Source organism: Prionailurus bengalensis, chromosome D4, assembly GCF_016509475.1.
Source record: "Prionailurus bengalensis isolate Pbe53 chromosome D4, Fcat_Pben_1.1_paternal_pri, whole genome shotgun sequence".
In the NCBI taxonomy this organism is placed as follows: domain Eukaryota; kingdom Metazoa; phylum Chordata; class Mammalia; order Carnivora; family Felidae; genus Prionailurus; species Prionailurus bengalensis.
In genome coordinates, this window is record NC_057359.1 from 5,738,723 (window position 1) to 5,882,901 (window position 144,179).

The 144,179-nt window shown below is 41.7% G+C and overlaps 1 protein-coding gene, 1 long non-coding RNA gene and 1 other non-coding gene across 4 annotated transcripts; all 3 read left to right on the top strand.

Annotated features, from left to right (window-relative positions):
• The first annotated feature begins 58,933 nt into the window (after positions 1-58,933).
• Positions 58,934-99,249, top strand: LOC122474980. Of its 2 annotated transcripts, none has more exons than XR_006295058.1 (3): positions 58,934-59,064; positions 59,972-60,110; positions 95,397-99,249. It is a non-coding gene; the product is annotated as an uncharacterized LOC122474980 (long non-coding RNA). The 2 variants fall into 2 exon arrangements; XR_006295059.1 differs by lacking the exon at positions 95,397-99,249 and adding an exon at positions 60,876-61,374.
• A 21,938-nt stretch (positions 99,250-121,187) lies between these two features.
• LOC122475552 lies at positions 121,188-121,294 on the top strand. The gene has a single exon (XR_006295234.1). It is a non-coding gene; the product is annotated as a U6 spliceosomal RNA (small nuclear RNA).
• Positions 121,295-125,291: 3,997 nt separating this feature from the next.
• On the top strand, positions 125,292-132,414 carry LOC122475121. The gene is made up of 4 exons (XM_043566814.1): positions 125,292-125,432; positions 129,844-129,997; positions 130,115-130,477; positions 131,347-132,414. The coding sequence occupies exons 1-4, from the start codon at positions 125,292-125,294 to the stop codon at positions 131,742-131,744; spliced, it is 1,056 nt and encodes a 351-aa protein (XP_043422749.1). The 3' UTR covers positions 131,745-132,414.
• The last annotated feature ends 11,765 nt before the right edge of the window (positions 132,415-144,179 follow it).

The following is a 144,179-nucleotide window of genomic DNA, read 5'->3' on the forward strand; positions in this document are numbered from 1 at the left end:
AAAAACAAAAATAAAGAAAGCTGTCAATGGACAATTTTATATCCAGCAAAATTGTTCTTCAAAAATAATAAAGAAATGGCGCTCTCAGATTTTAAAAAGCTGAGGGAGTTCATTACCACTACACCTTTCCTGCAGGAAATGCTAAAAAGAGTCCTTCAGGTTGAAAAGAAAAAAAAAAATAGTAACTTGAAGCCATACAAAGAAAGAGGGTAAAGGTAATTACGGGCAATGCAAAGCAATTATTATTGTAATTTTGGTTTATAATCCAACTTTATATTTTCTTCAGGGTTTGAAAAACAAATGCATAGAAAATAATTATTAATTCATATTATTTGGCACACCATGTATAATCTATGGCAATAGTAACGGTAAGCAAGGGCGGAGCTATATAGGAGAGAATCTTTTGAATGCTGTTGACGTTAGGTTGACATCCACTCAAATTAGATTTTTTAAATTTTAGGATATTAAATGTAACATTCATGGTAACTACCAAGAAACTGTATGTACACTATACATATAAGGAATTAAGAAGAGAATCAAAACAATTCATCAAACACACACAAAAAAAACAACTAAAAGGAAGACAGTAATGGAGAAAACTGAGGGACAGAAAGACTATAGACATGTAGAAAACATATTTGTTTTCTGGAAGATAGTGGAAGCAAAGCCCTCCTGATCAGTGACTAAGTGTAAATAGATTAAACTCTCCAATCAAAAAATAGAGATTGGCAGAATGGATAAGACTACATGATCCAACTATGTGCTGTCCACCAGACTCACATCATTTCTAAGACAAAAATAGGTTGAAAGTAAAAGGATGGAGAAATATATTCCATACAAATAGTGGGTGGAGTGGCTATATTAATATCAAACAAAGTAGACTTTCATTCTAAAAAGTTTAAAAGAGGGGCGCTGGGTGGCTCAGTCGGTTAAGCATCCAAGTTCAGCTCAGGTCATGATCTCATGGTTCGTGGGTTCGAGCCCCGTGTCAGGCTCTGTGCTGACAGCTCAGAGCCTGGAGCCTGTTTCGGATTCTGTGTCTCCCTCTCTCTCTGCCCCTCCCCTGCTCGTGCTCTCTCTGTCTCTCAAAAATAAATAAATATTAAAAATTTTTTTTAAGTTTAAAAGAGACAAAGGAGAAAATTATACGCTAATAAAAGGTAAAATATTTCAAGGAAAATAAAAGCTATAAACATTTATGCAACTGATAACAAAACCTCAAAATATATGAAGCAAAAAATTAATAGAATGGAAGGGAGGAATTCAGAGTTTTATGATAGTAGTTGGCAACTTCAATGATCCACTTTCAATAACTGATTGATCAGTTAGACGTTAAAGAATTAAGAAAATAAAGGACCTGAACAACCCAATAAATCAATAAATCAGTCTACCCAACAATAGCAGAAGAGATTCTCTTTCAGTGCCCATGGGATGTTCCACAGGACAGATCACATGTTAAGCCACAAAACAAGTCTCAATAAGTTTTAAAAGGCAGATATTGTACAAAGTACTTCCTCCACCACAACACGATGAAGGTAAAAATATATAACTGAAGGGAAGACAGGAAAATTCACAAATATATGGAAACTCCAACAATACACGCTTAAAAAACGCAAGGGAAATTAGAAAACACTTATAGACAAGTGAAAATGGAAACACAACATATCAAAACTGAAGGGGTACAGTGAAAGAAGTACTCAGGAGGAAATCTATAGGCATAAATGCCAACATTTAAAAAAAAGTAAGGTCTCAAATCAATAATGTAACTTCACAACATAAGGAATTGTATAAGGAAAAGCAAAGCAACTCAAAGCTAGCAGATGGAAGGAAATAATAAAGTTTAGAACAGAAATAAACAAAATAGAGAAATCAAATAATAGAAAAAATCAATGAAACCCAAAATTGGTTCTTAGAAAAAGACCAACAAATTTGACAAATATTTAGCTGGGCTGACAAAGTAATAAAGAGAAGACATAAATTGCTAAAATCAATCCGAACGACAGTGGAGGAAATGCTACTAACCTTATAGAGTTGAACATTAATTGTAAGAGAATACTGTGTACAATTGTGTGGTAAAAAATTAGGTAACCGTTAGAGAAGTGGATGAACCCCTTGAAACACACAAATGACCTAAACAAACTCATGAAGAAATAGAAAATCTCAACAGACTTGGAACAAGTAAAGACGTTTTGAGTTCTACAGACTAAACAAACATAATCAAGAGAGATAAGTCTGTTTTACCTGGAGTGTCTATCCTTACCTCTACTCAGTATCTTACAAGAAGAAAAGCCTATCAACCACCAAAGTAGACTCTGATAATTAATTACTTTTTAGTCATTGGACTGCTTAAGTGAAGAGTTTCAAGTGCTTTATGAAAAACTAATGCCCGTGTTCACAACAGAGCTCAATAAAATGTGAGTAAGCATCCTCTGGGATCCCTCCTTGTATTTACGTTTTGGGGAAAGGTATGTATTTATCCCACTTTCACGCTGATCTAATATTAATAGGAAGTAATGATAATAATAATACCAACTACAAAAATAAACTGTCATTTATTGAGTGTTCATATTTTGCCAGACATGAGACACTAGGTGTTTTACATGTAATTTCTTCTGTACTTCATGCTGTAATCCTAATATGTTGGCAATAATATCTTTATTTTATTTTATGTTTAATGTGTATTTTTGAGAGAGAGAGAGAGAGAGAGAAAGAAAGAGAGAGAGAGAGAGAGAGATTACGACATTTAATCATCCACATGTGTTTTCCCTGAGGGGGGAAGCGTGACTTGTTGTAATGGGCAGGCATCCTCTCTTCCACAAGTTTTTTTCTGAATACAAACGTCACAGGCAAGAACACTCAGTGCTATAAGGAACCTGAAAGAAATTGGGGGTGGAATACCAAGAGGCATTGGGGGGGGGGGGGCGGGCATAGGGAGTGGTTCCCAGTGGGGGAGGACTGAACCCCCAGGGTCATTTGGAAAAGTCATGAAATTATTTGTGTTTGGCCCAATGGTAGGCACCGAGCGGGTACCGGTCAGGGATGCTACACACCCTCTCACACGCAAGGTTACCACGGTCAAGTTCCAGTTGTCGGAAGGGACGTTCATGTGGGTAGAACACCGTTTACTCATGCGCCGTGTTGGTCCCAGGCTGTCCAGAGTGATGTTCTCAGATGGGAGCGCCTGGACCACTCACGTGGCCTATATCACTAGTAGTGAGCCCCACAGACATTTCCCTGACCAGAACTGTCCCTTGTGGTCCTTACTATGATTGGTGGACACACCTCAGCAAAATCCACCGGGGAATTTTGTGGGACAAGGTTATATATTGCAATCTTCCCTTTAAACATGATAGATACTTATACATACATGGTTTGTGTGTAAAATGGCTAAGGGTAGCAGAAGTGTGGGCCAGGTATCAATTTAATGATTCTCCACACCAAATGTATACTTTTTTTTGCCTGATCCATGACCATAGAGCTGGACATTTTAAATATTTCCCTTGCCGGCCGGGATGATGTGAAGCTTGGGCCGTCGAGAATGCCCTGGAGAGACATTGCAAGAAGAAGGGGTTTTCCTTCCTGGTAGCTGTATGCTCCTTCTCCAGCCTAACTCCAAAAGTGCCTGCAGAAGTGCCCCCGACTCTCTCCGTTTGTCTGCCTACAAGCTGCAGCTCTGAACCGCAGAATCACTGCTGCTTTCCCAGGAGTTATGGATCGCCCCGGTGGCGATCCAGCACGTTTCTCTGTAACCACACCTTATTCAGCAAAGCCCCGATTCCCCTTCCAAGTCTGTCCTGCCTGGGTCCTCTCCCTTAAGCCCTAAGGCACCCTTTCGGGGTACTTCTTCCACTTCCCAAGTTACTCTCCTCTAACAGCTTAATACTTCTTCACAGTTTCCCAGTTGGGTCTCCTGAATGGAACCCGGCGTGACAGCAAGAGGTTCCAGAAGACGGGCCCATAAGGACAGGATCTGGAAGTTCGTTTTCTCATGCCTTTGGGCTCAACATGGGGTGCTGATCTCCTGCCTCGTGGAAGATGAGATGCTAGAAATCCATGGCGTGTGTGACATGAAATTTAACCAAACCACACTAGCCATCTGTGCCAGGCTGTGATAAACACCGACTGACACACACACTCGGGGGCCCCTGTAGCCGCCGCCCTTGACCATTACAGCAGTGTGGATGACTGTGGTGTGGGATGACTTATTTTTGGTGTAATTAAGTTTTTGCAGAGAGAAAAGTACAAGCTTAAGTCTTTTAATTCTCAGCTCGGATGAGGGCCGGAGAACCAGAGGGCCTACATGTCAATGCGAAAAAGAAAATTTCGTATTTCTTGTAGCCACAGGACTGACATCACTGAAAATTAAACATGAGATCTAATTTTGTACTGAATTGCACAATAGTGTGATTCATAGTGTCACTTAGATTCCCCCCACGGAGTAGTAAGAACAAACATCGCCTTACTCCTGATCTGATGGTGAAAATACTTAGTCTTTCATCATCAAGAATGATGTTATCTGTGGGTCTTTTTGTAGATGCTCTGTTTTCTTTTATTTATTTTGAGAAAGGCAAGAAACAGCATGAGCAAGGGAGGGGCAGAGAGAGAGGGGGAGGGGGGAGGGAGGGAGGGGGAGAGAGGGAGAGGGAGAGGGAGAGAGAGAGAGAGAGAGAGAGAGAGAACCCCAAGAAGGCTCCACACTGCCAGCACAGAGTCCAATATAGGGCGCAGACCCACGAACCCGTAAGATCATGACCCGAGCTGAAACCACGAGTCAGATGCTTAACTGATTGAGCCACTCGGGTGCCCCTGTAGATGCTCTATATCAGGTTGAAGATGTTACCTTGTATTCCTAGTTTTTTGACAGATTTGGGTGCTGATTGTTGTCAAATGGTTGTTCTGCATCAGTCGATATAATCATCTAGTTTTTCTTTCTTAGACTGTTAACTTAGTAGATTACATTGATCCATCTGTGTAAGCATGAAAGAGAATGGATAAACCCAAAGAGGAAAAAAGGACAAATTAATCAAAATAAGAACAGAAATCAATGAAGGAGAAAACACACATACAGTTTGACATTGTTAAAAGCTAGTTCTTACAAAGACTAGAACATAAAGAAATCCAGTGGTATTTGCTAAATTTTTCTTATAATCTGTAAACCTTCTGCCAGGGGCCACATTGAGTCTGAATCTGAAAGAAAAGACCTCCTCCATCATATATGGGGCTCACGAAACTATGTACTGTCCCTTATTTCATACCGCTTTCCATTGCACAACATATATTTTAGAATCTGTTAATTATAGAAAAATTAAGACGCAACTAACTCATTCTGGGTTTATAAATATGAGTTAGAATGTTTCACCCATTCGAAATAACTAGTCGTAAAGCTAGAAATGGAATTCATTCCTCTAATCCATTCAAAATAACTAGTCGTAAAGCTAGAAATAGAATTCATTCCTCTAACGTTGGTCACCAGACATCATGGTACTAAAGACATTCATTCTCTTAGCTCACAACCTATGTTCAGGGGCATTTTGCCCTGGTTCTAGTTTCAGCAGCCAAGGCATAAAAACCCTTTATCTCAAAAGACTCCAATGCTCTAATAATCGTGTCACTTAAAATGATTAAAGACTCCAACAACACAACAACAAAAGAGGTAAATGAAAACATGAATTCAGCATATCAATAAAGTTGTAAGTATGAAGATATTATATTTTCCCAACCTGAACTTATAATGCTGTTTCAAATCAGTATGGTTTTTAAAATGAAAATGTATTTTCCTGAAGCCACTTAACTAATGTAAGAACAAGAAAAAAATGACATTTAATTCAATAGGGGCTGTCAACACACAGAATGTTGTTAGTCAAATGTACAAACAAGAGTGTTTGCTTTGCAACTTTATTTCTGCTGATGAACATGGTGCGGGAAGTTGAGATTATAGTGTTCTGAAAACATAAGCATGAAAACTTTGCTATTGTGATAGTCACATTGGTCACTTTTGTCACTTTTGGGTGTATATGCTGTAAAACGAAAACAGTTACAGACACATATGGGGTGCTTGGATGGCTCAACTGGTTGAGTGTCTGACTTCATCTCAGGTCATGTTCTAGTGGTTTGTGAGTTCGAGCCCCGCATCAGGCTTGCTGCTGTTAGCGCAAAGCCCACTTTGGATCCTCTGTCCCTCTCTCTCTCTGCCCCTCCCCTGCTCATGCTATCTCTTGTCCCCCTCACGCTCTCTCTCTCTCTCAAAAATGAATAAAAACATTTAAAAAAATTAAAAAAATAAAAATAAGAAGAGTTGCAGACACACATGCACAAACACACACACACATACACATTCACATATGCATAAATGCACATGCAAATACACATACAAACACAAAACAGAAACATACACATGTGCGTGCATAAACACATACACACATGTATACACACAGATATACCCACTTACACACGTAAACCCCTATTTATACACGTGCACATATTTACACATCTACACACCAACTTACACACATGCATGCACACACATACTTATACACAAACACACATACCTAACTCATACATACATACGCTGCACACACATACCCAATCATACTATAGCATGTGTGTATAGATGTCCAAAAATAATTTTAAAAATTATTGGGGCTTAGAAGACATGAAAGTATCCTAATAAATGCTGCACTAAAACCAAGTAAAATGTGTACCATGCTTATTTGGGCAACAGAACCTTTAGCAAAAGAAATGTCCTTGAAAATATTGTGATTATTCTCAACCATGAGTACAAATGTACCCTATTATAGATAGCTCAAACATTCTCATTTATAAAGCTGTTCCATTTCATCCCGGCCTCTTTTCCGATTTTGTCTCTGCCCTAATTTTGTCTTCTCCTCCCATCGTGTGATGCTCCAGACCTGACTTGAAAGTATCATAAGTCTAATGCTGAAAGTAACCAGCATTTTACAGGCTGATTGGAATTGCTGGGCTATTAGTAGGAATAAAATTGGCTCAATAAATTCTAGTATTCTAGTCTTGTTAATGTCATCCAAGGTGTAGGGAGAGATAAAGAATATTCGATACCTTCACTGTAATGATATTGACACAAACTACTGTGCTTTGGTTCATGCTTGGAAACGAGCAGACACCGTGGTTAGAAGCAAGCTCAAGAAACATTGGGAAAATGTTTTCGACTACTTCAAGTTTCTTTATAAGGGAGAGGGCTCTGTATAAGGAAACGGGCTTCCTCAGAGTCCCATCTTGACTTAGGAAAAGACCATCACTGGCTTTTCCTCCACTCCATAGAATGATTCTCCTCCACTCCATAGAAGAAACATAGATAGCATGGAGAGGAGAGGCAGAGGGCACCAGGCTGGGCGAGCAGTGATCAGGAGAAAAGACTAAGGCCTCTATTAATCAGCAATCCCTAGTCATTTGTGTTCCAGACATATTTCACCATGAGAACTGAAACGTGGCCAGGAAATGCACACTCTTAGACTCCTTAAGAGAGACGTCCTTGGGCCTGGACAAGTGTGCACTGTCTTGTGGCATTTTGCATTTATCCGCAGAACTTAGAGCAAAATGCTGAACGGTCACAAGACACAGCTAATTTGGGGGCTCCTGGTTGGCTCAGTCAGTTGAGCATCAGGTCATGATCTCACAGCTCAAGAGTTCGAACCTGACTTCAGGTTCTCTGCCGTCAGCACAGAGCCAACTTGAGATCCTCTGTAGCCCGCTTTCTCTCTTCCCCTGCCCCACTTGTACACGTTCTCTCTCTCTCTCTCTCTCTCTCTCTCTCTCTCTCTCTGTCTCTCTCTCTCTAATAAATAAACATTTGAAAAAAAGACACAGGCGCCTGGGTGGCTCAGTCAGTTAAGCATCCGACTTCAGCTCAGACCATGATCTCATGATTCGTGAGAGCCCCACGTCAGGCTCTGTGCTGACAGCTTGGAGCCTGGAGCCCGCTTCGGATTCTGTGTCTCCTTCTCTTTCTGCCCCTCCCCTACTTGTGTGCACACATGCTCTCTCTCTCTCTCTCTCTCTCTCTCTCTCTCAAAAAATGAATAAGGGGCGCCTGGGTGGCGCAGTCGGTTAAGCGTCCGACTTCAGCCAGGTCACGATCTCGCGGTCCGTGAGTTTGAGCCCCGCGTCAGGCTCTGGGCTGATGGCTCAGAGCCTGGAGCCTGCTTCCAATTCTGTGTCTCCCTCTCTCTCTGCCCCTCCCCCGTTCATGCTCTGTCTCTCTCTGTCCCAAAAATAAATAAAAACGTTGAAAAAAAAATTTTAATAAAAAAAATGAATAAAACATTCAAGAATATTTTTTAAAAATACACAACTAATTTTATTTCTCATGTGAAGATTCTTACATTCTACCCCTGCAGCATGGCTAAAAACCTGGAAAAACAAACATAGATATTCTCTTTTTTCCAAATACCACAATGCTCTATAATAAGTTTAAAAAGCAAAATCCCTCCCTCTTTGGAATCTGAAATAGATGATACACTCCTGTAACCATTCATTACTATGTAAATTGACAAATCATTGGTTATCAGCTTGAGTTGAAGTAACAATCTGCTCTAAATCCAGAATTAAATACAGGTGAAAAGCACCTGTCTTGGAGATTGAATTAAAGTAGAGCAGACAGAGAGGTGGCAGACGTGTGGCGGGGGGTAGAGTGGAAGCTAGGAACAAATACTGGCAATGCAGAGGAAGAAAAGGGTCATACCTGCCCTGCCCTGCCCTGCCCCCTCCATGTCTCTTCCAACATCCCTGGACCAGCCGAGGACTACCATTTTGCGCCCAGATGACTCATCAATCCCACCACAGCCTCCTTGGTTGATGCTCTGTTCCACTGCTTTGGCGGGCATCAAAGTCATGGGTGAGCTCTGCTTTATGTGCTCTTTTTGTATTCTCAGCAATCCTGCACGCAAATCAGTTTTATTAACAATTTAGGGTGAGCATGGAATTTGGTAACTGCCCCACGAATTCTAGGGATAGTTTATATTCTCAGTTAGTTGTTTGTATATATCATTTCTGTGAACTTTCTATACACCAGGGAAAAAAATGGAAACGATGCGATAGCCCTTTGTTAGCTCTCTGGCAGTCACCAGTGAGGACTGTCCACAGGCATAGTCATCTGCTTGGTGGGGATCACGGGGCTCCTGTTTCCACACGTCATCGTCCAGACAGAACCAGGATCACGCCAATGGCAGAGAGACTGTAGCGCCATCCAGACGCCTTTCCTCTGACAGTTCAAGATTGGTAGTCAGTGCTCAGATAGAAAGAGGTGCTGATGAACATGGCTGGTTTTTTTAGGACTGAACTCAATGTCTTACAACAATAAACGTTTTGGGACACGAAGGAAACAGCTTAAAACATTAACCGCGCAAGTGTTGGGAAATACGAGCGTTTTCCAATTGATATCAAATTCTGTTGCTTTGGTTTCCTAGATTTTTGTTTCCTTCTCTTGCTGGATCATAAGGTATTTCTATTTTTCAAATTTTCAAGGAACTTCTATACTGCTTTCCATAGTGGCTGTACGAGTTTACACTCCAATCAACGGTGCACAAGGATTCTCTTTTTTCCACACCCTCACCTTCTGGGACTTTAAAGCAATCCAAAAACATCACCCCTGCACTGTGTGTATGTAGTTAGGGTAGGGGCGTTAGGGAACGGAGAGAGCAACCATCTCCTCCAATGGGTGTCTCCATCTGGAAAGTGTGAGGGGGGTTTCACCTGCCATTATTTCATTTAAAGGGCAGTAAAACTGCTCACCATCCAGATGTGGGATGCTGAAAGCAAACCCTGTGTGCACACTAAAAAGGAGGAGGCTTTGCCTGGCGCTGCATGGAATTTCCCACAAAGGGCGTCCTATCTTTACGGCATTCCTCTTCCTAACGTGGCAGGTGCAGAGGTAGCTACAGGAAGCAGATTAGCTACCCCATGTCTTACTCCTCTGCTGTCCGTTAAGCCAAAGCCCTCTCTGCATTGAAAAACTCCCTAAGTGAAAGAGTTTATTCTAAGATGACTTTCACTGTCTTATGAATGAGATGTCAACATGGGATCAATCCATCAAATAAATAACACAGATTGGAAGCAGTTTCCATATAGTTACAGGATTATAGCCATCCTTTAAAACGTGATAAAGGGCAGGTGGATTTTTCATCTACGATGTGCACCACCACCCTTCCTAGCAGCTCCCCGCCCTGACCCGCAGTCCCGGAGTCAAAGTGGTCCCGTCCAGAGTCAGACTGAATTTCGATCAATTTTCCCACTTCCACTCTTCATTCTGCCAGTTCTTTGTTGAGCCCTTTCAAGGCTGAGCCATGCGGTTCAGACAAGGACCAGCAACCAAAATTATAGTGTATTCAAGGTTACAAAGTTTTGCCTCCAATACATTCATTTAAGCAAAAGTATTTCTTTTCTTTTTTTTTTTCAACATTTATTTATTTTTGGGACAGAGAGAGACAGAGCATGAACAGGGGAGGGGCAGAGAGAGAGGGAGACACAGAATCGGAAACAGGCTCCAGGCTCCAAGCCATCAGCCCAGAGCCCGACGCGGGGCACGAACCCACGGACCGCGAGATCGTGACCTGGCTGAAGTCGGACGCTTAACCGACTGCGCCACCCAGGCTCCCCTAAGCAAAAGTATTTCAACAAAGAATGTTTATGAACTATTTCATGCTTGGAAAGTACTCTGTGCAATGAAATCATCTCTGGATTCACTGGGTTAGTGTTTAGTTATGGCTGCCATGGAGTTGTCATTGAGGACCCAGGGCAAGCTATGCCCTGGAGAGGGGAGGGGAGAGGAGGGGAGAAGAGGGAGGGGAGGGGAGGAGGAGGGGAGGAAGAGAGGAAAAGAGAGGAGGGGAGGGGAGGGGAGAGGAGAGGAGAGGAGAGGAGAGGAGAGGAGAGGAGAGGAGAGGAGAGGGAGGGGAGAAAAGGGGAAGGGAGGGGAGGGGACGAGAGAAGAGAAAAGAGAAACATTTATAAGGTACAGCAGAGTGAAACTGAGGTAGCATTGTTGTCAAATTAATGTTTCTTAATTTTTCTAGCAGTGTTTTTTTAATAACTTGAAGCATTTCAGAATCTTTGCTGCAGAAAGACCGTGAGATACAGTTTATGAAGGAAGACGACATCAGGATCATCCTAACCCCAAAATTCCACCTAAGCTTTGGCTCCTGCTGTCCTGACAGACAACTGTAAGAGAAGGAAAGAGGGAGCCCCATGCGCTGAGCACCCCAGGAACCCACATGTTTCCTCCAGAGTCACCTCAGTTAACCTCTACCCTGTGGGCCAGCTGCTAGGGGCATTTGATAGAGGTTCCCACATCTCAAGAAAATGGCCCAGGGCATTCGGTCTTGTGGATGTGGGGAGCGTAGTGAGCTCTATGTCAATGCATGTTTCCTTCTCCATTCATGCTCACCCCTCAAATGAAATAGGAGGTGTGGAACAACTATTTGGGAAGGGAAGGGGCGGGCAGACCCAGAAATGCAACACTCTTGGCATTACAAGGAGTGGTGAATTGTAAGACAAACAGTATTCTTAAGTGGATGCCAATTCCAGAAGACTCTGAAGGATGTGAGTGAGTGCCCAGACTGATCTGTGCAAGGTAACCTGGTCATCTGTGTGCCAAGAGACAATGTGTGAAAATGGTATCCCAATGGCGAGACATGGAATTGAGAGCAGAGGCCAGCAAGTTGTGGTTGGGGACTCTATTCTAACCCTCACCAGCTCCCTAGGCCATTACGCCCATAAGCCCCTCACACGACAGCCGTTGTAGAAAGAACTTCCAAAACTTTGCGTGGATGGAAATTTTGCCCATGAGTTGAGAAATCTGGAATTGACTAGAATTATTTACTGTCAAGCAGAAATGAGATTTTATGATGGAAAATGAAATATTTAAAAAATTACAATTTTTCCCTCTTTAGTAGTTTTTTCAGATTGTAGTCATGAAACCTAGACATGGGTTTAGACTTTATTTTCAAAACAGGAATGTTTTGAAAGCATTATTGAAGTAGGATTGATTTTCGCCAGCTGCCAAAGGAAAGTGTGCAATCTTCTCTTTATCCCTTTGTTTTTCTAGTGAACTATTTTCTGTTTTCACCTTGAAAACTGGAGCCCCCTCCCCCCTAAGACAAAAACCTCTTACTGACCAAAGCAGGAATCATTAAAAAAAAATCTCATCCCTTTTAATATTTTAAGCTTGTGGTTGTTACAACTTGTTTTTTTCCTCTTTAGAAAGCCTTCCCATGCTATTCCAGGCCCACAGATGTGGGAACGGAGTACTGTATCAAACAGCCTCGCAAGGAGACAGGACATTAATTACAGAGACAGGAAAAGCCATGGCCTAATTAACAATTAATACAAGTCCATCTCTATTCTAGAAAAGCAGAGGTCTGTGAAGGGCAGAGAGCACGGGTATTCACAACATCACGTCCCTGCTAAGCAACTAGTGACCTATTTCAACTGCTGTACTGACATCCCAGGTCCAAAGAAAAAATGTTCTCATTTCTACCAAACGCCCAGGAAAAAAAATAACTTTTCTTCCATTAGTTTTATTTTATTTTATCTTATTTTTGGTCTTTGGAAAATTCTTTCATATTAGGCAGATACGACTGTATTTTGAATTCCTCTGCGGGTCTTTCCACAACACCTCCTCCCTGTGAGGTTCACCACTCATTCCTGACTGGCCAGCAAGTTTCTTCTGTGACTGGATGACACCCCCTGGCTGACATAGCCTGCCTGTCCCCACCACTTCCATTAGTTGGCAGATCCTCTAAATTAGGGTGCTTCCATTTTTCCAGTATATTCTTACCATAGTGAAAGATGAGATAATCAGTGCCCGTGTTTTCATTTGCTTAGGCTAAGGTCAAAGTCAGGAATAAATCTAAGATGTTAGTAAGAACTTTTTCTTCCTTTCTCTTAATGTTTATTTATCTTTGAGAGAGTGAGAGACCACGAGTGGGAGGAGGTGCAGAGAGAGAAAGGGACAGAGGATCTGAAGTAGGCTCTGCGTTGACAGCAGAGAGCCTGACGTGGGGCTCGAACCCACAAACCACAAGATCATGACCTGAGCCGAAGTAGGATGCCAAACCGACTGATCCACCCGGGTGCCCTCTTCCTTTTTTTTTTAATTCAAATAATATTTATACCACTTTTCCCCCGTGGAAGGTGGTTATTTATGCCCATTAATTGGATCGCTTACACATGTCAGGACAAATCGATGCAACCTTAGCTTTAAGGTAAGTTTTGGGTTTAAATCCAAACATCGCCGACCACCTAATGGTAGTGACTGTGTAAGTTACATAACTCTCTGAGTTGTGTTTATTCTTCCATAAAGTAAGAGCCTTACGTATCATAGAGCTCCATGAGGGCAGAGAACTCACGCCATTTTGTTTTACACATCACCTTTTCCAGTTGTCAAATAACTAAGAGCCCCTCCTTAAGGGATGATGCCCAAGTCCACTCCAGTAACATGGTCAGTACACAGGCCCTCAGGTAATGGCCACATCACCCAATGTGTGGCCAGAATCATAGCGGAAATGCCTTTCCAATTTCTGGGTAGAATTACTTATAATAAGGACAGAAAGAAGAGAGCACAGTGGGTGGCATCCTCAGACACGAAAAAGAACTCCCGTCCAGGTGGGGCTCACGGAGTTTCTAGGTAAACACCCCCCCACCACACCCCTTCAATCAGTTTTGTCCAACATCGACTGCAAAAGTCACATGCCTTCTTCTTCTTTTTTTTTTTTTTTAATCTCCCTGGGTGATTTTAATAGACAACCAGGACTTTTTAATTTTTTTTTAAGTTTATTCATTTATTTTGAGAGAGACAGAGAGAGAGTGGGGGAGTGGCAGAGGGAGGGAGAGAGAGACAGAATCTCAAGCTGGCTCTCCCCTGTTGGCACAGAGCCAGACGTGGAGCTCGATCCCACAGGCCGTGAGATCATGACCTGAGCTGAGATCAAGAGTCGGACGCTTAATCGACTGAGCCACCCAGGCGCCCCTACGATTTTATTTTTAAGTAATCTCTACACCCAACATGGGGCTCAAATCCATAACCCCAAGATCAAGAGTCACACGCTCCACCAACTGAGCCACTCAGGCACCCCAGGAGTCACACACCTTCTTGAAACTCCCTGTCGGCGCTCTAGCCCACACGGCGAGTGGTGGCTAGGAATATGCAATGGACCAAGCAAGCAGCAGAAACCATGGCCCCCAACTCACCATCAAAGAACAAGGCAGCAGGTAGCAGCATCTTGAAAAGCCTAAAATACCTTCCTAAACTACAGAGGGATGATAATGACAGCCTGGAATTAACTTCTGATGGTGCATATTGTACCGTGTATATGTCGTCCAGAGTGCATTGTATTTATAAAACCATGGAAGAAGGACCAGGGAAAGTATATGATGACACAGCCAGGGCCCCTGAGTCAACAGACAGAGCAAGAACCCTGGTTCTGTCACTGGCCTGACCCCCTGAACTCAGGAAATTTCTAGTAGAAAGTTCTGCTAGCTGCCATTATACCTTTTAGAAGCAAGTGAAGGGCTGGAACAGAAGAACCATTTGAGGAAGACCCCCTAACCAAATGAATCAGAAAGTGCCAGAAATGGCCAACAGTCACCTCAACCTCATTATAATGTTAAAATCTCCTTCCGAATATTCATCCCAAGCCCTAATAAAAGGAGCCTGCTGGGGCGCCTGGGTGGCTCAGTCGGTTAAACTTCCGACTTCGGCTCAGGTCATGATCTCGTGGTTCGTGAGTTCAAGCCCCGCGTTGGGCTCTGTGCTGACAGCTCAGAGCCTGGAGCCTGTTTCTGATTCTGTGTCTCCCTCTCTCTCTGACCCTCCCCCATTCATCTCTGTCTCTGTCTCAAAAATAAATAAACGTTTAAAAAAAAATTAAAAAAAAAAAAAAAAGGAGCCTGCTTTCCTTTGTCTGGGGAGTCATGGCTTTGGAAATTATTCCAGAGATCTCCTTGTTTGTACAAATAAAAGCAACCTTGTGAGGCAACCCCACCTGGTAAAGTCTCCGTCTATGGCTCACCAGGGAGAGGCCCACCCTGGCCCTTGGTCCCAGGACAAGAGCCTCAGGAACTGTATCGAATGTTGCAGGACACTGGCGGGTCTCAGGGCTCCCAGGAGAGGCTCTGCCTATAGCCGCCACATTGCCGAGCATTTCTCTTGCTCCAAAACTTAGAGCAGCTCTGGCCTGCTTGATTTTTGGGAGGTCTTTTCACTCTCTATGCCCCTGAGGGAGACAGATTCTCTGTGCAAGTGAGATAAAAAGAGACAGAAAAAAAAAAGGGAGACTTCTGTCTCCTGAGAAACTGCTATTCCTTGTGCCTGCCCTCATCCTCCAAAGATGGGGGAACCCAGTCGCCAAGGGCACATTGCAGAGTAAAGTGCCTGTTTTTGTAGAAACATTCTAAAGAAGTCTTCCCTTCTAGGTTCCCTTCTGCTAATCTACACCCCCCAGGATGTCCACCCCCTGGAGCACCTGTTCCCAAAGGGGAAGCCACCCCACCACGTGCACGGCCCTGCAGGTCTGTCCCAGATTAAGCCCCCGGGGATGGAGATGCTAACCACCCACCCACGTTCACATTAATCCTGACTAAAGCCGAGACTGGACGTCCAGAAATGTTTCCTCTTTTCCTCTGTGAAGCCTTCCTTCAAATCCCTAAGTGTTTAGTGTTTCTTTGTTTTATGTTTATTTTTTTAATAATCTTAACACCCAACATGGGGCTCGAACCCACCACCCTGAGATCAAGAGTCGCACGCTCTTCCGACCGAGCCAGCCAGGCACCCCTAGTGTTTCTTCGTATAAGGTGCCTTGTTTCTTTCCTATATGCATCCCACATTTTGCAAGGAAAGGCAATTCTTTCTTGATTACTGTGTGGCAGGCTCTTTGCACTGCTTTTGTTAACGGTGTTTAACTCATACCAGCCCTCCAAGACGAATGTTATTATTTCCATTTTAAAGATGCAGAGGCTAAGATGCAGGGACATTAAGTAAGTTGACGGTGGACACTCTGATAAAGAAAAGAAGTAGGTCTGTTCAGGTCTAAAAACCCCTAATCTTTCACTATGCCAAGCTGTCTCTAGGGCAGGTGGCACATGCATTTAACAAGTAAATCTACTAAATGATCTATTACACAACACAATTAAGCCAGAACCGGAAAGAGTTTATAAATGGACTAAGCAAATATCTCATTTGTATCATATGGTCAAAATTGGTAGAGAAATGTTTTTAAAGTCACAGGAAAAGAACTTCCAAAAATAACAAATTCATAAGACCAAGTGAGAATTTTAAGAAAAGATTTCCTAGGGGCACCTGGATGGCTCAGTCAGTCAGCCTCTGACTCTTGGTTCTTGGTTTCGGCTCAGGTCAAGGTCATGACCACTGTTTGTGAGTTCCAGCCCCACTTTCCCATCAGGCTCCACACAGCTGGTGTAGAACCTGCTTGGGATTCTCCCTCTCTCTTTGCTCCTTCCCCTCTCTCTCTGACTCTCTTGCTCGCTCTCAAATAAATAAACTTAAAAAAAAAAAACTGGGGGCAGGGGGGCACCTGGGTGGCTCAGTCAGTAAAGCGTCCAACTTTGGCTCAGGTCATAATCTCATGGTTCATGGGTTCAAGCCTCACATTGGGCTCTGTGCTGACAGCTCAGAGCCTGGAGCCTGCTTCAGATTCTGTGCCTTCCTCTCTCTCTGCCCCTCCCTGCTCATGCTCTATCTCTCTATCCTTCAAAAATAAATAAACATTAAAAATTTTTTAAAAAGAAAGAAAAGTTTTCCTAGCAAAAGCACACTGATATTTGAGTATTTGGATATTTTTCCTCTGAAGAAATCTTATTTGGTCTCTCTATGAGTGGCAAACAAGGTAAAAAAAAAATAATGATAAGGCCATATACATCATACACCCTGTCCCTTCAAACTATAAATCCAGAAGTGTTTTTTTTATCTTTCATTGAATAAGAGAAGAGAATCATGTTGACGTTCTTAGTTACACTGAAGGAAGTGAAGACAAATACACTAATTAGCTAAAGACCTTTATCTACTTTAAAGTTGATAAAATAACCAATATGAAATAATTAATAAAATCATCTCAAGCATTCTTTTATGTTATTTATTTTTGAGAGAGAGCGAGCGAGCAGGGGAGGGGCAGAGAGCGTGAAAGAGAATCCCAAGCAGGCTCTGTGCTTAGCAGTGAGCCCGATTCAGGGCTCAAACTCTCGAACCGCGAGATCAGGACCTGAGCCGAAATCAGACGCTCAACCGAGCCACCCAGACGCCCCCATCTAAAGTATGTTTAAAGTGCTAACAAAGGACAGAAATAAATGTCTGGCACCAGCAGAAAGATGCCCGTGGCATCTATACTCCAGACATCCACGTGAAGCTAGAGTTGAAGATGCTGATTATCTAGGATGGGAGCACTCAGTGCAATAATCTAATCAAGTACAGAGGCAACAGCTCTAGGGACACGCAAAAAGGAAAGAAAATACCATGTCTTAGCAAGTCTTAAGATAGTTATTGAGGGATGTCTTTTATTTTGCCAGTATCCCATAATTATCTAGTCCATATCTCTGCCGCACCTATTCACTCCAGAGAAGGTAAAATCCTAGTTGCGACAGAGGAACCAATGACGACAAGACACCGTTTCTGGTCTTAGACATCCCGATACCTTGGAGGTTCAGGCAGCTGCATGTCAACATACTTTCAGACGGAAAGGCAGGTGGTTGCTTGCTAAGGGGTGTTAAGAGTCTCTCCTTTAAAGAAATTCTATGTTAGAAATGTAACTCGTGGATCACAACTGTGTCCAAGGCTCCAGATCACTCAGATTAAATGCTCGTGGTATAAACCTTTGACAGCCACCAGCACCGACGGACGCAAATAGAGATGCTCACCACGAGACATATTAGAATTTTTACCGCAGTATGATTTGGAATAGGCAAAAACCGGAAACGATGAAATGCCCATCAAAAGCAGAAAGGCAAAACAATTCTGAATGTAAAGTGGAAAACGATAGAGCAGTCAGCATAAATGTTCTACTGCTACATATAATGACATAGCTGAATCCACAAACAATATCGTGTGAAAAGGACAAACGGCATGAGAGTACACGCTATACAATGTCACTCATAAAGGACAGGAACAGGAAATACCAAGCTGTGTACTGCCCAATGACAAAAGCAAAGAAATCAGAAGATGAGCCAAGTACTTGGACTGAGACTGTTCCGGAGAAGATATCCAAATGGCCACCAGGCACGGGAAAAGCTGTTCCACATCATTATTCATTAGGGAATACAAACCGAACAACAAGGAGAAAACACTTCACACCCACCAGGATGGCTATAATCAAAACAATGGAAAGTGACAGCTGTTGGCAAGGATGTCAAGAAATCAAGACCATCACCCACTGTTGGCGGAAACGTAAAATGGTTCAGACGGTGTGGAAAACAGTTTGGCAGTTCCTCAAAAATCGGAGTGTGAAATTACCGTGGTTCTTTTCCTGAGGCATATATCCCAAACGACTAAAAACAGGTGTGTAAATAAAAACTTTCCTATGGATGTTAATAGCAATACTATTTACAACAGCCAAAAGGTGGGAACAACCCCAGAAAAAGTTTGGAAGGACTATTCTTCATATCAGCCCAAAGCAAGCACCTGTGAGATTTGGAACTCTGGTCTGCTCCCGGCATGTGGGGATCAGCAAACTGTGCTTCCCTCAAAATCTTAGATTATGATGCTAATCCCCTCAGCACATATCCAAATTAGGACATGAACTTGTAATGGTCCTATTTCGGACATCTAGGTCTCACAACCCGAGAGAGCCTGAGAATGGAGGATAGGCTTCGGGTTACACTGATCTCGTAAAAGGGATGTTTTCATATCTCAGAGGTGGCCTCTCTCCAAACCCCTCTTTCATTGGCCTGATGCTGACGAATCAGGTACGTGAGCTTAGCTTTTTAGGGGGCCACCAGAACATGTGCAAACCCTCGAAGACAGCATCCACTTCTAGATCCTTATTAAGTCTCCCCCACTGACACCTTTACATCAACCCCAAAGGTTCAACTGCATAAATTATATGACCTCCTCCTAATGGGCCTATGCTCAATCTATATGTCATATGCCACTCACTGTCCTCTCTTCTTGAAATCAAAGGGCTGTTCTGTCACTTTTCAAAATTTAATAGGGAAGGGGCCCCTGAGTGTGGCTCAGTCAGTTAAGCGGCTGACCCTTGATCTCAGCTCAGCTCATGATCTTGCGGTTTGTGGGATGGAGCCCCGCAGGGGGCGCTGTGCTGGCGGCACGGAGCCTGCTTGGGATTCTCCCTCCCTTTCTCTCTGCCCCTCCCCTGCTCTCTCTCTCAAAGTAAATAAATAAACTTAAAAAAAAAATTTTTTTTAACTAAAAACCTAGCAGGGAACTCAAGAAGGCCTGGCAGGATTTTGTTGAGCACAACCCGATAATGTGTAGAATCTGAGAGCCCTGCTGCCTTTTCGCTACTGTTGACTTTCAGAGCTAAAGCAAGGCAGTGTGCTCCCACATCTCCCCCAGAGCTCCTCCAGTCCATGCCACTGTCACAGTGGAGGTCAGCTTCTTAAAGTCACCCCTTCTCACACAGAACAGAAGGGGTACTGATGGGCGCCACGCTCAGCATGAACCGTCAGGCATCGGCTATTTAACAAAGAGCAGGAAGCACTTGCTTTTGTAAGATAGAGCCCACTGGCGATGCATGTATCACTTTTAAATAGTATGCAGAAACTGAGGGTTTTAAAAGGTAACTTACATTTATCCGTCTCTGAAACGATGCCCTCCCCGCCCCCCTCTCACAACGAAGGCTTCAGGTACTCGCAGTCACTTTACCGTCCCACGTGCAGAGGTCTGAGCTAGGAATTCATCGAAGGTGATAGATGCACACTGCACTTTTTTGACTCCCACAAAAGCAAAATCATTTATTTTTATATATAACTTTTCTCCACTTTTCCCTGACAGAGATTAGAGACATACGCAAAAAGCATCAGTCAGTCCCCAAGCATGTATTGATTATCTGCCACAGACCAGGCAGTTATCTGGATGCTGGAGTCAGAGAATGAGTTACCTGCCAGCCAAGACCGTGGACTCTGGCACAGGCACAACAAAGATGTACCCGGTCGATCAATAATCACCCACTGAACGCTGCATGTGGGAAGCACTGTGCACAGAACTGGAGAGCCAAAGACCAACAAATGACGGACCCTTAAGACTCTCAGTCTGCAAAGAGAGGAAACCAGGCTGGAATGAGAGGTACCGTTAAACACGGGAGGTAATGGGAGCCCTAGGGCGGAACCAGCCCTAGGCCTGGTATAAAAATGCCTTAAGCACAGCCCATTGTAGGGGCGCCTGGGTCGCTCCGTTAAGCATCTGACTTCGGCTCAGGTCATGATCTCGCAGTTCATGAGTTCAAGCCCATGTCAGGCTCTCTGCTGGCAGCACGCAGAGCCTGCTTCAGATCCTTTATTCCCCCTCTCTATGCCTCTCCCGTGCTCTCTCTCTCAAATACAACGGTTGATCAAAAGCCAAACACAAGTTAAATAGAGCTTTTAAGAGAAAAAAAAAATTCAAGATCACAAATCCTCAGTCCTTTTACGAGGCTTTACCCTGCACGCTGGCATTTCGAATAATTGTGTTAGTGGTCATCCGCCACTGCCTAACAAAGTACCCCAAAACCGAGCGGCCTAAAACGACACTGGCATTTGCTCGTAGTTCTACTTGGGCCAGGCCTGGCCCAGTTCTTTCGGCTGGTCTCATCCGTGGTTATTTATGTGGCGGTTCAAGCAGGGTCTGGCTCATCGGGGGGAGGGGACCCCACCTGGTGGGGCATGTGGGTCCCCGAGTCTCAGGGGGCCATTCTAGCTTCCTCACACAAAGGCAGCGACTTGCAAACAGGAAGAGGAAGCTACAGTGACTGCCTCTGAAGGCCTGGGATCGGCTGTCACAAATATTACTCACTCCGCATTCTTCTGGTCCAAGGCAGTCTCAAGGCCATTCCAAGTATACAAATGGGGGGAGGGGAGATTCTACCTCTTAATAAGGGTCAGCAAAGCCATATACTGCACATAGGTGTGTGTATGAGAAATGGGGAATTATTGTAGCATCTACCAATCTAACAACGTCTAGCCCACAGGACTCCAAATATCTAATTTTCGTCTGAAAAATCCCTTGCTTCTGCTTTCACTTGACACAGTCTAAATATTCCTAACTTCAACCATGGGGGAGGGGAAGGAAAAAAATGGTGAGAGAGGGAGGGAGCCAAAACATAAGAGACTCCTAAAAACTGAGAACAACCTGAGGGTTTATGGGGGGGTGGGAGGGAGGGGGGGGTGGGTGGGCAATGGGCACTGAGGAGGGCACCTGTTGGGATGAGCACTGGGTGTTGTATGGAAACCAATCTGACAATAAATTACATAATAAAAAAAAAAGAATCATATTAAAAAAAAAATTCCTAACTCGATGTCGAAATCTCCAAACTCTGGACGTGCTAGTTTTATCACTAAAACACGTTTATAATAGCACTTGGATTAATGACATAGCTTTTTTCACCTCACAGGCTCAGTACAATACTCTCCACATGTGGATTATTAAAATACATAATAAGGGGTGCCTGGGTGGGTCGGTGGGTTGAACCTCCCCCTCTTGATGCCCGCTCAGGTCATGATCCCAGGATCATGGGATCAAGCCCCTCGTTGGGCTCCTTGCTAGATATGGAAACTGCTTAAGATTCTCTCTCCCTCTTTCTCTGCCCCTCCCCCACTTGCTCACACACACACACACTCTCTCTCTCTCTAAAATAAATAAACATTAAAAAGTAATACATAAATAAAATAATGATGAGGATAGTAAGAAGCATATTCCTTGTTCCAAGATTACTCCCCTCTACCAGACTGGCATTTGAAGACTTCTGATGAACACAACAATTTTTTATATTTGACATCAATTTCAAAGGCATCAATTAAAATTATGAATCCTGGGGCACCTGGGTGGCTCAGTCGGTTGAGCATCTGACTTCAGCTCAGATCATGATCTCGAATCCCATGGGTTCCAGCCCCGTGTCAGGCCCTGTGCTGATAGCTCTGCTTCAGATTCTGTGTCTCCCTCTCTTTCTGCCCCTCCCTGGCTTGTACTCTGTCTCTCTCTCTCTCTCTCTCTCTCTCTTTCAAAAATAAACATTTAAAAACTTTTTTAATTTTAATTTTCTAATAACATTTTAAAATTTTGAATTAATTTTTAATTATAAAGTTTTTAAAATTATAATCAAGTTGAAACAACTTCCTGAAACATGTGATTCCTCCTGGAGACCCTCATCAGATAACTGAAGATAAGTGACCAAGGGGACAATCAGTAATCCTGATTTGTCCAGTACAATGTGCAGTCTGTGTTTCCTCAACAAGAGAGATGGAAGGAAAAAACCTTAGAATGAGGGCTTTTTAAATCTCCTAATTAAAGAAAATCTATTTTGCCTTTCGTTATAACTCAAGCTGACTATATTTCAAGAGTAGGGACATTTACTTACTATTGAACAAGAGATGGTTAGCCTAAACACACAAAAAACCAACCCAACAAACAACCTTTGAGTGCTCCTCCAAAGCCATTGGATCACAATTGTTTCTGCTAGAAAAGAAGAAAAATCTAGGTGATGCACTGAAAACTTCCATCAGGAGAGACAAGCTGACTGGTATCCTATCGCCCCATGATGTCCATGAATTGGCCCCTGTGCTGGTTAACCTACCACAAGGTCGCTTGGCAAGGTTCTGAGACAGCCTTCCCTGATTTCCCTTGGCAGACTGAGGCAGTTTTTCTACTCTGTGATTGATTGCAGCATTGCCTGGATATTCTTAGTCCAAACTCTCGTGTGAAAGTCTTGAATAATTTGCAGCTCCTGCCATGAGCTCAGCACCTGATTTATTGCACGCCATCATTGCACCTGCCCGTGTACCCAGGCAACAAGTGGAAGAGTGCACAGAGGGCAGGGAAGAAGACAGCTCCCATCCCCACGCAGAACCCGCAATAAGACAGACGTGCAAGTAGATTCTGTGTTACAAAAACTCCAAACTAAACACAGAAGCTTCCCTGTTAACAACTTAGCGTTGACTCAGCCAAGCCACCGCTCTTCCTTTCCCCAAGCTCCTCCCTTTTTGTCATAACCTTCCTCTCATTTCCGTTCTACCAAATGCTCGAACCACAGTAAAATTATCCCCCACCTTGTTCTATTGCAAATAACCCCACTTTGAAATGCACTGAACACAAGAAAGCACCCAAAACAATGGAAAGATGCAAATGGTTAAGACCCGTATTTAAACCAATAAAGAACAGCCAACACTCACTCAGAACTGTCTATGAGGCATCTCTCACAAAATAACCTAGATGTCTAGCTCACAGTGTAAGCGTTTTTGAGCTAGTGATGTTTTTGAGCTAGTGATGTCACTGCCACTAATCAACTCCCATTATGTGTGAAAGATTACCACATATTCTCCTTGATCACATTTTTGTTTATTTTAGAATCGCCTTCCCACAAAACTTGCCAAGAGTTTCTTCCTCTGAGTTGTACACTTGAAATGGATTAATTGTATGGCATATGAGTTATATGTCAAAGAGGGTGAGAGAGAAAGAGAGAAAATGGGATTCCTGCTGGATGTTTTCTCTCGGGGCTACTGAATGCAGATTCTCAGAAGGAGGTAGTTAAGCCTCTCCCCAGTGTGCGGAAATACACATACCTCGGGAAGTGGGCCCTATGATTACCTAAAAGTCCAATGGGAAATGTGGAAGTTCACCTGTTATGCACTGAATGTTTGTGTACTACCCCAGACTCGTATGTTGAGTCCTAAAGACCAGTGTGATGCTATTCCGTGGTATGGTCTTCAGGAGGTAATTAAGTTTAGATGAGGTCATAAGGTTGGAGCCACCATGATGGAATTGGTGTCCTTATAACAAGAGATCAAAGTGTTCGCTCTATCTGTCATCTATCTATCTATCTATCTATCTATCTATCTATCTATCTATCTATCTCTATCTCTCCACCCTGTGAAGACATAGCAAGGAGGTAGCCAGCTGGAAGCCAGGAAGAGAGTCCTCACCAGGAAATGAATCTGCCAGCACCTTGATCTTGGACTTCCCAGGCTCCAGAATTATTAGAAATAAATATTTGTTCTTACAGCCATCCAGTCTATGGTATTTTGTTAAAGCAACCCAAGCAGATTGATACATCATTACCAGACATTTTCAAAGCATGTAACTTTCTTCATGCTTAGGCACCTACACCTAAGTCGTCAGGCATCAGGTTGTTAGTAAAGCTCTTAGTACTTGAAAACCTTTCACCCAAAGACAAACAGAAGACCCCTCTATCTTTAAAGTCTGCACTGTTTCAGGATCCTCTGAGACCGATTTTGCACGGAGAAAATGACACAGGCTCTTAAGATGTCCTGCACAGAGCCAGAGAAAAAGTCGTTGAAGGTCAAGTTAATGAAGAAAAAGTTCCTGGGGAGATTTTAACTCAATTTCACTAAACACGGGCAGTCACAAAGTGTTTAATTAGCTCCTGCACCTTGATGCACCCGCCCTCCCCACTAACACCAAATAGCACACTCGAAATATTCTCTGAGGTGATCCTGAAGAAGGCAGATAAATTTGAGACTGGCTTAGAGCCTGACTCCAATTTCAGTCTGCAGACTAATGGGTTACAATCCTATCCGTACGTATTTAATGAATACAAAGTTATCTGTTAAATTCCGTGTCTCTGAAGTTTTTTTTTCTCCTTTTGTCTACCAAATAAAACTGTTTTCAAACTTGATGAAAGGAAACTGCCACATCCACACCAAAACCAGTCAGAATTCTTGCTATTCTTTGGAGAGGACATTCACTGCCCGATACCCTACACCACCGCCACGTTATTTTTATTTTTGAGAAAATGTAAGTGACTATTTGTACCAGCTAAGGCCCTTTATGAAGAATAAAACAGTCCGTGCATATTTTAAATCCTGAGACACAATGGATGCTATATTTAAAAGGCCACAATGAAGGCTGAGGGAAGAAAATGTAGCCATATTTCTCTCCATTGTTCATTTTCACAGTGCAGGGCATACCAGTGCTCCCTTAGCGAGGTGCTGGGCACTTAGGAATTCCTTAACAAAGACAAGGAGGAAGGAATAGAAGAGAATGACCAGATGCCTAAAACAATATCTAAAGGAATACGGTCATCTAAAGCAATAATTATGACCAGCACAAATCTCCCTAGAAAATCCTCACCAGGGGATTGAGCACTGGGATGAGCACTGGGTATTGTATGGAAACCAATTTGTCAATAAATTTCATTAAAAAAAAGAAAAAAAAATCCTCACCACAAAGAGCTACTCTTGGACGGGGGAGAGAAAAGGGGTTTGGGCTTGAAGCTACAAGACATAGCCTATAGCGGGAACTCTCTAACAGGTGGGAGATAGGAATCAGAGGCAGCACAACGCAGCACAGAGGCAAGAATATGCAGCGTGTTGAGCAAGTGCTTATACTGGTAGGAAATGAGGGATTAACTGTTGAAAAAGCCTGGGGAGGTTGGTTGGGGTAGGATGCGAGGGGTCTTGGGTGCCATGCTCAGGAGAGTGACGGCATCCCGCACTTTGGACAATCGCCTCGGAGGTGGGGAGCCTGAGCAGTGCACTGTCACATGCAGTAGACTTGCCTATACCAACAAGGCCCTAGTAAAGGGTCTCTGGAGAAAGAAATATGATCAGATATGTGCTTTAGAAAGATAACTCTCCGGATAAAGCATAGGATGGCAGGGCACAGAAGGCACAGAAAATTGTAGTGGCGATAATAGTCCCAGGGTCCCCCGGAGAATCTATGGTCCCTCCATAGAGTCAAATGTTGGGCAGTCATTAAAAATCATGATCTTAAAAAAAAAAATCATGATCTTAAAGAAAAAAGTAATGCTACTTAGAAAAAGAACACGGATGTGATCCTAAAAGAAAAAAAAAGAATTCTACATTCCGTTGTAATGTTTCCAATTTTATTTAATTATCCAAAATAAACAGAAGAAAAAAGTGAGTCATAAATACACCATCTGGAGTTCCACTTCCAGGATGACAGTGTGAGGATCTCCGTGGACGCACTCCGCTCTCCAGTGTAACCAGCAAAGCTGGTGGAAGCTAGATTTAAGAAGTAAAGGTTTCTAGAAATTGTCCTCAGGGAAGGTATCAAATGGAGAAACGTTTCTTCAAGAAAACCTTCTAAAGCTGTGTATGAATAGTGTGGCATTTGAGCCACAAACTATTCCCTCCTTCACCAGCAGAATCCCCAGGTCAGCTTGAAGGAAGGTCTCTCTACTCCAGGTGGGCCAAGAAGAAAACATGGCCAAGAAGATGGGGACCCCTCTTCCCTCTGCTCTCAAGCCAATTTCGGCTCAGGTCATGATCTCACAGCTCATGAGTTCGAGCCCCACGTCAGGCTCTGTGCTGACAGCTCAGAGCCTGGAGCCTGCTTCAGATCCTGTGTCTCCTTTTCTTTCTGCCCCTCCCCCACTCACGCTCTGTCTCTGCCTCTCTCCCCCTCTCAAAAATGAACATTAGGGGCGCCTGGGTGGCGCAGTCGGTTAAGCGTCCGACTTCAGCCAGGTCACGCTCTCGCGGTCTGCGAGTTCGAGCCCCGCGTCAGGCTCTGGGCTGATGGCTCGGAGCCTGGAGCCTGTTTCCGATTCTGTGTCTCCCTCTCTCTCTGCCCCTCCCCCGTTCATGCTCTGTCTCTCTCTGTCCCAAAAATAAATAAACGTTGGAAAAAAAAATTAAAAAAAAAATGAACATTAAAAAAAATTTTTTTAATAAAAATAAATAATAATAAACAAAGAACCAAATGAAAATTCTGGAGCTGAAAAATACCATAAATAAATTATAAATTCACTGGATGCGTTCAACATTAGATTCAAACTGGTAGAAGGAGTAATCAGTAATCCAAAAAAAGCTGAGTAAACACTGAATGCAGAAAAATGAACAGAGCCTCAGAGAAACTTGGGACACCATTAAATACAGCAACACACGTTGGGTAGAAGTGCTAGAAAAGAGGAGAGGCAAAGGAATAGAAAAATTATTCGGAGAAATTAATGGCTGAAATTGTCCCAGACTTGCTGAAAAGCATTAATCTGCATATGCAAGATGATCAAAATCCGAATAGAATAAACCATAGTAAAAATGTTGAAAGTCGAACATAGAAAGAAAATCTTGAAAGGCAGCAAGACAAAGACCCTATAGGATATACATTGAATGGGGTTTTCTGTAATGGGAAGGGGGATGGGTGTCATTTCGATTCTTTTTTATGGTTTCCTCTATTTTCTACGTTTTAAAATTTAACATGGGTTGCTTTTGAATTAAAAAAAATCCTGTCAAAATACATTATTGAATGAACATAAACAAATAGGTTATTTTTTGTATTCTGGATGTGAGATGGAGAGAATGTGGTTGAGTGAACTAGGAAATGAAATTGGTGAAGAAAGCGGTGTGTTGTCCTTTTTAGTGCGGAAAGCCACGCTAAGGCCATGTGGAGTGTGCTGTGTTCTCTTGGCCTGGCTGGATGTCCATCTAATTACTACTAACTTTCTTCGACTTTAAGATAAGAACAATATTATATACTTGAATTACAGCATGCTGACGATAAAAAAACAGCTAGGAAAAACAAAATCTGCAAAGATGACAATGATGGCTGGGAGGAAATATAAACTAGACAATGTATAGGAAGTTAAAGACTATTGTCTTTACAAAGCTCTCTGCTTGTTCATGCCGGTGTCCACATGGAAGTAGGTTCCTACCAAGCCATCTGTGATTTCTTTCCATAGTCCTTCTTGGGCTTATCCCACCATTATTGGTTCGGTGCTATAGCTTTACTCAGTCTCTCCATAGAAGAGAGTTTCCATCAGTTTGAGGTGCCCCAATGTCCACCTCCACTAATCTTTGAATAATCAATTTGTATTGTTCCCATTGCTTTTACTACACAGAAGCTTGCCTCATAAAATGGTTTCGAATATTATTCTAGAATAGAATAACATTACTCTTCTAAGTAGTGACATAAGTATTCTCCAGTATTATTGTCTGTGCTCCCGTGTTTCCATTGAAACAGAGACTATAATCTCAAGAGCATAAAAGAAAAATCAAGTAGACCCACAGACATCACTAATTCCTTTTGTTTTAGGGTCTGCCTCCCAATACATGTGATCCTTCTTAGGGATTCCAACACAAGCTTGTGGATCAGATTCAAGAGACTGGAAAACCTGGGGAGTTTTGTGTGCAACTGTAGGTGAGTGTGTGTGTGGATGAATGAAGTTCATTTTTATGTAATACATTCCATCATTTTCATCTGATTCTCAAAAATATTCACGATCTGAAAAAGCCAAGAATTACAGCTCTATAATGACCTCAGCTGGGTTATTTCTTCTCTTACGCTCAAATTGTTTTTATAGTTCTGAAAAGACACAAAATGGTGGTATGAAAAGTGTCGAGCATTGTCAGAGATTCAAGAGTAGAGGTCAGTTAAATATAAAAAAAATCCACTAAAATGATCCAGTGTATATTCTACATTCAAAGAATTACGAATTCAAGAAATCACTTCCAACAGGATCAATCAGAAATGTATAAATATAAAAATGGAACAAGGTTTCTTTCCAAAATTTTCGTTTAGATTAGGGAGAACTTTAATGGGCATTGCAGTTAGGGCCAGTCTCTACACTGCGGGGAAGAAAGTGCCAGGTGAAACAAGGTTTCAAAGAAACCTCATATGAAATAAGCACCTAAAGGCAGCCTGGTGCTGAGAAGGTAGATGGCAGAGAAGGAAAGGCGTTCAGTATAGGGGGCAAGAAAAGACAGGAAGGAGGATTTCACTCCCTTAGTCCATGTGGGCCTCTATAACAGAATAGCATGGACTAGGTGGCTTATAAACAACAGACATTTATCTTTCATAACTCTGGATGCCATGAAGCCTAAGATCAAGGTGCCAGCAGCTTCGGTGTCTGGTGAGATCTCACTTCTTGGTTCACAGAGGGCCATCTTCTGGCTGTCCTCACATCACAAAAGGGGTGAAGGAGCTCTCTGGGGCCTCTTATAGCAACACTAATTCCCCTCATGAGGGGTACATCCTCATGACCAAATCACCTCTAAAAGGGCCCACCCCTAAATATCATCACATTGGGGATTAGGTTTCAACATATGAATTCTGGGAGACACAAATGTTCAATCTACAGCACTCCCCAAGAGGAAGAAAGGGACCCTGTACAAGGAGGTAGTCAATGTTCCCTTGCTTTCTCCGCATGCCTAGAACCAATCTCCGTCTCTATGACTATCATCTACATTCTTCACCTTTCTCCTCAGCTTGATTAACTTCTATTTTTAAACACATCAAGTTACTTAGAAATACACAGTGGATGAATTTCTTGTTTAGAAGTGTCTTAGAAAACAATTTGATTCTCCTTTTAGTTTTAGGGGAGGAATCGAATTTTCTTTGTTGGATGATCCAATGCTCAGCATAAAGCTTCTTCCTCCAACACATCAAGGACCTGAGGGCACTCAGGTAATAAAAGATTGTCTATCTTGAGAGCAGTAGAGGGCCATAAGGGTGTTCTTAGTTCTCTAGTGGTGACTAAGACCAAACCATCATCAGCACAACTCCATGATCTGTAGCCACATGAATACTTTAATATCGTCTCTAAAACGGTTCAGAACTGGTACTTGGAGGGCAGTGAATGATTGTCATTGTGTTTTATGACATTTCCTCCCTTGATTTGCTCATTATGAACTCGGTTTTATTTTTGGTCTTTGCAGATGTCTTATTTCTCTCCATTTTCCCTGATCATTTGTCCTAAATGTAGGCCATTCTATTTTTCTCTTGGTACATCTGCCACCTGTGATTCTTCCTTTTCTCATTTCCAAGTCTCATTTCCCCAATCAGTGTCTCTCCTGCCTTGATCGTGAGATCTGTTACTCACAAGAGACTTTAGGCATCTTCTCTTTTGTTCTGTCTGAAGGCTGGCAAAGGCTCTTAGGTTTTGTTTTGGGGTTTTTTTTGCCAAAATGCACAGTCACGGAATGAGAGACTAGGAGGAAGTCTGTGAAACTCTGTGCTTTTTTACTTTTTGGAAGAATTATCTTCTCTGGTGTTTCTATGATTTTTTTTTTCCAATTTAGAAATAGCCAAAGAAGAGTCTATCCTTCCTAACACGCTTTCCAAGCCTGCAGGGGTTGAATAAGTGCTTGTTGACTGGCTTATAGATCTTTTGAGAGCACCCTTAGTAAGAGAAAATTTATCTTGACATCTAACCTAGGATTGTTTCTACTTCAACTCTTTTTCCTCTAATTACTTTGAGCACTTTCCTTCTCAACAATCTAGTACATGGAGCTCAATTCCCCTTTGTTGCTTTCTCCTTCATTTCTGTTCAGTTAAATATTTAAATGCCTCATAAGCCCATCGAGTGATTGACGTTCTTTTACTTTTTATTTTTACGCTGTTCTATGTTCTGAAGACTTATAAACTACAATGTCTCTGGTTCCCTGGGATCAGCTGACATGCTAACACGGTGCTGGGGATTGAAATCTCAAGGAAGCAGAAGAGAGAGCATCGCTCATCAGACCAACACGGAGCAGCAAGCGTAGCCAATCGCTCAATCACACAGGGTAATTTTAGAGATACCAATTACACCACTGCTTCTCAGGACAGTATGGGGGGTGCAGGAGGAAAAGGAAAGAATTTATGTGCTGACTCCTAACTATTTTCTTTCTCTCCCATCGGTGTTGACTCAGCCATGCTTTTCGAGTTACATCATCCAGATGCTTAAGGAGACCGCGGGAGCTCAGAGCCCCCGTGGCTATTGATTCAGTCCTGTTGGCACTCAGCGAAGTGATCTCTTTTGCCCAGCTGGCACCACAGTGCAGAGCTTCTCCATCTCTGCTGATTGATGAGAGTGACAACATCAGCAACGTGGACCATCGCCCTGGGGACTGTGGAAGCCATTCCAAGCCAATTTCCTCAGCAAGCAGAACCAGTGCCCATTACCTGGGTCGCACGTAACACCCTTTATAGAGAAAAGTGATGTATTAGATCCTCACACACTGCGTCTATCATTTTCCACGTGGAGCCAAACTCATTCTTCAGTATCAGTTTTGTGCATTTTGTTTTTTAACTTCACCCATCCACCTCTCTCCAGTGAGGACCCTTTTCCCTCTCATAACCCTGGCTGTGTCCCTAACTCTCAAAATCATCCCCTTTGAAATCCACGGTCTTCACTTACACTCTCCTTTCACCATTTAATCTGTGCTGACTTTCTGTGACCAAATGCTGAAATGTTTTGCTGTATTTCTGTCTTTCACCAGCTTGTCCACATTCTCCCTTCCCTGTGCCTTGCTATGCCCCTGAGGGATCAGACTATCCACCTTGATTACCTGTCCAACGCTCCATTAATCGGCCTGCAACTGTTGGATATTTGGGGTCAATTACCATATTTCACTATTATAAATAGTACCTAATATTTGCATGTATCTGTGATTGTTTCCTTAGGATATGTTCCTAAAAGAGAAAGTTCTATGCGACTGGGAGGTTTAATTGATATTGAATTTTCCCTCATGGAGTACTAAAGCACATATTTATTGACATTCTTAGCAATATGAATGATCTTTCCAAAGTGTTTAATAAAACAGAAAGATAATATATAATATAATGATGTCTATTGAATGCTATGTAGTACAAAAGTATAAGAGATTCTAGGCAGCCATTCATTCATTGGCTGGCCTTCATTTTTCAGATTTTTCTGTAATAAACATAACTAAGAGGAGACCTATTTTGTAAATGACATTCAGATACACTCACAGCAGGCAAGCTATACGTTTAAAATTTAATATCATATTTACACTTCATAGAAGCACTAGATGTTTGCATCATAAACAAGGAAAACAGTGAATTTCACATCATTGAATGGGATTCAGAGCATTATCAACTCTCTTTCTATTAGGAGAGAAAAGTTTTATGACCTGATTTTCCTTTTTGGTGCTTAAGAAAAGTCCATAAAGATTCTCCTTCATGAAGATTTACTCTTTTGGGGTCACGAAGCTACCTTCTGTGTAATTTCAGAATTCTCTTGATAAACTATGTTTACTATATGTATCATCCAACAGATGTGCTAGTACTTAAAAGCTGGCAATGAATATGTATCCTGTGGATTTAAATTCTTAAGTTTTTAAATATAGGATTTTTAGTTTATGTTTACCTTCTAGCACAGAGGTATATACCAGATGTTTACCATAATTCCATTTTACTTTGCTTTCTCTAATCTCTACCAATATTTTAGCACCAAATTGCATCTAACTAATTTGGAAATATTTTAATTATATTAGACCTATTTGCTTAAAAAAAAACCCTCTGAGTCATAAAAAATAAAAGTGTTCTCCAAGATATAGTAATGAATACATAAGTGTAAACATGCCAACTATGAAGGCTTCTATATCAAATGGGTCATAACACAATCAGATAAGTTCTTGGACACTTACCAAAAGGCATTCCACCATGAATTATTTTTAAAATTTACTAGCAACTTCCCATTTACCCAAAACTTTAATGTTCGATAATAAACTCTTCATCTTTTCTTCTTCCCTTTTGAACCACCATATTATCTCAGACCAACTCTCTTCCAAATTTTCTGAGTAAAGGTAAAAAGTAAAAGCTTTTACAGAGGTAAAGCTTATTTTTTTATAATTTATTTAATAACATAAAATAAAGGATTTGCAGTAAATTATTCTGGCAGTAAGTTGGTGAGTCTGGTTGCCAACAGACTGTCTCCTTCCTAATAATAGGGATATAGTAATGTTCCCACACAATGGATTAAGGACATGTGCACCGAAACAACACTAAAAGCTCTGGTCTTAAAAAGGTAGAGTAAGATGACTCTGCCTCTCCTCCCACAAATATAGCCCATATAAAAGGGAATAGCATCTAGAGGGTATTATGCTAAGTGAAATAAGTCAGACAGAGAAAGACAAATACCTATGATTTCACTTGTGTGTGGGATCTAATAAACAAAGTAAGTTAGTAAACAAACAAAAAACAGAACCTCTTCTACAAATACAGAGAACAAACGGATGGTTGCCAGAGGAAAGGGGGTAGGGGCATGGGTAAAATGGGTGAAGGTTTCCAATTATGGAATGAATGAAAGTCATGAGAATGGAAGGTATGGTGTAGGGAATAGAGTCAGTGATATTGTAATAGCACTGTGTGGTGACAGGTGGTAGCTACACCGTGGTGAGCATAGCAAACATACAGACTTGTTGATCACTATGCTGTGCACTTGGCGCTAAGGTAACATTGTATGTCAACTACTCAAATTTAAAAAGGGGAATAAGAAGCGGAAATACAAACCTATCTTTAATAAAAAAAAATAAAGTCATTTAAACAGAAGCACAAAACATGAGGACTAGCTACCGCATGTAGTGAAAATCAAGCAAGAGAAAAGAGAGAGCGTTCACCTCTGTGATGCAGTGTCAGAAAGCTACTGCTCTACTCTTAACGAGACAAAACCCAAACAAACTGTAAACCGATGCCTTTTCTTGACCACATGAGAAAAGTGTATTTACACGGCAAGCAACCAACTCAAAAACTGGTCATGCAAAATCCATGACCGCTGCCAAGGACAGAGGTCTACAGCTGAGACAGAGGCAAAAAGACCCCCTCTTTAGTACACAGGAGGACTCAAAGTCAAGCATGAGACAAAAACAAGGTTATTCAGGATATGTCTCGGGTGTTCATAAGAACGACTATCGACTCTGGCAACCATGGCAACAACAAACATCAAACCCGACCCAACTTCTGACTCCTTAACAAAACTCCGCACACTAAAGGATTAAGACGAGATTAAAAAGGAAATGTGTACTCTGCTCTAAACGTTAAAAATAAAACACCTCAATATCTACTGTTCTACATATCATGAACAGATTTCAAAACAACAAAACAAAGAGGAGGGATAATGAAAGGTACGGTCTGAAGAGATAAAGCAAACATCAGCACCAGACTAACACAAGAGACAAATGCTGGAACTATCAGGCTATTTAAAATAACTATGATTAATACGGAAAAGTCTCTGGGTGCCTGGGTGGCGCAGCTGGTTAAGTGGCTGACTTTGGCTCAGGTCATGATCGCATGGTCCGTGAGTTTGAGCCCCACGTCGGGCTCTGGGTTGACAGCTCAGAGCCTGGAGCCTGCTTTGGATTCGGGGTCTCCCTCTCTCTCTCTGTTCCTCCCCTTCTTGTGCTCTATCTTTCTGTTTCTCAAAAATAAATAAATGTTAAAAGAAATTTTTAAAAATATGGAAAAGTCTCTAATGACAAATAAAGATAATATGGAAAACAAGCTTGGAGATTTTATCAGAGAGATATAAGATATAAGAAAGAATGCAATAGAAATACCAGAAATTGAAAACACTTAACAAACTAAAGAATGTGTTCAACAGGCTTATCAATAGACTCAACGTGGCCAAGGTAAGAATCAAGGTTAATACAAATTTCCCGTATTTAAATGAATAGAATAAAAAAGAGTAGGAGAAAATGGGAAAAAAAAAACTGTAAACATGATATTCTATATCTGGCAAAACTGTCCTACAAAATGAAGGAGGAATTAAAACATTTCTACACAAGCAGATACTGAGGGAGTTGTTGCTGGATTACCTACAAGAAATGCTAAAGAGAATCCTTCAGGCTGAAATGAGTACTCAAACCATACGAATAAATAACTCTGGTAAAGGTAACTACATAGGGAAATATAAATGTCAGCAGGATTGTATTTTTAGTTCGTAACTCCTCATTTCAATTCCCATATGATTTTTTGGTCTTTGTTGTTGTTGTTGTCTAATTCCTTTATGATTTACAAGACAAATGCATAAAACAATGATTACAAATCTATCTTAATCAGTGCACAACGTACAAAAATATAATTTTAGACAATAACATAATAAAGGAGGAGACAGAGCAATCAGGATCAGAGATTTTGTACCCTGTTGAAGCTAAACTGGTTTCAATTATTTCAATTGGCATAATTAGATTGTTATACACCTATAGTGTTAATTGTAATTCCAGTGGCAACCACTAAGAAATTATCCAAAAATATATAAAAGATGAACTGAGAAAGAAATCAATATGGCACATGACAAAAAGATCAACTAAAAACCAAAAAACAGCAGTCATAGGAAATGAGGTACAAACAAGGTAAAAGGCAGGGAGAAAACAAATAACAAAATGGTAGGAGTAAGTTTGGTATTAAATATAAATATAAATGGATTAAATTCTCTAATCAGTGGCATCTGAGTGGCTCAGTCGGTTGGGCTTCCGACTTCGGCTCAGGTCATGATCTCGGGGTCCTGGGTTTGAGCCTGGCACAGGGCTCTGTGCTGACAGCTCAGAGCTGGAACCTGCCTTGGATACTGTGTCTCCCTCTCTCTCTGTCCGTCCCCAGCTCATTCTCTGTCTCTCTCTGTCTCTCAAAAATAAATAAACATTAAAAAACTTTTTTTGGGGCGCCTGGGTGGCGCAGTCGGTTAAGCGTCCGACTTCAGGCAGGTCACGATCTCACGGTCCGTGAGTTCGAGCCCCGCATCAGGCTCTGGGCTGATGGCTCAGAGCCTGGAGCCTGTTTCCGATTCTGTGTCTCCCTCTCTCTCTGCCCCTCCCCTGCTCATGCTCTGTCTCTCTCTGTCCCAAAAATAAATAAAAGTTGAAAAAAAAATTAAAAAAAAACACAACTTTTTTTAATTCTCTTACCAAAAGTTAGACATTGGCTGAATGTATTTTTTTAATTATTAAATATACGTCACTTACAACAGACCCACTTTATGTTCAAAGATACAAATATACTGAAAGTGAAAAATGAAAAATATATTTCATGCAAATAATAACCACGAGCAGAGATTAATGAAGTACAGGAGAGAAAACACAGGGAATTAATAAAACCAGAATTTGGTTCTTTGAAAGATCAACAAAACTGACAACCCTTAGCTAGACTAAGAAAAAGAAATAAAACTCAAATAACTAAAATGAGAAATTAAAAACGGGGCCATTCTCTCTGACCTTATGGAAATAAAATATGATTATAAGAGAAAACTATGAACTAATTTACACCAACACCTTGGATGACTTAGATGAAATAGAGAAATTCCTAGAAACACACACTACCAAAACTGACTCAAGAAGAAATGGAAAACCAGAATAGGTACATAACAAGCGAGGAAATTGGATCAGTATTCAGGTTGATGAACCTTGCAAACATGCTAAGTCAAAGAAGAGTCACATAGTGAAAACTTCCATTTATATGAAATACCCAGCATAAGTAGAGACACGGACACAGAAAACATATTGATAGTTGTTAGGGGCTGAGGAGCAAGGAGATAGAAGAATGCTTAATACCTATGGGATTTCCTTTTGGGGTGATAAAAATGTTTTGGAACAAGACAGAGGTACTAATTGCACACCATTGTGAATGAAGTATAGTCCACTGAATTTTTCACTTTAAAATAGTTCATTTTAGGGGCGCCTGGGTGGCTCAGTCGGTCAAGCATCCGACTTCGGCTCAGGTCATGATCTCGCAGTTTGTGGGTTCGAGCCCCACATCAGGCTCTGTGCTGACAGCTTGGAGCCTACAGCCTGCCTCAGATTCTGTGTCTCCCCCTCTCTCTGCCCCTCCCATGCTCATGCTCTGTCTCTCTCTGTTCTCTCAATAATAAATAAATGTTAAAAAATTTTTAAAGAAAAAAATAAATAAATAAATAAAATAGTTAATTTTATGTTGTATGAATTTCAACCCAATTAAAAAATATATATGAGCAGGGCTCCTGGGTGGCTCAGTTGGCCAAGCATCCAACTTTTGATTTTGGCCTAGGTCATCATCTCATGGTTTGTGAGATCAAGACCCACTTCAGGCTCTGTGCTGACAGAATAAATAAACATTAAAAAATTATATAAAAAATACATATGAGCAAAAACTGATAAATATCTTTTTAAATTTTTTAATGTTTATTTATTCTTGAGAGAGAGACAGAGACAGCACATGAGTGGAGGAAGGGCAGAGTGAGAGAGGGACACAGAATCCGAAGCAGGCTCCAGCCTCTGAGCTGTCAGCACAGAGCCCGACGTGGGGCTCAAACTCACAGACTGTGAGATCATGGCCCGAGCCGAAGTCAGTCACTTAACCAACTGAGCCACCCAGGTGCCCCAAAACTGATAAATCTTAAAGAAAAAGTGGAAAAATCCACAATTTCAGGTGGAGACTTAAGCATTCCTCACTGAGGAACTGATAGAAAAAGTAACCAGAAAATCAAATACAGTATAAGTGAACTGAACAGCACCATGAACCAGCTTAAACCAATTGATGCTTACGAATATTCCATCTAATAACAGCAGAATACAAGCTTCCCTGAAATGCACACGATAGACCATATTCTGGACTGCAAAACAAATCATAATAAGTCTGAAGTAACAAAATTCAATCATGTAAAGTACATTCTTAGGTGGTAATAAGGTGAGAATAAAAATTAATAACAGAAAAAGAGCTGACATAAAAAAAGCAAAGTTTCTGTCAACCCTCTTAGGGTCCCTGGGTAGGTCTAAAACTGAAACTGACAGAGATAAATTAACAGGAGTAAAGCATACAAATTTATTTAATGTAAGTTTTACATGATGCAAAAGCCTTCATAACGAAATGAAGACTAAGAAACAGTTAGACCTCAGTATCTTTATGCTTAGATATGGAAGCAACCAAGTGTATATCCATAGATGAATGGATAAAGATATAGTGGCATATATATATATACACATATATATATACACATATATATGTGTATATATATATGTATATATACGTATATATATGTGTATATATATATACACACACACATATATATATACATATGTATATACACATATATACATATATATATGTATATATATATGCAGTGCCATTTACAACAACATGAATGCACCTAGAGGGTATAATGCCAAGTTAAATAAGTCAGAGAAAGACAAATACATAGGATTTCATTCATGTGTGGAATTTAAGAAACAAAATAAACAAAGACAAAGGAAACAAACAGACGGTAAGACTCGTAAATGCAGAAAACAACCTGGTGGTTGCCAGAGAGGAGGTTGGTGGGAGAATGGGTAAAAATAAAGGGAATTAAGAGTACACTTATCTTGATGAGCTCTTAGAAATGTGTAGAATTGTTGAATCACTGTGTTGTACAACTGCAACCAACACCATATGTTAATTATACTTGAATTAAATAAATAACACAAATAAAAATGAAAACAGAAAAATATTAACGCAAAATTGCAAAACTTGGTTTAGGCAGAGACACCACAAAGAAATAATCGCTAACTGTGATCGTCTGCAATTATTGGCCAGAAAACCATGCCCAGGCCACCTTGGAGCCCTTCTCCTGACGGCCCCCCAGCTCCCTGGCTCTGCCCTGAATCACCCAGGCTCAACCACACGGTAACCCGGGCGAGCACCACTCAGATTCATCAGGCAGCACACAAGCCAACACACACCCCAGAGCACGGCCAAATCCAAAACAACCCAGTAATTAAATCTGGAGAGTCAGGAAATCATCATCCGAAAACCACAGGCACCCGACAAGCAGACCAATCAGCGATGGTATGTCCGACAACAGCTGTCATCTGTTATAGTGATTTCAGAATTATTTTTAAATCTCTGAGAACTATCATCGAATGACCCATGCAATGCTATCTTTTGTGCAGAGCACAAGGTATGAGCCCACGTTATTTTGATGACGAGAAATACCACTCTTCACACTGAAGGCCAGGGGCCATTGGCACGCAACAAAGATCACTCATCCTATAGCTTGAGGAAGATACACCAGACCAAAGAAAAGGCTGTCCCAACAGTGTCTTTGTCAGCTCTTAACCTGTGCATTCCATTCTCCACAGTGACAGAGCAGATGACTTTTTAGAACCAAACAACGTGGGTAAGGATCACTCACAACCACCATTTTACCAGAACTTCCTGTCTCCTGCGCCTGAGGCTACGCCAGGTGCACAGAATAAACACAGCCAACCGCTTCTAGCACACAGGGATGTCTCCTCGGGCGATGTATGTTAACTCCTGCTCCACGCTGGTGTCAGAGCATGGCTCCCGTAGGGATGTCGAGGATGGCCATTCCAAACCTCAGATCCTCTGGAACCATTCCATGCTTCCAATCCTAGTGTCCTCGAGCTCCTAGTCCAAAACGTGCTGGCCCGCCCTCCCAGTCCCTTCATGCCCACTGAGCTTTACATACTCTTCAATTCCCTATACTTCTTTTGTGGCAAGTCTGGCACTATTTCTTGCACACTTCTGTCGGCCTTACAGGTGCAAGCCATTCTTCAGAACACAAATGAATTGCAAGAAGAGAGGTCATCATGGAGTAAACATCACACATCACGGAACACTTGCAACGCTGGAGGCAGCCATGGGGGGCTCAGGAACACCAAACAGTTGGAACAAGCTGCATCCATACCCAAGGCGAGTCTGTGATGCTAGTTTTCCTTGGCCGAGAGCGTGAGGCAGCAATCCGAAAGTGGGGACATTTTACGTACAAGTGCCTATATTATTTTTTTCCTCACATAAAGAGCCCAGATCCATGAGTGATTCCCTTGGATAAAAGGTTCGAGGAGTGCCAGGTCACTCGGTCACTTGCGTGCTTACAGGCTGAAATGTAAGCAAGAAATACACTTTGTGTTAAGTGACCTTCCCTGCAGAGATTTGGGGGTTGCTTGTTAGACAACAGCAATGCCTGTACCATGGGCGTGATGTGCAATCTGCACTATTCAACATGGCAATAGTATCACACCTTTACGTACTACATCGAGAGGAAGAGCAGAGTGTCACCTTATCTGACTCATGAGTTCTGTGTCGAGAGCCGCCGTCCACTGTGAAATGGGAACATGCTAGTGACACCCGTCTCTGGAATATCAGAACCAGGGAAAAACAGATCAATATAAAAATTTTTAAGTATAATTTGGTTCTGTGAATATATCTGAAGATGTTTCTAAGCATCTGTCATCACAGCTTTCTCAAATAGTTTAAACACGCGCATACCCGAGGCATGGTCACAAGGCACGGGCTTTGGGGTCTGGCAGGCATTACTTCCTGTTCAGGCTACATATGTACAAACTGGGTTTGTGGGTAAAATGAAGTTAGTAGGTTAATGAGACTGCCTCAGACTTGACCTAAAGGTTAGACAACACAGGTTAGTGTCTGGAATATAGTAAATACTGGTAATTCTTATTGTGGAGAATATTTTCCTAATTGCAATGCATTCTAGCTACCTCTGCTCTAAAACGGGTGGATTCAAATAAAAAAAATTTTTAGGGGTGTCTGGGTGGCTCAGTCAGTTAAGCATCTGACTTTGGCTCAGGTCGTGATCTCACAGTTTGTGAGTTCAAGCCCCGCGTCAGGCTCTGTGCTGACAGCTCAGAGCCTGGACCCTGCTTCAGATTCTGTGTCTCCCTCTCTCTCTCTTCCCCTTCCCCACTTGTGCTTTTTCTCTCTTTCTCTCTCTCAAAAATAAACATTTTATTAAATATTTTTTGAAATCTGAGAAAACTGTAAAAATAAGATCCTCAAGGTTTGCTTTTACAAGGTGAAGAGAACCCCAAGAACTGTCTTCCATTTGTAGATTGTTTGAAACTTTCCAAAGTGCAGCTCTACAGACATAGGCAGTAGCCCAATCTCACAGTGGCCAAGCTTCCCAAGTATTAATTTCTACCTTGTCAGTGATGTGACACACATCGGCTGGGGAGCAAGATACTTGCTGTGATTTTTGGAGAGCCTCCTGTCCCCTTCTTCCCCTCCCACAACTGTCTCCAGGATCATCCTTGCTCGATCTCCTTAGATCTCCCCATCACTGACCTCTTCATTCATTGCATCCTCTCAAAACTCCTTCATTCATTGCAAACTTCAACCTCCAGATAATATAGATAAGGCTCCAGACAATATATACGTGCCTGTTTCCAGCTCAGCTGATCTCATCTCCGTCAAGTGGGAATCGATTACATAAACGCGATATACCCAGACCACAGAACATCTTGTAGCCGTTATTAAAATCAATGAATTACGTTAATCTATAAAACAGGCATGGGGTGTTAAGGGCCAAAAGTAAGTGACAAGGGGTCTGATCCAGTTATGCTGCATACATATGAGTGTTTAGAAAGTTAGGTAACTCGGGTGCCTGGGTGGCTCAGTCAGTTAAGCATCTGACTTCGGCTCAGGTCATGATCCCACGGTTCATGGGTTTGAGCCCCGCGTCTGGCTCTGTGCTGACAGCTCAGAGCCTGAAGCCTGCTTCAGATTCTATGTCTCCCTCTCTCTCTGCTTGCACTCCGTCTCTCTCTCTCTCTCTCTCTCTCTCTGTCTCAAAAATAAATAAACATTAAAGGGGGGAGGAGCCAAGATGGTGGCACAGCCTGGAAGTTTTTTGTGTGTCTCACATCTGTGAAATACAGCCAGACCGACACTAAACCATCCTGCACACCTGGAAAACTTATCCGAGGATTAACACAACAATCTGCACAACCTGAAACCACAGAGTTCAGCAGGTACGCGGCGCGGAGAGGCGAACTGGGGGAGAGAGAAACCGCGAGGGCAGGAAGCCGCTTTTGCGTGTTGGGGGGGGGGGGGGGGATATGGGAAAAGCACCCCCCCCCAAAGCAGCTGGAGAGAAAGTGGAAAAGTGGAAACAGCGAGGGACTGAACTAAAAAGGGAGAAAGGAGAAAGGAGAGGGCTTAAATTCCATTAAGACTATAAACGGGGGAAGCGCAGGGTCTGAAACTCCGCAGCTCGATACCTGGCGGTGCTCCGGTGGGAAGGGCGAATCTCCAGGAGCAGAGCGGGGTCCGGGGGTCTTCGGGCCACACCGGTAGAGGCTGTGTGGGTCCCCCAAAGGCAAGGCCCCAGGGGACCTGGGAGAACACCCACGTTCGCTGGTGCTGGAACAAGGTCGTTAAGGGTGAAGCCTGGTGCCAGACGTGTGCTGTGATTTTCCACAATCCCTGAAACGCTGCTGCTACCCTATCTCGCGAACGTTTTCTGGGGCGGGCTGGTACCCGGCTGCCGTCTCTGGGCGTCGGCAGCAGCACAGTCCCGCAGACGTTCCCGGGTGAGGCCGGCACCCGGCCATCGCTCGGTGAGACCCTCCTGCAGGGGGGCAGGACGGGTCACAGCCGCCGTCCCTCAGAAGTAAGGGGTCAGGAAAAACAGCCGCATCTGAGACAAAACTCAGGAGGGAGGTGCTGCCTGGGGCTCGGCCACGGACTGTGTAAAAGCGGGAAGTGGATGGAAGCCGAAGACGAAGGACGGGTGCACGACTGCTGATCGGGAAGAACAGTTCTGACGCTAGAGATTGGGTAGTTGGGTGACGTCATTTCGGCCGCTCCCGCGCATGCACAGACGCACCTACAAGCGCCACAACAATCCACCCTGGTAAGCTAAGCAGCGCCATCTAGTGGAGAATGGAGCTGTTACACTAAGCCCCGCCCAACTGGGCCAACCTCACCTTTCAGGAACCCAAGTCTCTCCGCCTGCTTAGTTTACAGACTATAAAGCACTTTGTAGTTTGACCTCTAGGAGAAAACCAAGTAATTTCAGTAGTATTTCAGTCTGTTTGCTGGTCCATCTATTCAATTTTCTTTCTTTTCTTTTTTTTTTTCTTTTTTCTTTTTTCTCTTCTTTGTTTCTTTTCCTTTTCTTGAATACAGAAAGAGAAAACATTCATTTTTATTTTCAATTTTTATTAAAAATATTTTTCAATTTTTTCAAGTGTATTTAGTATTTTTGTGTAAATTTTTTCAAATTCTATTTTACTTCCATCATTTCACTGTAGTCTACTTCAGTGTATTCATTTTTTCCAAATTTTCAAACGATTTCCTTTTTTTTTCTTTCCCCTTTTTTCTCTGATGGATCAAGCCCCTTTCAACACCCAGACCAAAACACCTAGAATCTAGCACCATTTATGCGATTGTATGTGTGTGTGTTTGTTTTTAATTTTTTAATTTTAATATTTTTAACTTTAATTTTAATTTTTTTACCCCATTAATTCCTTTTCTCCCTTCAAAATGACAAAACCTAGGAATTCACTCCAAAGGAAAGAGCAGGAAAAAACGACAGCCAGGGACTTAACCAACACAGATACAAGCAAGATGTCTGAACCAAAATTTAGAGTCACAATAATAAGAATATACTAGCTGGAGTCGAAAATAGATTAGAATCCCTTTTTGTGGAGATAAATGAAGTAAAAGCTAGTCAGGATGAAATAAAAAATGCTATAACTGAGCTGCAATCTTGAATGGAGTCCATAGCAGCAAGGATCGATGAGGCAAAACAGAGAATCAACGATAGAGAGGACAACCTTATGGAGAATAATGAAGCAGAAAAAAGGAGGGAGATTAAGGCAAAAGAGCGCAATTTAAGAATTAGAGAAATCAGTGATTCATCAAGGAACAACATCAAAATCATAGGGGTCCCAGAAGAGGAAGAGCGAGAAATAGGGGTAGAAGGGGTATGTGAGCAAATCATAGCAGAAAACTTTCCTAACCTGGGGAAAGACACAGACATCAAAATTCAGGAATCACAGAGGACTCCTGTTAGATCCAACAAAAACTGACCATGCACAAGGCATATCATAGTCAAATTCACAAAATACTCAGGCAAGGAGAGAATCATGAAAGCAGCAAGGGAAAAAACGTCCCTAACCTACAAGGGAAGACAGATCAGGTTTGCAGCAGACTTATCCACAGAAATTTGGCAGGCCAGAAAGGAGTGGCAGGATATATTCAAAGTGCTGAAGCAGAAAAACATGCAGCCAAGAATTCTTTATCCAGCAAGGCTGTCATTCAAAATATAAGGAGAGATAAAAAGTTTCCCAGACAAACAAAAATTAAAAGTTTGTGACCACTAAACCAGCCCTGCAAGAAATTTTAAGGGGGAATCTCTGAGGGGAGAAAAGATGAAAAAACAACAACAACAACAACAACAACAAATAAAGACCAAAAGCAACAAAGACTAGAAAGGACCAGAAGAACACCACCAGAAACTCCAACTCTACAAGCAACATAACAGCAATAAATTCATATCTTTCAGTACTTACTCGAAACGTCAATGGACTAAATGCTCCAGTCAAAAGACATAGGGTAACAGAATGGATAAAAAATAAACATTAAAAAAAAAAAAAAGAAATCTAGGTAACAAATGTTACCATGGGTGGATTGAAAATGACATGTATATATTTATCATTTATTATTTATTAATTTCTGTTTAAATTTTGTGTCAGTGTAGTTTCTACTTACAAGAAGTAGGAAACAAATTTATTTTATAAGAAATAAATGTACTATAATTTGACGATACAAAAAGGGAATATGCCAAAAATGAAAATTAGTTAAATTATGAAATTACTTCCTCTAAAAATGGATGTTTTTTATTTTTGACAATTTAGTTATCAGAATTTATCTTTCAAGTGTGATTTATATTGATGCATCTTTACATGGGCAGAAATACAAGCTCCTTGCTTGAGGGTCCTAGGAAAAACAACAAAAATCATGCCAAGTTAAGATGAGATGCTGTCAACCCAAATTCTAACCAAATTTAATGTAAAATGTCTCTAAAACCACAACCTGCCGGTGAACATAACCCACCTACAAAAAAACCCACTTAAGCAGAGGTTGTATATAATTGCACCTAGTGTTGCTTTTAATGTAAGTTTCACCTGTATTTGTGCTTGTTCAGGGACCAGCACCTCTCTTTCCAAGTCAGCTCTGCCCTTTCTTTGGAGGCCAGCACACCATTCAGCCTCCTCAGGAGATGATACTATCTTAGACCTGTAGGTATCTGCACAGAAGGGCGGGTGGGAGAGCTCTGGGCTTTGCGAGGGACCCTCCTGTTCTCTTCAATATTGGTTCGTTGTTTAATGGATTTTTTTTTTTTTTTGCATCTTTTGAGTTTTTGGCCCCCTCTTCTGGACAATCTATTTCACTACTCCAGTTTGCTTCGGTAAAAGCTGGGCACATAGATGACCGAACATGCTAGGCAAAATGAAATCAAAAACCTAATCTCTAACAGTTAGAGGTAATCCTATTTCTAAAGCCTCAGGTCAGTTGTTTGCTGAGTTCCCACAGGAATCAGAGAAGGTCTCGTGTACTTTAAAAACAAGAGCCTCTGAAATTACCGCGTGCTCTTTCAGCCCAGACCTTTGAGGACCATCAGCTTGAGGCTCTCTGCTGTAAGTAACACAGAGAGACCACCAAAGGGCTGCAAAAGCAGTGTGTCTAACATAGCTGCTCCTCAGGGACGTGCGGTCTGCTGATTTGAATCAGGCCGTGGTGAAATTCAAGTTCATCAGCGCATGTGGGCCTCTTTAGGCTCCTTATACATGCACTCAGTTAATTGTACAATCATCACACATGGGCTTCCCAGTATGCCCAAGCAAGGAAGAGGCATCATGTCTGAAATGCGAGGATAATGAGGCTTTGGTGAAATGGCTGGGGGCAGGGGTGCATCCTGGGGTATTGCCGGTTGAGCTCTGGTCCCCAGGTCAGGGGGCTGGATTCTCTTTCAGACTAGACTTTGACAGATCTATGCTTCTCCATGTGTAACGCAAGAGACCCGGGTCACGAGTGCCACCTTCGGCTCCTGCTGGCTCCTGCTGTCTACAGGCTGCTCAAGCAGATGGCGGAGATAAAATGAGTTCCTCTGTCTGAGAAGCTACAATGTAACAAGTGCCTGTCCAGTTTTCAGATGGCTCCTAGTGATGGCGTACATCTGCAGGAAGAGGCTGAAAACAACCTAAGCAAACGGGACATCTCACTTCATAATGAAAAGTGCTCATCACCAAACTCTTAGTGATGAGTCTAAAAGTTTGGTTTAAGTATTGGGTGGGAAAGCAAGTCTTATTCACAGTTAGAAGGAGGCCAGAACTACACTTTGGCTTTTCTGATTTGGGCAGATGTTCCCAGACATCCGAAGTCCCATAGGGATGTGGTAAAGTCAACGCCACATTTTCATTAACGGCTTAATTAGAAGCAGGCTCATTGTTCTTGTCGATGGATGATGGCCATTGTAACAGGTGTGAGGTAATATTTTATTGGAGTTTTGATTTGCGTTTCCCTAGTGATACTGAGCAACTTTTCATGTACTCATTGGTGATTCACAGATATTCTTTGGGGGGAAAAATGCCTATTCAGGTCCTTTGCCAATTTTTAAATTTGGTTGTTTGTTTTGGTTTTTTGTTTTGTGGGGGTTTTTTCTTTGCTCTGTTTCAATGCCACTACCATACTCTTTTCATTAATAAAGCTGTATAGTATAGCATGAAATCAGAAAATGTGATGACTTCCACTCTGTTCTTTGTCAGGATGGCTCTGTTTATGCGGGGTCTATTCATAATTCCATATACATTTTAGGATTTTTTTTATACTTCTGTAAGAAATGTTATTGGCACATTGGTAGTGATTGCATTGAGTCTATAGATGGCTTTTGGTGATACTGACATTTTAACATACTAATTCTTCCAATCTATGAACACAGAATATCTTTCCCTTCATTTGAATCTTCTTCTATTTCTTTCATCGATATCCTATAGTTTGCAGAATAGATATCTTTTACCTCCTTGATTAAATTTATTCCTGAGTGTTTCATTGGTTTTGATGCTATTATAAATGAGATAATTTTCTTTATTTATTTTTCAGATAATTTGTTGTTGGTGTATAGAAACACTACTGATTGTTGTATGTTAGTTTTGTATCTTACAACTCTCCTAAATTTATTGGTTAGATCTAACAGTTTTCTGGTGGAGTCTTCAGGATTTTCTCTATATAAAATCATGTCATCGACAAATAGAGACAATTTTACTTCTTCCCTTTCATAATTGGTGTCTTTTATTTCTTTTTTCTTTTCTGATTGCTCTGGCTAGAACTTCTAGCACCATGTTTAATAGGAGTGGTGAGAGAGGGCACCCTTGTCTTGGTCCTAATCTTAAAGGAAAAGCTTTAAACTTTTCAGCATCAAGTATGCATTTAACTGTGGCTTTGTCAAATATGGCCTTCATTATGTCAAGATATGTGCCCTCTATACCCACTCTGTTGAGTTTTTATCATGAACGAATGTTGAAGTCTGTCAAATGCTTTGTTTGTGTATTGGAATTATCCTATGATTTTTTTTCATTCATTTCATGTGATATATCATTGATTGATTTATGTTTGTTGAATCATACTTGCATTCCAGGTATAAATCCCACTGGATCATGGTAAACAATCCTTTTAATGTGTTGCTGAATTTGATTTGCTAGTATTTCACTGAGAATTTTTACATTCACATTTGTAAGAGACATTGGCCTATGGTTTATTTTCTGGTGGTGTCCTTTCCTGGCTTTGTTATCAATGTGATGCTGGTTTTTGAAAATGAGTCTGGTCTTCCTACTCTTAATTTTTTTTTTTGAAGCATATGAGAATAATTGACATTAATTCTTCTTTAAATGTTTGGTAAAATTCACTAATGAATCCACTTGGTCCTAGGTTTTTCTTTTTTGGGGAGATTATTGATTACTGCTTCAATCTCCTTACTAACAATTGTTCTATTCAGATTTTCTATTGCTTCCTGATTCATACAACAAACGTAGGTTGTATGTTTCTAAGAATTTTTCCATTTCTTTTAGATTTTCTATTTTGTTGATGTATAGTTGCTCATAGTAAACTCTTATGATCCTTTGTAATTCTGTGATATCTGCTGTAATGTTAATTTCTCATTTATAATTTTATTGATTTGAATCCTCTCTTTTTTCCTACATTCCCCTAGTTAAAAGTTTATCAATTTTGTTCATCTTTTCAAAGAATTAACTCTTAGTTTTTGATCCAATGGTTGTTCAATACAGTGTTGTTAAATTTCAATGTATTTGTGAATTTTCCAGTTTTCTTCTTGTAATTGATTTCTAGTTTAGTGCCATTGTGGTCACAAAGGATAATTGCTGGATTTCAGTCTTCTTGAATTTGTTAAGACTTGTTTCATATAGTCTATCTTAGAAAATGTTTCATATGTAATTGATAAGAATGTATATCCTACTATTGTCCGAATATTTTGTATCTATCTATTGGGTCCATTTGCTCTATAGTGTTGTTCAAATTTGTTATTTCCTTACTGATTCTCTGTCTGGATGATACATCCATTGTTGAGAGTGGGGTATTAAAGTTCTCAACTATTGTTTTGCTGTTTGTTTCTCCTGTTTAGTTCTGTTTGCTTTATGGATCTAGATACTCCAATTTGGGGTACATAAATATTTGTGACTGTTATATCTGCCTTATGTATTGAATAAGGCAAACAGGACACTACCAAATGAAACTAATAAAGCTGTAATAACTGACCTTGTAGAAATGGAGATCTATGAACTGCTAGACAAAGAATTCAAAATAATCCTCTTGAATAAGTTTAGGAAACTACAAGAACACACAGAGCAACAACTAAGTGAAATGAGAAAAATAATTCATGAACAAAACAAAAAGTTCAACAAAGAAATAGAAACCCTTTAAAAAAAAACAAAAATTCTACAGCTGAAAAACACAATGATTGAACTGAAGAATTCAATAGACAGCTTGTCTATTTGTCTTACATAAGTATAGTTAACTATTTTTTTTTTGGTTATTACTATTTACCTAAAATATCTTTTTTCATCCTTTTACTTCCAGTCTGTGTGTGTTTTTAAAGCTGAAGTGAGTCTTTTGTAGGCAGCATATCATTAGATCTTGTTTTTTAAACATCGTCTGTTCTGTATATTTGAATGGAGAATAATCTATTTATGTGTAAAGTAATTATTAACTGATAAGGACCTACTATTGCCATTTTGTTAATTGCTTTCTGGTTATTTTGTAGATCTATTGTTGTTTCTTCATCTGCTGTCTTTTTTGTGTTGTGTTTTGTGTTTTTTGATGTCTTTAGGTATCGCTATACTTGACATCTTTATCATAGATTTTCGGTGTAACTACTATAGGTTTTTCACTTGTAGTTACCCTGAGTCTTACATAAAATGTCTTAAAAAATTATAACACCCTGTTTTAAACTAATAACAATGTAACTTCAATAAAATTTCTAAGCTTTACACTTCTACTCCTTGGCCTCAGACTTTAGGTTATTGATGTTACAATTTGCATATTTTTTATATTGTGTAACTAATAACAGATTATTGCAGTAATGGCTTTTTTTTTTTGCTATGTTTGCTTTTTGTTTTAAACTAGAGTTGTGAGTGAATTACACACCACTGTCATGTTGCAAATTCTAACTTTGACTGCATATTTACCATTACCAAGGAGTTTTACACTAGCTTCTAATGTTTTTGTGATGTTAATTAGCATGTTTTTTACTGCCAAACAACTCCCTTTAGCATTTCTTGTAAGGCAGGTCTAACAGTGTTGAACTCCCTCAGCTTTTGTTTGTTTGGGAAAGTTTCTCTCCCTTCTTCATTTCTGAGGGACTGCTTCACTGAGTGTAGAGTTCTTGGTTGAAAGGTTTTTTATTTCAGTAGTTTGGAAATGTCATCCCATTCTCTCTTGGCTTGAAAAGTTTCTGTTGAAAAATTCACCTATAGTGTTATGGAGGTTCCTTTGTATGTAACATCTCTCTTTTGTTGCCTTCAGAACTCTTTCTTTGTATTTGAATTTTGACAATTTAGTTATAATGTGTATCTGGGTAGCACTATTCAGGTCCAACTTATTTGGGCCTCATGGATCTGGATGTCTATTTCTCTCCCCAGGTTTGGGAAGTTTTCAGCTATAATTGCTTTCAATATAATTTATATCCCTTTATCTCTCCTCTTTCTGGAATCTCCATAATGCAAATATCGTTTCTTTCTTTTCTTCTTCATTGTGCCCTATAAATCCCACAGGTTTTGGATTTTTTTTTTCACTCTTTTTCATTCTTTTCCCCTGGAAATTTCAAGTACCCTATCTTCCAAGACATGGATTATTTCTTCTGCATGGTTCAGTCTGTTTTTGAAGCTGTTGAATTCTTCAGTCAACCATTGTATCTTTCAGCCGTAGAATTTCTGGGTTTTTTTTTAATGGTTTCTATTTCTTTGTTGAACTTTTTGTTTGGTTCATGAATTATTTTCCTCATTTCACTTAGTTGGCTCTCTGTGTATTCTTGTAGTTTCCTAAACTTATTTAAGAGGATTATTTTTAATTCTTTGTCTAGCAGTTCATAGATCTCCATTTCTATAAGGTCAGTTATTAGAGCTTTATTAGTTTCATTTGAGAGTGTCCTGTTTGCCTATTTTTTTTTTTGATCCTTGATTCCTTATGTTGGTATCTGTGCATTTGAGAAAGTAGGCTTCTCTTCCAGATTTTATAGGTTTGCCTTTGCAGATATAGTACATCACCAGTCAACTCAGTTTAGATTTCTGGACATGTCTGCTAGTAATATTCTTGGACAGACCTGTGGGGCCAGACCAGAGTAGGGATCCCCACAAAGTGATCCACAACACTGAAGGAGCTGGATATCAACCCTGGGCTCTCTTTTCCCACTGGAGGTATAGGCTTAGAAGAAACTTCTGTGCCTGGTACTGCGCCAGCATGGGGGAGGGGCAACACAATCAATATGCATCCATTTCCTTTACGCCTGTAACACAGTCTGTTTCAGTCTCTGCGGTGCAGGGGGTTCTTCAGCCTCACTCCCGTGTTCTAGAATTCTCCCATTGGCCTCTTATTCATGAATAGTTGTTAGTCATTCTTGTTGTGAGAGGGAGTGAAGTCAGGAATGACCTTTGTCACCATCCTGGTGACATGACTCTGCTGGTTATGAATTCTTAACGGAAATTGGTTTTCTTCCTATTTAACACCAAGTTGAAGATATACATGTTCCGTTCTGTCTCCTTCTGTGCAGTAAATTTAATTCTTGTGCACATTAAATTTTCCTTTTTTATGTGGGGGTATCATTTTAGACTCCCCACATTTACTATGCCCTAGATTTTATATTTTGCAGTTCCCATATTTCCCACATTTTATTTTACTAAGAAGATTATTCAGACTGTGAGTCTGACTTTAATATGTTTATTTAGGCATATTAAACATATATTTTTTCTATACGATATTCCCATTATCTATAGTTCCAATAGTGTAATATCTGTTCTAATTCTGCTATTGTTTTTATCTTTTAATTTTCATCATAAAGGTTTGTTTCATGGTATGTTTTGTAGAATTTGACTGTCAAAACAAATTCCTTGGAATTATATCCCTGAAAATTCTTTCAGTATTGCTTTTAAATTATTGTGCAAAGGAATTTCATTCATTTTTACCAACCTCCTGGTGAACAGATTTGGAGTTTGTATGTTGGTACCATGTACGTTGTGTGAATTATACTCATATATATGTATAATAGTGGGTTTGTGGTTTGGAATCCTCTTGAGATAAATTAGGCTGAAATATCTATGTTTGTACTGTACAGGATAAAGTATTTTCCATTTTCAGAACGCTAACGCTATTTTCTTTAAGAGAGATCTTGACTTTACAAAGAATCTCATATTGATTGGCTCATCATTTTGGAACACCACCAAGCTTTATCTTTTGTCTTCTTCAAACATATGACCCATAAACTTTGAACTCCAGTACCCCAGACGTTTGTAAATTCTGTAAATAGTGAAAGTGGCTTCTAAGCTTATTAACTGTCCCTTACTCATTCTTTTTAATATCAGTACTTCAATTAATTTGCTGCTAGCTTACAAATAACTTTAGGAGTAAATTTTATTTTTTCTGGATCTTTTTACGTGTTCTGTATTTGGAGAATGTCTCTAAATACACAAATTCTGTCATAATTTATGCAAGTAGAATTTCTGTGGGGAGTAGAATCCAAAATAATGTTTTATATTTTAAAACATGTTCATCCAAAACTTGTCTGTTTGTACCTATTTTTTAATTTCTTGGCATAAAGTTGTCTACTTTATTCTGTTATTAGTTTTGAATCTACAGTGATCACAAAATTTTATCACTTTATGTTATTAATATTGTTTGTTCCTTTTCTATTTTTCTTAGTCTTATAATTTCTTATTCAATTAAATTTTATTGACAAACACTATTTGATTTTTTGTTTTGTTTTATCCTTTTATAGTGTTTATTCAGATTTCATCATCTACCATGTATCTTCTTTGGTTGACTCTGTTTTTTTTTAAGTCTTTATCTTCAAGTGTTTATCTTATTAAAGTTAACACATTTTGTTTTTAAATATAAGACATGAATATAAATTTTGAATTTATTTAAATATGTTTATTCAATATAAGACATTATGAATATAAATTTTCTCTTAGGTTCTACATTAGTGGCACACATACTTAAAGTGCCACTTTCTAGTTTCCAAATATAGTGCAGTGCGTTTATTGACTGAGTTTGTATAAATAATTTATAATTTTATCATATTACATTCAGGTAACATATTCTTATAGTATAGGTTATTTGATTTTGAGACTTTATTTTTGTATTATTGTACAGACATTAAGTAAATATGTAATTATTAATTGCAGGTATCTGTGTTTTATTTCAATCATACACATATTTTTCTTTGATATTTTGCATATTATTTTTTTTCCAGTTTGCTTTATGTATCCATAAGAAAGTTTTCTGGTGCAGCCACTCTGGAAAACAGTATGGAAGTTCATCAAAAAGTGAAAGGTAGAACTGCCCTATTATCCAATAATTGCACTACTGGGTATTTACCCAAAGGATGAAAAATGCAATTCAAAGGGATACATGCACCCTGATGTTTATAGCAGCATTATCTACAATAGCCAAATTATGGAAACAGCCCGTGTCCATCGATTGATGAATGGATAATATATATATATATATATATATATATATATATATATATATACAATGGAATGTTACTCAGCCATAAAAAAGAATGAAATCTTATCGTTTGCAATGACATGGATGGAGCTAGAAAGTATTATGCTAAGTGAAATAAGTCAGTAAGAGAGACAAATACTCTCTGATTTCACTCCAATGTGGAATTTAAGAAACAAATGAGCAAAGAGGGAAAAAAAGAGAGGGAAACCACGAAACAGACTTGTAACTATAGGGAACAAACTGATGGTTATGGGGGGGGGTGGATGGAAGGAGGCGATGGGTGAAATAGATGTTGGAAATTAAGGAGGCATACCTTGTATGGAGGTGTTGAATCAGTATATTGTACACCTGAAACTAATATTACACTATATGCTGACTAATTAGAATTTAAATAGAAACTTTTAAAAAAGAGAAGTTTATTAATATCTCCATTAATATGTTTGGGATTTGGGAATTTTTTATTACTTTACTATTTAAAATATTTTGAGTGCACATTCTTTTTTCTAATGTTTATTTATTTTTGAGAGAGAGAGAGACAGAATGTGAGGGGGAGGGGCAGAGAGAGAGACACACACAGAATCTGAAGCAGGCTCCAGGCTCCAAGCTGTCAGCACAGAGCCTGATGCAGGGCTTGAACCCACAAACCTCGAGATCATGACCTGAGCCAAAGTTGGTCGCTTAACTAACTGAGCCACCCAGGTGCTCCAAATGATTCCCTTTCTAAGCTGAGTCACACTAAGACGAGACTCTGGAATTTGAAAAGCAGGGAGGAAGATGATACTGTCTGGGATCCCTTACTCCCCCTTCTTTCGCTCAGCTCCCCACAAGCAACAATCGTTAGGAAAACTGGAAAGATCTTGAAATTGCTGAAGGTGTGTCTGTTACAAGTAATCCTAACCAGTAAGCCGTGGAAGTCCAATTTCCCAGGCAAAGGGCTCAGAGCACAAATGTGAAAGCATATACACATGAATGCAGACATATGTTTACCCAAGATATGTCAAGAATATTCTTAGCATCATTATTCATAACAGCCCCAAATTGGAAATGACACAGAGGTCAGTTCACAGTAAAGCTTTCAAGTTTCAAAGGAACAATATTCATCCTAAGGATCTATGAATTTAAGGTTGTGCACTCAAGGGGCTTTAGCGCTCTCTCTCTCTCTGCCTCTCAAAAATTAATAAACATGAAAAAAAATTTTTTTTAAGAGAAAGGGAATCACTTCTCACCTATCTGTTTATCTGCTTACCTCCCCCTATTGCCCTACATCCATCAGGAGAGTGAAATCTTAGTGGTTCACAGAGGAACTGATCTTCTCCAGAAAGAGACTACAGCAGGTGTCCTGATCCTTCAGAATCTTGCCAGATAATATAGACAAGGGTCGTGTGGCACATCTGAGAGTCGATTCTGCTTTAATCGTGTTATTTATTTCCTGTGTCTTAAAATGCTTTGACATCCGGTAGCCTGGAAAGATTGCCTGTCCCCAGGCCAGCTATTTCCTAGAAGTAGTAAACAGCTCCTCTCAGGGTATACTTTTCATGTGCAAACCAACAAATCCAAAGACCCCGTCCCCAAATACTTCCTTTATATAATTTTCACACATGAAGACAATATTTCCCCTGCCCTGGAGCACCTGGTGGCTCATTTGGTTGAGCACTCTTGAGGAGTCTTGAGGAGGTATCCAAATATTATAATCCCAGGATTGTGGGATTGAGCCCCGCATCAGGCTCCGCTTTGAGTTTGGAGTCTGCTTGGGATTCTCTCTCTCTCCCTCTACCCATCTCCCCCACTCACACTTTCTCTCTCTTTCTCAAAAACAGAAAAAAAAAACCATATATATATATATATATATATATATACATATATATATATACATATATATATATACACACATATATATATATATATATATATATACATATATATGCCCTAAAATAATCACACCCTGCCCGAAAATCACAGTAGGTTAGGTATAGGCAACTAAATCATCCCTATAGCCCAGAGCACAATGAAACTGTCAAACTACCCAATTCTAACCTTGCTCAGACTTGCCTACCCTGCTTTGACCATTCCTTCCCATGGAAACTGTAATAGTGGCTCTGGGCAATGCTCTCTCTTTGCTCTTTCTGGATAAGCCTGGTACTTACCAATGGAACCTTGCATGACACAGTACGCCCCACCTTTTGGAAATGTAAGTAATAAACACCCCTTTCAAAGGCAGCTCTCTCCATGTCTGTCACCTTACTATAGCTGACTAAGCCAACAACAGGTATATTTTAAAACAGATTCTTAGGATGTGAGACTTGGAAGGATAAAATATACTCGGATCAAGTCATATTTATGGCTATGACCACCCCAGCTGTGGGTTCAGGAATTAACGCGTTACCTTGAGACTGTGGGAGTCGCTCTACCAGTTTGCCAGACTGGTTTATTGAATCAAGGGTTAAGTGTTGGTCTACAGTATATAAGACTGAGATTCCAGAATGTCCAAGATACACTTAAAGGAGTAAAATGAAGGTTCATGGTGATGGGAATGAAAGAGTGAATATATTACTTCTGATGCCCAGCACTCCTTAAACAGGTCCCCAAGAGGCCTGAAGAACACTCCTTTAATCAACATAAAATGCATTGAAGACGGAGGCACCTAAGACCTTGAGCAGCTCTATGATGACCATGTTTTTAGGTTGAAAATGATGGCAACAGAGACATCTATTGAAATAGGTCCCTGGATTTCATTGGGAATTGAGCTCATTAGGATTGGCGGATCCCTGGTGACAGCAATGAACTCTCAGCGGCAAGATGAGTGCAATTAACACAGTCAGCAGGAGAGGCAGAGTGTCTATGTGTGATGTGAGCTAGAGTAGTGGTTCTCAAATAGGCTTTTAAGTTAGTACCCCTTCGGGCAAGCGAGGAAAATCCCACTGCCAAGGCTTTATTTCATATCAATGAAATAAATCTCTCTCCAATAGAACCAAAACATGATTTTTTTTAAACTCACTGGATATAATCAATTTGTGGCAAATTTTGAGAACCAAAAGATGGGTAGGGATTTGTCTTGGTGGTTACTTGATTATTAGATCCATCAAAATGAATTAGATACTTACTTTCTCATGGTACTTCAAAGTATATATTATATACATATATTTTCAGGACGAATGATGAATAAAATAACAGAAGTCACCATAATAGACATTTATAGCTTCTTTCCCATTTTTCTGATACAATCCAGTTTATAGACTAGAGGCGTCAACTCAAGGAGAGCCTAGGTTTCTTAAAGTTTCCTATATCATAGATGCACGTATGTAGAAGGAATCTTTCCATAAGCATTCCATATGGTCACACACCAAGGTGTCTGCATTTTTCTGGAGAGGGGAGGAGGTATCTAAATATCATTTTTGTTGTTCTTATATACCGACTATGGAGTGATACTACTCCCTTGAGATCTAAAATGTGATCATTTTCCTCCAGTTAGAGTGAAGACTTTTGCTGGAAACTGTTTCACTTTGAAGTGGATACAGTTTGTGGTTATTTCCACAGGCCCAGAATGTTTAGTGACTACATACACTCTACAATTTAATCCTATAATGAGCTGATCTCTGCATAGGTTTCCTCATCAGTGAAATAGAGTTAATGAGGTAGGAAGGTCTAGGAAGAAGTTCTTGGACATCCACCGTAGCACTACCATATTTTGGAGGGAACAGTGGAGATTAGTGCCACCAACAAAACTTCAGAATTTGCTATGGTGATAGTTTCTCTATATCCCCATTTATTTCAACTCTGTGGCTGATGAAAGCCAGATGATTTTAGAAAGTAAGTCAAGAACCATGAACTTAATCCGGTAATAGTGCCATGCATGAATACGATTCCAGACGGGGTACCTTTAGTCAATTTAGCATTTTACCCACCAAGCTACTCCTTAACCAAGGGTTAATGTCTCTGTCTTCATCAATATGGAAAATCAGAAGTTGCTTTGTTTCTGTAAGGGACAATTGAGCATGAGCACTGTCTTGAGAAGCTTGTATCACCTCTCCTTTATCATAATACAATTTATTGTAATATTATATTTCACTGCTCTATAATAGATGACATTATGTTAATTGGAAAACTGGTGAACAGGAAATAGAAGCACATTAGATTTCTAGGCAAAAAGCATTCATAACAACCAGTGGAAAGTAGCATTTAAAAGTGAAAGAAATGTTATAAAAATGAAGTCTCTAGAGGTTTAGTAGTCTGGAGTACGTTCAAATAGCTCCTCAAAAGTGTGAAACAATTTGTTGCATCATCTTTGCTCTCCACCACATAGATGATGCAGACAGTTGGACGGCCATTGTCAAATTCTGGAGGCAAGTTACAACACTTCTGGACAAGCTACTCCGACGTATTTGTTGGAGCAACAGGAAGTTCTGCAGGTGATCTAGAACATGATGTAAGCTGCATTGTCCTGTGAACCTTATGCCCCAGTAGACCCAATGGCGTTGTAGAAGTCTGTGTAGTCCAAACTCCTAGAGTTCTGGAGCGAAGCATGCTTTCTGCTGCTGCTAAGTCTTCACCATTGAAACAAGTAGCTTCTATCTTGATACTGCGCCCAGCTACTAAATTACTGATTATGGGATGGTGAGCGACTATGTGACAGAAATTGGCCATCATTAACTGTGACAATCTGTGTGTGGTGCTATGAATGAATGGTAAAATGAATGGTAAATACAAGACTGACCAAAACAGGACCAAAAGACATAAGCGATCTGCATGAGCAAATAGTTTACATTTGAGTGATAACTAGTCCTACTCCTCAACTCCTTGTCTGCCAACTCTTCTTACGGCCCTATAGGGAGTTGACTATACTGAGCTAACAAAGGAGGAAAAAACTGGTTTATAGATGTGTCTGCACGGTATGGTGGGATCAGCTGGAAGTGAAAAGCTGCTCGCTTACGGCCACACTCAGGGGTCACCCTGAAAGGGTGTGGTGAGGGCAAATCCGCCCGGTGCACAGAATTTGGGGAGGTATTTTAGTTGTCTGTGTTTGATGAAGAAGGGATGTCTTGACTTTAGATTAATGCTGATTTATGGTCAACGGTTCCTTACTCAATGGTAATAGAGGACTAGGAAAGAATAGGCTGGAAAGTTGGTGATCAGGAAGTCTGGGGTAAAGGCATGTGGATGGACTTCTAGGAACAGGCACAAAATGGAGAGATACAAATGTGCACCAAGGGAGAGGAGATTAGAAGATGGATGAGAATTAGATTTGCTCCTTGAACATCTGCTTGATCATTTTTACTTTGCTTTGTGTAATGTTTTACGTATTAATTACTTTTGAAACGTGTACTTGCATTTCCCCTGTTTGTTTCTTCCCTTTGGTTAAAAGATTGTTAGTCTTTTACTGGATTTCTGTCCTCCATTTTCTAGTAACATATACATCTCACAACCTTCATCTTAAGAGAAATGTTTATGTCCCTTGACTTCTCTTGGCCATTTTGAGTTCAATAAGCACACTAGTGAAGAAGATCCCATTTAAAATTTTGCTCTCTCTCTACTACTTTCCATACAGAAAATTGGAATACAGCAAAATAAGCACCTTTTCTTTGATTTAAAAAGTTTTCTTTGCCATGTATGCTGTCTGATTTTGCTTTCAGGAAGTAAAGCCAATTTACAAACGTACAATTTCAATCCTAAACACTTCACTATTCGTGCCTTTAAATAAATTCGTATATTTCCTATGTGATTCTTATATTATTTTCACACCATGCGAGAGTAATCGTATGTTCCTTAATATTTCTAATTCCCAGTCCGTGTTCAAATTTCTCAAGTTGTCCTCAGAGCCCGTGGCAGCTGCTGTTTTTACAGTCGGGATCTCATCGAGGGGCAAGCATTGCATTGGATTACGATGGTCACATTGAATCTAGAACATCTAGGGGCTATAAAAGAACGTGGGCAGAAAAAACAGGCCACCCACCCAAGGGGAAATTACTGCATGATCAAGTCAAGAAGCGAGGGCAGAGGCCTATGGGAAATGTAGTCCAATCCAGACGGATCACCGCGCAGCACTCTGGGAACGGGTCTTCTGGGTCTTCTTCTGCGCAAGTGCCGTCCTAGCCCCGCCGCGTTTTTACGCATCTGCATCTTCCCGCCGAGCAGGTCCCAGAACTTTCTCGGTCAGGCAGGCTGGAAGGAGCACACCTGGGGTGAGGGCGCGGAGGGTCTGTGGAACCTGTGCGGAGCGTTGGGGTGGCGTGGGGGCGGTGGGTGTTACCCGGAAGCCACTGGCGGGAAGTCCGGAGCCTGAGGCGCGCTCCAGGGCTCGCGCTCCCCGTGGGCGGGTTTGGCCGAGCCCCGTGTGCAGTCGGTGCGCGGTGCGGGCCGAGGTGTGCGGGACCGTGTGCCGGGCACGGCCTGCATCCCGACCCGGGCAGACCTCTGCGGGCGGCGGGAAGGGAAAGCGCGTTCCCGACGTTGACAGCGAATGTGCTGGCAAGCGCGGGAGCGGGGGGTGGGGGGGGGGGGCGGTTAGGGAGGTCTGCGGTGGAGCCCGAGTTTGCGAGCCAGGGAGACCAGGGAGATTCCAGGTCTGTCACCTGTAACCGGGGCGAGAGAAGTAACCTCGGAAAGAGGCAGGTCTTCTGGAAATGACGATAGTAGTGAGGGTAACGTCCGCTTGTGGGCGTGTCTCGGAGAGTTAGGTAAGAGCTCACCTGTGAAGCGGTTACCCTACTGCCAGGTGCAGGTACCGGCACACGCGTTACCCCGGTGTGAAATCCGAGTCTCAGATGGGTGAGATCGTACAGTCTGCGGGGGCCAGCCAGGTGTCCACGGCGCTGTCCCTTTTGCTTCGCTTTCTGGCTTCGCTCACGCAAGGGGTAAAGTAGTCTTACGAAGACTCTGGATAAAAATGGAGCCTGCGTCTTTTTTCTGTGCTAATTTTAATGAAAGAGCAGTGCTTGATCCTTTCGTATACTCTGGTCATTAGCTGATTGTTTTTTTAACTTGATAGAAAAAAGTTTAGAAACCTGCAGGCTTATGCCCCCACGATCACTTAAGGGACTCGTACGGACAGTCGTTGGCTCTGCACAGTCATTCCCCTCCCTTTTCCAGGGTCCAACCGCCCTATTCCTGGAGGGAGCCTCCTCTCCTTCTGGGGTGCTGAGACTTTGTGGAAGTGAATTTAGAAGCCGCCGGGCAGGCCAGACCCTTCACGGTCTCCCGAGAGGTGCAGAAAATGAACACATCTCAGGTGAGCCTTCGGTTCGTTCCTCACTTTGTATTACGGTGGGTTTAAGAAGCTTATAAAGAGACCATACATTCAGAAAAGTAGAAAAAGGTTTAGATCAAGTTCAACTTTACTTTTTAACACTGGTTTACACTGTTTACCATTAATTCTGATTTTTCTAAATTTATTTATTTTGAGAGAGAGCAAGCGAGGGAGGGGCAGAGAGAGGGGGAAGAGAGAGAATCCCAAGCAGGCTCCGCACTGTCAGCATAGAGCCGGATGTGGGCCTCCAACTCACGAACCGGGAGAGCATGACCTGAGCGGAAACCGTGTCGGACACTTAACCAACTGAACCACCTAGACGCGCCTCCTTCCATTATTCGCCAACAATTATAGCATACCATATATTCTTGCTTTAAAGTTTTTTCATAAAGAGGACATTTTTCCATATTGAGACTTAAAAAGCATCTTCATTTTTTACTATAGCTTCATTGTGGTCTAGTATGTGAAAGTACTGTTGGTAATTTAATCAGCCTTCTATTGAAAGACATTTGGGTTGTTTATAATTACATGACTGTAGGGGTGAAACTATAAGCGAAAATGGTCAGAGGTTACATGCAGTTTCATTTTGTTAAATACTCTAAATGCTGTCCTCCATAGTGGTTATTATATTTGTATTCCTGCCTGTGAAGTGTTTATTCATAACTGGCATATTGAGCTCCTGAGGCGCTCCGTGCCCTGGTGTAATTACCACGTAAACAGCCGACAAAGATTTCTGCCCTCGTGTAGCTTACGTTCAGTTGATGGAAGATGATTAAAAGACTTTGTTATTTGATAATCGACATAGAAGAAATGAAACAAGGAACGCGTTGTGAAGGATCGATTTTAATTTTAAATAAGTTGATCAGATACGCGTCTCTGAGAAATTATTTGGAGACAGCATTTGACAAGTGTGGGGAAAGAAGACTTGCTGGTGTCTAAAGAAGAACACTTCATGCTGAGGAAACTGCCAGTGCAAGGACCCTGAGGCAGAGTGGTACCCGAGGCGTCCTGCCAACAGCAAGAACACAGGGCCAGTATGGCTGAAGAGGTGAAAGAGGACAGATCACGTGGGGCATTGAAGGCCATCACACTTGTCACGCACGTAATACATTTGAGATCGTCCCTGTTGTTGCGTGTGTCAGTCCCATTGCATGGCTCTGTCACAATTTGTTGATCTGTGTACCGGTTGGGACATTTGTGTTGCTCCCAGCTTCTGGCCTTGTGAATAAAGCTGCTTGAATGTTCATTTTTCAGTCTTTTTGCCTGGACACATACCTTCATTTCTCTTGAGAAAATGCTTGAGAGTGTGTGGGATCCTGGGTCTTGTAACAAGTGCATGTTTAACATCACAAGGTGCTGCTCTACTGTTTTTGAAGTGGCCATGCCATTGAGATTTCTAGATGCTGTGAATCTGCACCAGCATTTGGTATTGGCAGTTTCCGGGGGCGGTGGGGGGGAAGTAGTGGGTTTTTTGTTTGGTTTGGTATTCAGTTTAAGCTGTTATGCTAGGTATGTACAGATATTTCATTGTACCTGTATTAAATCTGGTGCCTAATGACATTGAGCGTCATTTCATTTGCATAGTAGCCTCCAGTTCCATCCACGTAGTTGCAAATGGCAAGATTTCATTCTTTTTGATTGCCGACTAATACTCCATTGTATAGATATACCACTTCTTCTTTAGCCATTCATCCATTGATGGACATTTGGGCTCTTTCCATACTTTGGCTATTGTTGATAGTGTTGCTCTAAACGTGGGGGTACCTGTGCCCCTTCAAAACAGCACACCTGAATCCCTTGGATAAATACCTAGTAGTGCAATCACTGAGTTGTAGGGTAGTTCTATTTTTAATTTTTTCAGGAACCTCCATACTGTTTTCCAGAGTGGCTGCACCAGTTTGCATTCCCACCTGCTTAATGCTGTTTTCTAAGAACAAACATTTTTAATTGATCAATTTACAATTTATCAAAATATCAGACTTTATGGTTTTTTTTTGTTGTTTCATCTAATCAAGGTCACAAATATACTCCTATGTTACCTGTTAGAAGTTTATGGTTATAGATTCCACATTTACATTTATGATCAGTTTGAGTTTAATTTTTTTTTTTTAATTTTTTTTTCAACGTTTTTTATTTATTTTTGGGACAGAGAGAGACAAAGCATGAACGGGGGAGGGGCAGAGAGAGAGAGAGGGAGACACAGAATCGGAAACAGGCTCCAGGCTCCGAGCCATCAGCCCAGAGCCTGACGGGGGGCTCGAACTCACGGACCGCGAGATCGTGACCTGGCTGAAGTCGGACGCTTAACCGACTGCGCCACCCAGGCGCCCCAGTTTGAGTTTAATTTTTGTTTATGATACAAGTTGTGGTTGGTTCAAGGAAACTCCTCCCTCTCCCCCCCCACCCCTCCCCCCATCTTATGGAGCTTTATTATTCCAGTACCATTTATTGAGAAGAAGGTACTTTATCTCCATTGAATTACCTTGGCACCCCTGTTGGAAGTCATTTGACTATGAATGTGTCCATCTATTTCTGGACCCTATTCTGTAGTTTGTGTCTATCATTTTGCCATTACCACACTGTCTTGATTGTTGTTGATTGATTACATGCCTTGAAATCATGTAATGTGAGTTCTTCACTTTCATTCTCTTTTCAGAATTGTTTTGGATATTCTAGGTCCTGTGCTCCTCCATTTAGAATCATTCTATCTCATAAAAGCCTCTGGGATTTAGCCTATAATTGTATGGGATCTATAGATCAACTTGAGGAGAACAGAATTGACATTGGAGCATACTGAGCCTTCCAATCCCTGGACACACTATAGCTTTTCATTTATTAGTGGTAAAGTGGGTTATAAGCTCTGAAAGGACATGATTTGTTTTTTACATTTTGGACAAATCACTGGCTCCTGTTTAAGAATTGACTCTCGTGGGGCACTGGTTGAAGCAGTGGCAATTTAGGAAGCTATTCAGGTGATTCAAGAATCCATGGTGTTAAGTCAGCACTGATGATACCTCCAGGTGGTGAGAATCTGGGTATATTTTGAAGGTGAAGCAAACCGTATGAAAGTGCGTGTGTCCCATAGCCTTGCAGATACTCTGCTGCCAAACACAGGACTTTTCAAAATGGGATAAAAACCTATTGCGTTTCATAGATCACTTTGGTTTGATAAACATTGTTTTATGATTGTGGTCCATTTTCACTCTTTTTGTTTTTTTTTTTTTTCAATGTTTATTTATTTTGGGGACAGAGAGAGACAGAGCATGAACGGGGGAGGGGCAGAGAGAGAGGGAGACACAGAATCGGAAACAGGCTCCAGGCTCCGAGCCATCAGCCCAGAGCCTGACGCGGGGCTCAAACTCCCGGACCGCGAGATCGTGACCTGGCTGAAGTCGGACGCTCAACCGACTGCGCCACCCAGGCGCCCTGTTTTTTTTTTTTTTTTGAACTATACTTTTTTTTTGAGAAGTATTTGTATTCTATTGTTTTATTTTTTTATTTATTTATTTTTTCAACGTTTATTTATTTTTGGGACAGAGAGAGAGCATGAACGGGGGAGGGGCAGAGAGAGAGGGAGACACAGAATCGGAAACAGGCTCCAGGCTCTGAGCCATCAGCCCAGAGCCCGACGTGGGGCTCGAACTCACGGACCGCGAGATCGTGACCTGGCTGAAGTCGGACGCTTAACCGACTGCACCACCCAGGCGCCCCTCTATTGTTTTATTTTTTAATTTTTTTTTTAATATATGAAATTTATTGTCAAATTGGTTTCCATACAACACCCAGTGCTCATCCCAAAAGATGCCCTCTTCAATGCCCGTCACCTACCCTCCCCTCCCTCCCACCCCCCATCAACCCTCAGTTCTGTTTTTAAGAGTCTCTTATGCTTTGGCTCTTTCCCACTCTAACCTCTTTTTTTTTTTTTTCCTTCCCCTCCCCCATGGGTTTCTGTTAAGTTTCTCAGGATCCACATAAGAGTGAAAACATACGGTATCTGTCTTTCTCTGTATGGCTTATTTCACTTAGCATCACACTCTCCAGTTCCATCCACGTTGCTACAAAGGGCCATATTTCATTCTTTCTCATTGCCACGTAGTACTCCATTGTGTATATAAACCACAATTTCTTTATCCATTCATCAGTTGATGGACATTTAGGCTCTTTCCATAATTTGGCTATTGTTGAGAGTGCTGCTCTAAACATTGGGGTACAAGTGCCCCTATGCATCAGTACTTCTGTATCCCTTGGGTAAATTCCCAGCAGTGCTACTACTGGGTCATAGGGTAGGTCCATTTTTAATTTTTTGAGGAACCTCCACACTGTTTTCCAGAGTGGCTGCACCAGTTTGCATTCCCACCAACAGTTCAAGAGGGTCCCCATTTCTCCACATCCTCTCCAGCATCTGTAGTCTCCTGATTTGTTCATTTTGGCCACTCTGACTGGCATGAGGTGATATCTGAGTGTGGTTTTGATTTGTATTTCCCTGATGAGGAGCGACGTTGAGGATCTTTTCATGTGCCTGTTGGCCATCCAGATGTCTTCTTTAGAGAAGTGTCTATTCATGTTTTCTGCCCATTTCTTCACTGGATTATTTGTTTTTGGGTGTGGAGTTTGGTGAGCTCTTTATAGATTTTGGATACTAGCCCTTTGTCTGATATGTCATTTGCAAATATCTTTTCCCATTCCGTTGGTTGCCTTTTAGTTTTGTTGATGGTTTCCTTTGCCGTGCAGAAGCTTTTTATCTTCATGAGGTCCCAATAGTTCATTTTTGCTTTTAATTCCCTTGCCTTTGGGGATGTGTCAAGTAAGAAATTGCTGCGGCTGAGGTCAGAGAGGTCTTTTTCTGCTTTCTCCTCTAGGGTTTTGATGGTTTCCTGTCTCACATTCAGGTCCTTTATCCATTTTGAGTTTATTTTTGTGAATGGTGTGAGAGAGTGGTCTAGTTTCAACCTTCTGCATGTTGCTGTCCAGTTCTCCCAGCACCATTTGTTAAGGAGACTGTCTTTTTTCCATTGGATGTTCTTTCCTGCTTTGTCAATGATTAGTTGGCCATACGTTTGTGGGTCTAGTTCTGGGGTTTCTATTCTATTCCATTGGTCTATGTGTCTGTTTTTGTGCCAGTACCATGCTGTCTTGATGATTACAGCTTTGTAGGAGAGGCTAAAGTCTGGGATTGTGATGCCTCCTGCTTTGGTCTTCTTCAAAATTACTTTGGCTCTTCGAGGTCTTTTGTGGTTCCATATGAATTTTAGGATTGCTTGTTCTAGCTTCAAGAAGAATGCTGGTGCAATTTTGATTGGGATTGCATTGAATGTGTAGATAGCTTTGGGTAGTATTGACATTTTGACAATATTTATTCTTCCAACCCATTAGCACGGAATGTTTTTCCATTTCTTTATATCTTCTTCAATTTCATTCATAAGCTTTCTGTAGTTTTCAGCATACAGATCTTGTACATCTTTGGTTAGATTTATCCCTAGGTATTTTATGTGTCTTGGTGCAATTGTGAATGGGATCAGTTTCTTTATTTGTCTTTCTGTTGCTTCATTGTTAGTGTATAAGAATGCAACTGATTTCTGTACATTGATTTTGTATCCTGCAACTTTGCTGAATTCCTGTATCAGTTCTAGCAGACTTTTGGTGGAGTCTATCGGATTTTCCATGTATAATATCATGTCATCTGCAAAAAATGAAAGCTTGACTTCATCTTTGCCAATTTTGATGCCTTTGACTTCCTTTTGTTGTCTGATGGCTGATGCTAGAACTTCCAACACTATGTTAAACAACAGTGGTGAGAGTGGACGTCCCTGTCGTGTTCCTGATCTCAGGGGGAAAGCTCTCAGTTTTTCCCCATTGAGGATGATGTTAGCTGTGGGCTTTTCATAAATGGCTTTTATGATATTTAAGTATGTGCCTTCTATCCCGACTTTCTCGAGGGTTTTTATTAAGAAAGGGTGCTGAATTTTCTCAAATGCTTTTTCTGCATCAATTGACAGGATCATATGGTTCTTTTCTTTTATTATGATGTATCACGTTGATTGATTTGCGAATGTTGAACCAGCCCTGCATCCCAGGAATGAATCCCACTTGATCATGGTGAATAATTCTTTTTATATGCTGTTGAATTCGATTTGCTAGTATCTTATTGAGAATTTTGCATCCATATTCATCAGGGATATTGGCCTGTAGTTCTCTTTTATTACTGGGTCTCTGTCTGGTTTAGGAATCAAAGCAATACTGGCTTCATAGAATGAGTCTGGAAGTTTTCCTTCCCTTTCTATTTTTTGGAATAGCTTCAGAAGGATAGGTATTACCTCTGCTTTAAATCTCTGGTAGAATTCCTCAGGGAAGCCATCTGGTCCTGGACTCTTATTTATTGGGAGATTTTTGATAACTGATTCAATTTCTTTGCTGGTTATGGGTCTGTTCAAGCTATTTCCTCCTGTTACAGTTTTGGAAGTGTGTGGGTGTTTAGGAATTTGTCCATTTCTTCCAGGTTGTCCAGTTTGTTAGCATATAATTTTTCATAGTATTCCCTGATAATTGCTTGTATTTCTGAGGGATTGGTTGTAATAATTCCATTTTCATTCATGATTTTATCTATTTGGGTCATCTCCCTTTTCTTTTTGAGAAGCATGGCTAGAGGTTTATCAATTTGTTTATTTTTTCAAAAAACCAACTCTTGGTTTCATTGATCTGCTCTACAGGTTTTTTTAGATTCTATTTTGTTTATTTCTGCTCTGATCTTTATTATTTCTTTTCTTCTGCTGGGTTTGGCGTGTCTTTGCTGCTCTGCTTCTATTTCCTTTAGGTGTGCTGTTAGATTTTATATTTGGGATTTTTCTTGTTTCTTGAGATAGGCCTGGATCGCAATGTATTTTCCTCTCAGGACTGCCTTCGCTGCATCCCAAAGCATTTGGATTGTTGTATTTTCATTTTCATTTGTTTCCATATATTTTTTATTTTCTTCTCTAATTGCCTGGTTGACCCATTCATTCTTTAGTAGGGTGTTCTTTAACCTCCATGCTTTTGGAGGTTTTCCAGACTTTTTCCTGTGGTTGATTTCAAGCTTCATAGCATTGTGGTCTGAAAGTATGCATGGTATGATCTCAATTCTTGTATACTTATGTAGGGCTGTTTTGTGACCCAGTAAGTGATCTATCTTGGAGAATGTTCCATGTGCACTCGAGAAGAAAGTATATTCTGTTGCTTTGGGATGCAGAGTTCTAAATATATCTGTCAAGTCCATCTGATCCCATGTATCATTCAGGGCCCTTGTTTCTTTATTGACCATGTGTCTAGATGATCTATCCATTGTTGTAAGTGGGGTATTAAAGCCCCCAGCAATTACCACATTCTTGTCAATAAGGTTGCTTATGTTTGTGAGTAATTGTTTTATATATTTGGGGGCTCCCGTATTTGGCGCATAGACATTTATAATTGTTAGTTCTTCTTGATGGATAGACCCTGTAATTATTATATAATGCCCTTCTTTATCTCTTGTTACAGCCTTTAAAGTCTAGTTTGTCTGATGTAAGTATGGCTACTCCAGCTGTCTTTTGACTTCCAGTAGCATGATAAATAGTTCTCCATCCCCTCACTCTCAATCTGAAAGTGTCCTCAGGTCTAAAATGCGTCTCTTGTAGACAGCAGATAGATGGGTCTTGTTTTTTTATCCATTCTGATCCCTATGTCTTTTGGTTGGCGCATTTAGTCCATTTATGTTCAGTTATTATAGAAAGATATGGGTTTAGAGTCATTGTGATGTCCGTAAGTTTCGTGCTTGTAGCGATGTCTCTGGTACTTTGTCTCACAGGATCCTCCTTAGGATCTCTTGTAGGGCTGGTTTAGTGGTGATGAATTCCTTCAGTTTTTGTTTGTTTGGAAAGACCTTTATCTCTCTTTCTATTCTAAATGACAGATTTGCTGGATAGAGGATTCTCGGCTGCATATTTTTTCTGTTCATCACATTGAAGATTTCCTGCCATTCCTTTCTGGCCTGCCAAATTTCAGTAGAGAGATCCATCATGAGTCTTATCGGTCTCCCTTTATATGTTAGAGCATGTTTATCCCTAGCTGCTTTCAGAATTTTCTCTTTATCCTTGTATTTTGCCAGTTTGACTATGATATGTCTTGCAGAAGATCGATTCAAGTTATGTCTGAAGGGAGTTCTCTGTGCTTCTTGGATTTCAATGCCTTCTTCCTTCCCCAGATCAGGGAAGTTCTCAGCTATGATTTCTTCAAGTATACTTTCAGCATCTTTCCCTCTCTCTTCCTCCTCTGGAATACCAATTATGCGTAGATTATTTCTCTTTAGTGCATCACTTAGTTCTCTAATTTTCCCTTCATACTCCTGGATTTTTTTATCTCTCTTTTTCTCAGCTTCTTCTTTTTCCATAATTTTATCATCTAGTTCACCTATTCTCTCCTCTGCCTCTTCAATCCGAGCTGTGGTTGTCTCCATTTTTTTTTTTTTTTTTGCAGCTCATTAATAGCATTTTTTAGCTCCTCCTGGCTGTTCCTTAGTTCCTTGATCTGTGTAGCAATAGATTCTCTGCTGTCCTCTATATGTTTTAAAGCCCAGCGATTAATTTTATGACTATTATTTTAAATTCACTTTCTGTTATATTGTTTAAATCGTTTTTGATCAGTTCGTTAGCTGTCGCTATTTCCTGCAGTTTCTTTTGAGGGGAATTCTTCCGTTTCATCATTTTGGATAGTCCCTGGAGTGGTGCGGAACTGCAGGGCACTTCCCCTGTACTGTCTTGAATAACTTGTGTTGGTGGGCGGGGCCACAGTTAGACCTGATGTCTGACCCCAGCCCACCGCTGGGGCCACAGTCAGACTGGTGTGTACTTTCTCTTCCCCTCTCCCAGGGGCAGGACTCACTGTGGAGTGGTGTGGCCTCTGGGCTACTTGCACACCGCCAGCCTTGTGGTGCTGGGGATCTGGCGTATTAGCTGGGGTGGATCGGCAAGGTGCACAGGGGTGGGAGGGGAAGGCTCAGCTCACTTATCTTTCAGTGATCTGCTTCGGGAGGGGCCCTGAGGCACCTGGAGGGAGTCAGACCCGCCCGAGGGCTGGATCCGCAGAAGCACAGCGTTGGGTGTTTGCATGGCACAAGCAAGGTCCCTGACAGGAACTGGTTCCCTTTGGGATTTTGGCTGGGGGATGGGCGAGGGAGATGGCGCTGGCGAGCGCCTTTGTTCCCTGACGAGCTGAGCTCTGTCCTCCGGGGCTCAACAACTCTCCCTCCCGTTGTCCTCCAGCCCTCCCGTTCTCCGAGCAGAGCTGTTAGCTTATAACCTTCCAGATGTCAAGTCCCTCTTGCTGTGGGAACACACTCCGTCCGGCCCCTCCTCTTTTCCAAGCCAGACTTGGGCTCTGCTTGGCCAGCAGGTGCCCTTCTGCCCCAGCTCCCTCCCGCCAGTCCGTGGAGCGCGCACCGCCCTTCCTACCCTCTTCCGTGGGCCTGTTGTCTGTGCTTGGCTCTGGAGACTCTATTTTACTAGTCTTCTGGCGGTTTTCCGGGTTATTTAGGCAGGTGTAGGTGGAATCTAAGTGATCAGCAGGACACGCAGTGAGCCCAGCATCCTCCTATGCCGCCATCTTCCTGAACTATATATTCTTTACCCTGATTCTATTTTGTGTTTTGAGCTTTTACTTATATTTTGAGATTTATCTTTTCCTGTGATGTGGACTACAAATTTTTCTCTAATATTTATGTTTTGGTGAAGTTAATAACCAAAACTTTTTTTTTTATGTTTATTTATTTTGTGAGAGAGAGAGAGCAAGCCAGGGAGGGGGCAGCGAGAAAGATGTCCTGATATGGGCTATATCATTGTTTTTTTCATTTGCAAATATTTTCTTCCATTTAGTAAGTTACCTTTTCATTTTGATGATGGTTTCTTTGCAGTGCAGAAGCTTTTGATGTAGGCCTGCTTGTTTATTTTTGCCAAAAGTCATCACCAACACTGATGTCAAGAAGCTTAACCCTATGTTTTTTTCTAGGAGTTTTATGGCTTCAGGTCTTACATTCAAGTGTTTAATACATTTTGATTTGATTTTTGTGTATGGTGGATAGTGGTCCAGTTTTATTTTTTTGCATGTGGCTGCCCAGTTTTCCCAACACTTTAATTGAAGTAACTGTTCTTTTCCCATTGTATAGTCTTATGTCTTTTGTCATTAATTACTTGGCCATATTTGTGTCATTTACTTTTGGACTCTATTCTGTTCCCTTGGTCAGTGGGTCTGTTTTTATGCCAATACCATACTGTTTTGATTACTGTAGCTTTGTAAGATAGTTTGAAATCAGGAAGTGTGATATCTCCAGCTTTGTTCTTCTTTCATAAGATTGCTTTTGCTACTGCAGATCTTGTGTGGTTCCATACAGATTTTAGGATATTTTTTAACGATGTTAATTTTCCCAGTCCAAGAGCATGGACTATCTTTCCACTTAATTCATGTCTTTCTAAATTACTTTCATCAATGACTTACAGTTTTTATTGTACAGATCTTTCACCTCCTTGGTTAAATTTACTACTAGGTTTTCTTTTTGATGAAATTATAAGTGGGATTATATTCTTAATTTTTCTTTCGCATTGTGTTGTATAGAAAGCCATTGATTTTTGAATATTGATTTTATATACTGCAACCTTACCGTATTTATTAGTTTTGTCAGTTTTAAGGTATAGCGTTTAGGGCTTTCTATATCTAATATTATGTCACCTGTAAATAGAGACTTTTAGTTTTTCCTTTACCATTTGGATTCCTTTTTTGTTTGTTTTTCTTACCTAATTGCTTTGGCCAGGGTTTCCAGTAGTATGTTGAATAAAAGTGGCAAGACAGACATCCTTGTCTTGTTCCTGATCTCAGAGGAAAAGTTTTCAACTTTCCCCATTGAGTATGATGTTAGCTGTAGGTTTGCCGTATAAAGCCTTTATTATGTGGTGGTGTGTTCCCTTTCTACCCACTTTGTTGAGTTTTTATCATGCGTAGGTGTTAGATTTTGTCAAATGCTTTTTCTGCCTCCATTGAAATGAACATATGATTTTTATTTTTCATTTTGTCACTTGGTATATCACATGGATTGATTTGTGGATGTTGAACCATCCTTGCATCCCTAGAATAAGTTCCACTTGATCATGGTGTCTGATCCTTTTTTAATGTATTGCTGAATTGGGTTTACCAATTTTGTTGAGAATTTTGCATCTGTGTTCATCAAGGATATTGGCCTGTAATTTTCTTACAGTGTCCTTGTCTGTCTTGGTGTCAGGAATGCTGGCTTTGTAAAATAAGTTCCAAAGTGTTCCCTCCTCTTGTGATTTGGACGAGTATGAGAAAATTTGGTATTAATTCTTCTTTAAGTGATTAGTAAAATTCACCAGTGAAGCCATCTGGTCCTGGACTTTTGCTACAGATTTGTCTATTTCGTTTTTCTCTATGAAGACCAGCTCTTAGTTTTATTGGTCTTTTCTATTGTCTTTTTGTTTTCCATTTTATTTACTTCTGCTCTGGTATTTTTTATTACCCTCCAGCTAATAACTTTGGACATAGTTTTGGACTTATTTTTCTAGTTCCTCTAAGTGCAAAGTAAGATTGCTTATATGAGATCTTTCTGTTTATTAATGTAAACATTTATTGCCATGAATTCCCCTCTTACTACTGCTTTTGCCATGTGTCTTAAATTAAAAAATTTTTTTTAACGTTTATTTATTTTTGAGACAGAGAGAGACAGAGCATGAACGGGGGAGAGTCAGAGAGAGAGGGAGACACAGAATCTGAAACAGGCTCCAGGCTCTGAGCTGTCAGCACAGAGCCCAACACGGGGCTCAAACTCACAGACCGCGAGATCATGACCTGAGCCGAAGTCAGTCGCTTAACCGACTGAGCCACCCAGGCGCCCCTCTTAAGTGTATTGAATTTCCATTTTCATTTTTCTCAAGATATTTTTGATTTCTCATTTCATTTCTCTCACCCTTTGGTTGGTTGGTAACATGTGATTTAATAACCACATATTTGTGCATTGTCTAGAGTAATTGCAATTTATTTCTGATTTTATACCATTGTGGTTAGAGAAAATGCTTAATATGATTTCAGTCTTCTTAAATTTATTAAGATTTGTTTTGTGGCCTGGAGATATATTCTGGAGAATGTTTCAAGTCTACTTAAGAAGAATGTGTATTTTGCTGCTTTTGGATGGCAAGTTTTGTAAATGTCTATTAAATCCATCTGGTATAACACGTAGTTTAAGTCTTATGTTTCCTTATTGCTTTTCTTTCTGGATGATCTATCCATCGTTGCAAGTGGTGTATTGCAGTTCCAAACTATAACTGTGTTCCTATCTATTTCTACCTTCAGATCTGCTAATTTCTGGATATCATTAGGTGTTCCTATGTTGGGCAGCATAAATATTTATAAATGTTAACATCCTTTTCTTAGAATGACCTCTTATCATTATATAATTATCTTCGTTTCTTGTTACAGATTTTGTCTTGAAGTCTATTTTGTTTGTTGTAAGTATAGCTATCCTCATTTTCTTTGTTTTAAATTTTTTTTAACGTTTATTAATTTTTGAGAAACAGACCATGAGTGGGGGAGGGGCAAAGAAAGAGACACAGAATCTGAAGCACGCTCCAGTCTCCAAGCTGTCAGCACAGAACCTGACACGGGGCTCAAACCCACGGACTGTGAGATCATGACCTGCACTGAAGTCCAAGGCTTAACTGACCTATCTTTATTTTCTTTTTAATTCGATTTGCATGGAATATCTTTTTGTATCCCTTCACTATGAGTCTGTGTGTCCTTAAAGCTAAAGTGAGTCTTTTGTAGGCAGCATGTAGTTGTAACTTAAAAAAAAAAAACAAAAAATCTATTTAGCCTGATTCTCTTGATTAGAGAATTTAGTCCATTTACATTAAAATCATTTGTGATAGCTAATGTCTTTTCTACTGCCATTTGTTCATTGTTTTCTGGCTTTGGGTAATTCCTTTGTTCCTTTCTTCTTTTTGTCCCTTTCTTGTGATTTGGTGATATTCTGTGATGGTACACGTTGATTTATCTTTTGGTTTTCTACTAAAAGTAGTAAATAACTTTATCGTCAGTAGCACTGCTGTAAACAGTGGAGTGCATGTACCCCTTTGAAACAGCATACCTGTATCCTTTGGATAAATTCCTAGTAGTGCAATTTCTGGGTCGTAGGGTAGTTCTATTTTTAATTTTTTGAGGAAACTTCCTAGTGTTTTCCAGAGTGGCTGCATCAGTTTGCCTTCCCACCAACAGTGCAAGAGGGTTACCCTTTCTCCACATCCTTGCCAATATCTGTTGTTTCCTGAGTTGTTAATTTTAGCCATTCTGACAGGTGTGAGATGGTATCTCATCGTGGTTTTGATTTGTATTTCCCTGATGATGTGTTGAGCATTTTTTCTTGTGTCTGTTAGCTATCTAAAAGATGTCTTCTTTTAAAAAGTGTCTATTCATGTCTTCTGCCCATTGCTTTAGTGGATTATTTGTTGTTTAGGAGTTGAGTTTGGTAAATTCTTTATAGATTTTGGATACTAATCCTTTATCAGATAATGTCCTTTACAAATATCTTCTCCCATTAAGTCAGTTGCCTTTTAGTTTTGCTGATTGTTTCCTTTGCTGTGCAGAAGCTTTTTTGATGAGGTACCAATTGTTCATTTTTGCTTTTGTTTCCCTTGCCTCTAGAGACATGTCAAGTAAGAAGTTGCTGTGGCTGGGGTCAAAGAGGTTGTTGCCAGTTTCTCCTCTAAGATTTTGATGGCTTCCTATCTTACGTCTAGGTCTCTCATCAATTTTGAGTTTATTTTTGTGTATGGTGTAAGAAAGTGGTCCAGGTTCATTTTTCTGCATGTCGGTGTCCCGTTTTCCCAGCATCATTTATTGAAGAGACTGTCTTTTTTCCATTGGATATTCTTTCCTGCTTTGTCAAAGATTAGTTGGCCATATGTTGGTGGGTCCATTTCTGGGCTCTCTATTCTGTTCCACTGATCTATGTGTCTGTTTTTGTGCCAGTACCATACTCTCTTGATGATTACAGATTTGAAATACAGGTTAAAGTCCAGGATTGTGATGCTTCCAGCTTTGGTTTTTCTTTTTCAGGATTGTTTTGGCTATTCGGGGTCTTTTGTGGTTCCGTACAAATTTTAGGATGTTTGTTCCAGCTCTGTGAAGACTGCTGGTGTTATTTTGATAAGGATTGCATTGAATATGTAGATTGCTTAGGGTAGTATCAACCCTTTAACAATGTTCTTCCAATCCATGAGCATGGAATGTTTTTCCATTTTTGTGTGTGTGTCTTCAATTTCTTTCATAAGCTTTCTATGGTTTTCAGCATACAGATCTTTTACCTTTTGATTAGGTTTATTCCTAGGTATTTTATGGTTTTTCGTGCAATTGTGAATGGGATCGATTCCTTGATTTCTCTTTCTGCTGCTTCATTATTGGTGTATAGAAACGCAACCGATTTCTGTACTTTGATTTTTATATCCTGCAACTTTGCTGAATTCATGGATCGGTTCTAGCAGTTTTTTGGTGGAGGCTTTTGGGTTTTCGACATAGACTATCATGTCGTCGCTGAAGGGATACTGTCTATTATTTACCTTTAGGAATTCAGTTACATTTCCCAGTCTCGTTGGCAGTGTTCCCTGTCTTCCTTTGTTGTACATTTATAGTAGGTTTTGTATTTCACCTGAGTGTGTTTAGGAGACGGGATGTAAATGCATATGTTTCGTCCATTATCTTGAACTAGAGCAATCACGCATGCCTGAAATGGTCACTTAATTTCAAATAGTCTATTTTGTCCGTTTTCTCTTGACACCAGTAATAAACTTTTCCTCTGACTTCTTTGTTTATTCTTTTTCTGGTAAATATTGGTGTTCTCTCAAATTTAGTTTTGGACCTTTTCTCCCCTCAGTTTGTATGTCCTGTCTGAGCCAGTGGATTCTGTTTTATGATTTCAGTTATCACGTTAATGGCTAATGTCCCTTAAATCTTTATCTTCATTGTAGATTTCATGTGCTTCATAATCATATAATTGTGCAGTGGATAATTTTTCTGTGTGTCCACACATTTTGAGTACAACATAAACATACCCAACCTCTTTTTCCAGTCTCCGTATGTGGCATCAGCACCTGTCCCTCTGGTTACGCTCCTTCTCTGCATAACTGACCAAGAAGGTAGTGTTTCTTTCTCCCCAAGAATTAGTTTCTGGTGCTTCATTCCCATTGCTTTGCCTTCGTATAGGTGGGTTGCTCTTGAATTGATCTCTTTGGTTTTGCTGCTTAAAACATACCCCACTCTTCCTCTAGATCACGTTTTCTAAAATAAATATGTAGATATGTGTGCACATATCCAGGGCTTACATAGGTCTCTTCATTGGTTCCCCATTACCCTAGCAGAAGGCTCTGAGTGGGAGTGTTGTATACCCTAGAGAGGCTCAGGACAGAACCTTGGATATAGGATAAAATATAGGAAGATTTTCTTTTAGTTACTTTATGTAAAAGAAAAAAAAAGCAAAATACTAAGCATTACAAATATCAAATTAACAGATGGTGCACGTATATAACTTGTAAGTAATTACGGGTGAATCAGGGCATGAGAATATTTGTATTCATTGAGTGGTATCCCCAAAATGGAAGACAGAGTTAAGGCCATGACAGGCATCCTTTGTAACATTTTGTTTTAACCTCTACTTAATTAGTTCCAAAAGGTATTTTCCATGTCAGCAGGTTTCTAAGTATAATTTGATTTTCACCACCCAAATCATGATATAGAATATTTATACCACCCTAAAATGTTTTGTGTCCTGATGCAGCCATTTCCCTCCTTCCTCCCTTCAACCACTGATCTGTTCTCTATTGTAATTGTTTTTGCCTTTTCTGGATTCTCATATAAATGGAATCATACAATATATACTATTTTTTCATTCACTTCTTTCACTGAAAATAATTATTTTAGGATTCATGCATATTTTGTGTGTTAGTTTATTCTTTTCTTTTCTAATTTTTTTTTTAACGTTTTTTTTACTTTTGAGAGATACTGACAGAGTGCGAGCAGAGGAGGGGCAGAGAGAGAGGGAAACACAGAATCCGAAGCAGGCTCCAGGCTCCAAGCTGTCAGCACAGAGCCTGATGCGGAATTGGAACTCATGAACCACAAGATCATGACCTGAGCCGAAGTCGGACGCTTAACCGATTGAGCCACCCAGGCGTCTCAGTTTATTCTTTATATTAGTGAGCGTGTCCTTTTGAGTAGATACTGTTGTTTCAAATTTGATGCTATTGTTTCAGGTTTTTGTGCAGACATATGTTTTCATTTCTCTTGTGTGAATACCTAGGAGTGGTTTTCCTAGGTATTATGACAAAGGTATTTGTAACTTTTATAAGTAGCTGCCAAATGGTTCCAAAATGACTATGCTCTTTTCATGCCCATTTAGCAATATACCAGAGTTCTAGCTAATCCACAGTCTCACCTACACTTGGTTTTGTAAGTCTGAACGATTTTAACCAGCTCAGTTGGAGCCAGGTTATATCTTACTGGACTTTAATTTATAATTCCTTGGTATTGTGGTCATCTTTTCATGTGCATTTTGGTTATTTGAGTATCTTTCTGTTCAAACCTTCAGCTCATTTCCTTTTTTTATCTTTTTTTTTGGGGGGGGGGGTCTTACTGAGTTGAAAGAATATATAGTAGAGATGACCGTTATAAGATAAATGTTTTCTAAACTTTCTTTCGACATCTGTGGCTTGCCTTTTTCTTAACAGTATCTTTTGGAAGACAAAAAATTTCATCTTGAGAGTCCTACCATTTTAGCTTCTTTTATATCTACTGCTCTTTTCCCCTCTATCTAAGACATCCTTGGCTAACAAAAGGTCAGTGAGTTTTCTGCTATGTTTAGGTTTTATGTTTCCCAATTTTCTATATGGTGTTAAGGACAGTTGTTCTGCTTTTATGTGTCTGGTGGTCCCTCCAACAGCACTATTGGCTGTAGAGATTATTCTTTCCCTATTGAATTGCCTTGACAGTTTGTTCAAATTAATTGACCATATGTAGTCATGTTTATTTCTGGAATACATCCTGTTTCATTGAACCTACTGTCTATGATAACACCACGCTCTTTTCATCAATATACCTGTGGGTTAACTCTTGACATAAGTTAAGGTGAATGTTCTAACTATAACTTTTTTCCAAAATTATATTAATAGTTATTTCTTTGCCTTTCCACATAAATGTTAGAAGCACCTATCATTTTCTCTTAAAACATTGCTGAGATTATGATCAGGATTGCCCTGAATCTATAGCTGTCTCCTTTCCTTTGGCTTTTTAAACTTTCCTCTGTAGTATTTCTTTTCATCTTAACAATTATGTGATTAGATTTATTCATGGCTTTCATGATTTTAATCTTATTTTAAGTGATGGGTTTTTTAATTTCAATTTCTAATGCTTGGGAAAATATCAAAATGCAAGTAATTTATTTGTATGAACATTGTATCTTATGACATTATTAATCTAATTATTTGTAGTATGTTTTGAAAATTCCTAAATGTGTTTTGTGTACACAAATAATGCCATCTGTTAATACAGATTTTTTTTTCCTTTTTCTCTTTGCAGTCTTTATGCTCTTTCTTTTTGTTTATGAAACTTGTTAGGACTTCTGGTATAATGTATGCTGAATATAAATGATGAGAGAAAACAACTTTTTCTTGTTCTTAATCTGTAGGGCATTCAATCATTTACAAAGTTTTCTTTTTATTATGCTTTCTTTTTTTGCTGTTCCCCCAATCACCTCAGGTTTTTAAAAATTTTCCAAATATTTAATTCCCCATGTACCCATTTCTCCCACCCCACCCCCCCATCCATTGCCCCTGACAACCACCAGTCTGTTTTTTGTATCTCTTAACTTGGTTTTTTTGTTTATTTGTGGAGATTTGTTTGTTTTTAAGATTCCACATATACCTGAGATCATGTGGTATTTGTCTTTCTCTGGTTGCCTAATTTCGCTTAGCATAACACCCTTGAGGTCCAACAATGCTGTCACAAGTGGCAAGATTTCATTTGTTTTCCTGGCTGAATAATACTCTGTTATGTATGTATATCATGATTTCCTTTACCATTTATCCATCAGTGGACACTCAGGTTTTTTCCATATCTTGACTGTTGTAAATCATCTCTCAAAGAAAGATGGGGCACATGGATCTTTTTGAGGTAGTTTTCTTTTCTTTTCTTTTTTTTCATATAAATACCCAGAAGGGGAAATAGCTGGATCATATGGTAATTGTATTTTCAGTTTTTTGAGACCTTCCATACAGTTTTCCACAGTGGCAGCAGCAATATACCTGGTGTTGAACCAACACCAGTGCACTTATGTTCCCATTCTCACAACACTTGTTCCCTATCATTTTGGGAAGAGCCATTCTGACGGGTGAAGTGATAGCTCATTGTGTTTTTTTCATTTGCACTTTCCTGACGATTAATGATATTGAGGACCTTTTCATGTACCTGTTAGTTATCTATATGTGTTCTTGGAAAAATACCTGTTCAGATCTTCTGCCCATTTTTAAATTGGATTGTTTGGTTTTTGTTATTGAGTTGTATGAGTTCCTTATGTATTTTGGATATTAACCCCTTACCAGATACATGTATTCTCACATTCCGTACATGGCCTTTCCATTCTGCTGCTGATTTTCCTTTGCTGTACAGAAATCTTTTAGTTTGATGTAATTCCACTCTTTCTGTTTTTGTTGCCTTTGCTTTTGGTGTCGTATCAAAACAAATCTTCACCAAGCTCTGTGTCAAGGAGCTTACTGTGTTCAAGGAGTTTTATGATTTCAGTTCTTACATTAAATCTTTAATCCATTTAGTGTTAATTTCTGTGTATGGTATAAGACAGTGGTTTAGTTTCATTCTTTTGCATGTGGCTGTCCAGTTTTCCCAATACCATATATTAAAGAGTTGGTCCTTGCCTGGCTAGCTCAGTCAGTAGAGCATGAGACTCTTAAAGAGTTGGTCCTTTTCCTGTCCTGTATTCTTGGTTGTTTTGTCTTAAATTAATTGACCATATATGTGCAGGTATATTCTGGGATCTCTATTCTGTTCCATTTCTCTGTGTGTCTGTTTTTATGCCAGTACCATACCATTTTGATTACTGTAACTTTGTAATATAGTTTTGAAAAAGGGAGTGTTATGCCTTCAGCTTTGTTTTTCTTCCTCTAGGTTGCTTGGGATGTTTGAGATCTTCTGTGTTTTCATACAAATTTTACGGTTGTTTGCTGTATTTCTGTGAAGAATGCCATTGGACGCATGTAAAATTCCCCACTGGGAGACACGGGTACTCTGGAGAATGCAGAGAAAGATTGAGAAGATCGTGTGTGGCCCCCTCCCTAAGGTTTCTGGAAAGGAGTAGTCAGCCCTAGCTGTGTGTTTAATTAGAAGCCTGCCTCTCCTGTCACGGCCATGATGATGAGCTAATCAGCCTCTTTCACAGAAAAATTGAGCTTCTGGGTGTGTTGCCTCTTGCTGTGCCCTAGGGGTGGTAACTGTTGAAGAACTTTTTGGTGGTCACAGTCCTGTGGGACCCATGAGCTTAAGCCCCACTGTGCCTGAGCCGGGTGATGTGAGGTGTCCTCCCATAGCAGCTGTGTGGTTTAGTGTGCCAGCAATGGTCTGAGCTCCTTTCTGGATGAGCCCTATTATTACAGCCTCGTGGGACCAGGAACACCTGTAGAGCCAGGTGATCAGGAAGCATCCCTTGTGTGGCAGCTGTAAAAATGGGGCCCCATATGCATGTAGCACTTCCATTGGGTGAGATACTGGTGTACTGGAGCACCACGTAGGGAGAACACAAGGTGGTTCCTGTCTGGCTCCATTCCCAGAGAGAGTTCCAGCAGGCTCCGAGATGTATGTGTTAAGTCAGGTTCTGCCCATCAGGCCAATGGTTTAATAAAAGTAGGTGAGCCTCCTTCACTTCAAGTGTGGGTGCCATCGCTGCCTCTGTGATGGGCCCTGGGTTGGGTAAATCCAAGCACAAGAGCCTTTCATAAAGAGCCATTTCTCAGGTCAGTTGTGGGTCTCAGGAATCCTCCATTGATTTTCAAAGTTACATGTATTCAGGGCTCACCTCTCTGGTGCAGGACTTAAAAGTTGGGGTTCCTTTTGTAGGATTTGAACCCTTTGCTCCACAGGGAGGAGCTCCAGGTTTTGGGTCCCCTCTCACTTGGGGGTCCCCACACTGGGGGCTGGGGTTTTTGACCAGATTGTGTCCCAGCCTCTCCTACCCACTTTAATGTGGTTTTCTTCTTTTTGTCCCATTTCTACTCATCACTCAGCCAGCCTTTAGATTCTTTTAAGAGGAAATTGGTCTGTACGTAGCTGTAGACTCAGTGCGTTCTTGGGAGTAGGTGAGCAAGATCTTCTTCACTGTCTTGAACTGGAGCCCACAAAGTACTATGTTAATGAAAGTTTTTCAGACCTGTCCTTTAAGTTCCCCTCCCTCATTTTTAATTTAATCAATAGGTGTTAAGTTTTTCAAACTCTTTCTTTATATTGATGACATTGTTTTATGGCTTTTCTTTTTCAGTTAATATTACGAATTCTATTTCTTTTGCAATGTTAACCTTGTATTCCTAGGATGAACCCCACTCGGCCATGATATGTCATCCTTTTTACATTTTGCTAGACTTAGTTTACTAATATTTTCTTAGAGATTATTTACCTGTTTGTAAAAAAAAAATTCTTAGAGATTTCTTTTCTCATGGTGTGATAAAGCTTGCCTCTTCTATCTTTTAGAAGAGTTTGCATATATTTACTATCCTCTGGTGCTTAGTTTGGTAGTTTTTACCATAGAAGAACCTCATGTTTTCTTTGCATTCCCACCAGCATTTAGTATTGCCATTGGTTTAGATTTTGGCCATTCTGATAGGTAGATAGTAGTGATCTCATTGTTCTTTTAATGGCAACTTCCTAATGGCATAAGATATTGAACATCATTTCATATGCTTATGTGCTATTTATATATCTTCTTTGGTGAGGTCTGTTAAGGCCTTTTGCCCATTTTGTAATAGGGTTGGTTGTTTTCTTACTGTTGAGTTTTAAGAGTTCTTTGTAGAGGCACCTGGGTGACTAAGTTGGTTAAGCGTTCAACTTCAGGTCATGATCTGACAGTTTGTGGGTTCGAGCCCCACATCAGGCTCTGTGCTGACACCTCAGAGCCTGGAACCTGCTTCAGATTCTGTGTCTCCCTCTCTCTCTCTGCCCCTCCCATGCTCTGTCTCTCTCCCTCTCTAAAACAAACATTAAAAAAAAGAGTTTTTTGTATATTTTGGATAATAGCCATTTATCAGGTGTATCTTTTGCAAGTATTTTCTCTCAATCTATGGCTTACTTTCTCATTCTGTTAATCTTGTCTTTTGCAGACTGGACATATTTAATTTTAATAAAGTCCAGTTTATCGTTTTTTTGTTTGTTTTTTTTTTTTTTTTGCAGATTGTTCCTTGATGTTGTATTTTAGCTAAAAAGTTTATTGCCCCACCCAAGGTCAATTAAGTTTTCTTCTGTGCGATTTTCTAGGAATTTTATACCTTTTATTTTTACATTAGGGTCTAATGATCCATTTTGAGTAACTTTTTTGTGAAGGATGCATGTATGTCTGTGTCTAGATTCACTTATCTGCCTGTGGATGTCCAGTTGTTCCTGCACCAGTTTTTGAAAAGACTGTCTCCATGATAGTGCCTTGGCACCTTTGTCAGAGGTTGGTTGACTATGTATTTGCGGGTCTGTTTTGAGCTCTTTCTACTGTTCTATTGATCTGTTTGTCCCATTTCCCCATAGCACATTGTCAAGATTACTACGTCTTCAAGTTAGGTAGTGACGGTCTGACTTTTTTCTTCTTTTATGTTGGTATTCTGTGTCTTTTGCCTCTCCATATGAGCAGATTCACTTAGTAGATATCCATTAAATAACTTGCTGTTTCTTATGCTGTCTTTGTATGGTTTTGGTACTAGGGGATCTCGTTTTCATACAGTGAGTTAGGAAGTATTACCTCTGCTTCTGTCTTCTGGAAGAGATTGTAGAGAATTGACATAATTTCTTTCCTAAATGTTTGATGGCATTCACCAGTGAACTCATCGGGGCTTGATGACTTCTCTTTGAAAAGTGATCGTTTCTTGACTGAATTCTTTCCTATGTACAGGCCTATTGATACTATTTTCTTCTTGTGTGAGATTTGGCAGACTGTGTCTTTCAAGGAATTTGTCCATTTCTTCTAGGTTATCGAATTTGTGGGCATAGAGTTATGGATAGTATTCTTTATTACATTTTAATATTCACAAGATCTGTTGTGATGTCGCCTCCTTGATTTTTTATGAAACTTAGGGATGTCTTCTCTCTTCTTTTCATTTAGCCTGGCTAGAGGTGTGTTGATTTTATAGATCTTTTCAAAGATTCAACTTTTAGTGTCATCGATTTTTCTCCACTGATTTCCTGTTTTCAATTTCATTGATTTCTGCGCTAATTTTTAAATTTATTTTCTTCCATTAACTTTGGTTTAACATGTTCATCTTTTTCTAGTTTCCTCTAGTATAATCTTAGGTTTTTTATTTTAGATCTTTCTTTTAATTTATGCATTCACTGCTATAAATTTCCCTCTAAGTAGTGCTTTCACTTATCCCACAATTTTGAATAATTTGTATTTTCATTTAAGTGAAAATATTTTCTAATTTGTCTTAAGATTGTTTTCCTTGACCATGTGTTATTTAGAAGTGTGTTGGGGGCACCTGGGTGGCTCATTTGGTTAAGTGTCCAACTTTGGCCCAGGTCATGATCTCACGGTTCGTGGGTCATGTCAGGCTCTGTGCTGACAGCTCAGAGCCTGGAGCCTGCTTCGGATTCTGTGTCTCCCTCTCCCTCTCCCTCCCTCTCTCTCTCTCTCTGTCTCTCTCAAAAATAAACATTAAAAAAAATCTTTTTTAAAGTGTGTTGTTTAATCTCCAAGTAGTTTGTTGTTGTTGTTGTTTTTTTTTTCCACCTATCTTTTTGTTGAATTCTAGTTTAATTCCATTATGGTTGGAGAGCATATGTTGTGTGGTTTCTGTTTTCTTAAATATCTGTTCAAGTGTGGTTTATTGCCCAGAGTGTGGTCTCTCTTGCAGATTATTTGCTATGAGCTTGAGAAGAATGTGTAATTTGCTGTCATTGAATGAGGTAGTCTGTAGATGTCATTTATATCCAGTAGATTGATGGTGCTCTTGGATTCAGCTGTGTCCCTGTTGGTTTTCTGCCTGGTGGATCCATCCATTTGTGACAGAGGGGTGTTGAGGTCCCTGACTGTAATAAATAGAGTTCTGTCTGTTTCTGGCTGTAGTTCTATTAGTGTTTGTCTCACATACTTTGACGTTCGGTTGTTAGGTGCCTGCACAGGAAATCATTACATCTTTTTGGACTGTTTACTCCTTTGTTGTTAGGTAATCCCCCTCTTTATTATCCTTGATAAATTTCCTCTTTCTGAAAGTTAATATAACTGCTCCCCCCTTTTTGATTAGTGTTAGTTTAGTATATTTCTATCCATCTCTTTACTCTTAATCTGTATGTGTCTATATACTGAAAGTGGGTTTCTTCAAAAAAATAATAAAGGGGTTTCTTGAAGACAATGTATGCTTGGGTCTTGTTTTTTGATTCACCTTGACAGTCTCTGTCTTTTAGTTGGTATATTTAGACCACTGACATCCAAATTGATTTTTTTTATATAGTTGGATTAATACCTACCATATTTGTTACTGTTTTCTATTTTTTTGCCCTTGTCCTTTGTTTCTATTTTTGTGTCACAAGTAACCTAAGTCTGCTTCAAGTAATATTCTACAGTTTCTCAGATAGTATGGAAACCTTAATAAAATATTCTCAGTTCTTCTTTTCCATTCCTTTTAACAGGACTGTCACTAATTCTGCTTATATGTATATAGACATATGTAATAGGATATGTTATTATTTAGAGCAGACTTTCTGTTGGATCAATTCAGAGTAAGAAAAATAAAAGCTTTTATTCTACCTTCACTTATTCATTCTCCAGTGTTCTTTCTTTCTTTGTGTAGATCTGAGTTTAACCTGTAACGTTTTCCTTTTATCTGAAGAACTTCTTTTAACACTTCTTGCAAGGCCGGTCTACTAACAACAGGTTCCATCAAGTTTTGTTTTTCTGAGAAAGTATTTCTTCTTCACTTTTGAAGGGTAATTTTGAAGGTACAGAATTAAACATTGGTGGAGGTTTTTTTCTCCCAACCCTCTAAATATTTCTCTTCACTCTCCTTACTACTTGGTTTCTGAGAAAAGAAGAAATTGGATATAATTTTTATCTTTGCTCATCTGTAGGTAAGAGTTTTTTTCTTCTGGCTTCTGTCAAGATTTTTTTTCTTTATTTTTGGTATTCTGAAGTTTTAATATGACATTCCTAAGCATAGTTTTGTTGTTTGTTGTTTATTTTTTGCATCTGGTGTTCTCTGTGCTTCCCAAATCATGGTTTTTGTGTCTGATATCAGTTTGAGGGAAATTTGCAGTCATTATTGCTTCAAATATTGCTCTGTTCCCCTCTCCCTTTCTCCTCTTTCTAGTATTTCCATTACACGTATGTTATACTTTCGTGGTTGTCCCACCATTCTTGGGTATTCTGTTGATTGTTTTTCAGTCTTTTTTTTCTCTTTGTTTTTCAGCCCTGAAAATTTCAGTGTCAGGTTCTTAAGCTCAGTGATCCTTCCCTCAGCCATGTACAGTCTGCTAATGTGCTCGTCAAAGGCATTCACTTGTTAGTGGTTTTTTTTTCCCTCTAGCATTTCTTTCTGCCTCTCTGTTAGACTTTCCAATTCTTCACTTTGTTACCATTTGATCTTGTATGTTGCCTAATTTTCTGATAAAGCCTATAACGTATTGATCATAGTTTTAAAAAAAATCCTGGTCTGATAATTCTGGCATTCTTACCATATCTAACTCTGATTCGGGTGTTTGTTCCATCTCCTCAAACTGTATCTCTTGCCTCTTGGCATGTCTTATAATTTTTTGTTGTAAGGTGGACATGATGTGCTGGGTAGAAGGATCTTTACTCATCTAGTGGTGAGATGTAGGGCAAGAGAAATGTTCACTAGACCTGTAATTAGGTCAGTCTTTTGGTGGCGCTAGACCCTGAACTTCATTGGCGCTTTTGAGTTTTTTAAGGTGTATGAATAGCTAGCTAAGGTGGGACGGGATGGCTACAGGGACTTCTTTTAGGGTGTGCAGATCCAATTCCAATATGGGGGGTTCCCTCACACACAGTACCAAGCAGTTCTCTGGCATCTTCAGGGTGTCTGAGAATTTAAATCAATTCTGGCGCTATCTTCCTAGAGATAGCATAGGTATCCACAGGTTAGGGGTTCGGGCCTACAAGACTGTCCCTACCCCTCACTTCACATGCCAGTCACAAGCTCTAGGCTGTTACCTGTGCTTCTGACCAACCAGCTACAGATTGGAGGTTCTAAAGAGCTCCTCCTTAGGTTTAATTAATTTGCTACAGCAGCTCACAGAACTCAGGGTAGCACTTAGGTTTCCCACTTTATTAAAGGGTATGACAAAGGGTGTGAATCAACCATGAGATGAAGAGATACATAGAGCGAGGTCCCAAACCAAGCAGCGTCTGACTTCGTGGAGCTTGGAGCCTGGCTCAATGGCACATGGAAGCCCATTCCCCATGCGGAAGACTGGAGAGACCTGGAGTTAAGAATTCCCTTTCTCCGAGAGGAATCCTTTTGCACTGCTGGAGGGAATGCAAGCTGGTGCAGCCACTCTGGAAAACAGTATGGAGGGTCCTCAAAAAATTAAAAATAGAACTACCCTAGGACCCAGCAACTGCACTACTAGGTATTTATCCAAGGGATACAGGTATGCTGTTTCGAAGGGGCACATGCACCCCCATGTTTATAGCAGTGCTATCGACAATAGCCAAAGTATGGAAAGAGCCCAAATGTCCATCAATGGATGAATGGATAAAGAAGATGTGGACGGGCGCCTGGGTGGCTCAGTCGGTTAAGCATCCGACTTCGGCTCAGGTCATGATCTCACAGCTTGTGAGTTCGAGCCCCGCGTCGGGCTCTGTGCTTACAGCTCAGAGTCTGGAGCCTTCTTCAGATTCTGTGTCTCCCTCTCTCTCTGCCCCTCCCCTGCTCATGCTCTGTCTCTCATAAATGAATAAATGTTAAAAAAAAAAAAAAAGAAGATGTGGTGTATATATATACAATGGAGTATTACTCGGCAATCAAAAAGAATGAAATCTTGCCATTTGCAACCACGTGGATAGAACTAGAGGGTATTATGCTAAGCGAAATTAGTTAGAGAAAGACAAATATCATATGACTTCACTTACATGAGGACTGGAAGAGACAAAACAGATGAACATAAGGGAAGGGAAGTGAAAATAATATAAAAATAGGAAGGGGGACAAAACATAAGAGATTCTTAAATATGGAGAACAAACAGAGGGTTATTGGAAGGGGTTGTGGGAGGGGGGGGATGGGCTAAACGAGTAAGGAACATTAAGGAATCTACTCCTGAAATCATTATTGCACTATATGCTAACTAACTTGGATGTAAATTTAAAAAATCAAATAAAATAAGAATTCCCCTTCTCCCAGTTTGGTTAGGCTCTGATAAACCCTTAGCAGGTTGGGCTCTAGGTAAATAGGTTCTTCTAAGGGCAGGCTTTGTTAAGAAGAGAATGCTCTGGCATATTTCAAATGGTTTCTTTTCCCTTCCCTGTGTTGGGAACATGAGAGGATTTTTCTCATTTTCACTGTAAACACTTTGTAGGGCTTTTGCAGGCAAAACTCATAAAAGCAGGACCCCCTCCCCCTGTCCCTGCCGTATCATTCCCCTGGACTCTTTACCCCTCAGACTTGTCCACACTGAGCCTCTCACCGTTTGTCAGTTACCGTTCAGGTTTTTGAAACTGGCCTTGGTTCCTGTGCAGGTGTCTGCTCTGGGAGGTTCTGATTCTGTGTTTCTGCCTGTCTCCAATTTTTGGCACCCTGGTTTGCTCTGTGACCTGATTTCTGTGATAGATCTCAGAAGTTTCATTAATTTTTCAGTTTTTAGCTTTTACCTGTTGTAAGTTCCTTACATGTTGGACCAGAAACCAGCAGTCAACATGTTACAGATTTTTTAAATGTTCTTATTTGGAGAACATACCCTGCATTGTCAGTCCTTCTTAATTTCTGGAGACTTCTGTTAGGAACCAATATATATCCTGATCACTATTCCACGTGTACATGAAAAGAAGTATTTTCTTTTGTTTTTGGACCTAGTGTTCTATAAGTGAGAATTAATTCAAGTGACCTGTTGCTACAGGTCTTATATATCTACATCATTATGTTTTCATCTCCTTGTACTGTTAACGATTGAGAAAGAAGTGTCGTATCCAACTGTCACTGTGTATTTGCCTGTTCTTTTCAGGGTTCTACTCCTATATTTTGGGTGCTAGGTTTTCTTGTATTTTAAATTTGGGGACATTTTTCTCAGATTCCGTAAATTGCTTCCATGTAGTTTGACACCCACAAGACTCACTTTTAAGTTTCATTGCTGTTGTTTTAATCGGGTCTGGGACACACTTCAGGATACTTTTTACCCCACTGTTAGGACAACGCACACTTCCAAGAGCAGAGTAGGTAGTCTCCTGTGTAATGGGATATCCTCTCCTATTTATAGACTTCCCATCCCGCCATGTACTTCAAACGTTGTTCAGTCTGTTTTCATGTGGTTCTTTTTGTAGCTGCACGTCGTTTCCCTGCACGTACCGTCTTTAGCCAAAGACTCAAGACTCAAAAACTCATGGTCTCTTTCAGTCAGCTCTGTCTCCAGGATCTTACACCACAAATGGGAGTTGCGTTGGCCTCTGAATTTCTGGTTCTGTCTCCTCAACTTCCTGAGACCTCTGCGTTCTGTTTTGGTACCATATTCTGATCTGAAACTGCGTTATTTCTTCTTTTTCTGGGATCCTTACCCTGCAGTGCCTGTTACCTGGTACTGCTCCATCATGGGAGAAGGGGAAACCTCATGCCGTAGATCCCTGCTAAGTTCAGTATTATGTGTGCTCGTGATTTAGCTCAAGGAGATTCATACTTTCTGAACATCAGGGGGGGACAAGTGTTTTTGTTGTCCACTCTGCAAGGAAAGCTTCAAATGAGCACCTTTGTTGTGCCATCCCTGAAGATGCGTCTTCTTTCACATTCAGAATCCTAGAAGCCCACGCAGCAGGCCCAAGTCTTAAATTATTTCCCATTGACAGGGTATCGCTATACAAAACCAGGAGTGATCTTAAGGCTGGAGCAAGCAGAAGATCTATGCTCATTAGAAAAGAATTTCTAACCAGGAGATCTTCAGGTGAGTTATTAAGTACGAGTAGAAATTTTCAGGGTAAATTAGAGTGGTCAGTGAGAGAGGTCTACTATGAAATAATTTCAGCACTTTCTTACAGAGCCGCTATATATGTGGGTGTTTAGGAAGAGTGTATTGTATTCAGTAGCGTATGGGAGGAGAAGGTCTAAGACAAGGGGTGGATGCCGTCGTGATCATTTTCCCATCTTTAAAAACTGGGAGCCTGAGTATAGATCATTCAAAATTGGGGCACCTGGGTGGCTCGGTCAGTTAAGCATCCAAGTTTGGCGCAGTTCATGATCTCATAGCTCGTGAGTTCGAGCCCCGCGTCAGGTCTGTGCTGTGCTGACAGCTCAGAGCCTGGAGCCTGCTTCCGATTCTGTGTCTCCCTCTCTCTCTGGCCCTCCCCTGCTCCTGCTCTGTCTCTCCTCTCAAAAATAAATAAACATTTAAAAAAATTTTTAATTGACACATCAAGTAATAGAGTTATATGGAACAGTAAAAAAAAGGGATAAAAACTAAGAAATATTAGAAAAGCATATAAAACTGGGGGTTAATGAATGGGAAGAGAGAAGAAATTGATTATGTGTTAGGGAATTACTAGATCTTGTCTTAAGAGGTAGATGATTAAGGAATTACATAAGATTATAAAGATAACCGTGAGGGGCCAATATACCCTTCTTGCCTGTTAGAAGAAAAATTCACTTAACAAAATAAACATGCCTATTACTGAATACATTTTTTATAAAGCTTTGTTAAGCACGCAGTACAACATGAAATAATAGAAAACTAGCTGCCATAGCAACTAATGAAAATGGGTTAAAGCCAACGACTGTGAGAATATATTATCAGATATTATCAGAGATAGACCTGAAGGATAATTTGGAAAGTTTGATATTGAAAAATGGTTAATCACTGTGCCAAAACAAAGTATATGCTGGGATCATTTATCTGAATTTTAATCAAGATTGAATTCAGGTTAAAAACCGTGAAATGAGAAAGAAGGTACTTTTATCATATTAAAGAAGACAGTAAAGACGGGCATATGAAAGTTTTAATATCTGTGTTCTAAATAAATTATCAAGGTTCACTAAAAAAAAAAATACTGCAGGAGATATAAAGTGATACGGAAGCACATTAGATACTGTAACCACAGTGTATCCTCAGGTTTCATAACAGATCCACTGGAAAACACCTGAGGCTACGGAACACAGAAATAACACATTTTATGAAAAGAAACTAAGATACAATTGTAAATGTGTTTCACACTCTGAAAACAAAGAGTAAACCCTTTCACTGTCAGTGGAAGAATCACAAAATACGAAAGAACTCAGGTGAAAAGGAAATATCGTTAAATTTCAAAACAATAGAAAAATCAGAGTTCAACAAACCTAGAAACTATAAACAATGCAAGGACATTGAAACCTGTCTCTGGAAGTTAAAATTGTAGTATATCCAGAAAACTGTAATAATAAAAAGCATGATATCAGAACCTCTGGGCTTACAGGGAAATTTGTATTTTTACCTACTTACTTTAAAAAACAAAGTTTAAAAAAGACTAAGCAAAGTGGAAGAAATAATTTAGTGAAGATTAAAGTAGAAATCAGTGAGTTGGAAAACTACAGGCGTGTAAATAATAACTAGCCAGATGGTGGTTCTCAAAGAGACAGTCATTTCTAAGAAATAACTATGCACACGTCTCTAGTAATAGAGTAGGTGAACATTTGGAAATATACATAGGATAGGTAGATGGAAACTTAGAAAAACTGGGAGAAATGTTGAATAGTCTTTAATTGGAGAGATATTAAAGCTCTTAATACTCTTAATATATGTAAAGATGCATTGTAATACCAAGTGAACTCATTTGGTTTTGGTTTTTGTGAAACTTGGCAAGCTGGTTCTAAAATTTTTATGGAAATTAAATGTGTACATGCATACATAAGTAAAAATAAAATTTATATGGAAATAACAAAGGCCCAATAATAATTTAAAACATCTTTGAGAAACAATGTTGTGGGACTTTTCTCTAGCTGCTACTGAGCGAAGCTCCTGTCAATATGTAACTATAATTAAACAAATCATTGAAGTAGCCCAGGAATAAACACGTTTTAAACAATTGATTTCTTTTACCTGTACTTTGCACATATAGCAAAAATCAACTTGGGGTGGAATTGTATTAGGTGAAATAAAATACTTTAGAAAATAGTATAGAAAATCTTTATCACTGTGGGTGGGGAAAGACTTAAGACCAAAAAACACTTAACCATGTAGGAAAAATGTGATAAATTTGACTACGTTAAAAGTCACAATATCTGGATGTTAAAAGATTATGTAAAAACTATGAGAAGACAAGCCACAGAATAGCAGAATCTATTTGTGATGCACGCAACTAAGATAAACCTAGTATCTAGAATCTATAAAGCGCTTCTACAAGTCTGAGGAAAAAGACAGGTAGCTTAATAAAAAAAAATGCGCAAAAGACTTAATCAGAATCTTCCCCAGAAAGGAAATCCAATTACTTAGTAAATATGGGAGGAATTATTTAATCTGATTAGTTTTGAGAAAAATATGGAAACAGTATCATGTTGCCAACATACATTTAAGAAATTGGCAGATTCTGTGTCTCCCTCTCTGCCCCTCCCCTGCTCATGCTCTGTCTCTCTCTGTCTCAAAAATAAATAAAAACATTAAAAAAAAAATTTTTTTTAAAGGGGCGCCTGGGTGGCTCAGTTATTAAGCACCTGACTTCAGCTCAGGTCATGATCTCACAGTCTGTGAGTTCGAGCCCTGCGTCGGGCTCTGTACTGACAGCTCAGAGCCTGGAGCCTGCCTCCAATTCTGTGTCTCCCCCTCTCTCTGCCCCTCCCCTGCTCATGCTCTTTTTCTCTCTCAAATATAAATAAACATTAAAAAAGGCTTTTTTTTAATTGGCTATAATTATGTCACATTAGCTACCTTAAGATTTTCCAAGCCATTAAAAAAAAAAATTAAAAAAACCAAGATTTTCCAAGCCTTTAGGCAGAAGTGGGCAATGGAGAGCTTGAGTGTGGAAACAGATATTTGATTAACTCCTCATCAGTATCTACCCCATATGTGGCATGTAAGGTCTTCTGCCAAATACTTCTGGCATTATTTCTTGGTTCCCTCTGCCCTTTGTGTCTCCATAATTTTACCACAGTAACTCTATGTTAAAAGAAATACCAAAAGTTCTGTTTATAAAGTAGTTAGCTCTAAACCCTAGTAGCATTTTCAAAAAGTAATGCACATAAATGGAAAGAAAAATAGTATTTTATTTTTACTCTTCAACACTGTTTTTGGGGTGCCTGGGTGGTTCATTCAGTTAAGAGTCCAACTTTGGCTCAGGTCATGATCTCATAGTTCGTGGATTTGAGCCCCGCGTTGGGCTCTGTGCTGACAGCTCAGAGCCTGGAGCCTGCTTCAGATTCTGTATCTCCCTCTCTCTCTGCCCCTCCCTTGCTCATGCTCTGTCTCTCTCTGTCTCAAAAATAAATAAAAACATTAAAAAACTTTTTTTTAGATAAAAAGAAATTGGCAGAAAATAAGAACACTGACAGTATGAAGTCGGAGGCGGGGGGCAGTAGAGATCTGCATCCACTGGTCATGGAAGTGTGAACTGATGAATTGCTTTTGCAAATGAAGTAACAAGCCACATGCCCATCAACAGATGAGCACAGAAATGAATCACACTTATTTTATGGAGTGTTATACATCACAGATAACGTACTAATATAACCATAGCAAAACCATAGGTGAATCTGGCACACAATATTGAACAAAAGAATAAGACGAAAATGATTATAGCAAGGTATATGATTCAGTTTTTATAAAGCAGCTGGTAAAATTAAATTGTATGTCTGTAGGGTTGTATGCACAGTCCGTAAGACTCTAAAGAAAAATCAGGAAGGTATTGCTGTGAATTTTGTGAGTCATGTGACGCGGAAGCATGAAGAGAGTTGTGCTCTGGAAAGAATGCATTGGTTTTCCCCGCTGTGGTCAGGCTCTCAGTTCCTCAGTGTGGATGGTGACTCCACTCCCTGTCATTTTGTTAAAGTGCCCAGAAGAATTTCATGGTTTCAGAGAGCTTGACAGTTACGAGATAAACAATGGTAGATAATACTCGCTACAAGTATTCATCACAGAAGGTTTGCTTCAATAAATAAAGAATCCAGGTCTCAAGTGTCTCTTCAGTATGGCTGCCCATGACTGCTGAACTCAGGCAGTCTATCTCTGCACCCCCCTTTCCCCTTCAAAGCCTTCATTACCTAACATGCCATATATCAAGTATGCATTGTGTTTTGTTTACTGTCTATCTTTTTCTTCTGGAACATATGCTTTCTGAGAAGCAGTATTTTTTTTATTGTCGTGCTCACTGGCTCATCCCCTGGTATGTAATTTGGCATTCAAATAGGCTTATATTATTGAACTTCCGAGAATTGCGAATATAAAGTCAATTCATTAGAAAGAAAGGACAAAGAGGGCGTAAAAATGACTAATAAACATGAAAAATATGTAACATTAATGGCAATCTCAGGAATGTGAATTCAGACCACAGTACCATGATTTTGGACTCATCCCACTAGTGCCACGAATGATTAAGAGATGAGGCAAGAGAAACGTCCACAAGGCAGGCAGTGGTGTAAATTGGCACAATTACTGGGAAAAGTTTGAATGTATAAGTGCAGATCTAGAAATAACTTCCATATTTAGGAGTCCACTGAAAGATATATTCAAACAATGGGCCATTATATAGCTGTAGTGTGTAATGGGGTTGGAACTAAGAAACCTGGCATGAAGAAGCACATCCCAAAAATCTACACATAGAAATTATAGTCATAATATTTTGATATAGTGAAAACTAAACATAAATACATACTGTGTGTGTGTGTGTGTTGTATTCTACCAAAAAAATATTTTCTCTTACTCTTCCCTATTCTGGAATGTAATATATTTCGTAATTACATTTGATTGACACTAAAGCTGTTTAGGGGAAAGGTACTTCGTATTGAATGCACATGCCCTAGCCACATTCCTGTGACTTGTGAATCATCAGGTATACATTGGCATTACGTCTGAGCCGATGGGTCACAGAGAGGTCTAGGGAGCTCCAGGCACACGGTATTTCAAGGACCCTCTCTGTATCACAGAGGAGTGCAAGGAAAATCAGAGAATCAAGGTTTTGTTTTGGATAAAGCACAGCATAGCTGCACAAAATGGATTTCATAGCATTTAAAATACCATCCGTTAAAAGATAAAATATTATTTTAGATATGCCTAAGAGAGGAAATGGACAGGTGTCATCAATTTTAAGCTGCATTGTGATTGCAGTGATGATAATTTACTTTAAAAAATTGTGTCTCAATATATGTAACTGCTCTTCACGTATCTGTTGTTCAAGTGAGTGGTGTAGACTTAATTGCTTTCAGATTTAAAGTAAATGGTGTTTAAATTCATGGAGCGATATGAAGGGTTGTTTGTTTTTTGTTTTTTAACTTGAGAAGAGTCTTTTCCTGAAGGATATGTAGAGTTTGAGCTAAAAAAGGAATGCATGGTAACTTAGAGAAATAATGTGGGGCAAGATTTTTGCTGGAATGAATTCATGTAAGGGGGATCAAACAGCCTAGCCAGACGACCTGCAGAAAATACCGTGGACTTCCATAATACTGGCTTGAACAGCTAATGTTCCTGAATTGGTGCAAAACTTTGTTTTCCAGAACGTCTCCTGACTCTTGTCTGATGGAACCTGAGGCAGTGGTTTTAGGACCATCTTAAATTTCAGTACAGGCCTGAAACTGTTGCTGGAATTGTTGTGGGTAGCAACTGAGTAATAGCAGTCAAGCATACCAGGGATAAAAGTAAAGTCTTTTATGATAAATGAACATAAAGGATGTCTAAAGTCTAAAAACAAGGTGAAACATAATCCTTAAGGTTCTAGAAACCAGTAGAAACCATGTATGTTGAAACATTGATGGGATGCTGACTGACGGATTACTCTTGGATGGGTTTGTTTCAAGAGAGTAAGCACATTGAAAGAAAACTTACAATCTGATGATCAGGAGAGTATTGTTATAGAACAACCTTAACATCATGTACCAAGGCACCAGAGCCAACGTAGGGCAGGAAATTCACCCCAGGCTGAGAGATGGCTTTTCTTCTCAGTAGTTGGATACTTCTCCTTCCTTGTGTCTTTGTCTTCCTGTGAAAAACAGCCAGGAGAGTTTGAGTTTGGAGTAGAGACCTGTTTTTTCTATTATTATTATTGGAAGGAAATTATGCTATTATTTGTGTATTTTGGTGTTAATGTATAAACTCAGGGAAAAAAGAAAAGAAAGCTCCAAATAGAAGCATGGAGACTAACGAGTTTCCTGCCCCATAATCTGTATTTGGCAGTAGAATACAGGATCCCTGACCCTAACCCTGTCTCTTATGTATACCTTGAAAGCCTTACCCACTAATACTCCTCGTCCACACTTACTGTCCATAATCTTTGCTGAATTGATCTTATTCTCTGATTTGTCAAGTTCCCAAACTCAACTATTCTCGTGTGTTCATTGTTCCTTTCCTGTACTTCTCTTCCATGTAGTTTTGAAAATCACATTTTTTAAATGTCATATGTACATATATATTCATTGCCAGTTTGTTTTCCTTTTTTTCCCCACTCCAGCCAATTTATTTTCAAATGAAAGCAGTATAGGAAATATATACTTCAAATTACTTAATCTTGTGTGACCGGACTAGAACCAAAGAGTCAAATATGTAACAGACTCTATGTATATGGGCTCCCTCCCTGTAAGAAATGTGTCTTAAGATTCATAAGATTCATATTTTTAATTTTCTCATTTTTAGAAGACTGCCAAGATGATAACCTCTTAGAGAAGAGCCAACAAATCCAAGACAGACATTTGTGGCAAGTTTTATTTACTCATTTTCAGAGAACTGACACAGGAGGGGAAAGTTTCGACCAGGGGTCACACACAAGAAGAACAAACCAGAGAAATTAGGCGGAGGTGACCCCCTTTGAATGTGGACGAAACTTCAGCCATAATTCAGCTTACACACCAGGGAAATTCTGTGATTATAATAAACATAGGGGAGCCCTCTGCCCCCAGTCAGCCTTCAGGGTACGTCAGAGGACTCGCATAAGGTTGAAACCCTATGAGTGTTGCGGATGTGGGAAATGCTTCTGTAAGAAATCGTACCTCCTCATGCACCGGAGAATTCACACAGGGGAGAAACCTGACAGGTGTAGTGAATGTGGGAAAGATTTCAGCCACAAGTCAAGCCTATGGAAACAGCAGAGAACTCACAGGGGAGAGACCGTACGAATGTATGGAATGTGGGAAAACTTTCAGCTGGAAGTCAGACCTGAGAGTCCATCAGAGAACTCACACAGGGGAGAAACCCTATGAGTGCAGTGAATGTGGAAAACCTTTGGTGCAGAAGTCAACTCTCAAAACCCATCAGACAATTCACAAAGGGGAGAAGCCTTATGAATGTAATGAATGTCAGAAAACCTTCACCCAGAATTCACCCCTCAGAACACATCAGACAACTCACACAGGGAAGAAGCCCTATGCATGTAAGGAGTGTGGGAAGGCCTTCAACCGAAGTCAAGCCTAGGAATGCATCAGAGAACTCACACAGGGGAGAAGCCGTACAAATGTAATACATGTGGGAAGGCGTGCAGTCAGAAGTCAGGCCTAAGAAAACACCGGACAACTCACGCAGGGGAGAAGCCGAATGAATGGGATGAGTGTGGGAAAGCGTTTAGCGAGAAATCTGGCTTACAGTTACACCGGAGAACTCACACGGGGGAAAGACCATATAAGTGTAATGAGTGTGACAGAGCCTTCACCTACAAATCAATCCTCAGAGGACATCAGGAGGGTCATAAAAGGGAGAAACTCTCTAAATATGATGAAGGTGAGAAAGCTTTCAGCGAGAAATCTGGCTTACGATTGTTGCAGAGAACTCACCCAGGGGAGGAACCCTATGACTGTAGAGAGCATGGCTGAGCCTTCACCTCTAGATCAGTCCTCACAGGACATCAGGAAGCTCCTACAGGGGAGGAATGTATTAATGTGATGAATGCGGGGAAGCTTTCAGCCATAAGTCGGACTTCAGAAAACATCAGGGGACTGTCACGGTAAGAGGAACACTGAATGGAATGAATGTGGTAGAACTTACCTCAGGGATCACACACACAGGAAAGCCTTACAACCCTACTGAGTGAAGGAAAATCTTGATTGCAGATCAGACACTCAAAACTATAGCTGTTCTGTGTTGCAGACTTCAGACGGCTCTCCCGTAAGTTCTCCAGGACCTGTCATTTGCCTGAGTATTTGCCTGGGTTGGCCTACTTCTCACACGTGTGTGTGTCTGGCTCCACGAAACCTCTGATGTAGTGTAGAGCTGATACAAGGATGCTTTTTGACTTACCAAACAATTGAGCCCTTCCAGAGAGCGCTGTCAGCCTTCCCTGGGTCCCATAACCCCAGTAGATAACCAGGAGTTAAGTGGATCCGTGTAAACCTGTAGACCTGGGTGCAGTCCCGACTCAGCTACTTACTAGACCAGCAACCTCCTCGCCCTGAGTCTCCACTCCCTTCTTTGCGAACTGTCGCCCATGTTTGTTGCAAGGGTTAAAGGGCACAGGGTGGAAACAAAGCAGTGTCGATTCCCTTCTGTCTTACATAATTCGTGCCTCCTAAGAGATGATACGGGTAAAGTTAGGGGAAAAACAGGCAGGAATATGGAGATGACCGGAACTTGAAGAGAAAGTGAGAGTTCTGAAGGAGGGGTGGGAGTCGGAGCTGGAGGTGTCCCTACAGTGCTCGGTGGGGCTCATGGCTCCACTCCTTGGGCCCTTCCCGTCCAGGACACCCCAGATCTCATACCCTCGTGACTCAACTCTCCCTGGACAACCACAGTGGTGGCAGACCGTCCTCAGAGACCTGCTTCTCTGGTCTTCACAGACGCAAGCTCAGGGCCACAGCAACCATCCTGAGATTTCTGTGGGCTGGAAATGGGTAAAAATGGGAGTTCTGTTGCCAGAACTAAGGATTTGGGTAAAGTCCAGGATTCTCGACTAAGCCTTACCAGCAGTTTCTTTATAATCTTTAAAATATGTGGAGCCCAACTACATTAATCTATTTTTATTTAAAGCAGCTTGTAATTTGATTTATAAACATTTCTCTCTAAAAGAAAAATGTGTATTAGTAATAATAAATGAAACCAATTTATAACTTGCCATGTATAGAAACTAATTGAAAAAATATTTACAGAAACAGAACAGCAGTTTAAAAAATTATAAGTAGATGATGTAATCAATTTCAAAACTCATCTCTGACATTAGAAAAATGACTTGAGGAAACCTGTTAGGTATAGGAAAGACTGTCAGCGCTTGGGGTCTTCCAGTGACTAAAATATCTTACCGGTCTTGAAGTTCAAAAGATTGAGATGGCCTTTGCTACTTTCCAGAAGGTGGAAGGAAGGACGCAGCTCAAACCAGTTGTGGGGTGGAGGCACAGAAAATGAAAATGTGCAACTTCTAGATTATGGGGATGATCACAGGCAGGAAGCTGCAGATAAGCATTTACAGAGCAAAGCAAATGATTTCCCCCTGGTAGGAGTGGAGTTTGGGAAGCCCCGTTTCTTTGGAAAGCGGCCTCTGCACCGTCTCAAAAAGCTCCCAACCTGAGGAAAACAGGCTCATGTTTAGTTTTAGGGGCCCAGATGTGGCACACTGGCCCCGGGTCCCCCTGACTTGTTACGGACAAACCAAGTTCTGAGGAAGAAGCAAGGGAGAATTCCTTCGTACAGTCTCCTCCTTTCCATGCCCGTTCACCAGACTTGTAGTTGAGACTCTTGCTTCTGAAACACGAAAATGTTGTACGTGTAGAGACCATATGACAAATATGCAGGTTGTGGAGCACAATAGGATGTGATCTGTGAACCCACTACCTCGCTTAACGGTAACGGTATTGGCCATGAAAGAGTGAGAGTGTATCCACTGGGATACTCTTGCCCTATCTATCTCCTGCCTCCCAGAGACAGCAGCTATTCAGAATTGCGTGTGTGTTTGTGTGCGTGTGTGCACAAGTGTGTATCAGTGATTTGCCTTTTAAAAAATAGTAATTATGAATCTATAAACAATAATTGTATGGTTCTACTTACTTTGAAATTAGAATGGTCATGTGTCCTGCTTTTGTGACATGGCTTTTTTTGAGTCAATGTGATGTACCTAACATTCATACATACTGATTTGGATGGTTGTACTTCATTCAGTTTCATTTATGTATAGCTTGATATTAAAATGTATTCATTCATGGTTTTGGCCAGGTATTTTGAAGTAAAGAAATAGAGGAAATGTGTTTCTAAATTCTAACTTCTTGAAGGAAGAGAAAAAAAGAAAATGGAAAGGTTGGGTTGCAGGCTTATGCCAGGATGTTGATATGAAATTCTCCAACTCAGTTTACCTGGGCTGCAGGCTCTCAGCTGGAAGCATCCCATATTCCAAAAGGCGGTGTCTAGTTACCAAGCAAGACTTGTCAAGAAGCATCCAGAAGCTACCCTGTGACTGATGAGTTCAAGAAAACATGATTGGGTAATTACGAAGTGGTTTATTATTGATGCTTGTTGGTAACTTTTAATTTTTTATTAAGATAAAGTATAAATAATATAAAATTTACCATTTTAATTATTTTTCAAAGTGCCTTTTTAGTGGCATTAAATACACTCACAGTACTGTGCAACCATTTACCACCATTCATCTCCAGAACTTTCTTCATCTTCCCAAACTGAAACTCCATAGCCATTAAATGCTAACTCCTCAATCTACCCCACTGCCATACCCTGGCAAAGACTGTTCTGCTTTCTGTCTCTACCAATTTGACTACAGTAGCCACATCATACAAATGGAATTATGTAATGTTTGTCCCCTTGTGACTGACTTCTTTCACTTAGCAAAATGTCTTCGGGTTTTATCAGTGCTACAGCACGTGTGAGAATCTCCTTCGTTTTTTAAGCCTGAATGATACTCCATCGTATGTATATACCAGATCTTGTCTACATCTGTCAGTGGGCACTTGAATTGCATCCACCTTTTGGATATTGTGGATACTGGTGCTGTTAACATGGGTGTACGGATATTTCTTCAGGATCCTGCTTTCAACTCTTCTGAGTATATACCCAGAGGTAGAACTTCTGCATCATAGGGTAATTCAACTTTTAGTTTATTGACGAACTATTATACCATTTTCTGTAGCAGCTGCACCATTTTACATCCCTTCTAGCAGTGTACAAGGGTTGTGGTTTTTTGCACATCCTCCCTAATACTTGTTACCTGTTATTTTGATAATAGCCATGGTAATCCTCACAATTTGTGATGTTGGACACATTTTCTTGTACTTCTTGCCATTTGAGTATCTTCTTTGGAAAACTCTGCACTCAGGTTTTTGCCCATTTTTAACCAAGTGGTTTGTTTTGTTGTTGAATTGTGGAATTTCTTTGTATAGTCAGGACATTACTCTCTTGATGGATGTATGATTTCCAGATATTTTCCCCATTCTGTGGCTTGCCTGTCTATTTTTCTGTTGATAGAATCTTTCACATATCTTTTTTTTCTTTTGTTACCTGTGCTTTTGGCATATTCAAGAAATCATTACTAAATCTAACGTCATGAATCTTTTCTATGTTTTCTTCAAAAGAGTTTTATAGTTTTAGCTCTTAATGTGTAGGTCTTTGCTCTATTAATTTTTTTAATATGGTGTAAGGTAAGAGTCCAACTTCATTCTTCACATTTCCTAGTGTGTTCATTGAAAAGACTTTCCTCTTGACACAATGTTTTGGTACCCTTGTCAAAAACCATTTCACTTTATATGTGAGGATTTATTTCTGGTCTCTCTCTTCCATTGATCTATATATGCATGTCTTTTTGTCATTACACTGTTTTGATTATTGTGGCTTTTTAGTAACAAATACTAAATCTGTGGATTGCCTGAGGTAGTATGAGTTTTAATATTAATTCTTGCAATCCATGAACGGAGTATCTTCTCACTTATTTGTATCTTCAGTTTCTTTCATCAAAGTCTAATAGTTTTCAGTGTACAGATGTTTCATCATCAAGGTTAGATTTCTTCCTAAGTATTTTTTTAAAATTTTGATGCTATTGTAAATAGTATTATTTTCTTAAGTCTCTTTCTGGTAGTTAGTTGATATCTATAGGAATGCAACTGATACTTGAATGTTGATTTTGTGTCCTGCAACTGTATTAAATTCATTTATCCATTTTAACAGGTTTTTGGTGGATTTTTTGGTAGAATTTATATTTAAGATCACATAATCTGCAAACAGTTTTACTTTTTCCTTTTGGATTTGGATGCCCTTTATTTCTTTTACCTGAATTACTGCTTTGGGTAAGACTTCCAGTACTACCTTGAATAGAAGTAGGCAACCTTGTCTTTGTACCTAATCTTAAAGGAAAATCATTCAGCTTTTCACCATCAAGTATGATACTAGTTATGGCTTGCCAAATATGGCCTTTATTAAGTTGAGGTACTTTCCTTCTACACCTACTTCATTGAGCCATTTATCTTGAAAGGATGTTGAATTTTGTCAAATGCTTTTTCTGTCTCTGTTGAGGTGCTTGTATGAGTTTGATCTTTCATTCTATTAAGGCAGTGTCTTGCATTTATTGATTTGCATATGTTGAACCATCCTTGCATCCCAGGGATAAATTCCCCCTTGATGGTGGTGTATGCTCCTTTTAATAATGCCTTTGAATTCAGTTTGCTAGTATTTTGTTGAGGATGTTCACATCTATGTTTGTCATGTTTGTAACTTTCTTTTCTGGGAGTGTCCTTATTTGGTTTTGGTGTGAGGGTAATTCTGACCTCATAAAATGAGTTTGGGAGTCTTGTTTTTTGGAAGAGTTTGAGAACAGCTGGCATTATTTTTCTTTAAATGTTTGGTAGAATGCACTAGTGAAGCCATCTAGTCTTACATGTTTCTTTGTTGGGAGGACTTTGATTATTGCTTCAATCTTTTTACTCATTATTGGCATATTGAAATTTTCTTTCTCATAATTCACTTTTTTTTTTCAACGTTTATTTATTTTTGGGACAGAGAGAGACAGAGCATGAACGGGGGAGGGGCAGAGAGAGAGGGAGACACAGAATCAGAAACAGGCTCCAGGCTCTGAGCCATCAGCCCAGAGCCCGACGCGGGGCTTGAACTCATGGACCGCGAGATCATGACCTGGTTGAAGTCGGACGCTTAACCGACTGCGCCACCCAGGAGCCCCTCTCATAATTCACTTTTGTTAGGTTGTATGATTCTAGGAATTTATCCGTTTCTTCTAGGTCATCCAATTTGTTGGTTTTTAATTGCTAACACTTGTCTCCTGTGATTCTTTTATTTCTGTGGTATCAGTTGTAATGTCTTCTCCTTCATTTATAATTTTATTTGTATGAGTCCTTGTTTTTTCTTGGTTAATCTAGCTAAAGATTTGTCGGTTTTGTTTATCATTTTAAAAAATCACTCCTGGTTTTACTGATTTTTTTCATTGTTTTTCTAGTCCCTAGTTGATATATTTCTACTCTAAATTGTATTATTCTGCTAATTTTGGATTTAGCTTTTTATTTTTTTTCTAGTTCTTTGATATGTAAAGTTTGATTGTTAATTGTATATCTTTCTTTTTTTGTGAAATAGGCTTTTATCACCATAAACTCTTCCTTAGAATTGTTTTTGCTACATTACATAGGTTTCAGTATACTGTTTTTCCGATCTGTTTGTCCCAAGATAATTTTTGATTTTCCTTTTTATTTCTTCTTTGACCCATTGGTTGTTCAAGAGTGTGTTCAATTTCCATATATTTGTGACTTTCCAGCATTCTTCCTGTAATTGATTTCTAGATTCATACCATTGTGGTTGGAAAAAAAATACTTGATATGAATTCAGTCTTCTTAAAGTTAAGACTTGTTTCATAATCTAACACATTATCTGTCCTGGAGAGTGTTCCATGTGCACTTGAGAAGGTGCATTCTGCGACTGTTGGGTGGCATATTTCCTGTATATGTCTGTTAGGTCCATTTGCTCTATAGTGTTATTCAAGTCCAGTGTATCCTCATTGATTTTCTAGATGATCTATCCACAGATGTAAGTGTGGTATAGAAGTACCCTACTGCAGCGCCTGGGTGGCTCAGTCAGTTGAGCATCCAACTTCAGCTCAAGTCATGATCTCACAGGTCATGGGCTCAAGCCCCTCATCAGGCTCTGTGCTGACAGCTCAGTGCCTAGAGCCTGCTTCGGATTCTGTGTCTCCCTCTCGCTCTGCCCCTGTTCCACTCACATTTTGTCTCCGTCTCTCTCAAAAATAAATAAACATTAAAAAAATAAAAATAAATAAAAAGAAGTACACTTCTATTATATTGCTGTCTGTTTCTTCTTTCACTCTTGGTAATACTTGCTTTGTATGATTAGATGTCCCTATCGTTAGGCACATATATACTTAAAATTGTTATATCCTCTTAATGAGTTGACCCCTTAATCTTTATATAGTGTGTTTACCTCTGGCCACATGGACTGGCGTGTCTCCTGGTAGGTCCCTGGTTTTACAATTTCCTACTGGAGCCCAAAACTCCTATAGAGGCACTTTTGTACTCTGCCAAATTATTGTTAGTGAGGGGTGACAGGAGTAGACAACCTCCTATTCTGGCATCTTACTAATGTGTCTCTTCACTCTTGAATTCTTCAGGTAGTAAGTTTTAAAATAAGGTAGTGCGAGACTTCAGCTTTGTTCTTTTTCAAAATCGTTGTGGATCTTGAGAGTCCCAGGAGATCCATACAAATTCTTTCAACTTTATTTTTTTATTTTTTAATAAAAATTATTTTATTTTATGGGTTTAATTTTTTAAAATTGTTTTTAATGTTTGTTTATTTTTGAGAGAGAGCAGGGGAGGGGCAGAGAGGGGGGGGACACAGAATCTGAAACAGGCTTCAGGCTCTGAGCTGTCGGCACCAAGCTTGACGCAGGGCTTGAACCCATGAACCACGAGATTATGACCTGAGCTGAAGTTGGACGCTTAACCCACTGAGCCACCCAGGTGCCCCTAATTTTTTTATTTTAATTTTAGTTAATTAACATACAGTGCAATACTGGTTTCAGGAGCAGAAGTCAGTGATTCATCACTTACATACAACACCCAGTGCTCACCCCAACAAGTGCCCTCCTTAGTACTCACCACCCATCTGGTCAATCCCCCACTGTCCTCCTCCCATGAACCCACGGTTTGTTCTTTATTGATGAGAGTGTCTTGTGGTTTGTTTCCTTCTCTCTTTTTTTCCCCCTTCCTTTATGTTCATCTATTTTGTTTCTTAAATTCCACATATAAGTGAAATTAAATGGCATTTGTCTCTGATTGACTTATTTCACTTAGCATAATACATTCTAGTTCCATCCACAGTGCTGCAAATGGCAAGATTTCATTCTTTTTTATGGCTAATATTCCAGTGTGTGTGTGTGTGTGTGTGTGTGTGTGTGTGTGTGCGCGCGCGCGCGCCACAACTTATCTGTTTATCAGTTGATGGACATTTGGGCTTTCTCCATAGTTTGGCTATTTTTGGTAAGTGCTGCTATAAACAGGGTGCATGTGCCCTTTCAAATCTGTATTTTTGTATCCTTTGGGTAAATATCTAATGATGCAATTCCTGGATAATAGGGTAGTTCTTTTTTTAGTTTTTTGAGGAACCTCTGTACAGTTCTCCAGAGCAGCTGCACCAGTTTGCATTCCCACAAACAGTAAGAGCCTCACCTTTCCGCATCCTTACCAACACCCGTTGTTTCTTGTGTTGTTAATTTTAGCCATTCTGACAGGTGTGAGGTGGTATCTCGTGGGTTTGATTTGTATTTGCCTGGTGATGAATGACGTTGAGCATCTTTTCATGTGTTTGTTAACCATCTGAATATCTTCTTTGGAAAAATGTTCATGTCTTCTACCCATTTCTTAATCAGGCTATTTGTTTTTTGGGTGTTGAGTTTGATAAGTTCTTTACAGATTTTGGATACTAGCCCTTTATCAGATAATGTCATTTGCAAATATCTTCTCCCATTCCATAGGTTGCCTTTTAGTTTTGTTGACTGTTTCCTTTGCTGTGCAGAATTATCTTGATGAAGTCCCAATAGTTCATTTTTGCTTGTGTTTCCTTTGCCTCTGACGACGTGTCTAGTAAGAAGTTGCTCTGGCCAAGGTCAAAGAAGTTGCTACCTGTGTTCTCACATTTAGGTCTTTGATCCATTTTGAATTTATCTTTGTGTATGATGTAAGAGAGTGGTTCAGTGTCATTCTTCTGCATGTTGCTCTCCAGTTTTCCCAACACCATTTGTTGAAGAGACTTCCTTTTTTCAATTGGATATTCTTTCCTGCTTTGTCGAACATTAGGTGACCATATTGTTGTCCGTACAAACTTTATAATAGGATATTCTGTTTCTCTTTTTTAAAAGTTGCCTTTGGGATTTTCATGGGGACTGCATTAAATCTGTAGATCTGCTTTGGATAGTATTGATATCTTAACAATTTTCAGTCTTGCATTCCATGAACACGGTTGTTTGTATTTGTATCTTCTTTAATTTCTTTCAGCAATGTTTTATAGTTTTCAGTGTACAAGTCTTTGACCTCTTTAGTTAAATTTATTTCTTAGCACTTTATTCTTTTAAACTCTATTGTAAATTATTCTTTTTAATGTTATTTTCTGATTTTTCGTTGTTCATGTTTAGAAAGACAACTGATTTTTTTTGTTACTGATTTTTGTATCCTACAACTTGTCTGAATTTATTAGTTCTAACAGTGTGTGTGTGTGTGTGTGTGTGTGTGTGTGTGTGTGTGTGTCTGTAGTATCTTAAGGGTTTTCTATATTTAAGACCATGATCTGAACAGAGATAATTTTGCTTCTTCCTGTCCAAATTGGCTGTTTTTTATTTCTTTTTCTTGCCTAATTGCTCTGGCTAGGACTTCCAATATTGTGTTGAGTAACTGTTGCATGAGCAGCCACCTTTGTTTTATTCCTGACCTTAGTGAGAAAAGTTTCAGTCACTCCATGTCTAGTATCATGTTAGCTGTGGACTTTTTGTAGATAGTTTTTATTATTTTGAGATTCTTCCCTAGATGTTTTTTTTCCCTTGAAGGGGTATCGAATTTTGTCAAATGCTTTTTCTGCATTGTTAGATGATTCCTTCTTTTCATTTTATTATGTTAACGTTGTGTATTAATTTATTACATTGATTATTTTCATATATTGAATTACCCTCATATTATGGGAATCAATTTCACTTGGTTACAGTGTATGATCCTTTTAATATGCTGTCGAATTCTATTGGCTAGTATTTTGTTGAGTAGTTCTAACGTCAGTTTTCCTAGTGGTATGGTATATAGTTTGTCTTGTACCGTCTTTTCCCATGGTTTATATCACAGTAATGCTGGCCTCATAGAAAAACTTAAAAATCGTTCCCTCTTCACCTTTTTAAAAGGAAAAGATTGAGAAGAATTGGTATCAAATCTTCAAATGATAGAATTGATAGAATTCACTAATGAATTCATCTGGTCCTGGGATTTTCTTTTTGGGGTGATTTTTGATTACTGATTTCATGAACTTACTGGTATTAGATCAGTTAAGATTTTCTGTTTCTCTGTGTTTTAGTGTTGGTAGGTTATTTCTGGGAATTTATTAACTTTATGTAGGTTATCCAATTTGTTGGCATATGATTGTTCATCGTGCTTTCTTACAATCCTTTCTATTTTTGTAAAACTGGCAGCAGTTTTCCTCTGATTTCTGATTTTAGTTATTTGAGTATTTTATCTTTTTTTCTTATTTATTCTAACTAAAGAAAGGTTTTCAATTTTCTAGATCTTTATGAAGAGCAAACTTGTGGTTTTGTTTTTTTCCTATTGTTTTTCTAAAATCTCTATTTTATTTATCTTGACTATAATCATTATTGTTTTCTTCCTTCTAGGATTGGAATTTTTGTTTGTTTTTCTTTTTCTTATTAAAGTTAAAGTTTAGATTCTTGATCTGAGATCTTTCTTCTTTTTTAATGTGCCTACAACTATCGATTTCTCTCAGCAATGTGATGTTTCTGCCAAGAAGTCTCTTGATAATCTTGCTGAGGATCCCTGCATTTGATGAGTAACTTCATTTGCTTCATTCAAGATTGACTCTGTGCTTTGGCTTTCAGCAGTTTGATCAGAATGTGGTTCAGTGTGAAATAAAGTATCCTTTTTATATATAACATTGTTTATGTAGAAAACTCTAAAGAAGCTGCAAAAAAACTCTCAGAATTAGTGCACAAATTTGGCAGAGTTGCAGCATATAAATTCAGTATCCAGACATCACTTTTCTATATACCAAATTCAAAGGCCGATTGGAATTTGAAATGTAAGAAAATGGACACCTGGGTGGCTCAGTCGGTTGAGTGTCTGACCTTAGCTCAGGTCATCATCTCACGGTTCATGGGTTTGAGCCCCGCATCTGACTCTGCTGTCAGTGCAGACTGCACTTCGTATCCTCTATCCCCCTCTTGCACTGCCCCTCCCCACTAGTGCGCACGCTCTCTGGCTCTCTCTCTCACAAAAATAAATAAACATTAAAGAAAAGAAAACCTGGAGGCATCACAATTCCAGACTCCATGTTATATAACAAAGCTAGAGTGATCAAGGCTGATTCCCAGTTTTGGTATATACTTTGGTTCTCATTAATCTCAAAGCATTTTCTAATTTCTCTTGTGATTTCTTCTGTTTCATGTGTACATATTTGTGAATTCCCCAAATATATTTGTTAGTGATTTTAAATTTGCACAGTTATGGTCAGAAAACATACTAGGATTATTTCTATTCTTTTAAACAGTATGAGACCTGTTTTATGGCCTGACCTTTCATGTGTCTTGAAGACTATTCCACGTGTACTTGAGAGAAATGTGTATTCTACTGTTTTCAAGGAGTGCACCATAGATGTCTGTTAGGTTTAATTTTGGTTTATAGTGTTCACATCTTCTATATCCTTACTCATCTTTTGTCTAGTTGTGGCAGCCATTATTGAAAATGGGCAGTTGTTAAATAGCCTAGTTTTTCCTTCAATTCTGTTAGTTTTGTTTCCTGTATTTTAAAGCTGTTGGGGTGTTTGGGTATAAATGTGCTTATCATTGTTAAATCTTTTTGATGGATTGGATCCTGTCATCATTTAAAATGTTCTTGTAGTGATAGTTTTTGTCCTAAAGTCTGTTTTGTGGGATGAATGTAGACACTTTAGCAACTCTTTTGTTTACCGTTTGCATGACATAGTTTTTCCATCCCATTTGCATTCAGCCTTTTTGTGTCTAAAGTGATCATGTTTTATTTTAAATCCATTGTGTCAGTCTCTGCCTTTTAATTAAAGAGTTTAATCCGTTTGCATTTAATGTAACTCCTGATAAGGTAGGATTTATCTCTACCATTTTGGTGTATGTTTTGTATATGTGTTCTGCCTTGTTATTCCTCAGTTCTTTCATATCAGCCTTTTTCAGTGTTACATAGATGTGTTCTACTAATGTTCTAGTGTAATAATACCATTCTAATTCCCTTATTATTTTTTCTGGAAAATGATTACTAATGTGCTCCCGCATTTCCCATGCTTCCTCAGGTGCTGAGGTGTTGGTGTTTTGCAATCTTTTGTTGTTACGAAATTTATCAGGATGTGCTGCCCCAAAATATGCCCCTTGGCGTATCGAATATTTTAAGCTGAAGAACTTTGAGAAAACAGCAGAAGCAGGAACATCACTCTGATCTTCCCCCACCTTTCTCTCAGAAATAGTTAATAAAAAGGAAAAAAAAAAAAACTCTCACAGGAGAGGCGCCCTCCCTGTGCCTGGAAGAAAAGAGCATCTTTATCTTCAAAACAGAGGACCTGAGAAGAATTCAAACAAACAGAACTTGCTGTTTCTCTCAGTTTTTTATACTTCCCTCATACCCTGACCTGACACATTTCTCCACGACCGTCCACTCTTCTCCTCAAACCTAACCTACACACCCCTGGCCCTGTTTGTTTGAGTCTTCATTTCCTGATGAAGGCTCCTGTGCCATGCAAAACTTAGGATAAATTAGTGTGTTTTCTCCTGTTAATCTTCTTTGTCAATTTTCAGACCTAGCTGGGGACCCTAAGAGGAACAAGGAAACCTTCCCCCCACCACCACCACATTGCTTCCATTTAGCAATAATAATCTGACATTTTAAAAATCATCCTCTGTTGTCATCCAGACCTTTGGTTTGGAAGCACTGTATTGCATAACAGACATAAGCATTATTATTTTTTTAAGTATATAATTTTATAAGAAAATCACATTACATTTAGGAATTAGGACAGAATTTTCATTTCCAAAACTTTTTTCCAAATGTGTTAACACAACTTCCCAACCCCTTTTGTCCCGATCATTTATCTAGTGAGGAGAAAAGATCTGTTACAAGTTCAGAAATAACAGAAGTAAAACCACTGAATTAATGAAGTGATAGCTTGTAAAAGTTACTGTGCACACACCAAAAAGTTCACGAGCTGGAAGCACTCAGACCAAACGTGTAATGAGGTTCGGGGTATATTGTTATAAAGCAGTTCGTACAGTGGGAAGGACATGACTGTTTATTCTTCATAGTGATTGGCTATAATATTGGAATTTTCTTAAATAATAGGAGTACTGGTTACCTCCTGTCAATTTTGAGAAACAGTTAAAGTTTTGCTTATGATTAACAGAAGCATAATCGAGAAATGACCCAGTTCAAGTTAGCCTTGCTAAAATTCAGCTTTGCCTGTATGACTCAACGGGTTTTGGCTCTTCAGGGAATTTTCGAGGCTGATCTCCACTTGTTTGTTATTTTAACAGATTGATCTCTTTCTGGTGACAGCTTATTTAATAATCAAACTGCCTTATTGTGTTAATGTGTACTAAGAAAAATGTAAAGGAAGTAGAGTTCAGTTGTATAGTCCATTGCTGAAAAATGCAACTGATCTTTAAAGTTGAACAGAACAGCAGTGAGACCTCCCGAGGAGAGTCTGAAAGTCTCATCTGTTTGGAGTATGGAGAGGTCAGAGCTCTTGTGATGTAGACACCACAACTTGTAACTTTTGGCAGAATCACAGGTTAGGAATGCATTCAGTCTCTGCCTCAGAAACACAGAGCCAGTCAGCAGCTTAATGTCACATGTGTCTCATCAGAGAACAAGGCATGCCTATGAGCATGTGTATGTGACCGAGAGAATCCAGCCAGCGTCCATGAAGTTTTCACAGTTTATGCCTCACACAGAGGTGTCCCAAATCTCAAGCGGTGCCCGCCTTTACTTCACAGATTGCACATAAGGTAAAAGTCTAAGGCAGAGAATATCAGATTATAAATTCAAGTGACAAGAAAGCTCTTTCTAAACCCTTTTTTTTTTTAATGCCATCAGCTTTGGAGTCCAAATTCACCCATCCAGAATGTGCACATCAGGCCAGGAAATCAGTGCCTGGTTTTACTAGAGTTTGTCAGTAACGAAAAACTCCCTTTCAAACTTACTTTTTTTAACGTAGAGATTGCCTCTCTCTTTATGTTGTGTTATTAAGTCTCAGTTTGGTGACATGGGGCTTATTATAAGCAGCCCCCATTTGGGGCCTGTTATTTTTAGCAGTTCGCTCCTTTCAGACTCCCAGCCAAGAGATGTGATAAAAAATTTAAGGCGTAAGTGAATTTCTTAGCGACATTCAACAGGTCATGATACCAGGTTCACATTTTTTAAGTTGGTCATTATATGGGGCGCCTGGGTGGCTCCATCCGTTAACCGTCCAACTTGAGCTCAGGTCATGATCTCATGGTTCGTGGGTTCGAGCCCCGTGTCGGGCTCTGGGCTGACAGCTCAGAGCCTGGAGCCTGCTTCAGATTCTGTGTCTCCCTCTCTCCTCTGCCCCTCCCCCACTCATGCTCGCTCGCTCTCTCTGTCTCTCTCAAAAAGTAAATAAACATAAAAGACATTTAAGTTGGTCATTATCTTTGTTCCTTTTCTAACATTCTAAGGGAGATCATTTAATGCTTAGTAACTGCAAACATCCATTTAAAGTTTTTGAGATAATACAGTGGACACTAGTGTCATAAGCGGGAGAATTCCCGATGTCTGGAGTGCACTTTGGAGCCATGGTCCCCAAGACCCAAGCTAATCAGAACCAAATGAGTCCTAGACACACCCTGTCACAGGAGTCACTTTCTAAAGCCAGCTGGCTTGGTTAATGATCTGTAGCCAAGTCTCACCTTCCCCAGAGTGTCCGTGCATGTGCAACAAGTGATGCTGACCAGGGTACAAACACTTCCTTGCTCAACTAAGAGGTAATCAAGGGCGATCCAATTAACCAGAACAAGGCTCTCTTGGGCCAGAGAGCCTAGGGACTTCTGTTGGGCAGTGATTGCTTTAGCAGCAGATTCTGCAGCATCTTTAAGAGTTAAGGATAGGGGCACCTGGGTGGCTCAGTCGGTTAAGTGTCCGACTTCGGCTCAGGTCATGATCTCACAGTCTGTGGGTTCGAGCCCCGCATTGGGCTCTGTGCTGACAGCTCGGAGCCTGGAGCCTGCTTCGGATTCTGTGTCTCCCTCTCTCTCTGACCCTCCCCGGTTCATGCTCTATCTCTCTCTGTCTCAAAAATAAATAAATATTAAAGAAAAAAGAGCTAAGGATAGATACCTGATAATTTTCACTTATCCCTAGCCAGGGGAGTAGGGATCTGGCAAAGGAGGCAACTTTTGAATTATGATGCCTCCTGGTAATTCCTGTTTGAGTTTGTGGCTTGGGACTGGAAAGGTGACAGTTATGGAGGCCACTAAAATTGAAGGGTCTATAGTCTGCACAAGTGACTTTATTCTGCCAGCCCTTGCCATGTGTCCATTTCTTTATACAGAGCCTAGTTACAAGGTTCCCTGGATTGGGGTTGTTAACCAGAACAGGGAAATGGACCCCCAAGATCGAGGAGCCCTGACACAGGAGAGGGCTAGGTTTGTGCCAGAGAGACTGAGATACTAGAAATCAGAAGTTTGTGTTGGACAGAACTACGTGATCACCAACATCATGGCAAATCCGTGTCATTTGGATGTCTGATTACCCCCTTTTTGTAGTGGCCTGAGATATGTGAACAGTGACATCTTTCCTGGCCAAAGCAAGAGAACAGGGGGACAAAAGAATCCTAAAGATCTTCATTGTATAAGAAGTAGGAAAACAGTGGTCTGAGAGGGAGTGAAAAACGGAAAAGAGAACATTCATGATCCAAACTCTTAGGAGGAAGTAGTCTACCCCGATGTTGGCTATTCCTCTTCCTAGTAGATTTGACTTTGGGGTCTCCAGCATTTATGCAGGACCGGAGGTCAGGTGGAGCCTTCTTCACTTGTGAGAGATGAACCCAGGTATCGACACCTTATAATTTGGCCGAGATGCCAATCAGCAAGAGCACTTAGTAGGGTCTTTTCAGTGAATCTCACTTTCATAAAAGCATCCAAGTAAAACAGTCACTGTCTGTACATGATCAAAGGTGGAAAAATGCCCATGGTTAAATTTCTGATGAGGATTTGTTTGATAAGGAAATGTTATTTTGTGGCATGCAGTGATTTAGGATAATATTTGGACAGTGAGAGTACTGACAAATTTCTAGAAACTTTCACTTCTGGAATACTTACGTTGGTAATTTTAATATAAATCCATGCATAGCCTAATAAGGTTAACACTTAATTGGCAATGCTTCCCACATAATTTAACATACCAAATAAACCTAAGAATTTAATATCTCTCTTTCACAAGACGAGAGACAAATCTTTCAGATTAACTGCAGCTTTGTGGGAAATCTCGGTTTGAGGTCAGAAAGACTCCATTTCTCCATTTAGATTTTGATTTTGAGAAAATGTCAAGAGGCTTGAACATTTGATCAGAGAGGATCACAGATCATTATGAAATAATACTTTTATCTATTGAACCAAAGTGACAATAAAACATGTTAAAGGCAAATACAGAAGGTTACATTTGTGGGTGTCTGGAGTGGCTCATTGAGTTGAGCGTCCCGACTCTTGATTTTGGCTCAATTCATGATCCCAGGATTGTGGGATCAAGCCCCATGGTAGGCTCCACACTCAGTGTGTAAGATTCTCTCTCTTTCCCTCTGCCCCTCTCCCCCTGTCGCACACACACTCTCTCTATCTCTCTAAAAAAATTTTTTTTAAAGTTACTTAGTTGTGAATAATACATAGCTCTCTTAATATTGCAAAGACTGGGTTTTCCTAAATAATCAAATACCTCATAAAGACAGTAAGTCTTATGAAGCAAGTAAGTTATTCTGCTAAGACACAAATCTTTGCTGTGAATCTTTAAGATTATTTACAAGGTAAAGAAAAACATTTGTTTACACTTTCCTATTAATAGTAGACAATAGGACCCTGAGTGACTCAACTGGTTAAGCGTCTGACCCTTCATTTTGGGTCAGGTCATGATCTCATGGTTGGTAAGTTCAAGCCCCACGTCAGGGCTCAGCTGGCAGCAGGGTGCCTGCTTGGGATTCTCTCTCTCTGCCCCTCTCCTCTTGCTCTTTTTCTCTCGCGCTCAAAATAAAACAAAATAAACTTAAAAAAAAAAAAGGAGTTGACAACAGGGGTGCCTGGTAGCTCAGTCTGTGGGGCACCTGGGTGGTTCAGTCGGTTAAGCGTCCAACTCTTGATTTCTGCTCAGGTCATGATCTCACAGTTCATGGGATTGAGTCCCACGTCGGGGCTTTCTCTCACTCTCTGTCCTTCCCCTGCTCACACACTCCCTCTCTCTCAAAATAAATAAATAAACTTAAAAACACACACACACAGCCCAGGAAATTAAAGGCTGAAATAAAACCTGAAAGCTCATGGTGCAAAAACTGCAGATCTGGGATCCACGACAGAGTCACCTACAACTTCCAGAAATAGCAAGGAAGCAGTGAGCACAAGGAGCTCGATGGGAAGTACACCTGCTTGCTTACTGCCCCTTGGGGCCGTCAGGGGTCTCCAGTTCTGTCTTCTGTCCCCAGAACTTTTAAAAGACAAACTGAGGCATATTAAGAATTTTAACAGTTTATTTGAGGGCAAACCTGTTCGAATTAGGCATCCATCTAGCAGATAGACATTCTAAGGAACTATGCAGAAGGAAAGGCTTTTATAGCCAGAAGGGAGCAGGATTAAGGAAGTTCTACAAGGGCAAAAAAGTAGGTTGGTTATTGCCAGGTTTCTTTCCTTCTGGAGAAGATGGGGGTCTGTCGGGCAGATTACCTGACTAGAGCAGACCAGGTGATAATGGCTGCTTGAAGATTCCATTTCAGGGACACCCAAAACTGTAATTAAGTTGTCTCATCTTGGTGATGTGGGGCTTAGCGTAAGCAACGCCATTTTGGGTCTGTCGTCTTGTTTTTGATGTGCATGATGAGGTGAGAGTGGCAGATCAGCAAGGCCTCAGATGAGGGGTCCCGACTACAACAACTCACAGGACGAGAAGCAGAGGGCCAAATACGGCAGAGGAGAAGAGGGCTACCATTAAATACAGTGGGCTGGGAGGTCTGGCCGCGCTGTCCTTCCACTCACCTCCAGCTCCCGCCCTTCCTTACTTTACTGTCACCGGAAACATTTGTTTCTACCACCGTTCCCAGGGCCGGGGAGCAAGAGTCACTGGCAGTTTCTTTATCCATCTCAGACTTGCCTCGCTTCTCCCTGATCTCTGCTCCCCCTGGATGCTGTGGAGCTGTCCTGTGTCCCAGCCCATGGCCCCTCCACCAGTTGACTTCCTGCAGACCTGGGGCTGATGGTGTCTGTGGGCAGAAAACTTACTGAGTCCCTGGGCAGCGATCTTGTTTTCTCTGTGTGGGCTTCTTAATTGTAATTGGCTTGAGATTTGGCTCACTTATATATCCATTTTCTTTGTAGGTTTCCCTAAACTGTGCCCTTAGAGAATCTTGTAACATGTATTACATTTGTCATTATTTCCTCAATAGGTATTTAATGGAGCAACAACTGCCCCACTTTAAACATACCTGATCTGGTCATTAGAGATCCAGATAATCTTCTTCAGCCTGAGGTACCCATACATCTGTATAATAAACTCACTTATTAATCTGAGCTAGAAGGAGTTAAATGAAAGTTACGTGGGAGCAAAAGAATGGTGTAATGGTGGAGCTGAGGCCCCAAGCAGCTAGGATAACATCAGGATGGGGCAGATATGTGCCCACAGGAGACAAGCATCATCTGAGGAACGGTGATGTGAGAGGTAGAGACACCCAGGCCTGGACAGACACCAGTTTATGAGCCAACAACAACAGGGCGGTGGCCGGGGTACTTTCTACCCTTTCTTGGTCAGTTATGCTGGTTTGTAAACCTGCCTGATCACCCTCTGTGTAACTGACAGCAAATTTGTGCGTTCATTCATGCATGCATTGATTCTAAAATGTTTCTTGAGTACCTACTATGCACTAGGACTATTCCAGGCACTGTGTATACATCAGTGAATAAAAAAACCTGTGCTGTTCACAACTTACCGGAGCATCAACCTGCCAGGAACTGGTGCTGGCATAGGGAAACTACTGTAATTCACTAACTGCTAGAAGGTCGATGCGCACAAGTCTGAGAACCAAAAGCCCCAGAGGGACACAGTTGGGGTGGGGGTAGCCCTGCCCACTTCTACAAGGTGATCCTAGTGAATATTGGAGAAAAGTCCCCTCATGCTTCTGGCAGGGGAAGGGCAAGAGGAACCATACTGAAATACACCGCAGCATTCCATTCTTAAAAAGGTCTGTCCTAAGGAGAAAGTACTTCACCAAATTTAAAACCCACCGGATCTTTTTCAGAGCCTAACTGATATGGGGAAAGGGAAATACCCAAATTCAACGAACTCAAGCTTTCCGTGGGAAGAAAAGGAAACACCCACTTCTAGTCCCCTCTAGCCTTCCATGTGGGTAGAAAGAACCAGCTACAGCCCATTCTATCCATCCTGTCCCACTAAGAAGAGGGGAAGAGAAGCACATGTGCAGTCCCCGTCCAGAGGCATAGGCTCACAAAATGACTTTGAGACCTAGCCGTAGGTCTATAGAACAATTCCTTCCCTCCATGCCTTGCCACCAAATTACTAAAGGCCCATTGACAGCAGTTTATTTTATGCAATTCATCACTTCCAGCTACCCAGAAAAATGTACAAGGCACACTTTTTTTAAAAATTTGAAAATATAGAGCAAGAGTCATACATGGTTGGGTTGTTAGAGTTATCAGACCAGGAATATAAAACAATGATAAATATGCTAAGGGTACTAATGGATAAAGTAGGCAGCATGGAAGAACAAATGGGCAATACAACAGAAATTCTAAGAAAGAACCAAACAGCAATGCTTCATACCAAAAACACTGTGACAGAAATGAAGAGTGTTTTTAATGGGCTTTCTAGGAACAGGACATGATTGAGGAAAGAGTCTCTGAACTTCAGGATATATTCATAAAACCTCCAAAACTAAAAAGCAGAGAGAAAAAAAAAAAGACTGACAGAATATCTAAGAATGTGGGACAATTATGAAAGGGGTAGCATACACTTAACAGAAGTATCAGAAGGAGAAGGAAATTAACTGAAGCAATTTTTGAAATAAAAATGGCTGAGAATTACCCTGTATTCTATAAACATTGGGGTGCATGTGCCCCTTTAGATCAGCACTCCTGTATCTTTTGGATAAATTTTTAATTTTTTGAGGAACCTCCAGAGTGTTTTCCAGAGTGGCTGCACCAGTTTGCATTCCCACCAACAGCACAAAATGGTTTCCCTTTCTCCACATATTCCCCAATATCTGTTGTTTCCTGAGTTGTTAATTTTAGCCATTCTGACAGGTGTGAGATGGTATCTCATCGTGGTTTTGATTTGTATTTCCCTGATGATGAGTGATGTTGAGCATCTTTTCATGTGTCTGTTGGCCATCTGGAGGTCTTCTTTGGAAAGTGTCTATTCATGTCTTCTGCCCATTTCTTTACTAGATTATTGGTTGTTTGGGTGTTGAGTTTGGTAAATTCTTTATAGATTTTGGATACTAATACTTTATCTGATAGGTCATTTGCAGATATATTCTCCCATTTGGCCGGTTGCCTTTTAGTTTTGCTGATTGTTTCCTTCACTGTGCAGAAGATTTTTATCTTGATGAAATCCCAATAGTTCATTTTTGCATTTATTTCCCCTGCCCTTGCAGACGTGTCAAGTAAGAAGTTGCTGGGGCCTGGGTCAAAGAGGTTGCTGCCTGTTTTCTCCTGTAGGAGTTTGATGGTTTCCTGTCTCACACTTAATTCTTTCATCCATTTTGAATTTACTTTGTATATGGTGTAAGAAAATGGTCCAGGTTCATTCTTCTGCATGATGCTGTCCAGTTCTCCCAGCACCATTTGCTAAAGAGACTGTCTTTATTCCATTGGATATTCTTTCCTTCTTTGTTGAAGATTAGTTGGCCATATATTTGAGGGCCCATTTTTGGGTTCTGTATTCTATTCCATTGATCTATGTGTCTGTTTTTGTGCCAGTACCATTCTGTCTCAATGATTACAGCTTTGTAATACAGGATAAAGTCCAGGATTGTGATGCCTGCAGCTTTGGTTTCCTTTTTCAACACTATTTTGGCTATTCATTGTCTTTTGTGGTTTCATACAAATTTTAGGAGTGTTTGTTCTAGCTCTGTGAAGAATGTTGGTATTGTTTTGATAGGGATTGCATTGAATATGTAGATGGCTTTGGGTAGTATCGACATTTTAACAATATTTGTTCTTCCAATCCATGAGCATAGAATGGTTTTCTATTTCTTTGTGTCTTCCTCAATTTCTTTCATAAGCTTTCTTTAGCTTTCAGCATACAGATCTTTTACCTCTTTGGTTAGGTTTATTCCTAGGTATTTTATGTTTTTTGATGCAGTTGTAAATGGGATCGATTCCTTGATATGACTTTCTGTTGCTTCATTATTGGTGTATAGAAATGCAACTAATTTCTGTGCATTGATTTTATATCCTGTGACTTTGCTGAATTCATTGATCAGCTCTAGCAGTTTTTTGGTGGGGTCTTTGGGTTTTCCATGTTTGCAGGACAAACATCTGAACAAGGAAATTTGTCAGGGATAAAGAGGGCCATTGTATTATAATATAAAGGGTCAATTGTTCAAGAGGATGTAACAGTTTTTAATGTGTGTGAACCTAAATACAGAACGTCAGAATATGGGAGGGGAAAACTTGTAGAACTGCCAGAAGAAAGACATCAGTCTGCCCACTATTAGAGTTGGGAACTTGGGCACTTGCCTCAGAAATGCACAGAAAATCACTGAAATTTTCGTAAAAATCAACAGCACTATCAATAGACTAATTCATCCAACAGCATCACATTACACATTTGTTTCAAACTCACATGGAACTATTTAATAGCCTATACTCAACCACAAAACACACCATAAGAAATAAAAGAATATTAATTGTGCAGTATCTGTTCTCAAGCCACATGGATTAAACTAGAAATCAATGACGAGAAAAATGGTTGGAAATTCCCAAAGCACTTACAGATTTAAAGTATACTTCTAATGAGACGTGAGACAAAGAAGAAATCTTGAGGAAGATTTTAGAATTATTTTCAACTAAATGAAAATGAAAGCACAACTAATCAAAATTTGTGGGATGCAGTAAAAGCAGTGTTTAGAGGAAAATTTATAGCAGTGAATGCATATATTGAGAAAGATCTAATATCAATCATTTGAACTTTTACCTTAAACTAGAAAGAGAACATTAAATTCAAAGTAAACAGAAGAAAATAAATAATAAAAATTAGAGCATAAGTAATAAAATTGAAAACAGGAAATGAAAAAAGAAAATAAATGACACTAAAAAGCTTGTTTTTGAAAAGATCGGTAAAATTGATAAACCTTTAGCCAAGCTAAGTAAGAAAAAAAAGAGAACACACAAGTTACTAATACGTTAGTAATTAATTAGAAATTAAAGAGGGCATATCACTTCAAATCCCACGTACATTGCAAGGATAATCAAGGCATACTGTGCCCACAAACATGATAGCCTGGATTAAATAGACCAATTCCTTAAAAGACATAGTCTGTCAAAACTTGCACAAGAAGAAATAGACCATGTAAATAGACCTATAGTTACTACAGAAATTGAATCAATTAATAATCTTCTAAAACAAAAAGTACCAGGCCCCAATGACTTCACACACAGCTTAAGAAGTAATTCTAATTCTCTACAATCCCTTTCAGAAGATTAAAGCAGAGGGAATACTTTCTAACTCATTTTATAGGGCTAGCATACTTTTTTTTTTAAGTTTATTTTTGTTTATTTTGAGAGAGAGAGAGAGCAAACAGGGGAGGGGCAGAGAGAGAGAGAGAGAGAGAGAGAGAGAGAGAGAGAGAGAGAATCCCAAGCAGACTTTGCACTGTCAGTGCAGAGCCCAATGTGGGACTTGAACTCACAAACCACGAGATCATGACCTGAGCTGAAGCCAAGAGTCAGATGCTTAACCGACTGAGCCACCCAAGTGCCCTGCCAGCATACTTCTAATACCAAAAACAAAGACATTGCAAGAAAAGAAAACTACAGATAAAATCTTACACGAACATAGAGGGAAAACCTTAAACAAAATATCAGCAAGCCAAATTGAGCAACCACATAGAAAAAAAATAGTATACGACCACCAAATGGGATTTTTCTAGGTGTGCAAGTCTGACTCAGCATTTGGAGATCAGTTAATGTACCCCCTCACATTAACAGGCCAAATAAGAAGAATCACATGACTCTATCAATATTTGTAGAAAAGCATTTGACAAAATACAGAAACTCTAAGTAAACTTGAGGGGAAGCTCCTAAACTTGATACAAGAGTATCTACAAAAACCAACAGCTAACATTCTTAGTGGTGAGAAACTCAGATTTTTCCCACTAAGATTAGGAATAGTGCAAGTATGTTCTCTTTCACCACTGCTTTTCAACACCATACTGGAAGTACTAGCTAATAGATTAAGAAAAGAAATAAAGTGTATCCATATAAGGAAAGAAGAAATAAGATGGTCTTTTTTTCAAAAATGATATGATTGTGTATATAGAAAATCTAAAATTAAACTGGACTATGGAGCACCTGGGTGGTTCAGTCGGTTGGGCGTCCGACTTTGGCTCAGGTCATGATTTCACAGTTTGTCAGTTTGAGCCCCACATCAGGCTCTGTGCTGACAGCTCAGAGCCTGGAGCCTGCTTCAGATTCTGTGTCTCCCTCTCTTCTTGCCCCTCTCCCATTCTCTCTCTCTCTCTCTCTCTCTCTCTCTCTCTCTCTCTCAAAAATAAATAAAGATTAAACATTTTTTAAAGAATAATAAAACTGGACTAATTATAGCAAGGTTGCAGGATACAAGGTTAATATACAAAGTCAGTCCCTTTCTTCTAAACCATTAATGAGCTAGTGGAATTTGAAATTAGACACTATACCATTTACATTAGCACACAAAAAATAAAATGCTTAGGTATGAATCTAACAAGATATGTACAAGACTATATGAGGAAAACTACAAAACTCTGATTAAAGATACTAAAAAAAAACAACTAAATAAATGAAACACTTCATGTTCGTGGAAAGGAGCACCCAATATAGTCAAGATTTCACTGTTCCCCAACTTGATCTATAGAGTAAATGCAATTCTAATAAAAATTCCAGAATCTTTTTTGTGGATATCACCTAACTGATTCAAAAGTTTACTTAGAGAAGCAAAAGACCCTGGATAACCAATACAATATTGAGACAGAAGAACAAAGTCAGACAACTGATAGTACCCAACTTCAAGAATTAAATATAAAGGTATAATAATCAGTGTTGTATTGGAGAAAGAATAGACAAATAGATCAGTGGAACAGTATAGAGAACCCACAACAGTATAAAGACCCACAAAAATACAGTCAAGTGATACTTGACATAGGAGCAAAGGCAGCACAATGGAGAAGACAGTTTCTCCACCAATTCTAGAACTAAACATCTACATGCAAGAAATTAATCTAGACCTTACACCTTTCACACAAATTAACTCAAAATAGGTCACAAATCTAAATATAAAATGCAAATCTATAAATCTTCTAAAAAATAGGAGAAACTTCTATGACATTGGGTTTGGCAATGACCTTTTAAATAAAACAACAAAGGCACAGCTCACAAAAGAATTAATTTTCTGGACTTCATTAAAACTTTTTGTTCTGCTAAAACAATGCAAAGGGAATGAGGAGACAAACCACAGACTGGGAGAAAATATTTGCAAAAGACTTATCTGTTAAAGGACTGTTGTATAAAATATATAAAGAACTCTTAAAACTCAATAAGAAAACTCAATTTAAAATGGCAAAAAATCTTGGGGCACCTGGGTATCTCAGTCGGTTAAGCGTCTGACTCAATTTCAGTTCAGCTCATGATCTCACAGTTTGTGAGATAGAGCCCTATATTAGACTTCATGCTGACAGCACAGAGTCTGCCTGCTTGGGATTCTCTCTCTCTCTCTCTCTCTCTCTCTCTCTCTCTCTCTCTCTCTCTCAAAATAAATAAAATAAAATTGAAAGTGGCAAAAAATTGTGCTCACTTCGGCAGCACATATACTAAAATTGGAACGACACAGAGAAGATTAGCGTGGCCCCTGTGCAAGGATGACACACAAATTCATGAAGCATTCCATAAATAAATAAACAAACAAAAAATGGCAAAAAACCTTCACAGACACCTCAGCAAAAAGATAATACAGACGGTAAATAAGTACATGGAAAGCTGCTTTGCATCATATATTATCAGGGAAATTTAAAGCAACAGTGAGAAACCCCTACACACCTATTAGAATGGTCAGAATCCCAAACGCTGACAACACCAAATGCTGGGAAGGATGTGGAGTAACGGTAATCCCCACTCACTGCTGGTGGCAACGAAAAATGGTACAACCACTTTGGAAGACAGTTTGCGATTTTATTAGAAAGCTAAACATACTCCTACCGTCTGATAAATTGTGCTCCTTGCTCTTTACCTAGAGTTGAAAATAGCTCCTCCACACAAAAACCTGTAAACAGACACTTATAGGAGGTTTATTCATAGTTGCCAACATTCGGAAGCAACCAAGATGTCCTTAAGTAGGTAAAGAGATAAATAAACTAGGATGCACCCAGAAAATGGAACATTATTCAGCGCTAAAAAGGAATGAGCTATCAAGCCATGAAGAGGCATGGGAGAATTTTTAAGTGCATATTCCTAAGTGAAAGAAGCCGATCTGAAAAGGCTACGTATTGCATGATTCCAATTATATGACATTCTGTGATTGCAGCTATATAGTCGTTAATATGAGTATATGAAAAGGCAACATCTATGATGACTGTAAAAAGGTCAGTGGTTGCCCAGGGTTATGGTGAATGGAAGGACGTTCAGGTGGAGCACTGAAACTTCTCTGTATAATACTGTAATGATAGATGTGTGCCATTGTACATTTGTCCAAACCTATAGATGGCATAACACCAAGACTGAGCCCACACATAAACGATGGACTTTAGCTGATTATGATGTGTCAATATAGGTTCATAAATTGACACAAACATACCACTTCAGTGGAGAATGTAGATACTGGTGGAGGTTAATCATGTGTGGAGACAGGCATATGTGGGGTAAATCTGTACCTTTCAATCTTGCTGTGAACCTAAAATTGCTCTAAAAATAAAGTTTATTAAGAAATAAAAAGTTCTGCCTTTCTGGACCCTCTTTCTCAGGGAGACTGAACATAATCAAGAAGACAGACAAAAACTGAATAAATATTTAGCATCTTTCCACCATTATTAGGAGAGCATCTTCCTCCTTTGAGATAGCTCCAACTTTTACTCGAGTGTTTCACTATAATGGGCCTCCCCTCCTTTATTTTGGTGGTGCCATCAGCTGTCAATCCCTTGGGATCTATGGCCATCTCTTGGGTTTTCACCCTTTTTGCAGGGCCTGGATGGAAAAAGGCATACCACTGTCGATGTTTGTCAGATTCATGGAGGAGTGGAGACAAGTAGGAGCTGGCTCCTGGCATTTCCAGTTTATGCACAGAACCCAACCAGGGCCTCAGCCACCCACTGGTGCCCCGGCCCCATCCTCCCTCCACCTTGCCAGGCTGGCCATGACATTGGCAAGAATCACCATGGAGAGTTCCTATTTATATGCATTTGGTTCTTTCTCAGGATGAGGCCTCAGTTGTCAGTTGTTTTTCTAGCTGCCCCAATCAGCCTCCTCTGAGGGATAGGTAAAACCACGGGGGTGGGATTGTTCAGGACAACCAAGGACAGAAATGTAAAGCTTTAGGGAGGAGTTCATTCTCTTAAAAATAAAGGATGGAGTTGATCCAATTTAATTTAGTATTAAAGATTCTCAGAGCAACCAGGATGTGAACCATTCAGTGAATAATAGGCATGAAGTAAACCTTGACCATCTCAGTAGTTGGGAAGGGGCGTATTTAATTATTTTCTGCTTTTCATGTGGATGGTTTGGCCTGGTGAGTCAGGCTAGGAGGGACCTCACACTAAACATCTTCCCCACTTTATTCAGCCAAGTAGAGAAAGGCATAAGGTGGGATTCGTCATCTAGGCATGACTACTGGGGAGACCAACTCCTGACCTTATGATTACAAATCAAAATGTGGTAAATGGGATTATCTGGAAATGAGCCAGTCGCCATGCTGGACATCTCCTTTCAGACAATTGTAAATGCTTGGACACACACATCTCGACCAGTGCTTTCATGAGGTGATGGTGTCTGCACAGGTGCAAGGCCACTGGATTAGCCACGCTCTCCTTTTTCGTGGATCTATCCTGAGCAACACAGGGTATCTAGTATCTGAGGCTGAATTGTGTGGGGTGAACTAATGGCATCTGTAGGCTGTGAGACCTAAGGCTTTCTAACTTTTGTTGGCACTTTTTATTAGATGGCGTCCACCCTGTCAGGCCTGTGCTGAGCCTCACCTCTCCTCCCCCCCCCTTCAGGCCTTACCTGTGTATCACTCCCCAAATTGTTTCTGTGCCATTTCTCTATTCCTTTCTTTGTCCTCCTGTCTCTGTGGGCCCTATGCATCATGAACGACTTGTCCAAAGAATGAGATTTTTGTCTTCCCTGTCCTACCATCTCATACAAGTCGTCTTGACCCTTTGGCCTTCCCCTCACTGGCCAGGACAGCAGAACTTTTTACTTGAAATGGCAGGCAATTAGAATCTTCAATCTACCCATATAAATCTTATGTTGTCTCCTCTCAGAATCACATAATTTGGGGCCATCTGGGTGGCTGTCGGTTGAGCGTCCGACTCTTGGTTTCAGCTCAGGTCATGATTTCAGGGTTTGTGGGCTTGAGCCCAACATACAGGCCCTGCTAGCAGCACGGAGCCTACTTGGGGTTCCCTCCCTTCTCTCTCTCTCTCTCTCTCTCTCTCTCTCTCTCTGCCCCTCCCCTGCTCTCTCTCTCAAGATAAATAAACATTTTTTCCAAAAAGAGAATCACACCATTTTTATTACCACCTCGGGCTGGGTCTGGCCAACACAGGTTCCCGGCCCTGGTTCAATTAACTGACAAGCAGTCCCTGCACGGTGACAGCTATAGGGCAGAGCCCTAGGGCTATGGATGAAACTGAGCACAGAAGCCGAGACCTGCATTACTGAGAATGAGAATCAGCCGAAGTGGCAGAATTCAGGCGGATACTAGGCGTCACAAGTCAGCAAGGCCACAGCACAGGTGAATATGGGGCCTCTTCTGTGATGCTGAGGGTCCGGAGTTCTCCATTATTGCTGGTAGGGGAGGTGGGGAGATATCCAGGATTCATCACAGATCTATTTCTTCTAAATCTGGAGCAGAATCCCATAATTTTGGAGAAGGAGAGGCGTCTCTGAATTAGAGCTGCTGGTCGTGAGCTGCGGGAGACTTGAGCACAGTATATTGCAGTGGCCATTTTCTGGAGTGCGGGGCTCAGGTCTTCACTCCATCCAGGCCGGTCTGGGCTATAAGCTTCAAGAAGACAGTTGCACCAGAGGTGCCGGAGTTGGGGCTGAATTGGCTGGACTCCTTACCTCGTACGCTGAAATTCGTACATGAGAGGGCTCCGGCCTCGGTGTGGAACGTCAAGCCGGTGGAGGCACAGGACACGTAAGCAAAGATGGACAAGACCGTTATGCAAGAGTACTGCCCTGCCACACAGAGACCTCGCCCTGTCCAGTGACTAGCGCTGAATTGGGAGTCTCAAATGCTTTTCCCGTGGGAACCAGGGATGTTCGGGAGGTGTGTTGGGCCTCGCAACTGAGGTCTCTTAAGTGTATTTATCACTTTTCCCCCCAAAGATTCCAGTCTCAGGTCTCTTTATGGCCTGACTTCTTTGCCAAGAACTCTCGCCTGTGTCACCTGCATTGAAGCCTTGGAAGGTAAAGGGCTGGGATTTTAGCTTCTATCCTCAACATCACACGGACCCATGAGCCTGACACGATCTTGCCCGGTGAGGGGGAGGGGGGGCGGAGCTACCAGAACAAAGGTGTCGCATGGCGTCCCCTGAAGAGGTGCAGAGATACATCTGCCACATGGAATGCTGAAGGCTGAACACAACACCTCCCATGACCTCTTGTGAGGAGCAAAGGAAACCACCTGGTATGAGGGCTCAGATCCTGGGGGCGTTGAAGTCCAGTGAGGGTCGATGCCGGTAAGGATTAGAATGCCAGTCCCCATGCAACACTACACTCAGCGCGTGGAGAGAGGACGGAATCAAAGCTGCTGCGCGGGTTACTGCGAAACGTGTACTTTGGGAGAAAAACATCATTTTGAGATGCTCGTCCAGGTGAGGAGCAGAGCTTGGTGAGGGAGAGGGGAAGAGGCTCTAAGCCTGGCCTGAGCCTGGGGCCCAGTCGTCTCCCAACACACCCCTGCAGCAGATGGGCTTTCTCCCTGCTTGCAGATGGGCGCTGGAGTGGGATGTGGAGAAACCGGGAGCCATCCTGTCTTCCTCCTGTGGTCCCCCTTGCGGCCAGAGAGAGAGAGAGAGAGAGCTTGGCGCTCTGATCTTTAGGCTCGTCCTTGCCACTTCCTCCTTCTGGCACATCAGGCCATCAGATGAGAAGTGTGTGGCCACAAACACCTTAAATCCAGAGGTTTGGGCCAGAAATTAGAGGTCCTCAACTTCCTTGCTCAAACTTTGAGTCACTCCGCCTGTTTAGGCTGTACTTCCATCACTGTGAATCCTCGATATCAGCAGGTGATAAAAAAAGAAACAAACTCTCTGATGGTAAGACAGTGGGTGGGGAGAGGAGGGCAGTTGGAACCAGGGAAACCTACTGACTGGGTGCAGTGATATTCTGGGCATTAAGTGATGAGGGTCCAGCCTACATGGTATCAGAGACAAAGGGGAATGAATAGATGAAAACCTTCTTTAAAAAAAAAAAGGTGAGCAAAACTTTGTGAGAATTTGGAGTTGGGGAAAGAAAGGGAGGAACATCAAGAGAACTTCGGGGTTAGTATCTGGAAACAGCTTCATCCTGAAATACGTCCCCTTTCATGCCTTTCTCCCCTTTTTAGGAGTCGTTTAGAAGTCATTTCAAAGCTACTACCGCTAAAGCCCCATAATCCTTTGTCCTTAATTCTACAGTCCCCTAAGATCTCTGCACTGAAATCTTTTCCATATACTCATGCGGTGACGAAACATAACTGAACCGATAAAAGGATGTTCATACTCTTCATTTGTCCCGCTGAACAGTCCCATAGCTCATTGCGGGAACCTGGATGCGTGTGATGAAGGCGTGTGGCCGGTATCACTGGGTGCGTGGGTACGAGGCACGTACAGTACGTGCATCACCCCTCAGCACCCCTCAGATGGTCCACTCAGCGGAAACAGCACCCTGCTTCCTGGGAATGGGGCACGCGGTCCCCACGCTGGAGCTCCTCGGCAGTTCTAAACGCACATGAGGGAGCACCCAGTCCTACTCCCAGACCCCTGCCTGACCCAGGGCCAACTCAGCCAGGTCATCATCGGCCTGGGTGTCAGTCTACACTGCAGCACCCCAGTGCTTTGAATCCACGTGGTAAAACTGGCGGCTTCCTCGATGCCATCTCACGCTTAGCCTAGCACCTCCCATTGTCATTCTTTTATGATCTCCCAAGTAGGGCCACCTCACTCTAAATATACCGCCCCATTTTGTCATCCTAACCCCTCTCTGGGCAACTGGGGCTAACGGCCAGACCGAGCCCATTGAAAGTCTTGTGCAAAGCAAACCAATGATCATTTGCACATGGCTCTTGTGCAAATGCCTACCCTGTGTCTCATGGTGCTTTAGAATGTGTGCATGTGTGTATACACGTATGATACATATTCACGTGGGTTGTTATAGTGATATGTTGATAGCCAACAGATCTCTGGTGGAGAGGATCCATTAGAGGAAACGAAACTGTTTTTGGTGGCTATGAACGCAAAATGTGTATGAAGAAATAAACATTTTTTGTGTCCACCTGCTTTGTTTCTAGTTTCGCCACCAGTCCCTGGCTGGGTGGGTCAGAGCAGGAACGACACGCTGTCGTTAAGAAGCTCATAGTCTAATGCTTGAAGTCTGAGTTTAAAAGCATGCATTTTTTCCTTCTTTGTCATTTTATAAGATTCCCCAGTCGGAAAATATGAAAGAGTAGTTCTTAGAGTTGGGCAGACTTAGAATCAGAGGTGGAGAAGCCACTTCCTGGGCTCCGGTCCCAAGAGATTTAATTGGCATGAAGTCCTAGAATCTGTGTGTTTGACATAAACACCCAGGCAGTTCTAATGCAAGTGGGCTGCAGACCACAGTTGACAGAACATTGACCCACAACGTTGAATCAAAACTGTAAATAGGGGCGCCTGGTGGCTCAGTCGGTTAAGTGTCTGACTTCAGCTCAGGTCATGATCTCACAGTCCGTGAGTTTGAGCCCCGCGTCGGGCTCTGTGCTGACAGCTCAGAGCCTGGAGCCTGCTTCGGATTCTGTGTCTCCCTCTCTCTCTCTTCTCTCTCTCAAAAATAGACATTAAAAAAAGCTGTAAATAGGGGTACCTGAGTGGCTCAGTCAGTTGGGCATCTGACTTCGGCTCAGGTCATGATCTCATGGTTTGGGGGTTTGAGCCCTATGTCCGGCTCTGTGCTGACAGAGCCTGCTTTGGATCCTGTGTCTCCCTCTCCCTCTGCCCCTCCCTACTCATGCTCTGTACATCTCTCCTTCAGATACAAATAAACATTAAAACATTTTTTTAAACTGTAAATAAATGTGTTTTACTTTAATTGAGAACCTGGAATTGAAAAGCATATAAGTCATTCCATAAATCTTGACATAAAGATCTTCAAATATTCCTTAGGGACTTTCCTTAGTTATGTTCTTTTGCTTTCCAGCACTAAAGTGAAACTCACTCCACAGTTATTTCTTAGAAAGAGCTGAAAATTTAAAACAACAAGAATAAGAACAAACAACTCAACCACTATCACCACCACCACCAAAAAGATCCACCAATAGACTCCTGCCTGGGGTGTAGACATGCCCCACTTTCACGATGGACGGAATGGCCTCAACATCTGCTTCCACACTCGGCTTCAGTTGTCCCAGGAGCGTGCTTGGCTGTCCATACAGAGGAGCTCGCTGGACAATCAGCAGAATGGGTGAAAAGTCAGCAAAACCATAAAATATTACTTAAAGACAAAGTAGCAAAATGCTTATTCAAACATCCAGAAATTTTTCTTTCATCTGGAAGGATGGAACCGGGGCTGGTAGGCACTGAGAATATACAATCAGTAATCAATGAAGAACTCGTATATTGCTTCTAAGAAATCCATTCTATGTGCATGACATTTATGAAAGCAACAACATATGATGTAAATCTCAGATCTGCTCAGGATCCAGTCACTAATCTCTTTCGGGGAAAAGACTTTGAAAACCATCCTTTCATTCCACTCTTGGGCAGTGTTGAAAAGTAGCTCTGTGCCCGAATAAAACTAACTGCAAATAAAAAGAATCTTTGAGAGGGGGATGCCCCAGGGTTTTACTTTCCGTATGTTATATTCTTTTCCAGTAGGTAACAGAAACAGAGCGCATTCTTTTTTTTTTTTTAATGTTTTATTTATTTTTGAGAGAGAGGGTGAGCAGGGAGGGGGCAGAAAGAGGCAGGGACAGAGGATTCAAAGCAGGCTCCACGCTGACAGCAGTGAGCCTCATGCATGTGAGATCGTGACCTGAGCCGAAGTCGGACCTCAACCAACTGAGGCACCCAGGTGCCCCAAAACAGAGCCCATTCTTAAAAAAAAAAATCTGTGTGACCACCAATGTCTTCCAATGTGTATAATTCATATAAGAGCCATGTCGAGCCCTGGGCAGGGAATGAGGTGCGATCCTATGGGAAAGAATGAAAAGCAAAAGAGGCAAGTACCTAATGTGATACTTAAACATGTAAAACTAGCTCTTCACCTGACAGACAATCTGCTGAATGTATACAAGGTTTATTACACCCAGCAGATCTTATTACGGCTCAAGAGAACAAGCTAAACGCTCGTGTTGGTTTCTACTGCTGTCCTAACAAGTTACCATAAACTTAGTGGCTTAGAAGAACACACGTTTACATCTCACAGTTCTATGGGGTTAGGAGTCCACCAAGAATCTCACTGGACTAAAATCAAGATGTCACCAGGGCTGCCTTCCTTTCTGGAGGCTCTAGGGGACATTCTGTTTCTTTGCCTTTTCTAGTGTTTAGAGCCTCCCCCGCTGCTTTCCTGCATATTCCTTGGCTCCTGGCCTCTTCCTCCCTCTTCAGCACTGGCAACAGCACGTGGAGTCCCCCTCCCCCAGCATCTTTCTGACCTCCTTTTCTGCCCCTTCCAATCTTAAATCCCCATATAATTACATGGGACCACCTGAATCATCCAGGTCCTTAACATAAGCACATCTGCAAAGTCCCTTCTGCTATGTGATATATCCACAGGTTCCAGGGACTAGAATGGGGACCTCCTAGGCAGGAAGGCGGCGTTACTCTGCCTACCATCACACTATTAACTCAGGTGCCAACTAATAAATAGTAAAATTAAAAACATATCTTTTCTAATTTTGACAGTTTAGGAAAATCAGGACACTGTGCTAGACCACAATCTAGAACAGCAAATGAACACAAAGCCAAATTAGAACCTTAGAAGTGCTCCACTGATGAGCATAAACATCGCACAAGTACCAGTCTCTGGAGTCATTGTTTTGTTCTCCAGGTGTGGCTTTTTTCCCCCTGCAAAGGCAGACTGATGGCAGAAAGCTCGTCCAAGGCGAAGAGGGCAGTGGTGGCGGAAAGGCAGGCGGGGGCCGAGTCCGCCTGCCTGCCCGGGACCCCGCTCTCAGCCGGATCTAAAGGAGGGGGGGTGGCAGGTGGAATGGTTTCCTTTGGACCTGCCGTTGCCCGAGCTCGGGGATCCTTGTGCGCCGACCCCAGGCGGCCACCAGGGGGCGCGGCGGTCCTTCCCTGGGAACCCCCAGCCCGCTAAGCCCGCGGGCCCCCGGATGTGCCGCGGGGCGGGATCTCGCGCGGCCGCCCGAGTGTGCGGAGGCTGCTGACGTGCGGTCGCGGCCCCCCCGGCCAGGCCTGGGGGCGGGGCGGCGGCGGAGGCCGCGCTCCTGGGGCAAAGCCACCTGCCTCGGTCTCCCCCAAACCGGGCTCTGACCGGAGAGAGACGCATCCGCGCTTCCCCGGGGGCGGGAGTCTCTTATCTTCGCGGCAGGGGCAGCCTCTCCCGTCTTGGCCGCCGGGTGTGTGCGTGTGCACGCGTCTGTGTGTGCATCGCGCGTGCGGGCACGCGTGCGTGCGTGCGCCGGGCAGGGGCTCGGGGCAGAAGTTGCCGGGAGAGGAAGGCAAGTCCGGGGAGGTGGCTGGCAGGACCAGAGCTGGAATGCCCATGCGGGAGGGCAGCAGGGGGTGGGAGCGGGAGGAAATGCCCCTTAATGAGGTTACGGTTCTCCGTGTTGGGCTTATTCCTTCCTTTTGAGAATTGTCTGTCCCGGTGGGGGTTTTTTCCAGAAGCCTGAAACTTGACCGCGCCACTTCGGGCTGTGAGTGCACCATCACGGTGGGCGTGTAAGAGGCCAGCTGGGCCTGCACAGAGGTCTTACTCAGTGCTTCTGGATGCTTAGGGAAGGACCTGATGAGTGGAGCCCCTCCTGGGGTCTCCTCTGGAGCAGCACGGTGAGGTGTCTGGGGATCTTTGCCCCTCCCTCCAGTGCTTGGGTTGCAGCTCATCCATTTGGCGAAGCTGCTGTCTCTTGCTCACTCCCCAGGGGAGAGAAGTCAGGCTGAGCCCAGTGTTCCCCAGGGACACCCAACAGACACCCTACAAAACCTCAGAGAAAGTGGGGACTTCCCATCAGGCCACCTTGAGGTCGTGTTAATACTTCCTTTAGAAGAATTTTGAGAGAACAGAAATGATTGAGTCTCTCAAGAATGTCTTTTAAAGAGGCATGTCGTCGGGCAAGGTCCCTGTTTCCAGCCCCGACCTCACAGGAACACCCACTCCGCTCTTGGACGTGGGGACCTGGGACTTCTTGCAAACCCAGACAGAGTCTAGCAAAAACTGCACTTAGAACTGGCGCCATGCTTTTTCAATACGAGCTTGGAGGGTTTTCTTCCTTCCAGAGCTCACCCTGGCTGTGGCTGTATTCTCTCTTCTGTAAAAGTCTCTATCCAGAATCCAGATCCACATTTTGCAACCTTGATTTTAAAATAGGGGTGCCACAGCAATTCACAGTAACAGGAACTGGATTTGCTCTCCTGCCCGCGACAAGAAAACATCACAGACGAAACGAGACAAAATACGTGACGTGCAGATTTTTCAAGAGACTGGGCAGCAGGCAGAAGAGGACGGTGATGCCCCAGAGGACGGGAGACAAACAGGTGAGCCCTGCAGTTGCTTCCATTTGCTGCCGGAGAGAGTTTCCAAGTGAAACACGGGGAGGAGAAACCGAAGAGGAGCCCAGTGGACCTCGAGTTGAGGACACTGAGCCGAGACGCCATGGAGGCCACGGTGACCAGAGGCCACAGGACAGAGTTCCAGAGAGGAGAGAGCTGCAGAAAGCCAGTCAGGAACATCTGTCCAGGGGGCCCCTCCAGCGTGCAACACGGTAGTGATCAGCACCCACATGTGAGGCAAAGTACCCAAGGTCAGGGGTAAGCCATTTGACAGGACTAGAGGTAACAGTGCCTGGCACTCACACAGGGCTGGGAATGATGCTTGTTCCCAACAGATAGACTGGAAGGAAAAAACATCCTCATAATTCATGGGGAGGGGTGGCATGCTCAAGGAGGTCTTTCCTCAGTGTCAGGAAACTCATTAGCCCTGGACTGAGCGCTTCTCTGGGCCAGTTAGCAAATCCTGAAAGCAAGACCTGAAACTATTTCCAAGTAGATGCACCCCGAACAAAGCTCAGAATTTGTAGCAACACGGAAATACCAGCAACCAAGCAACCAACACGATCAAACTCGGGACATCTGGCATTCAAAGACTTCAAGGTACACAAAGAGGCAGGGAAATGACCCCTAATGAGGAGGCCGATCAGTCATTTGAAAATGGTCCAGAGCTGGCACAGATGTTAAGCATCACCAGAGAAGGACATTAAAGCATGTATTAAAGGCATAGTCCGTGAGTTCAAGACGTTAAGTAGACAAATGGAAAACGCATAAATGACCCAGTCTAACTTTAAGAGATGCCAACCACAATGTCTGATAGGAAGTGTACTGACTGTAAGAGATTATCAGCGATTAGAAAACGCAGAAGAGGGGCACCTGGGTGGCTCAGTCAGTTAATCATCTGACTCGGTTTCAGCTCAGGTCGTGATCTCACAGTTGGGCTCTGTGCTGACAGCATGGAGCCTGCTTGGGATTCTCTCTCTCTCTCTCTCTCTCTCTCTCTCTCTCTCTCTCTCTCTCTCTCTCTCTCTCTCCCCCTCCCCTGCTTTTATGTGCACTCTCTCTCCCTCTCTCTCAAAATAAATAAATCAGCTTTAAAAAAAGAGAGAAAATACAGAAGAAAAACATTTGCTAGGACTTGTATTGAGTCTGTAGATCCCTTTGGGTGATGTTGCAACCTTTACTCCATGAAATCTTCCAGTCCATGAGCACAAGATGTCTTTCCATTTCTTGCCTTCTTTAATCTCTTGCGAACAACGTCATGGAATTTTCGGTGTACAAGTCTTTTGCTTCCTTGACTAGATTTATTCACAGATACTTTATTGTTTTGGGTACTGTCGTAGGTGAAACTTTTCTTCATTTCCTTGCCAGATTGTTCATTGCTCATATATAGAAACAGCTAGTTTTTCTCCAACTTGTAGCCTGCAACTTTACAGAATTAGTTTATTGACTGTATTAGTTTTTGTGTGTGGATTAGTTAGGAATCTTCTGCATATAGGAGCACATCATCCCCCAAGAGAGATAGTTTCATTTCTTCCTTTCCACCCTATTTTTGCTTACCTTCAGTTTTGAAAGATATTTGAGCCAGGCGTAGAAGCCAATACCCCACCATAAGCCACCTGTGGACTCAGAGATGATCAGTGACAGGCAGGAGCTTCCCTATTTTGGGTCGCCTCGGCCCGGGAGTCTCGGATCAACATGTGCAGCCTAGGCCAGGGACACAGATCCGGGAGCCCTTATTCTTTGCAAACCCGCTCCAACCGGAAGGACCACAGCGACCCCTGGAGGCGCCTCCAGGGATGGCTTATGGCCTGGGCGCTTCCAGGAAGCCAGAAGTCAGAAAAAGGCGAATCCCAAAACACCTAGCCAAAGACCCTGTGTAGACATAGGAGAAGGTTAACAGAGACCCAGGCACTCTTCTTCAAAGGGATCGTGAGCCTCAGCATGGGCTCAGGTGGGGGGACTGCTGACTCTAGACCTTGGGGTCTCTGGGGTTGGAGTCTGGAGGCCTCTGAACAGGACTCTTCCAGGACGCTGAGCCCCACGGGCCACCTCACCCTCCTGCTGGCCCTCCTGCTCCGGGGGCAGAGCTGTGGAGTCCAAAAAGTAGAACCACAGGCTCTTGCGTGGGGAGTCCTTTCTCTGTTAGGAGTTAGATTAGGACCCCAGCTGCAAGGCTCCAACACCACACCGTGAGCCCTCCACTCCACGAATGACCATAGTGCTGTGGTGGGGTCTCAGCATTTGAGGTGAGGCTCATAGCCAGGTAATGCTGAAGATCTCTCCCTCCCTCTCTTCCCTCTCTCCCTCTCCTTCTTCCCTCTCTCCCTCTCCCTCTCTTCTCCTCTTTACTCCAGGTCACCTTCCCTCACCTTCTTTCTCCAGTTCAGCTTTCTCCATGCACCCCTCTCCTTCCACAAGCATCCCCAGTTTGAGGCTACCCCAGTGCCCTGGATGGGGGGGGGAGCTCAGTGACTGTCCAGGTGATGCCCTCTAGATGTCTCTAGAAATTGTACCTGGTTCCAAACAGCCGCCATAATAAAGGTTTTTAACAGCCACTTTGAACAGCTTTTCACATCCTCCCATTCCGGGGTTCCTCCAGGCCATGTCCCTGGCCTAGGCTGCACATGTTGATCCGAGACTCCCGGGCCGAGGCGACCCAAAATAGGGAAGCTCCTGCCTGTCACTGATCATCTCTGAGTCCACAGGTGGCTTGTGGTGGGGTATTGGCTTCTACGCCTGGCTCAAATATCTTTCAAAACTGAAGGTAAGCAAAAATAGGGCGGAAAGGAAGAAATGAAACTATCTCTCTTTGGGGATGATGTGCTCCTATATGCAGAAGATTCCTAACTAATCCACACACAAAAACTAATACAGTCAATAAACTAATTCTGTAAAGTTGCAGGCTACAAGTTGGAGAAAACAGTAGAGTTCTTGGTCCCCCACCCCCACCCCAGACCCCACGCAGAACGCATCCTTCATAGAGCATCTATGGGTACCTACTTGGAGCCAGGTCCTGCTGTGGCTGTATCATGAGTAAACCCCAGGTCCCTGCCCCATGGAGACTCCAGTAAGGGCTCAAGGGTGGCTCAGTGGGGACACAGCTGGTTAGTGTCCTTCCCACTGCCCACCCACACCCTGGCTTTTGGGGATTTGCAGGGAACAAAACAGGTGAAGCCTGAGAGGCCGCGGTCTTCACCTGGACCGAGGTGGCTTCCCAGGCAGCACAGTGCAGGTGGGAGGGCCTTGGGCCCAGCTTTCCTGTATCACATGACCTAACTCCTATTGAGGCAGCAGCCACAAACTGGCGACAGTCAGTGCCAGCAGACTTGCAGCCTAGCAGATCCTCACTTCTCCAGCAACCAGCCGTTGGCCTCGCCCTGCCCTGTGCAGTCCATTGTCCTCCAGTTCTGCCTTCAGGGGCAATCGGTGCATGTCTGCGAGCTAGGGCTTGTCATTAGACATCCCACCTTGTCCTCAGACAGCCACGACCGGCATCTGCAGACCCTTGCTCTGTTTGAGATCCCTGGTGTGGGCTCACGTAAAACTTCTGTACTTGAAAAACTCCATCTTGAGAAAAGCTCTGTTTTCCTTTTTGAAACTTACAGCTAATGAACTCAAAGTGGGCAGAGAGACCTTTGAACTGGGCCAGAAGTGGCCACTGTTTTACGAGCAGTTGTTCTTTAAAATTCAGCAGGACGACTGGCCTCTGGACCGTAAATCTGCTGGTGTGAACAAGAATGTCCTCTCCCCTTCAGGGTCCTTCTGGGTGGACTAAGAATCCAATGGACATGAGACAGATTTACAGGAGAAATTTAACAGCTCACATATTGGGGCGCCTGGGGGTGCAGTCAGTTAAGCTCCAGCTTCACCTTAGGTTCATGGGTTCTAGCCCCGCATCGGGCTCTCTACTGTCAGTACAGAGCCTGCTTTGGATTCTCTGTCTCCCTCTCTCTCTGCCCCTCCCCCACTCGCGTTCTCTCTAACTCTCTCTTTCTCTCTCTCAAAAAACGAATAAACATTTAAGAAAAATTTTAAAAACCAGCATACATATGAACACGGGGAACCCACACAGACATGGAAATTCTAAAGACAGTCAGGCACGATGAAATGTGTGTGTCTTCCCAAACTAAGGAGAAGGGGGTAGGGGTGTGGGACTGCAATCCTCAAGAAGAATGAAAAAGGGTAAATGTTTGATAAACGAATGTCTGCTGAGCCACTCAGAAACCGTGGGACCAAGAGACGACTTTGACCCAGCAGGCTAGGCTCCTCTGTCTGCCCTCCCCAGTTCATATCATAATGTAGTTATCTATGGTGGCAGCTCTCTTCCTGGAGTAGGTCCTCTATCTAAACTTCTTTAAGGCACTTCTGGGGAGGGATGAAGAGCTTTTCCTGAAGTTGCTAGGTTTCGATTGCTTTTTAAGTCAAAATAATCTTCCCGCCAAAGTGGCCCGCATCAGGGCAGCCGGCCCTTGGCCCCTATGCGAGGAATGGCTCCCTTTACTTCCACCAGCAGGGTAATTGACGAGAGAAGCCAAAAGCAACTTCTTAGCACCAGTTGGAAGGTTCTTTTCCCCTTTTATCGAAGTCAGATAATTTCCCCCTGTCCTCTGTCACACAAAACCCCCTTGCTTTTCCTGCATCGGGGGAGAAAGAGGAATTTTTTTCTAGGGCTGCTGGAATCTGTGCTCCCTGAATTATAATTCTGAAGCCCTAAATAAAAGGCCTTTTCTTTTCTTTTTTAAATTTTTTTTTTCAACGTTTATTTATTTTTGGGACAGAGAGAGACAGAGCATGAACGGGGGAGGGGCAGAGAGAGAGGGAGACACAGAATCGGAAACAGGCTCCAGGCTCTGAGCCATCAGCCCAGAGCCTGACGCGGGGCTCGAACTCACGGACCGCGAGATCGTGACCTGGCTGAAGTCGGACGCTTAACCGACTGCGCCACCCAGGCGCCCGCCTTTTCTTTTCTTGGTTTCACCTGCTTTTCTCAGTGGGCACTGGCACGTGTGTGCAGTCCACACACGTTGGCAGACAGGGCCCTCCCGGCCTGGGAGACTAAGGCATGGACCCAAACGGCTGCAGAATCTCTTGGATGGTGCAAACCCACCCCCTGAAAGTCACTCTGATCCGGCAGCTGCCAATTGGCAAGTCAGTCCCCGGTTGGTCCTGCTGCCTCCTCTGGTCCCAGGCGTCTCCCAAACGAGGGCACCCAGGTGACTCTCCCTAGAGGACTCCCCAGCTAGCAGCTCTGCCCTTCCTGGCCAGTCTGCGCAGGATCCTCCTCCTGTGTCTCCGGAGGGAACGTGCGCGATGACGCAGGCTAGGGTTTGAGATTAGACACGCTCCCGAGAGCCATCTGCAGACCCAGCCCTGTTCCACGTAGCTGGAAACCCTGACTTGTGAAGCCTCCCCCGTGCCCAGTATACCTTCCTTCAGCCAGCTCGGGAGGCGGGAGCCCCCTAAGCCTGGGGAGCTCGCGTATGGCCCCAAAGGACTCCAGGAGGTGGAAGCCCACCCCCCCCCCCAAAAATTACAGGCGAGTCCGTGAGCAGCTTGCTCCAACAGGAGCCACTTGGACAGTATGTCTAGCGGCCAGCGATCAAAATCCAGCAGACTCGGGAAAAACTCTTTGCCTCCCCCTCAACTGCCTGGCCGCCCCAGGAAGAGAGCTGTTAAGCGATTCCGCATCACCTAAGACACTCATCTGCCTAATCGGGCAACCATGGTTTTCCAAACATGTTTCACCTTCCTGCTAATGGTCTTCCTCCCCTTTGTATCCTCAGACCCCTCCCCTCTCCTCCGTTCAAAGAAACCTCCTATTGCCTGACAACCTTTCAAGTTTCAGGTCTGTGCGGATCCCCCTTACCTATGAAAGCCCATGTTATGTTCTCCCATTAACCTGTCTCACGTCGGTTTGATTCTCCGTCCGGCTAGAACGACCTCGAAGGGCAGAGAAAAATTCTTTCTCCTCAACCTCCGTCAGAGGCAAAAATGGCATATTTGTGATAGTCAATCCACAGTTGACCTGCTGTCTGATCGGGTCCCGGATTTCTCCCAAAATGGGGCCCCAGGCGTCTGTAATTGGAGGACTCGCCAACCAGCAGCCCTGCCCTGCCATGGCTTTTCAGTCGAAGCGTGTGTTCAGTGACCATACGTGCATCTGCACAAGTTTGAGCTTGCTATTAGCCTTGCCTCATGTCTCAAGGGCCATCTCCCGTGACCTGGCATCTGCAGACCTTTGCCACATTCCAGATTCCTGGAAACCTTGATCTGCAGATCTGCGGCTACACATTACACCCTCCTTAAGCAGGCCTTGGAGAGGAGGCCCTCCAAGCCTGTGGGGCTGGGGGCAGGTGGGCCAGGCACCCAAAGACAGCAGCTCCCAGGGTGGGTGGAGTCCACCCTCCTGCTAACCACTTGGAGGCAGCACATTCAGGTCGGTGACAGTCCCCAGTGCGAACCTGCTGCCCGACCTGGCGTTCGGCTTCTCCCGGATCAAGTTGCACAAACACGTTTCCTCGGAAGATACCCAGGCAACCCTGCCAGGCACCTGCCGCCCCCACCCCCCCAGCAGAGCATCCCAGTTTCCTCCAGCTCTGCCTTCAGGATGAATATGCCTGTTTGTGGGGCAGAGTGCTTGGGATCAAAGAGATGCCTTGTACACACAAGAACGTACTCCCGTGACCTTACTGTGCCCATCTCAGGCCTCTCTCGGGGCCCCTGGCTACCTCACTTGGGAGGCCAGTACAAGTGCCCTCATACGCCGTCAGCTGTCATTGGCAGCCCGGCCCTGCAGGGCAGCTGTAGCGGGCGGCTGGGCCACAGCAGCCGACCACACCAAGGACCTGGCACGTGTCTAATTCTAGCGCTTACCATATCCAATCAAAGATGCCCACTTTAAAATGGAGCCTCAGAAAAATAGGGTGTGGGCCCCCAGCACCCTGAGCCCACTTGGGTGCTTGTGGTCAAGCGAGGGCTCCACAGACTTGGGGTGCACGTGGCAGCCCAGCGCCAACTGACAGGGTGCTGTCTGTACATAGATTGGGCACCCTGAGCCAGGGCGACTAGGGGTGTGGAAAAGGACAAGTGGCCAAAGAGGAACAGTCACAGCAGTAGGTTATTAAAGAAACACCTGCGAGCCATGAGCAGTAGAAGGGCCATGTGGGATGCTCGGAGGGACCCCCCCAAGAAGAGATAACCTGGGAAGCCCTGATTGCTGGAGAAGCCCCTGTCCCCAGGGGCCAGGGAGGCCTGACGGTCCTTAGTGTAAAATGAACCCTCAGAACGATATTCAGAGTGTGGGCTCCCTCCAGCCCGGAGGCTGTGCGGGAAGTTCCGTCCATATGTCCACAGGCCTGGGGAGTCCCCTGCAGCCCCAGGCCAGATCACAGCAGCCAAGGATATCCGGGTCTTAGAACAGGGCAACGTCCAGGAGACTGGTTAGGAGGAGGAAAGCATTGTGGGTACCGCACATCAGCCTTTTCTAAGCCTTTACCTGCATAATTGGGCCTATTCCCCCTTAGGGAAGAGCCAGAGAAATACATCGTCCTGCCAGGCCGGGGACGATCACTTGTTGGGTGGCCTGCAAAAAGTTACACCTGGGGGCCTTGAGCGCTGGAGGAACGTAGCCCCATCAGGCAGTCTGTCTAAATGGTGAGTGACTGTCACCAGTCGAAAGCTGTCACCTCAGCAAGATTTTCAGTGGGTGGGCTCCCTCCACCCTGGAGGCTATGCAGGTGGTTGGGGATGGGCCCGCACTCCCCAGACCGGGCTCACCAAGGCCAACCCACGAGGCATGAGAATGTAGCCAGATAAGGCCGGGGACCCAGCCATCCAAATCAGGGAAGCTATAGTGATGGACCCAGTCACAGGAGCAGGTGCCAGGGGAGACAGGGCATCTGCCCAATTTCAGTCCAGACCCACACAAAGGCACATATCCTGCTGGATGACCGAGTGGGGCCATGGGGACCGACAAGGTGCAGCCTAGCAGCCACCTGGAACAGGGCGTGTGGAGGGAGATGCCAGGTCACAGGAGCAGGGCTATTTGAGGGTCCCTGGCATCTGCCTCATGAGAAGCCTTAGTTAATCCAAATGCACACTTTCTCCCCGAAGGGCGATCTGGAGGCCACTGCCTAGCCAGCACCGGGTGGGGGCCGGGTGGCAGGGGTAACCCTCACGCAGAACACCTCTGGGAACCGTGATAGCCAGGGAAGCAGTAGACCCCACAGGGCAAGCCGTCCAAATGGGGACCGCCGGTCTCCACATTCAAGCTGTCACCTCTGATAGACTCTCAGGCATGGGATCCCTCTGGCCAGGAGGCCAGCCCAGTGCTTCGGGACCAGCCTGAGCGCCACAGGCCAGGAGAGACTCGGACTCCCCCAGACGGGCTAAGCAGGTGCATACTGAGCGTGCACAGTCCTTGCAGGTCCAGGGAGCTAGGGACTCAGAACAGGGCAACTGTGCAGAGGGGTCGCGTATCGGGAGCAGGCCTGACGTGGTCCAAGCCCTATCCGACACAAGTGCGTGCACTTCTGCCCGGAAGGTGAAGCTGGAGGAATCTGGACTGCCCTGCCTGTGGGGACATGTGTGACCAGGGTATCCTTCACAAGAGACACCTGAAGGGAGGCTTGATTTCTAACTTAGGACCCGATTAGGCAGGCAGCCAGCCCCAGTAGGGCCTGTCACCGTTTGAAGCTGCCACCTGAGAAAGTGTTTGGAGGGAGGGCTTCTTCCGCCCTGGAGGCTGTTGGGGTGATTTGGGACCGATAGGAACCTCCACTGGTCTGGAGGTCCCCTGCTGGCTGACAGGGTGTGCAGGTGCCCAGGGCAGGGGAGGCAGGGACCTGGGACAGGGCAGATGTTGGGTGTGGCCGTGGCTCAGGGACTGGCTGTTGGGGGGTACTCGAAATCTACCCATGTCCGAGCCTGAACCGAGACAAATAGGTGTGTTTCCCTTTAAGCCTGAGCTAGAGGAAACGGAACTATCTTGCCAGGTGGGTCTGGTTATACCCCTATAAGAGACACCTGGGTGCCGCGAGTTCTGGAGAGGGTAGGGTTTCGTCAGTCAACCAGTCCAAACTGGGGCTGGTTATCGCCAGTTTAAAGCTGCTGCTCAGAGGTATTTGTGGGGTTTTGATTCTAGCGGCCTGCTGCCTGGGCAGACAGTTCAGGACTGGCTCGCCCTCCACTGGCGGGCTGATGGGGCACGTGGGTGAGCTACGAGGTCCATGGAGCCAGTGACTCGGAACAGGGCGAGTGGCTTGAGGAGCTGGGCCTCCAGAGCAGGCCGTCGGGGTTACCGTGCACCCACCTCTTCCAAGCCCTGCCCTCCGTGACTGTGCATGGTCTGTCCGAAGGCACAGGTGCAGGAGTCTGGACTGCCTTGCCAGGACATGGCTTGCTGGGCTACAGGAATACCCCTCACTAAGATGCCTGGGAGCCTTGTTTACTGGGAAGCCTGGGACCCATCAGGCAGCCATTCCAAATGGGAACTGAGCTTGGCCAGTTGAGAGGTGTATCTCAGATTTTTGAGTGGAGGTTTCCTTCCAGCCTGGAGGCTACGCAGGTGGTTCGGGACCAACCCAAGCTCTGCAGGCTTGCGTGGCGCCCGGCTACCCGCCATGGGCTGACAGGGTGCTCACTGAGCCTGCATCCACAGCACAGGCAAGTGTAGCCAGGGATCGGGTCCAGGGCGAATGTCTGGAGAGGCCGGTTCACCAGAGGGGATTAGCAGGGTAGGAGAGCACCTATTTCCAAATGCTAATCTACACAATGTGCGTTTCCCCCCAGAGGCAGAGCTGAGGAATCTGGGAGCCTTGCAAGGGCTGATTCCAGCATGCTGGTCGTAGTATCCTCGACAAGAGGCACCGGGGACCCTTGATTGCTGCAGAAGCCTGGGACGTCAGAGAAATGGGAAGTGCACACGACCCTCCTCCGTGTCAGTGGCTACCTCAAAAGGTATTTCCGTGCTTAAGGCAATGCAGGGGGTTGGGGAGTCGGCGGGTTATATACTGTGTGTGAGCCTCTCGGGTCCCAGGAATCAGGGACTCGGAACAGCGTCGGGTGAGGTCAGTAGCAGACTCTTGGGGGTACCTGCATCTGCTTAAATCCAAGTCCTGACCTACACAAGTGCATAGATTCCCCTCTGAGGTCTGCTTGGTTTTGGGGGCCAAGCAGTGCTCAGACTGATGACTGGGCCAACAACGTCTTTGACACTGGCTCACCGTGCAGTTATCTCCAGCCGGTAGCGTCCATGGTAACGCCTTTTCATTTACCACTAAAGAAGTAACATGTGCCAAACCGACGCTAGATTCATCCCACTGTCGTTACAGGCACAGGGAGATGAAAGCAATGAAGTTCAAATGCAGTTGAGGTATATTTTTATAGGGACCGGCACTTGGAGAGACACCTTTGCCCACCAAGATCTGGCCTCCAGCTGCCAGAGCCGAAGCAAAAGTTGGGGGTTGCCGGAGCACGTGTCTTGGGAAGGCGGGTGCCGGTGTTGACGGGGGAGCCGTGCTTCCCTGAAGGACCTTTGCGTGGCTTTTACTACTGCCTGTAAAAGGGTCTCCTTTCCCTCAGAAGGAGCTCATTGTTCCGAGGTCTTTGGAGAGAGGTTTTAGGTCAGCCGACTGTAGCTTTGCCAGACCGAACCCTCTCAGGGTTTGTATTCCACGTGTCCCCTTACCGTGGTTCTTCCCTTGTGTCTTCATTGACGAGCCCCCCCGGGGGCCCCGTGGCAGCTGAGCTACTGAGGTCCTACAGGTGAGCGCAGGTGGATAATGCTGTCCTGCCACAACTTTCTGCCTTCTGAAATCAAAACGCCTTCACTCCTTAAAAACAAACTTTTTTGAAATTTGCCCTTAGCAAGTGGATTTGAAATCGTATCAAATCAACACACCACGATCCCGCCCTGTGATTTCAAGTCACTCCCACACTAATTCACACTAGGGCCTAATGCCTTGTGCAAATCCAAGTCCACAGAAATACCAGTCCACCCTGAGATTACACTTGATCATACTTTGTATCTTTTTCCTTTGCACATTCTTTTTACAGCATACGTTAATGACCGGCTTATGCAACTGTATACCTAATATGATCAATATAAGCATAATGAATCCTTAATGTGGTACCATATCTAATCACCAAATGATCAAAAGTTAAATTTCTTGGGGCGCCTGGGTGGCGCAGTTGGTTAAGCGTCCGACTTCAGCCAGGTCACGATCTCGCGGTCCGTGAGTTCGAGCCCCGCGTCGGGCTCTGGGCTGATGGCTCAGAGCCTGGAGCCTGTTTCTGATTCTGTGTCTCCCTCTCTCTCTGCCCCTCCCCAGTTCGTGCTCTGTCTCTCTCTGTCCCAAAAATAAATAAACGTTGAAAAAAAAAATTAAAAAAAAAAAAAAGTTAAATTTCTTAAACCAGGCATTTTAACTTCCTTGACAATCATGTTTTCAAGTAAATATTTTTTTTTAATGTTTATTTTTGAGAGAGACAGAGCACAAGCAGGAGAGGGGCAGAGAGAGAGGGAGACACAGAATCTGAAGCAGGCTCCGGGCTCCGGGCTGTCAGCACAGAGCCCGACGTGGGGTTTGAAACTCACAAACTGTGAGATTGTAACCTGAGCCAAAGTCAATGCTTAACTGACTGAGCCACTGAGGCACCCCATAAGCATTATTTTTTATTTTTAAAATTTTTTAAATGTTTATTTTTGAGAGAAAGAAAGAGTACAATCAGGGGAGGGGCAGAGAGAGAGAGAGAGAGGGAGACACAGAATCCCAAGCGGGCTCCAGGCTCTGAGCTATCAGCACAGAGCCTGATGCGGGGCTTGAACTCACAAACTATGAGACTGTGACCTGAGCTGAAGTTGGTCCCTTAACCGACTGAGTCACCCAGGTGCCCCAGAATTATTTTTTTAAAGTCCCTGGAGGGGACTATCAAGCACATATTCAACTGCTACAACATCACAGTTCAAGGCTGCCAATTTTTTAGGCAATGCGTCTGTGTTCTCTTTGCATTTCCTACAAAATTATTTCACTTTATTAGCCTTAACTTCCAAAAGTTGCTTCACTTGTCTTTACTTTTCTAGCAAGGTGCCTTATATCTATATTAGATTAATTTTTGGAAGTTCAATGTAAACTATTTCTCCGGTTATTTTAATAGTTCCTTTAATCTTCTCTAGCCTCGAATAATATCATTTCCTTCTATTGTTACATCCATGACCTGCTCTGGCTGTACACGGCCCATAGTGTTGTGTCCTTATTTTTCCCTTGACACCCATAGGTTATGGGCTTAGACCATAGTGCCCTGGTCCAATTTCCCATATGCTATATAACTGACTGATGAGGCATCGAGGCCATGTTCACAGATGCTCGCACCATAGGTACAGTCAAAAGCCTAAGAAGTGTAAGGACATTGCACTCTATTCTGCCAACACATCCTTATGAACACGTTTTCCCTTCTATCATCAAAGGCCTTCTGTGGCCCATAGACTCCATCCGTCTTTTCATATTGGGGAGACCATGAAAGTGTGATACCCAACATCCTGTTTCCTCCTTGAAGTGCCAATAGCCTCATTTCACAGTTGCCCAAGGAATCACGGCCATTAGGATGTGTGGCATCCACTTCACTTCTGGCTGAGTTCTCTGGCATCTCAGG

Coding starts and splice junctions, on each gene's coding strand:
- LOC122475121 (XM_043566814.1), top strand. CDS start 125,292: ATGCCGGTAAGGATTAGAATGCCAGTCCCCATGCAACACTACACTCAG. Junction 129,998..130,114: donor TAAAGGAGGGGGGGTGGCAG/GTGGAATGGTTT, acceptor CAGCCCGCTAAG/CCCGCGGGCCCCCGGATGTG. Junction 130,478..131,346: donor GAAGTTGCCGGGAGAGGAAG/GCAAGTCCGGGG, acceptor ATTTTAAAATAG/GGGTGCCACAGCAATTCACA.